General features: G+C 37.2%; 1 protein-coding gene across 9 annotated transcripts; it reads left to right on the top strand.

Annotated features, from left to right (window-relative positions):
• Positions 1-27,622: 27,622 nt before the first annotated feature.
• On the top strand, positions 27,623-137,645 carry UGT8 (UDP glycosyltransferase 8). 9 transcript variants are annotated; one of them, XM_056802988.1, is made up of 6 exons: positions 27,623-27,869; positions 71,745-72,568; positions 121,819-121,961; positions 125,024-125,100; positions 133,052-133,271; positions 134,920-137,645. In XM_056802988.1, exons 2-6 carry the CDS (start codon positions 71,747-71,749, stop codon positions 135,281-135,283), a joined length of 1,626 nt encoding a protein of 541 aa, XP_056658966.1. In that variant the 5' UTR covers positions 27,623-27,869; positions 71,745-71,746; the 3' UTR covers positions 135,284-137,645. The 9 variants fall into 9 exon arrangements, with proteins under 9 accessions (XP_056658966.1, XP_056658963.1, XP_056658967.1 ...); XM_056802985.1 differs by having other exon boundaries at positions 27,714-27,969; XM_056802989.1 differs by lacking the exon at positions 27,623-27,869 and adding an exon at positions 28,095-28,211.
• The last annotated feature ends 6,534 nt before the right edge of the window (positions 137,646-144,179 follow it).

The following is a 144,179-nucleotide window of genomic DNA, read 5'->3' as shown; positions in this document are numbered from 1 at the left end:
AAAGAATAAAGTTAGACAGACAATCTTGGCCACTGCTCATTTTTATGCTCCTCCTTTTGGACTCCAGTTTCTTCTCTCCATGGAATCTTACAAATTGCAGAAAGAGAAAGGATAAGAATAAAACAGGATACTAAGGAGATCAAATACAAATTTATAACATGGAAGTAAGGAGGTATGACTATCTGCCTTATCTGTTCTTTATCTTCATCTATGCTCCACAAGTGTTTCTAAATGTCTATTGTGTTCTATGTCTGGGTAACTCCCCCTTGATTTTTCTTCTGGTCTGATCAACCAAGAGAAAAATAATGTAAAAAGTTAAATTTTCAAGAGATCTTCATGGAAGACAAATCTCTCCTTTTCTGTGCATTCCAATACTGGCTTCATTGGAAATAACAAATTAAAAGACAGCTACAAAGACTAATTAGAGACTAAATTTGTTTTAAAAAAGAAATGGGGGTAATTTCTCTATTGAAGCTTTCTAAATTGTGATTTCATATTTGATAAGTTTTGGGGGGATGGGTGGGAGTGGGGAGTCAGTGACTTTATAAAATTTTATGGACTGTTTTGTTGATCCTGAAATCTGTTTGAGAAATTCAATTTTTAAAAAAACCATAGCAAGGTTAAGAAAAATGTAGGGAAATGATCTCAATCTTTAATTCCCCAAATATGAGTTGTGATTTAACATTAAAATGATATCTCAGAGAATTGGAGAGTGAGATTAGATCTCTGATTTTTCAAGTTTCCCTTCAGCAAGAGCAGTCAGCTTTCAGTAAGAGCAGAAAGACCCACTTTTAGATTAGTAGAATAAGTCCAAAGTCATTTCAGTTAGTTTGTCTCAGTTTAAAGTTTTTTGGTTTGCAAATTCATTGAGAGACAGAAATGTGATTTCTTTAAAGGTTAGAACAAGAAAATTTTGGACTATCTTCTGTTTTCTCTCCAGAAGAGTATAAAGTAAGTTAAATTGGGATAAATTTACCCGTCGGTAACTTACAGCTTTTACACAAGCAATCTAAAATAGATACCTACCAAGCACTGTTATCAGCCCCTTCAATGGAACACCTAGATTGAAAGTGAATCCCAAAGTGCTCACAGAGAAAGAAAATCTTGTTTTAAAGTCAACAAGCAATTGAAAAGTAAGTAAAAAGTAAAGTTTATTTGTAATGAGTCAGGACAAGAAAATTGAAGAAATGGACTTTGTCTATGAGTTATTTGAAAGGAAATAGAGACCCCTTCAGAAAATTAATGTCCATCAGACAATTTTTTTTCAAAAGTGAAATAACTTTTAGCTCAAATTAGTACTATTGCTCGTGTTATTTTTAAATAAAAGCAGATACTTTAGATATAGAAATGATACAATCAAAGGATATTCCTAATGCAAGTCATTGTTAGTCATGAGTATAATGAGGCAAATTTTATTTTGGATAATAAGGGATAATAATTTGCTTTACTATCAAAGAGTTAGAGAAAATGTTATAAGGTCTTTAGGGAAGACTGTCCAAGCCTATGTCAACCCCTCTATAGTGTCAAAGAATTTAAACATCAAAAGGCTATTGTTTAATTTACATTTATATGAAACAATATGGTTTTCACAACTATATCCTAACAATTGTAGTCATACTATCACTTTTCCAATTAATAATAGTGAACCCTTAATTTTGTCATCCAAGCAGTTAATAGTCATTGTGAAAACTGAGATTTTAAATTGATAACATTAGTGAATGGATAGCCATATTTGATTAAGTTGAATCCCAAAATTGGTTTAATAAGTATTTTTGTTCATTTAAAATCATCAAAAAATTTACCTTTCTTTTGTTAAGAGACAAACCCAAACTCCTAACTGCTTAATTAGATGCAATAATTCAATAATCAAAATATTGGAAAATATTACATATATGGAAAAAGGACAAGACAATTAAATACTAAGATTTTTCACTGTCACGGAAAAAGTGCTCACAAATTTCTTTACAAATTAAGTACTAACACCAAGAAGAAAATTACTTTAATCTAGCTAATCATTTACTTGGTCAATGTAAAGTAAATTTCTCTATGAAATAAGTAGATAAATGTGTCTCTATCATAAAAAAGGTTAACTCTGAGGAAATAGATGACTTCTCTAAAACTATTCTATTTACTGAAATGTGTGACACCCTACACTGAGGAATTAGGAGATACCTTAAATTTTGCAGTCAAGCTAAATAAGTTGTATTTGGGTTTGGCTGTCACTTACAAAAACAACAAGATTGTAACCTATTCTAATTATCCAAAAAGGCTTAAAAGAAATTGGGATGAATTATACATTTGTATGCTTTTAAGAAGGTGACTTCTGAGGCCGATTTTCTTTCTTAAGATGACTTTCTTCTTAAAACTGACTTCCTTCTTGAAGTCGCGCCTTCTGCCCCAGAAATTGAGGGTGTTTTATAGTGACTTCTTGTCCTTTCCTCTCTTCATTGGGACCAATCGTAGCTTCCAAATTGCCTAGCACTGCTCAGGGTGGAAGTGTCTGTGGGATCCACTTCTCACCTTTTGGATACATGAATTCTCATCAAAAGGGTTCAGATACCTGGCTGATTGAGTTTCTGAGGGCATGAATTCTGATTTCCTGGCTGATTGAGTTGAAAATGTGGAGCTCTCTAAGTGGCTTTTGAGCTCCTCTATCTAGTGCTAAGTAGGGTGTTCAAGCTTTTGTTGACTGAATTCAAAAGTAGACAAAGGAGAGTTAATCCTGTCTTCACAATCTGGTGAGGTACTAAGTAGGGGTACTTAAGTTGTTGTTAACCAAAATGTTAACTCCAACTAGCCAAAGAGAATAAAGGATTCCTATTTTACAAGTATAAACTCAGAATAGAGAAAGAGAACAAAGAATTTCCTTTCACAATGTACACACACACACACACACACACACACACACACACACACACACACACATACACATAGCTGGACAAAACAGCTATAACCCACCCCAGAACAAGCTAGCAGGCCCACCTCATTAACAAACTATGAGGAACAAAGGCAGTCAATCCTCCCCCAAGTAATAGAGAAGAGTAATCTGCAAGCTTTGAGTAGTGTGCCCTCTACTCCAGGAACAGAGAAGAACATCAACAGGCAGATAAGGTAATGGGTGTGTGTGTGGGGGGGGGGGGTACTAGAAAAATGAGCAAAAGATAACAACAGAAAAACACCAACCTTAGAAAGTTATTTTATTAACAGGGAAGGTCAAAATATGAATTCAGAAGAGAACAACACTGCCAAAAATACAGTGTGAAAAGACAAAGTAAAATAAAAACAAAAAAAAATGAAAAAAATTGAAGAAAACTAAAATATCTCACTGAGAAAAAGGACTGACTTGGAAAATAGATCCCAAAAAGATAATCTAAGAACCAGAGGGATACCTGAAAGCTGTAATCCAAAAAAAGAATCTGGAGATCATATTTATAAAAAATTATGGAAAACTTCCATGATATCCTCAAAAAAGAAGGAAAAATAGAATAGAATTCACCAATTACCTTCTGAAAAAGACCCCCAAATAAAATACCTCAAGACTATTGTAGCCAAATTCCAGGTCTCCCAGTCCAAAGAAAAAGTACTAGAAACTGCCAGAAGGAAAAAAAAAATCAAATATCAAGAAAGCACAGGCAAGATTACACAGAGCCTAGCAGCATATATTTTTAAAGGACTAGTAGGCATAGAATATGATATTATTCCAAAAGGCAATGTGCTGTCTACAAGAAATACACTTAAAACAGGGAGATATATACATGGTAAAAATAGAGACTGGAGCAGAATTTACTGTGCCTCAGCTAAAAAAAAAACAACAAAAAACAAAGTAGAAATCATGATTTCAGACAGAACAAAAGTAAAAAAATATATAATAAAAAGAGATAAGGAAAGCATATCATGATACATAGATATCACAGACAATGAGACAATATCAGTATTAAGCATATATGTACCAAATAGAATAGCATCCACATAGGAATAATAATAGATTTTTAAAATTACTAGTAGGAGACCTCAACATTCCACTCTCAGAGACAGATAAATCCAAGCCAAAAAAAAATTAGAAAGAAGTTAATGAGTTAAATAGAACTTTATAAAAAGCTGGCTATGATAGGCCTCTGGAGAAAACCTAATAAAATAAGGAATAGAAAGAATACACCTTTTTCTCAGAAATACATGGCACCTTTACAAAAACTGACCACATAATTGGACATAAAAATCTCACATCCAAATGTAGAAAAGCAGAAATATTAAGTATATACTTTTCAGACCATAATTCAATAAATATTACACTCAACAAAGGGCAGCAAAAAGACTAAAAGTTAATTATAAAGTAAACAATATTATCCTAATGAATGAATGGTCAAAGAACAAATAGAAAAAACAATGAGGAGACAACATATCAAATCTATGGGATGCAGTCAAAGTGATACTGAGGAAAATTCAGGCTTATTAATGCTTACAATAATAAATTAGAGAAAGAATAGATCAATGAATTGGGCATACAACTGAAAAAACAAAACTAGAAAAAAGGACAAATTAAAAATATTCAATTAAATACCAAATTGTAAATCCTGAAAATCAAGGGAGAGATGGATAAAATTGAAGGTAAGAAAACCATTAAACTAATAAATAACACAAGAATTTTTTTTGAAAAATTAATAAAATTGATAAAACATTGGTTATTTTGTTTTAAAAAGAAGAAAACCAAATTTCCAGTGTCAAAAATGAAAAAGATAAAATCAAAATAATAAAAGAAATTAAAGCAATTATTGGAAGTTATTTTGGCCAATTACATGCCAATATAATGTTATATGCCAATAAATCTGAGTCTCTAAGTGAAATAAATGAATACCTATAAAAATATAAACTAACTAGACTAACAAAAAAAGAAATGGCATACTTAATCCTATCACAAAAAAGAAATTAAATTAATCATCAAAGATCTCACTAAAAAAAAGGCCCCAGATCTATATGGATTCACAAGTAAATTTTGCCAAATATTCAAAAAATAACCAACTTCAATACAACATAAACTATTTAGGAAAATAGAGGGAGAAGGAATTCTTCCAAACTCTTTTTATGAAACAAATTTGTTATTGTTACCTAAACCAGGAAAAGACAAAACAGAAAACTAGAGACCAATCTCCCTAATGAACATTGGTGCAAAAATTTTTAATAAAATATTAGCAAGGAGATTGACATGTTATCTCATAAATAATACACCATGACCAGGTAGGTTTTATACCAGGAATGCAGGGATGGTTCAGTACTAGGAAAACCATTAGCATAATTGGCCATATCAATAAAAATATCAACAGAAATCACATGATTATTTCAATATATTCAGGAAAGGCATTTGACAAAATACAACACCCAATCCTTATAAAAAATATTGGAAAGTATTCAAATAGAGAGAACTTTCCTTAAAGTGACAAATGCCATCTATCTAAACCCTCCAGGAAGCATTATCTATAATTGGGACAAACTAAGATTATTTAATATTATACTTGAAATGCAATAAGAACAAAAAAAAAGAAACTGAAGGAATTAGAATAGGCAGTCAAGAAACAATGGTCACTCTGTAGATGCTAATGAATCCTAGAAAATCAACCAAAAAATTAATAGAAATAATTAACAATGTTAACAAAGTGACAGGATGCAAAATAAACCCACATAAATCATCAGCATTTCTATTTACCACCAACAAAATCTAATAAGAGATAAAAAAAAGAAATTCTATTCAAAATATTTCTAGACAACATAAAATGTGTGAGGTTATACATACCAAAACAAACCAAGCATCTATATGAACAAAATTATAAAACATTTTTCACACAAAGCCAGACCTAAACAATTGGGAAAAACATTAACTGCTGAGCCAGTATACTGAAAATGACAATCTACCTAAATTATTTTACCTATCTGGTGCCATACAATTTAAACTACCCAAAAATTATTTTATAGAACTAGAAAAAATAATAGCCAGGTTCACCCGGAAGAACAAAAGGCCAAAAATATCAAGGGAATTATTTTTTTTTTAAATATGAAGAAAGGAAGCCTGGCTGTAGCTGATATTAAACTGTACTATAAAGTGGTAATCATCAAAATAATCTGGTGCTGGCTAAGAAATGGAATGGTGGAACAATGGAATAAATTAGAAAATTAACACATGGCAGTTAACGTGTATAGCATCTAAATGTCCAATATACCCCAAAATCCAAGCTTTTGGGGAAAGATCTCACTATTTAATGAAAACTGCTGAGGAAACTGGAAAGCAGGATGGCAGAGATTAAGCATAGATCAACATCTTCCACCAAACACCAAGATAAATTCAAAATGGATACTTGATCTAGAAACAAAGGATGATATCATAAACAATGTATAGGAAAATAGAAAAGTTTATCTTTCAGACTTCTGGAAAAGGGAAGAATTTACAACTGAACAAAGCGCAGAGAACATCAAAAAAAATGATAATTTTGATTAAATTTAAAAAGTGTTTGCATATATAAACCTCTTTCCAAAATAGATCAGAGATATAAGAGAGAGGACTTAGCTGTACCAAAATATTTTTAACAGCTCTTTTTGTAGTGACAAAGAATTGAGACCTGAGGGGTTGGTTGTCTATCACTTGGAAATTGGATAAACAAGTTGTAGTATATGGTTGTAATGGAATATTATTGCGCCATAACGATGAACAGGATGAATTCAGAAGGGAAAAGAACCAGTGGAACAATGTATAAAGTAACAGAAATATTATATGATGATCAACTGTGAAGGACTAAACTATTATCAGTTAAAGCAAGTTTCTGAGGTAACCACATGGGACTCATGAAGAAAATGTTATCCATAGTCAAAGAAGGAGCTATTGGAATCTGAGTGAAGAACAAAATATGCAATCTTCCACTATATATTCTTCAAGAGATTTATATTATATTTGTGATATGTGTGACATGAGCAATATGGAAATATGTATTATATGAAAGTATGAGTATAGCCTATATCAGACTATTCACCACCTGAGGGTAAGGGGGAGGGGAGGGAAAGAGCAAATATGAATTTTAAAATGTGAAAAAATAATTGTCAAAAATTGCTTCTACATGTAAATAAAAATAAAAAAATGTTTTAAAAATATTTTCAAAATAACATTAGAAAAAGCAAATTAACTAGCTGTTTGATAATTTTTTTTATTAAATAGCTATGCTAGAGGCCTTTATAAAAATTAGTAATTTTTCATCCCAGACTACAACTCCACCCCCACCCCCAACCAAAAAGGAAGGGAAAAAACCCTCTGGTGTATGGAGAGGTGTACATTTTACCTGCCCTCTTGAAATACATTAGGAAAATTAAATTAGAAAAATAAAAGGAGGTGATTTGGTCTTTTGGGTGGTTTAAAGAAAAAAAAACAGTTATTTATGAGGGCAGTCACCAAGTTTTAGTATGAGCTAACTAAGAACAGTGGACCCTTGGGAAAATTAAGATTTAAATATTGCCATTAATGATCAAAATTAATCTGATTGAAATTTATATTCTAATACTAATATACAAAGTGGTTTTATTTACAGTGAGATGGTACATTTACACCTACCTCCCCAGGGCTTTTGGGTGAAGCACATAATTGCAAAATAGTTATTTAGATGCCTGGCTCATTCAGAGGATGATCATCCTAATATTTAGACCTTATAGGAATTCATTTGAAGAAAATACAAAACAATAATACAACCTGACATGTGGTAAATACTATGTATACTACTAAGATGTGACTAGTATAAAAGGAAAAAAATACCAAAACTAAGGTAAATATCTAATTATTAATCAAAATAATTATCTAAATATTTATTTATTAAAACTTTCAACAGGAAAAAAAGATTGGGATCAAGATCAAAATGACTGAACAGGTTAACTGAACAACTCAAGTTAAAAAATTCTGTTTGTAATCCAAAATAATTAATTAAATAAATATTATCAAATTTTTATGGCCAAAAAAACTATATTTATCTTATTCTTGATATTTTTTCTTTTATACTAGTCTCTATGACTTTCTATGCATTTGGATGAATTAATATCACCTGATAAATAATGCTAAAATCTCTCTTGTATTGTGAAATTTGCAAAATCATTGCATCAGAGGTACCATTGGAAGAGTGATTTCCTTTTTTTAAAATCTGGCTGCTGTTGGGAGAACTCTTAGAGGAATATGGTAAAATGTTGGAAGAATAATATGTTTTAAATCAGTAGATATTAACAGTGATTCTGTGCTAGGAGAGAAAAAAAAAAGTTCTTACAGAGATCCTTATTTGTGAGGTTTCTTGGGATATCCTAATCACACTGGATCATTTTACCATTCCTTCTGACATCATGTTGTACTACTTTGTGGTACTGCAGTTTAAAGAACTAGGACCTCTCCCAACCAAAATTAAAAAAAAAAAATACAAGTTAAATTTAAAGGATGAGTGAGTTTCAGTTAATATCATTTGGAAAATCAAGAAATTATTAACAATTAGTATGTAATGAAGCTATATTTTTGAACCAACTATTCACTGTATGAGTGAACTTGTATTTAGTGTATATGAGTAGGCATTCAGATTATAATTATTCTTACATGAAATATCCAATAAAATGTTCTTATACTTACTAAGACATGAGAAAAATAGCAATATTCCTAAGCTGTAATGGGTGCAATTTTGCTGTTTGAGGCAGAGTCTTTGGGGACTTTAATCTGCTGCTGTTCTAAGTTTTTATTTCAGGTATAGGTGTTTGACATCTCATAAGGTCACTAGAGCAACATTTAAGAGAATATTATGTGCTCCTTCCGTCTGAGGAATGCTGTAGGTAGACATTTGTCTATATTGAGGGAACAACCTTGCAAAAATGAAGGTAGGATTTTCTTGACTTGGTTTCCCATTGAACATTTTCCCATCTGTATATATCTGATCCTGTCTGTGATTCTCTGTGGCTCATAATGAGTCTTTCTGAGTGATTAGCTGCTCAAACAGAACCAAAGAACCTAAAGTGTTGATGGTTCCATGTCTCTCTGTTTTTCCTCACATTTTTCCATTGATAAAGGCAACTGAATAATGTTGCCTCAATTTTTTTTATCATAAATATAATAGATAAGCTGTCCTAGTAACTTTTGGAAAGCTTGCATTATCTTGCTTATATCACAGAGAACAAACTCTTGTGGTATCCATTTCTCATCTCTCCAATCCAACATCCACAATACTTCAAAAGTGATATTACTAAAGCATCAATCTGACCATGTCACTCTTCTTCTCAAGAAATTCCAGTGAAGACTTCCGGTTAAGATGGCGGCTTAGAGAAAGCTAAAGCTCAGATCTCCTGAAAACCCTTCCCGACCGATCTCAAACGATAAGCTCCTAAGGCGCCGAAATTCAAAACGATCAACAGCACAGACCCTGGGAACCCTCCTCCTGGACCTGGACCCGGTTCAAAAGGTATGGCTCCCCTTAAAAGCCAGAACCCGAGATCACTCGGACCTCAGGGGTAGGAGCGCAGAGTCCAAGGCTCCCGGAAGCCGCAGCCCGGCCGGGCTCAGAGAGCAGAACCCTCAGGGCCTTCTACAGTCCCGGTGAAAGTTACTGCCTGGGGCTTCTGATGCAGAGAGCTGGTCGAAACAACAGCAACCCTCAGGGTGGGCAAGACAGCCTCACAGGCTGGATCCTGCTATCCAAGTCGCAGTGAAAGTCCTTGCCCTAGAGCTTGGGAAAGCTGCAGCCCATCCCCCCGCAGGCCTACGAAACAGCCTCACGGCCAGCGATTCTGAAGGCAACTTCCTGAAAGCGAGCTAGGGGGAGAGTGTGGCCTCTTGGTCTGACCGTTCCATTCCAGTTCCAGTGAGGCATATTCAGTTTAACCCAGGGAAAGCTCATAGAACCAACATCTGCCCAGGACTAAAGCCTCGGATCACCAGAGATAAGAAAAGCTAATCTTCCACATTCAGAAATGGCAAACTCTACAGAACCACAGAAGCCCCAAAATACCAAGAAAAATAAGAAGAAAGGGGCGACTTTGGACACATTCTATGGAGCCAAAATACAAAATACAGAGCAGACAGAAGATAATATAAAAGAAAATGCTCCAAAACCTTCCAAAGGAAATGGAAACTCTCCACAAACCTATGAAGAATTTGAATCAGAAATGACCAAAAAGATGGAAGCCTTCTGGGAGGAAAAGTTGGAAATAATGCAAAAGAAATTCACGCATCTACAAAACCAGTTTGACCAAACTGTAAAAGAAAACCAGGCTTTAAAGGCCAGAATCAGGCAGCTGGAAGACAACGATCGTGTAAAAGAGCAAGAATCAATAAAGCAAAGCCAAAATACCAAGAAATTAGAAGAGAACATAAAATATCTCACCGACAAGGTGATAGATCTGGAAAATAGGGGGAGAAGGGATAATTTAAGAATAATTGGACTCCCAGAAAAGCCAGAAATAAACACCAAACTGGACATGGTGATACAAGATATAATCAAAGAAAATTGCCCAGAGATTCTAGAACAAGGGGGCAATACAGCCACTGACAGAGCTCACAGAACACCTTCTACACTAAACCCCCAAAAGACAACTCCCAGGAATGTAATTGCCAAATTCCAAAGCTATCAAACAAAAGAAAAAATCCTACAGAAAGCCAGAAAAAGACAATTTAGATATAAAGGAATGCCAATCAGGGTCACCCAAGACCTTGCAAGTTCTACTCTGAATGATCGTAAGGCATGGAACATGATCTTCAGAAAGGCAAGAGAGCTGGGTCTCCAACCAAGAATCAGCTACCCAGCAAAACTGACTATATACTTCCAAGGGAAAGTATGGGCATTCAACAAAATAGAAGACTTCCAACTTTTTGCAAAGAAAAGACCAGAGCTCTGTGGAAAGTTTGATACCGAAAATCAAAGAGCAAGGAATACCTGAAAAGGTAAATATTAAGGAAAGGGGAAAATGTTACCTTCTTCTATTACTCAAACTCTCTTCTATAAGGACTACATTTATATCAACCTATGTATACTAACATGTGGGGAAAATGTAATGTATAAATAGGGGGTAAAGAAAGACCAAATAGAATAATCATTCTCACACAAAGATTCACATGGGAAGGGGAGGGGAAGAAAACTCCTATAAGAAGGAGAGGAAGAGAGGGGGGGGGGTTACTTAAACCTCAATCTCAGGGAAATAGGCTCTGAGAGGGAAAAACACCCAGATCCATTGGGATCTTGAATTCTATCTTACCCAACAAGGGTAAGGAGAAGGGAAAACCAAGGGGGGGAGGGGGAGAGGGAGAACAAAAAGGGAGGGAAAGAGAGGGGGGAGGGGGAGGGAACAAAAAGGGAGGGACTAAAAAGGGAAACATCAAGGGAGGGGACAAGGGGGACTGTTTCAAAGTAAATCACTGGACTAAAAGGTAGAGCCGAAGAAGAAAAGGTTAGAATTAGGGAAGGCAATCAAAATGCCAGGGAGTCCACAAATGACAATCATAACTTTGAACGTGAATGGGATGAACTCACCCATAAAACGTAGACGAATAGCAGAATGGATTAGAATCCAAAACCCTACCATATGTTGTCTTCAAGAAACACACATGAGGCGGGTTGACACCCACAAGGTCAGAATTAAAGGATGGAGTAAGACCTTCTGGGCTTCAACTGATAGAAAGAAGGCAGGAGTGGTAATCATGATATCTGATAAAGCCAATGCAAAAATAGACCTGATCAAAAGGGATAGGGAAGGTAATTATATTTTGTTAAAAGGGACTATAGACAATGAGGAAATATCATTAATCAATATGTATGCACCAAATAATATAGCACCCAAATTTCTAATGGAGAAACTAGGAGAATTGAAGGAAGAAATAGACAATAAAACCATACTAGTGGGAGACTTAAACCAACCATTATCAAATTTAGATAAATCAAATCAAAAAATAAATAAGAAAGAGGTAAAAGAAGTGAATGAAATCTTAGAAAAATTAGAATTAATAGACATATGGAGAAAAATAAATAGGGATAAAAAGGAATACACCTTCTTCTCAGCACCACATGGCACATTCACAAAAATTGACCATACATTAGGTCACAGAAACATAGCACACAAATGCAGAAAAGCAGAAATAATGAATGCAGCCTTCTCAGATCACAAGGCAATAAAAATAATGATTAGTAATGGTACATGGAAAACCAAATCTAAAACCAATTGGAAATTAAACAATATGATACTCCAAAACCGTTTAGTTAAAGAAGAAATCATAGAAACAATTAATAATTTCATCGAGGAAAATGACAATGGCGAAACATCCTTTCAAACCTTTTGGGATGCAGCCAAAGCGGTAATCAGAGGTAAATTCATATCCCTGAATGCTTATATTAACAAACAAGGGAGAGCAGAGATCAATCAATTGGAAATGCAAATGAAAAAACTGGAAAGCGATCAAATTAAAAACCCCCAGCAGAAAACCAAATTAGAAATCCTAAAAATTAAGGGAGAAATTAATAAAATCGAAAGTGATAGAACTATTGATTTAATAAATGAGACAAGAAGCTGGTACTTTGAAAAAACAAACAAAATAGACAAGGTACTGGTCAATCTAGTTAAAAAAAGGAAGGAAGAAAAGCAAATTCACAGCATTAAAGATGAAAAGGGGGACAGCACCTCCAATGAGGAGGAAATTAAGGCAATCATTAGAAATTACTTTGCCCAATTATATGGCAATAAATACACCAATTTAGGAGAAATGGATGAATATATACAAAAATACAAACTGCCTAGACTAACAGAAGAGGAAATAGAATTCCTAAATAATCCCATATCAGAAATTGAATTCCAACAAGCCATCAAAGAACTTCCTAAGAAAAAGTCCCCAGGGCCTGATGGATTCACCTGTGAATTCTATCAAACATTCAGAGAACAGTTAATCCCAATACTATACAAACTATTTGACATAATAAGCAAAGAGGGAGTTCTACCAAACTCCTTTTACGACACAAACATGGTACTGATTCCAAAACCAGGCAGGTCAAAAACAGAGAAAGAAAACTATAGGCCAATCTCCCTAATGAATATAGATGCAAAAATCTTAAATAGGATACTAGCAAAAAGACTCCAGCAAGTGATCAGAAGGATCATTCACCATGATCAAGTAGGATTCATACCAGGGATGCAGGGCTGGTTCAACATTAGGAAAACCATCCACATAATTGACCACATCAACAAGCAAACTAGCAAGAATCACATGATTATTTCAATAGATGCAGAAAAAGCCTTTGATAAAATACAACACCCATTCCTATTAAAAACACTAGAAAGCATAGGAATAGAAGGGTCATTCCTAAAAATAATAAACAGTATTTATCTAAAACCAACAGCTAATATCATCTGCAATGGGGATAAACTAGATGCATTCCCAATAAGATCAGGAGTGAAACAAGGATGCCCATTATCACCTCTACTATTTGACATTGTACTAGAAACACTAGCAGTAGCAATTAGAGAAGATAAAGAAATTGAAGGTATCAGAATAGGCAAGGAGGAGACCAAGTTATCACTCTTTGCGGATGACATGATGGTCTACTTAAAGAATCCTAGAGATTCAACCAAAAAGCTAATTGAAATAATCAACAACTTTAGCAAAGTTGCAGGATACAAAATAAACCCACATAAATCATCAGCTTTTCTATATATCTCCAACACAGCTCAGCAGCAAGAACTAGAAAGAGAAATCCCATTCAAAATCACCTTAGACAAAATAAAATACCTAGGAATCTACCTCCCAAGACAAACACAGGAACTATATGAACACAACTACAAAACACTCGCCACACAACTAAAACTAGACTTGAACAAATGGAAAAACATTAACTGCTCATGGATAGGACGAGCCAATATAATAAAAATGACCATCCTACCCAAACTTATTTATCTATTTAGTGCCATACCCATTGAACTACCAAAATACTTCTTCACTGATTTAGAAAAAAACATAACAAAGTTCATTTGGAAGAACAAAAGATCAAGGATATCCAGGGAAATAATGAAAAAAAAAACACATATGATGGGGGCCTTGCAGTCCCTGACCTAAAACTATATTACAAAGCAGCAGTCATCAAAACAATTTGGTACTGGCTAAGAAACAGAAAGGAAGATCAGTGGAATAGACTGGGGGAAAGCGACCTCAGCAAGACAGTATACGATAAACCCAAAGATCCCAGCTTTTGGGACAAAAATCCACTATTCGATAAAAACTGCTGGGAAAATTGGAAGACAGTGTGGGAGAGACTAGGAATAGATCAACACCTCACACCCTACACCAAGATAAATTCAAAATGGGTGAGTGACTTAAACATAAAGAAGGAAACCATAAGTAAATTGGGTAAACACAGAATAGTATACATGTCAGACCTTTGGGAGGGGAAAGGCTTTAAAACCAAGCAAGATATAGAAAGAATCACAAAATGTAAAATAAATAATTTTGACTACATCAAACTAAAAAGCTTCTGTACAAACAAAACCAATATAACTAAAATCAGAAGGGAAACAACAAATTGGGAAAAAATCTTCATAGAAACCTCTGACAAAGGTTTAATTACTCATATTTATAAAGAGCTAAATCAATTGTACAAAAAATCAAGCCATTCTCCAATTGATAAATGGGCAAGGGAAATGGATAGGCAGTTCTCAGATAAAGAAATCAAAACTATTAACAAGCACATGAAGAAGTGTTCTACATCTCTTATAATCAGAGAGATGCAAATCAAAACAACTCTGAGGTATGAGCTCACACCTAGCAGATTGGCTAACATAACAGCAAAGGAAAGTAATGAATGCTGGAGGGGATGTGGCAAAATAGGGACATTAATTCATTGCTGGTGGAGCTGTGAACTGATCCAACCATTCTGGAGGGCAATTTGGAACTATGCCCAAAGGGTGCTAAAAGAATATCTACCCTTTGACCCAGCCATAGCACTGCTGGGTCTGTACCCCAAAGAGATAATGGACACAAAGACTTGTACAAAAATATTCATAGCCGCGCTCTTTGTGGTGGCCCAAAACTGGAAAACGAGGGGATGCCCATCAATTGGGGAATGGCTGAACAAACTGTGGTATATGTTGGTGATGGAGTACTATTGTGCTAAACGGAATAATAAAGTGGAGAAGTTCCATGGAGACTGGAACAACCTCCAGGAAGTGATGCAGAGCGAGAGGAGCAGAACCAGGAGAACATTGTACACAGAGACAAACACACTGTGGTATCATCGAACATAATGGACTTCTCCATTGGTGGTGGTGTAATGTCCCTGAACAACTTGCAGGGACCCAGGAGAAAAAACACCATTCATAAGCAAAGGATAAACTATGGGAGTGGAAACACCGAGAAAAAGCAACTGCCTGAATACAGAGGTTGAGGGGACATGACAGAGGATAGACTCTAAATGAACACTCTAATGCAAATACTATCAACAAAGCAATGGGTTCAAATCAAGAAAACATCTAATGCCCAGTGGACTTATGCGTCGGCTATGGGGGGTGGGGGGGGAGGAAAAGAAAACGATCTATGTCTTTAACGAATAATGCTTGGAAATGATCAAATAAAATATATTTAAAAAAAAAAAAAGAAATTCCAGTGACTCCTTCTTGCCCCTACGAAAAAGAACAAAGTCTTCTATTGAATATAGAAAGTCCTTGACATCTTGTCACTAGCCTGCTTCTCAGATTGATTACAGATTTTTTTCCCTCTTCCTACACTCTAAATTTCAGGCAAACTTGCCTATATTGGCTTATTGCCCATCTATATCGCTCCATCTCCTGACACCATGCTTTTGCCTGGAAAACTTTCCTTCTCCATCTCTACCTCTTGAAAACTCTATGTTATAAAGTTTAGGTCAAGGGCTATACTCTTAAAGAAGTGTTTCCTTAATTTCCCACTTGTTAGCAACTATTTTAGTATTTATTTTGTATACATAGTATTTAAATGTTAACATATTGCATTCTTCCAGTTGAGAGTCTTGAACCAGTCTGACCATTATGGAGAATAATTTAGAACTACTCTCAAAGGGTTAGAAAACTACCTACACATTGATTATGTGAGAGCACTACTGGGTTTGTATCTCAAAGCAATCAAAAATATTTCTGGTGGTTCTTTTTGTAGTGGCAAAGAATTGGAAATCAAGAAGATATCCATCAATTGGAGAATGGACAAACAAGTTTTGGAATATGATTTTGAAGGCATACTGTTGTGCTATAAGAAATGATGATTTCAGGAAAACTTGGGAAGACTTATATGAACTTACACAGTGTGGCGATCAGATCCAGAACATTGTATATAGTAAGAGCAGTACTGTAAAGATATTAACTGAAAGATTTAGCTCTCAGATCAAGACAATGATCCAAGTTAATTCCTAAAACACCATGATGAAAAATGCTGTTCACTTCCTGAAAGAGAACTTTTGAGCTCTAAATGCATAATGAAAAATGCCTTTTTTATTCTGTTTTTGTTGCTTTTTTTTGTTTGTGTTTTCATTTGTCAACATGACTAATAAAGAAATATGTTTTGCATAACTTTACAAGTATATTTAATACCAAATGTTTGCATTCTCAAGAAGACAACAACAGCAAAAAAGAAAATTCGGTCTCAAATACTTTTTTAATGTTAATTTTTTTTCATGTGATTGGGAAATATTTAATGTAATAAAATAATTTTTTAAAAGTGAAAGACAGTAAAAGTACAAACAGGAAATCAAGTTAAAGAAAGCATAAGACAGGCTTTCCTTTTCTCAAGTGACATTTAGGAAGTAGCTGTTATCACATTAACTGTTCTCAATTGTATTTTAAAGCTAAAACTAAAATCCCTCTGGCACAGGAGTTCTTAATCATTTGCTTTTGGGTTTTTTCATGGACCTCTTGGTTAATCTTTAAGTCAATGAATGCCTTGTCAGAAGAAATTCAGAAAGTCCTCAGAATTTTGCTTTAATGCATAAAAATAACATATATAAGGAAAATATATGGGAATAAAGTTCTCAAAATATTTTCATCCAAAGGAAGTTTATGGATTTTAGCTTAATATCTCTTCAGACAATTATTGAGAATTATGAGTTAGTGAGGAAGTCCTCAATGACCCAGAAATGATTAAGAAAGAATTGCCACCAACTAGGACTATTGAATGTTTAATGCTTTTATTGACTTGAATAGTTCTTCCTTGAGACAGAGTTAACACCTTTTCATCACTTGTCAGGGTTGAACATTTCATCCACTCTATAGCCAACCTGGTGAGCCTTTATGAAATTGGTTCCTCAGATGACAGGCAAACAGGACTGAATTTGAATTCCTTCTTTCAGTCTTAGTAAGATTAACCACAAGTGGTACTTTGTGAATGAAATCTTTGAGAAACCAGGTGACCATGATGTGTCAAGGCATTCAGTGCTTTCAAAAAACTGTTGGCCTAACATCTGGCCTGAAAAAGAATCAAAGACCTTTAGAGGAAGAAGATTTACAGATTATTCCACTCAAACTCATTTTATAAATTTTGGGAACCATGGAGAGAGGCTTAGTGATTTGCTCAAGGTCATTCAGTTGCCCAAGCTCACCTAGACCTGGCTCCTTGCCTATTGATCTTTTTACTTGATTGTATAGTTTGTCATGATAGAAGAAAAAATATAATGCTCATGAAAATTTGAAGATAATGTTTTTCTCCCCAAGGATCAAAACACAGGTGAATCTACTCCCTTTTAAAAATGACTTTCCTTTAGCACGGCTCTTTATTATTTGATTGTATCTTGCTCAAGAAATGAGGAAACTCTAATGAGTTGACTGAACAGATATACTTTTCAACCCTTTTTTAATAAGCATGGTAATCACTGGTACAAAAATGGAAGCATCATGTATTGGGGGAAAAAAGTTCCTCTGATTCACTTATTCACTATAGGATCATATGCCATGCTTTGTACTAGAAATTAGGTGTAGAAAGATAAAAATGAAATGGTTCTTGGTTTAAAAAACCTTATAGTGTAGTAGTTACTGATTCTTCTCAGAATTTTAACTTTTTTCTCAATAGGGGTTTTTCTCTCAAAGAATCACTGGGACATACAGTGAAAGCAGCAAGAGTTCTTGAGAGGATAAGCCATAATGACTATGACAGTAAGATCAAAACATTAAGAGCCAAAAATTGAGAAGGGGAAGGAAATGGAAGCATCAATATTCATTTCTAGGAGTCTGACTGTGGAAGAAAAGAGATGGGAGGATGGTTGGTGAAGTGAAGGTTTTATAAGGATAAGTGAACATATTTGCAGGCAGTAATTTTGGACAAATTATCTAGAGAGATTAAATCTAGGGTAGGCTAAGAAGGGAAACAATTGGTGGAGTAAATTTTTTTGATGGTAAACCTTTTATTTTTTTTTAAATTTTATTTAGTCAATTTAGAATATCATTCTTTCCCTCCTTACTCTATCCCCACCCTTCCCGTAGCCAATGCACAACTCCATTGGGTTTTACATGTGTCCTTGATCAGAACCTATTTCTATGTTGTTGATGTTTGCACTAGGATGTTTATTTAGAGTCTATATCCCCAATCATATCTCCCTTAACCTACGTAATCAAGCAGCTGTTTTTCTTCTATGTTTCTACTCCCAGTTTTCCTCTGAATGTGGATAGTGATCTTTCTCGTAGATCTCTCCAGGTTGTTCAGGATCACTGCATTGCCACTAATGGAGAAGTCCATTATATTCAATTGTACCACAGTGTATCAGTCTCTGGGTAAAATGTTCTCCTGGTTCTCCTTTCACTCTGCATCAATTCCTGGAGGTCATTACCTTAATATACTCTTCATTAGAGGTGAGGTTTTCCTTTTAATCTTGGATACTGTGAATTTGGTTTTCTTCTTTCATTTTTTAAATTAGACTGACCAGTACTTTGTCTACTTTGTTTTTTCAAAGTACCAGGCTCTAGTCTTATTTAATAAATCAATAGTTCTTTGACTTTCAATTTTATTAATTTCTCCTTTAATTTTTAGGATCTCTAATTTAGTCTTCATCTGAGGATTTTTAATTTGTTCACCTTCTAGTTTTTTAATTTGCATGCCCAATTCACTGAACTCTGCCCTCTCTAATTTGTTAATATGTGACCTCAAAGATATAAATTTCCCCCTGAGTACTGCTTTGGCTGCATCCCATAGATTTTAAAAGGATGTCTCATCATTATCATTTTCTTCAATGAAATTATTGTTTCTATGATTTATTCTTTAACTAACTGATTTTGGAGAATCATATTACTTAATTTCCAATTAATTTTTTTATTGATTTACCTCTCCATGTGCCCTTACTAATTATTATTTTCATTGCATTGTGGTCTGAGAAGGTTGCATTTATTATTTCTGCTCTTTTGCACTTGTTGGCAATGTTTTTATGCCCTAGTACATGGTCAATTTTTGTGAATGTACCATGTGCTCCTGAAAAAAGGTAGATTCCTTTTTTGTCCCTATTTATTTTTCTCCACATATCTACTAACTCTAATTTTTCTAAGATTTTATTCACTTTTCTTACCTCTTTCTTATTTATTTTTGGGTTTGATTTATCTAGTTCTGATAAAGGGAGGTCCAGTTCTCCCACTAATATAGTTTTTCTATCTATTGCATCCTTGGGCTCCACTAGTTTCTCCTTTAGAAATTTGGATGCTATGCCATTTGGTGCATAAATGTTGAGTACTGATATTTTTTCATTGCCTATACTGCCTTTTATCAGGATGTAATTACCTTCCCTATCTCTTTTGACTAGATCTATTTTTACTTTGGCTTTGTCAGATATCATGATTGAGACCCCTGCCTTATTTTTCTCAGTTCATACCCAATAGATTTGGCTCCATCTGTTTTCTTTGACCTTATGTGTTTCTACCTTCCTCATATGTGTTTCTTGTAGACAGCATATGGTAGGGGTTTGGTTTCTAAATTTACTCTGCTATTTGCTTGTTTTATGGATGAGTTCATTCCATTCACATTCAGAGTTATGACACCTGCTGTGTATTGCCCAGCATTTTGATTTCCACTTCTAGTCCTGTTCTTTCTTCTTTCAATATTTCCTTCTATACCAGTGTTTTTTTTAATCAGTTCCCCTATTTCCCACCTTTATTTTACTTCCCTTTCTGCCCCCTCCCTTCTTATTCCCCTCTTATTTTCTTTACAGTATTTTTAAACTATGCCCCACCCTCGCCCTCCCTTGTATTGCTTCCCTCCCCACCAGTCCATTTGTTACCCTTCTACTTCCCTATAGGGCGCAAATCAATTCTCTTCCCCAATGTACTTGATTGTTCTTCACTCTTTGAGTCAGTTTCAATGCATGTAAGAATTAAGTATTTCCTATCTCCAACCTCTTTATCCTTCCAGTATATTGATGTTTTCCCCCCTCCTGCCATGAGCTTCTTTGTGACAAATAAATTTACCCCAATTTGTTTCTTTTCCCATTTCTCTTAATATTAACCTCTTTTTAAGCTCTTGTTGTACATATATGTGTATATATACATATACACACATATTTATGCATACTTATATCTATATACATATTTTTGTCTTGGCATTTCATCCTATACAGTTTGTCACTGTTCCCTCTTATTAATTCTTATAGCTACCCAGGTGATAATAACAATTTTTAAGAGTTACCAATATCCTCTTTTCTTATAGAGATACATATAATTTTAATTTATTGGGTCCCTTAAAAAAAAAGGGTTTTTTCGAGGGGATGCCCATCAATTGGGGAATGGCTGAACAAACTGTGGTATATGTTGGTGATGGAATACTATTGTGCTAAAAGGAATAATAAAGTGGAGGAGTTCCATGGAGATTGGAAGAACCTCCAGGAAGTGATGCAGAGCAAGAGGGGCAGAACCAGGAGAACATTGTACACAGAGACTAATACACTGTGGTATAATCGAACTTAATGGACTTCTCCATAAATGGTGGTGTAATGTCCCTGAACAATTTGCAGGGATCCAGGAGAAAAAAACACTATTTATAAGCAAAGGATAAACTATGGGAGTGGAAACACCGAGGAAAAGCAACTGCCTGAATACAGAGGTTGAGGGGACATGACAGAGGAGAGACTCTAAATGAACACTCTAATGCAAATACTATCAACAAAGCAATGGGTTCAAATCAAGAAAACATCTAATGCCCAGTGGACTTACGCGTCGGCTATGGGGGGTGGGGGGGAGGAAAAGAAAATGATCTATGTCTTTAATGAATAATGCTTGGAAATGATCAAATAAAATATATTTTAAAAAAAAAGGGTTTTTATGTTTTGTTTTTGGTTTTCCCCCTATCTTAATTACCCTTTGATTATTCTCTTGAGTTCTGTGTTTGGGTATCACATTTTCTGTTCAAGTCTGGTCTTTTCTTTACAAATGCTTGGAATTCTATTTTATTAAATGACCATACATTCCCCTATAAGAATATAGTCAGTTTTGCTGGGTAGTTGATTCTTGGTTGTAGACCTAGTTCCCTTGCTTTGCAGAATATCATATTCCATGCCTTTCGGTCCTTCAGTGTAGATGCAGTCGGATCCTGTGTTATCCTCACTGTAGTTCCATGGTATCTGAATGACTTCTTCTTAGCAGCTTGTAACATTTTTTCCTTGGTCTGGTAGTTCTTGAATTTGGCTATAACATTGATGGGGCAGTTGGGGAATTAAGTACAGGAGGTGATCTGTGGTTTCTCTCAATCTCCACTTTTCCCTCCAGTTCTAGAATGTTGGGGCAGTTCTCTTGGATAATTTCCTGTGGTATGATGTCCAGGATTTTTCTTTTGTCATGGTCTTCTGGTAGACCTGATTTCTGGTTTCTCCTGGAATGATTTTCTCAATCTTCTGTTTTGTGAATGAGATGTTTCATATTTTCCTCAATTTTGTCATTCTTTTGATTTTGTTTTGAAGTTTCCTACTGCCTTGGGAAGTCGTTTGCTTCTAATTGCTGTATTCTGGTTCTTAAAGACTGGATTTTATCCCTGGCTTTTTGGTCATCCTTCTCCTTCTGGTCTGATTTTCTGGTCTTTCATTTCCTTTGCCTCATTTTCAAGCTGATTAATTTTGGCTTTCAAGACACTATTTTCTCTTTTTAGTTCAAGTGCCTCTGTTTCCAGATGAACTATCTTGCTTTTTAAGGTCTTTTCCCAGTTGCCTTCAGTCTCTCTTAATTGGGTTTTGAATTGTATCTTGAGTTCTTCCAAAGTCTGTGTCCAATTCACTGGAGTTTCTATGTTTTTGCTTGGTATTCTTTGATCCTCCTCTGTTCCATTTGTTCTTTGTTCATTGCCTGGATAGAAGCTGTCAATTTTTGTAATTTCTTTTTTATTTTTCGGTTGTTTGCTCATATTTGCCCCTTCTTTCCACCCTGTAGTTGCCTGTAGTCTTGCTCTTCTCATTGTGTGTTGGATCTGTGGGTTTGGGCTTTTTTGTTAGCCTTTACCCTTGGAGCTTAGCAAGGCTCTCAGAGCAGTCTGTGAGGGAGGGGTTTTGGAGCTGGAGTTTCCCTGCCCTCAGAAGGTTTGATGAGATTAAGCCCAGCTGAGTTGAACTTGCAGAGCTGGATGTGCCCTGAGGCCAAAACCTTGGGAAAGGTGGGGGGGAAATATAGAGTGTCTCAGTTGCTGTGACTAGGCTGCATTCTCTGTGCTTCTCTTTGAGCTGCCTCCCAGCCTCCCGTGTTTGGAGCCCTGAACCTGGCACAGCTTTTGCCCACAAGGTACTCCCTCCAGACTAGCACCCTTGCCAGCCCAGAAATTCTAGCCACTGCTGGAGGCTCAGTACTGTGGGTGGGGGAGGGATCCTGGGACCTTCCTTCTTCCTTCCCCTTACACCTGAGTGTTCTGGAATTCCAGCTTTTGGGGGGGGGGCATACCTTTTAAATTGAGTCCAACAGGAGGGTTCCTTAGCTCTGTCCTGTTGTTAGATTTGGTTTTCAGTACCCTAGAGCATTTTGTTTTAATTGGTGAGGAAGGGTTTTCAGAGGTCTGAACTTTTGCTGCCTCTACACTGCCATCTTGACTCCACCTCCTGGTGGAGTAAATTTAAGGAGGATAGCGGTATGGAAGAAATTGAGGACACAGGGGGAAGAGCTAGTCTGGGGAAACAGAAGTTCTACTTCTTCCTCCAATATAGTAATAAATGTAGAGGTGATTAATAAAAATATAAATTATTTTTATAGTGTGATGTAAGGAAGGAAGATGAAGAAAGACAAAATTGGAAAATGGAGAGGGTCAAAGAGAAAGAGGATCCTTAATAATGATCTCTTAGTTCACAAATCCAATGGCTTTTTATTAATGCTATCTTCCTTGATTTGAAACTCATGAAACCATTGGATATCTTCTCTTTCTTTGGATTTTGGGCTTTTTCTCCTTGTTCTCCTCCTAGCCTGCTAATTACTCCTCAATCTTATTTTGTTGGGGTTCTCAGTCAGATCTTTCTTGGTGTGAGATTCCAAGGGTTATCTTGGACCCTGGTATACATGTTTTCTTTACCAACTCCTTAGTTGACTTCATCTTCTTTGTCATATATTTCTTTGTGTTCATAATAAATCCTTTCAGTTATAAGGGATGCTTATAAGCATCTTTAAGGTTTTTTCCCCACTACCCAGCTCAGAGCCTCTCTCATGTAGACTCTTATTATTTGTCATTTGTTGACAATATTGTTGAAATGTAATTTTTCCATCATACTCAGCACCAGTTGGGCATCACTCATAAATTATCCAAGTCTGGGAATCACAAACAAAATTAATGAGTTTGGAGATGAGTCTTAAAGATAATTAAAGGATTATAAAATAAAACTATGAAGATGGGTTTAAAGATAAAGTAAAATCTTCCTTAATAGTAGGCACTTACATAATATTTTATTACTTGATCTAGACTTGTGATTTCATTGGTGTAGAGAATTCGTAGTGAAGAAATTCCTCCACAAATGCAGATTTGCTTGGGGGGGATACTGAGAAATTAAATGATCTGTCCAGGGTCACAGATTCAGTAGTCAGAAGGAGAATTGAACTTAGTTCTTATTGAGGCTGGCTTCATATCCCGTCTTCACTTTAAGGTTTATTAAGCACTTTCAGAAAAGAAATTTATTCATAGTTTCACATTTTAAATGTATGAATACCTTTTTTTCCAGGTGTTAAGTCTTTCTGCTATAGTAAGGAGTAGACAGTATTCTACATGGGAACTGCAGGAAATAAGAGAAGACATAGAGTTCCTGTCCTGAAGAGACTTGACATTTAGAAGAGACAGTGAGGCTTGTACATTTAAGGACATCTCATATAGTAACATAATCTCACCTATCTCAAGCATAGCCCATACTCTAGAACTAAGGGAATAACAAATAAATGAAAAAAAAAACTTTTGAGTAAACAAGATATTAAAACATTCATGTACTTAACTCATAGTTTAATCTAAACAGCTCTTAACTCAGGCAATTTATTTTTGTTTTATAATTATATATAGTAACAGAAATATTGTTTGCGGAATGGCTTGTGTATATCTACCTTCAGAAAAAGAACTGATAAATAGAAACAAGCAAGACATAGTTTTATATATACAAATTAATTTTTTTTCAAAATTTGGCTAATCTAGTTTCTTAGCTAAGAGAGATGACAAACAGCAAATTTTAAAAAATTGTATTGGGCCTAGTAGATCCAGGTTCTCATAAATAGGTACACCATCATAGACATAAGTAAAGAGATTAAAATTTTTACTTTTTTTCAAAGCAGGAAGAAGAACCACCCAAAGTATAATGGTCTGGGGCCCTTTAGTAGCCTGATAAATATCCCTAGGCATCTCCAAAGCCCCAGCATACCCCTATGTTAAAAAGCATTATTAGGCAATTTTAAAGAACAATGACATATTTTCTTTGTGGATAACAAAACAATGGCTTTGAAGGAAAACTGGGAGGTTTCAAAAATATTTGTATCACAGCTCAAATAAAATAAATATATAGAATTCCAAGATAATTATTTTGATAGACCAATCTCATCTTAATTATATAAGTTTTAGTGTTCCCTTTTAAATAATTATAACAATAGTACTTATATGATGCTTAAAGGTTTTCAAATCACGTTATCAAAATCATCTCATCCTTGTTGCTACTTTGGGAGGTAAGTCCTATTATTATTTCTATTTACTAAGGTAGAAAGAGTTTAAATGTCATGCCCCCCTCCCCCCAAAATTGGAAACTGAATCATCCATCACTTGAGGGGATGGATGAATAAGTTATGGTAAATGGTTAATAGTGAAATACTATTGTGCCATAAGAAGTGACAAACAGGATGAGTTGAGAAAAACCTGGAAAGACACAAATTGATGCAAAGTTGAAATGAGCAGAACCTGTAACAGAAATATTATACAATGATTTAACTGTGAATGACTAAATGATAATTAGCAAAGCAAATTCCAAAAAAGATGAAAAATGCTATTCACAGACAAAGAAGGAACTGTTAGAGTCTGATTGCACAACAAAGTACATTACCTTCCACTTCATTTCCTTTAGGAGTTTTATGTTATATATATGGTAAGTGTCTTCTGTTATAGCATTAGCAATATGGAAATTTAAAGCACAAGTAAAATTCTTTGGGGGGGAGGAGAAAATTTGAATCCTAAAATATCAGAAAGCAATTGTCAAATATTGTTTCTACATGTAACTGAAAAAATAAATTAATTTAAAAAGTAGAAAAATATTTAAATAAGTAAATTATAAAGTAGTCATACAAAAAAAATTGTGAGCGGGGATCATTTTCACTTGAGGGAAGAGGGTAAAAGTTTCATAAAGAAGTGGGTATTGTGTTGGTCACTGGAAAAAGAGTCACTCCAGCTTCAGGCTGATGTGAAGAAAGTTGCCAGGAATGGGAGAAGGCATCACCATCATTTAAAAAAATGAACAGAACCAAGAGAACATTGTAAACAACAGAAATATTACTTGAAGAATAATGTGTATGACCATCTTCAGATAAAGGACTGATAAACAGAAATAATCAAGCATAGTTTTATACGTACATATACACAAATATATTTGTCAAATGATGTTTTCTCTTGTGTGGGGAGGGCAGAAAGGGAGGGAGATATCTGAGAACTTTAATTTAACAAACAAATAAATATGGTGTTAAAATAAATAATTAAAAAATATAAGTAAAAGTAAATTTAAAAATTTGACTTGCTTAAGGTCACACATCTAATATAAACATATGAGGTCAAATCTGAAGTTAGGTCTTCCTGATCCCAGGTCCAACTGTATATTTGCTGTAAAACTTATCTTTTTTATTATTATTATTAAATCTGTACACGGTGAGTTTGTTTACAAATCAATCTCATTCATTTACCAGTGCAGTTCATAAAAGCATAATCCTTACTCTTTATGGTGATGATCCTTACTAATAAAAAAAGGTTAAATTATATTCAGTGTATTCTGCATAAGAGAACAAAGTCCTATATAAGGAACAGTTTATATTAGAGGTTATTTACAATTATGAAGTGTAGGTAAAGGTTTCAAAAGGTTTATAAGTGAATATTCTAGAACCTTCCATAATCTCACTAAAGTCACTTGGATAGATCTATACATTATTCATTTCCAATGCATTTTGCTTGATAAGCTATAAATTAATGCTTTATCTAGAAACTGATGAATGCATAATCAAGTTACAGTTTATTATTTTTTCTTTTTCATTCTTCTTTTTTTCTTAGTAACTTGGCCCAAATGACCACAATCATGGTCACATGAAGGAGTTCCATAGTAGGGAGACCTAGAAATAAAGCCCAGGCAAATGTAAGTAGTTTGGGTGTTGATTAATCTATGCCAGAAAGTTAGGGTGTTGGAAATTCTAGGTGAGTGACTCCTTGTAGTTTTTAAATGAGAGCCTCTAATGATTTTTAAAAATACCTCCGTGATTTAGAGTATCATTAATGTTGGTTACAAACTATTTTAATTTCTTATAATGAAATAAAAAAAAACAACAACCTAGAAATGTAATTCTCTGACTCAGAACAGAATTAGGAAATTTAGAACTTAATGACTTTTTAAACATGTCTCTAAAACTACAAGTATAATAACAACACTAATATTTATATAGAAAATTAAGATTTGGGGGCAAAGATTCTAAAACTTTTATTTAAGAAAAGGCCTCACACCACCTATCTTTTCATTTCCCACCTGGCTGAATTCTTATGGACTGCTGCTAATATCTTGTAATGTCTTTATATTTGTTCTGAGACTTAGCTTGTATTTATTTGGTAGTTGGATCTTAGCAAGTTTTGGGGAAAAAAAATGCCTTACAAATATTAACTCATTATCCCTACAACCTGCCCGAGAGGCAGGTGTTGTTATTTGCAATCTCATTGTACCTATGAGGAAATTGAGGCAGACTTTGCCAAGGTCATCACATAGGTAGGGAATTCAAAAGTTGGATGGAAACTGCAATAGTCTCTCCCCAAACTCATTTTAAAATACCTTCTACAGGTCTGTGGCCATATACTCTGCCATCCAATTGTCTCCTTTGTTTAAAACACTCAGGGGCAACAATCATAATGCAGCAATTTTTTTTTTTTTACTACTGGCTGCAAAGAGATTTATTGGATCCACTTGCTCGGAAGAACCTCCCAAATTCCTTCTGAGTTCTCTTTGCTACCCTCAGGAAAAGGCTGCATAGAATAACTACCCTCCCCGCCCCTTCCAATCATTCAACTCTGAAGAACACCATTAATGCCTTAACAGTGAAGCGCCCTGTTCTTCAGGGCTTGCTGGGGGCGTGGGGGGTGGAGCGCCTGCTGGGGTCGGAGAAGTGCCACGCGTCCGTCTCTGGTCAGGCCAGGAGTGCTGCTGTCGCTGCCGCCGCAAACCACTTGGCAAACACACACAAAAAAGGTCTGAAGCTTGAAAATGCAACTTTCTGAGAAAGCCGCTGGGGAGCCTCCATTAATTGAGGGTGGTAACCAAGCAGATGAAGCCAAAACTGCGGGGAGAGGTACCCTCAGCCGGGGGCCGGGGACTATTTCCTTAGCAGGCTTCGACTTTTCCCAGTGCTCCCAAGCGGGGTCAGGGTCAGAGTACGGGTCAAGTTCTGAGGTTTACTCGCCCCTCCCCGCCCCCAGGGGGCTCCGTTTCTTCCTTCTCATCCCTTCAGGCAACTTTGCAAAGGGGTCTGGGGGAAGCCAGGAGAGGAATGGGCAGATAGATGGACCCAGAGAGTAAGGGTCGCCACTCAAGGTGAGGATCATTTGAAGGAAAGGAGAGAGTGGGTAGGTGAGTTAAAAAAGGAGGGCGTGGGGACTAAGGCGAGAGGTGACCGGGAGGGCACTGGACACGCCTTGAGGTGTAAGGGGTGGGGGGGCGGGGCTAAGCGACTGTCCCAAGATTCGCCGCAGGGAACGCGCCCGGGGATTGAGTCGGAGAGCAGCCGCGAAGGGGCGCAAGGGGCCAGCCCACTTGTACCCGCGGACCTCCTCCTCCCCCTGCTCCTCCTCCCGGCAGCCCACCGTACGTCGGTCCGTCCGCCCGTCCATCTGTCCGTCGGTGCTGCGTTCGGCGGAGGCTTCGGGACGCCGACTGGAGCCGAGCTGCTGTCCATGCGCCTGGCGGGCGGGAAGGCTGCGGCCACCGCGTGAAGCGCCAGCCCCGGCCCGTGGGATGCGGAGCTGAGCGCGCCCGCAGCGCCCCGCCGCCGAGCCCCCAGCTGCGCCAGAGCGAAGCCGGAGCCGCAGGCCAGTTCGGGGTGGGGGTGGGGGGGGGCAGGGGCCGGCCAAAGCCTCGGCTGCACCTCCGGGCCACAGGGCACGGGGTCCGGGTGGCGCCCGCGCACCCACGCCAGGGGAGGCATCTGGCAGTGGCGGAGCAAAAGGCAGAGCCAGTCACCTGCGGGCCAACGACCCTCTGCAACAATTAAAGACCCATCCAGTCCTCTCCCAAGCCACTGGAGGCAGGCAGCGACACCTGAAATTCGAGCAGGAAAACGGGTCCCTTCTGTCTCGGGCTAAGATTACAAAGTCAGGGGTGACTCCAAAGGAGCAGCAGCTGTGAGACGAGGTGAGAGAGGGGGAGCGAGGAAACTCCCCCGCCAAATCTGGGGTGGGGCGCTTGACCTCTTCCGTCCGAAGATGGGGATGTAGGTATAAGGCTCAGGGGAGTTTGGGGGAGAAGTGGGATAAACTAGCTCACCTAGCGGCTGCTGTCCATCGCCCTCCCTCCTTTATGGATCCGGGAGTCACTTAAAGGGATGCTTGGAGGCGGTCAAGTACCCGAGTGCAAACCGCGGTAGGGGAGAGATTCAGAAGCTTTTTGAACTTGCTCCCCCCTTCAGGCCGGCTGGAACGGAACTCCGGGCCCAGGCTCGGAGGGGACCCCACCCCCAACCCGGGAATAGAAAGTATTGATGGGACATCTGAAGTTCCAGTGTCCCCCTACTGGAGAACCTAGAAGTAGAGGGATGGATGGGCAGGGGCTTTGGGCAGGCTAAAGGAGAGAAAAACCTCCCAAGAAAATAAAATTAGCTCCAAACTTTCCCAACCGAAAGCAAAATCCTGGGAGTTATCATCGTTATTAATAATGTTCTTTATATAATGATAAGAACTCATAGAGATGGTAGCCTTGGCTATTAAAAATCCACGCGCGTGGTCTCCCCAGGGGTCTCTACAATGAGGGGTGAGAGGAAAGGACCCGGGTCTCTAGGGGTGATGTGGAGCTGGTAAAGGTTCCTGTGGACAGGAAAGGTTGCAAAGTATGGATGGGGGGAGGGAACGGGAGAGTTGGCATCCAGGGAAATAGGGAGATGCGGTCAGATGTACCCTATGGTTCGGGGGCAGATCAGTGAGGAGGGCGGGGAAGAGGAGAGCTGAGAGAGGGTCTGGGGCTAGGCGGGGCGGGCGGGGATGGGCTGGACCACACCTGTATTAAGAGGAAGTGCCCGGGGAGTGGATGAGGCGGGTTCCCTTGGAGGCCAGAGGCAGAAGGCTTACCGCGCTCTATCTTTGGGATGCTGTCACCGCTCTTTTTCTGAGCCTTCGTGAAGAGGAGGCGCTATTTCCACCTGCGGAGATCCTCATCATTTTAGGGGAGCACCTGTGCTTATTGGTTAAATACACAGTTAGTAAGCTCGAGTTGGCTGCGTTTCTTCTTCGAGCCCCAGCGGCCCGGCTCTTTCCCTAGCGGGGAAGTTAGGAGGGAGGTGGTTTTTTAGATTCATCTAGGCACATTCCTTTTGAAGGAAAAGCTCAGCAGGTGTGGCTGTTTGGTGACCCGTCACGGGTGGCCTCGACTCCTCAGCCGTGCCTTGGTGTAGGTCAGTGCTGTCTTTACAACTCGAGGGAACCGAAGGGAGCTACTCCCCAGGAGAAGACTTGTGGGTGAGTTGGGCTTACAGGTGGAGGGAAGAGGGCGAGAACACTGTGGAACGGATGTTTGTGGTATGAGCCTGAGCCCTTGTGGCTTTTCAATTCCCTTCAGATGTAAATGCTCCACTGGGGCAGTGTGGACATCTATAGTTTATTGTTAATGTACTTAGATGTCAGTTTAAGTCTTCCATCTCAGGGCTGTAGAAGCGTTGACTTTTACTTAGCCATTTTGGTGTTTTTCATGTGACAGTCTGTTGAGATAATTCCAGTGGGAAGAGCTTTATTTGTTATCCGTAAGAGTGAGGAGAGTTATTGCTGTCATCTGGTAGACAAATAGTAAGAGCTTGTAGTGCTTTACTATTTCTAGAACATTTTTGTTATAGCAGCAAATTGAACTCTCACAACAACCCTGCTAGGTAGGTGTTGTTTGTGCTTTTCAGGTGAGGAAAACTGAGTCTGAACTGAAGTGATTTGCCCAGGATCACTCAGTAAAGTGAGGCAACATTCAAATTTAGGTCTTCCTAACTTGGAAGTCTGGTTCTCTATTGGGGACATCACACTTGGGAAGGACTACTATGAAAGTATGGCCCCACTAGAGGACACCCAGGAAATGCTTGATAATTGCTTCTAAACTTGTTTGTAAGACAAGAAATAGCCTTTTTTTTTTTTTAAACCCTTACCTTCCATCTTAGACTAAATACTGTGGATTGGGTCCAAGGCAGAAGAGTGGTAAGGGCTAGGCAATGGGGCTTAAGTGACTTGCTCAGGGTCACTAGGAAATGTCTGAGGTTGTATTTAAACCCGGGACCTCCCATCTCTGGGCCTGGCTCTCAATCCACTGAGCCACCCAGCTAGCTGCCCCCAAGATATAGCCTTCTTGTAGAAGGTAATTTTAGTAGTTCATCTTTTCTAAAATGGTTTTAAACAAATTCTTGAATTTTCTATTCGTGCTATTTTCAACTCAATATGACTGAATTTGTCATTTTTTTTTAATACACTGATAGTCTTGTGAAATCTATGGATCTCCTATCAGAAGAGTCTCTCTCTCTCTCTCTCTCTCTATCTCTCTGTCTCTCTGTCTCTCTGTCTCTCTGTCTCTCTGTCTCTCTGTCTCTATCTCTCTGTCTCTCTGTCTCTCTGTCTCTCTGTCTCTCTGTCTCTCTGTCTCTCTGTCTCTCTGTCTCTCTGTCTCTCTGTCTCTCTGTCTCTCTGTCTCTGTCTCTCTGTCTCTCTGTCTCTCTGTCTCTCTGTCTCTCTGTCTCTCTGTCTCTGTCTCTGTCTCTGTCTCTGTCTCTCTCTCTCTCTCTCTCTCTATCTCTCTCTCACACACACACACACACACACACACACACAAGCGCAGGTGTACCCTTCTTTCTGTCTCATCTAGTGATCTGAGTATTGGAGTCAGAAGATCTGGGTTCAAGTTCCAGACATCTTCTGTATAACTATGGGGTAAGCCACTTATAAAGTCTGAGCCTCAGTTTGTCTTTCCATAAAGTGTCACATTTGTACTTTCTAAGACTGAATTCTCTCCTACAGGAGCAGAAATCATTTCCTCCCTGGGAGTTCTATACACCAATGAAATTAAAGACCCAATCTGCAAAACAAACACTTGTCTTATTCTTTTCCCATAGTGATTGTGAGAAAATTGTTTTGTAAACCTTAGGGTCTAGACTAGACCACAACTGCAATATCAATATTGGGAATCTGTTTTTTGTCCTTTTTCAAATTTTTTTTTCAATGTAAGTGAATTGGAAATTCTCTACACTTATTTCCAAAAGGAGAGGCAAACTTGTTACTGTGTTTTATTTCTTCTCTAAAATCAAGACTATTGTACATTTGTTATAGATCTTATATAATCTTTATATAATAAAAAATTAAATGGTCCACTTTAAAAAAATGATTTCTGTGGTGTAGGGAGCTCTCAGGTGAAGTTCCTTCTCTTAGCTCCATTTGCTATGCTCTGTGATTTCCGTAGGGATTTGTGTTACTAGACTGGAGAAATGCTTCAGAGTACCTTTTTTGACCCCAGACCTCAGTTTCCACATCTGTAAAGCAAAGGGATAGATTGAAGAAATCTCTGACTCTTTCTAGCTTTAAATGTATGAAGATTAAGTTTTATCTTCAATATTAGAATCGATATTCTGGATTGGTAAAGGTTAGGCATTGGGGGTTAAGTGACTTGCCCAGGGTCACACAGCTAGGAAGTAGCAAGGCCAGATTTGAGATATTTTGCAATCTTGAGAAAAGAAATGAATCCTATCAAATGTAATCAGTTATGAGAAAAGTTAGAAGAAACAAACAAAAAAATCCTTAAATACACAAACCTTATTCCTAGTTTAGTTGACTACGTTTTTGCTGTTACAAAGTACTTTCCTAGCTTGATTCTTCAGCACATTTTCTTTTACCTTTTACTGTCATAAAAAGCAATTTCTATTGGATGTGAAACCTAAATGTGAGAAGAATTTCCAGATAATAGAAATAGCCTCATAAAGAAAAGCCCACAGATTTTTCTTTGGAAAATTGAAACATTTCCTCTAAAATATAGTATACCCAATCTGAAACTTGAATTTACATAACACAATTTAAACTTTTTTTTATGACTTTCAGTTATTATTCTAAACAATACTTTATTGAATTGAGGAGTATATCATCGAAATAACCCTGGCCTTGTGTGTGTTTTTTTTTTTAACTGTTTGCTCCAAATTAAATAGCTCTAGTTTTCTGTACTAGAAATTGGACATACTAGAAATAGTCTGCCTTGATAGTTTTTCTGTTTTCTTCTATAGCCAGTGTGAGTATACCAGATGACATTATCTGTTTCCCTTTGTTTTTTTTTTCCACATAGGCTTCTCATTTCCCTCTCCAGCTCATTTTACAGATGAGGAAACAGGGTTAAGTGGCTTGCCTAGGGTCACTCAGCTACCATGTGTCTGAGGCCAGATTTGAACTCTGGAGGATGAGTCTTCCTGACTCCAGCCCTGGTGTTCTATCCACCGTACTGCCTAGCTGCCCTGTAACCCCTAGTACCATGGGCTTAAAATAGTAGCCCTAGTTGAGAAGAAACTTAACTTCTCTCAATTATCACAATGCCAATTAGTAATACAGAAAAAAATATACAGCTAGCAGTTTACAATGCATTTGGTTTTTAACCTCTTTTTATTTTTGTTTTCTCCATAATACGCATTTATTTATTTATTTAATTCTCCCATCTCACCAAATTAGATATCTGTAAAGCAGTTAGCACAGCACCTGGGGCATAGTAGGCATTTAATAAATACTTGTTTTCTTGACCTAGGAGAGATGTAAAATAATCATCTTTACCATTCTTCAGAATATAGCTTTTTGGGGAAATCTTTCTTGATTTTGACAGTCCTAATGATCAGTAAGCAATTTAGAAAAGCAGAGGAGGGTTGAGGAGAGCAGCTGGTAGCTCAGTGGATTGAGAGCCAGGCCTAGAGATGAGAGGTCTTGGTTTCAAATGTGGCCTCAGACACTTCCCAGCTATGTGACCCTGGGCAAGTCACTTAACCCCCATTGCCTAGCCCTTACCACTCTTCTGCCTTAGAACCGATACACAGTATTGATTCTAAGATGCAAGGTCAGGGTTTAAAAAAAATTTTTTTTTTAAGAAAGAAAAAGAAAAGCAGTGGGGTTCAGTGGATAGACCATTCTAGAGTTGAAGGACTTGGGTTCAGATTCCACCTCTGCCACTTGCCTCTCTCTGTGACCTTGGTCATGCCTTGCTAGGTTGTTTCCTCATTTGTTAAATGATGGATGAGATAGTTGGATTAGATGCTCTCCAGGGTTCCTTCCTGAGGCAACTTTTAGTGGTGTAGTGCTGGGCCTGGAGTCAGAAAGACCTGAATTCCAATTAAGCCTCTGATCCTTATTAACTGTGGGAACTGGGAAAATCTCTTAACCCTGTTTGCCTCACTTTGTTCATCTTGTAAAATAAATTGGAGAAGGAAATGACAAATGGCTCTCTCATATATTTGCCAGGAAAACCCCAGAGGGGGTCACAAAGAGACAGACGCGACTGAAACAGCTGAACAACATTCAGTTCAAAATCTAAAGGGAAAGGAATGATCATTTTAAGGCAAACTGATAAAAGGACTCTGATCTTTGCAAAACATTTAGAAAGTTGAATATGGAATGTCTTCATTATGTATGTCTTTACTCTAAAGTGTAATGAAAGCCTACTTGGTATGTCTCTGAAAGTGAGAGGAATATGTGGTTGTGGAATGTCAGATCCTTAGCTAGAACCCTGGGCAGTAAAGCAGAAGGTTTGCTCTATACAGCGGAGCCATTGCCCAGCCAGTGTGGAGAAGCTGGTCTTTGGGAGAATGAAAGATTTGGGGAAGGGGGTTTGAGGGCCACCAGCTTCAATGTTTCTTCATAGCTGTATCTATTGATTGACACGGTCATGTGTTAAATATTGAACCACACTGTCCTGGTAGGGCATTTGGATGAGATATTTGATCATATTCAGCCCATACATGCCATTCCCTTGGTACAGCCGATGTTATCTATATTCAGGGAAGGCTGGTATTTATTTTTCTTAGACTTTTAAAAAATATTCTATTTTCCCAATTATATATAGTAATAATTTTCAACATATTTTCCCAAACTGTAAGATCCAAATGGATCCCTCCCTGCTTTCACTCCTGCCTCCCAGAGGCAGATGGTAAGCAAGTTGATCTGGGTTATGGATGTATTATCATGCAAAATATACTGCAGTATTGGGAAGGCCAGTATGTTTTAGGACACTAGTGTCATTGAAAACTGGGATATGAAAGTATATTTTTCTCTTGGCAGTTACAGAATCTTAGTTTTTAACATAAACATGGCTTCAGGTAAAAAATTTGGGTGAAATGAATTCACAAAGTTGACTGTTGAAAAAATTGGTTAAAATTAAATGAGTTATTATTGAACTAATGAAGCAATGTGACATGAAGATTTACTCTTAGATTTATGTAAATATGGTTTCTTGTTCTCCTGTACCCTAGAATGTTCTATAAGACTAGAGATTTCAGAGCAATCAAAAGGAATCTTTTCCTTGAGAGTTTCCTATATCAGTAATATCATGATCATAGATTTAGAGTTTGGAACTAACTTAAAAGTCACCTGACCAAGACCTCTCATTTTGCAGTAGGAAACTTGAGGCTCTGGTCTAAAACTTTTTTAAAATTAAATTGTTATTTGAAGTCATCCTCCTGCCCCATCCAGTAAATTTGGGAGGGTTTGATATGGTTTTAGGACAAATAACTAAAATTAAAATTATATTGTTGACACTTAAAGCTATCTTGTCACCTCATTTGCAGGTAAAGACAAGCAGGTCTTTTCCATGTCCTTTGAGAAATATTATTATTTAGTCAAAAACATTGGATTTTTAAGTCACTGGACCTAACTTCAAATGGTGTCAAGTAAGATTACATACATACACACATACATATGTGTATGTACACATACATAGAACCTTAGACACATCCTTTAAACTCTGGGGCCTTCAGTTTCCTCACCTGTTAAAAGAAGTGGTTGAGATGGTCTTAGTTCAGTGACCTCTTCAAGTTTCTTTTAACTCTAGATTCTTTGAACCCATAAAATATTACAACAAAATTTATTACATGAAAGAACTCAATGGGTATTTATAATGCCAGTTGTTTATTGTCGTTCCATAATTTTTAGTCTTGTCTGATCCTTCATGACCCTGTTTGAGGTTTTCTAGGCAAAGATACTGGTTTACTATTTCTTTCTTACAGATGAAGAAATTGAGGAAAACGAATGACTTGCTCAGGGTAACAGCTAGTAGGTTTCTGAGACTGGATTTGAACTTTGGTTACCACCTTGCTGCACCTTCTGCTTCATAATGCTAAAGGTGCCTAAAAAAAAGCCTCTTAGTAGCTTGGCGACCTCCGCTGAAAACTGATAAGGGTACTCAGTAAATCATCATCATGAAATCATTTATTGAACTATCTAGAAAAAAAAGTGCTGATTAACGGGGAATTCTGATTGAATAGAATACCTGAGAAAAATATTTAATATACTTCTGTGGTTGTTTTTATAATTCTCACCTTCTCATTTAGAATCAATACCATGTATTGGTTCCAAGACAGAAGAGTGGTCAGGGCTAGGCAATGGGGGATGCCTGGGGTTTCATAGCCAGAAAGTGTCTGAGGTCAGTTTTGAACCCAGGACCTCCCATCTCTAGGATTGACTGTCCTCTGAGCCACTTGACTGCTCTCCTCCCTTATACTTCTTATACTTATAGATTATCCATAGTTTTCTTTTGATTGACTTTTGTTTTCTTCAATAGGTTAATTTTTTATTATTTATTTAATTTTGTGTGTCAGAGAGAGACAGAAAGATAGGCAGAGAGAGAGATCGCTAAGGAACATGAAACCCATTGAATATCTATTTTAATATCTACATGGCTTAAAATGTTCATGACTCAAATGTCCACACACACACTTTGAAGTTTATAGTCAACTGATTTTGTTCTAAATCATGGTTCTTTGCCTCTGAACTTCATTCAGAAAGCTACTTCTGCTAATCACTGTTCTATTCTGGCCTCCAAGAAGTCTGTTCTTGAGAGAAGCAGGTGGATGCCAGGGAATCTGGTCCAGTATCTATACACCACTCAGCGATGTTTGAAACCTCTCTGGGGGGACTCAAACAGGGAGCACTTCTTTGTGATAGTTGGGAAGAGGCAGGTAGTTGCTAGCTCTTTATTCCCAATTTCCAGCCAATCACATTGTCACCTCTGCTTCAGCCCTATCACCAATCCTATTGATTTCACCTTTCATTACCTGTCCTCACCTTTGGTGTATTATTTGTTCTGAATTTCCCCAAATTATAAGAAAAGAACTGTCCCCCATCACTTAGGACTTCACTTTGCTAAGGTCACTATTATTGGTAAATTTATGTTTTACTATTAAATTTACTATTTTTTACTATTTATTATTTACCTTATTTTTAATTGTAACAGAACAAAGAACAAAATTTAGACAAACAATAGGTGATTTCTAAAAGTTATCATTGCTTTCTAACTGGTTAGAAATTGTTTGCTTAATCAATTGATTAAACATAATGCTCCTTCCTCTTCCATGTTGAGGTGTGTGTAAGCACTTATTTTTTATTTATTTTAATTTTATAGTATTTTATTTGATCATTTCCATGCATTTTTCATTAAAGACAAAGATCATTTTCTTTTCCTCCCTCCCACCCCCTGTGGCTGACGTGTGATTCCACTGGTATCACATGTGTTCTTGATTCGAACCCATTGCCATGTTGTTAGTATTTGCATTAGAGTGTTCCTTTAGAGTCTCTCCTCTGTCATGTCCCCTCAGCCATTGTAGTCAGGCAGTTGCTTTTCCTCGGTGTTTCTACTCCCTCAGTTTGTCCTCTGCTTATGGATAGTGTTTTTTCTCCTTGATCCCTGCAGATTGTGCAGGGACATTACACTGCCACTAATGGAGAAGTCCATTACGTTCGATTATACCACAGTGTGTTTGTTTCTGTGTACAATGTTCTCCTGGTTCTGCTCCTCTCGCTCTGCATCACTTCCTGGAGGTCCTTCCAGTCTCCATGGAACTCCTCAACTTTATTATTCCTTTTTGCACAGTAATTTTCCATCACCAACATATACCACAATTTGTTCAGCCATTCCCCAATTGATGGGCATCCTCGCGTTTTCCAATTTTTGGCCACCACAAAGAGCGCAGCTATGAATATTTTTGTACAAGTCTTTTTGTCCATTATCTCTTTGGGGTACAGACCCAGCAGTGCTATGGCTGGATCAAAGGGTAGACATTCTTTTATCGCCCTTTGGGCATAGTTCCAAATTGCCCTCCAGAATGGCTGGATCAGTTCACAACAACACCAGCAATGAATTAATGTCCCTACTTTGCCACATCCCCTCCAGCATTCATTACTTTCCATAACTGTCATGTTAGCCAATCTGCTAGGTGTGAGGTGATACCTCAGAGTTGTTTTGATTTGCATCTCTCTGATTATAAAAGATTTAGAACACGTCTTCATGTGCTTATTAATAGTTTTGATTTCTTTATTGAAAACTGCTTATCCATGTCCCTTGCCCATTTATCAATTGGGGAATGGCTTGATTTTTTGTACAATTGATTTAGCTCTTTATAAATTTGAGTAATTAAACCTTTGTCAGAGGTTTTTATGAAGATTTTTTCCTAATTTGTTGTTTTCCTTCTGATTTTAGTTACATTGGTTTTGTTTGTACAAAAGCCTTTTAATTTGATGTAGTCGAAATTATTTATTTTACATTATGTAATTCTTTCTATGTCTTGCTTGGTTTTAAAGTCTTTCCCCTCCCAAAGGTCTGACATGTATACTATTCTGTGTTTACCCAATTTACTTATGGTTTCCTTCTTTATGTTTAAGTCTTTCACCCATTTTGAATTTATCTTGGTGTAGGGTGTCAGGTGTTGATCAATTCCTAATCTCTCCCACACTGTCTTCCAATTTTCCCAGCAGTTCTTATCGAATAGTGGATTTTTGTCCCAAGACCTGGGATCTTTGGGTTTATCGTATACTATCTGGCTGAGGTCACTTGCCCCCAGTCTATTCCACTGATCCTCCTTTCTGTCTCTTAGCCAGTACCAAATTGTTTTGATGACTGCTGCTTTGTAATATAGTTTGAGGTCTGGGACTGCTAGGCCCCCTCATTTGTGTTTTTTTTTCATTATTTCCCTGGATATCCTTGATCTTTTGTTATTCCAAATGAACTTTGTTATGGTTTTTTCCAAATCAGTAAAGAAATTTTTTGGGAGTTCCATGGGTATGGCACTAAATAGATAGATGAGTTTGGGTAGGATGGTCATTTTTATTATATTGGCTCGTCCTACCCATGAGCAGTTAATGTTTTTCCAATTGCTCAAGTCTAGTTTTAGTTGTGTGGCGAGTGTTTTGTAGTTGTGTTCATATAGTTCCTGTGTTTGTCTAAGGTGATTTTGAATGGGATTTCTCTTTCTAGTTTTTGCTGCTGAGCTGTGTTGGAGATATATAGAAAAGCTGATGATTTATGTTGGTTTATTTTGTATCCTGCAACTTTGCTAAAGTTGTTGATTATTTCAATTAGCTTTTTGGTTGAATCTCTAGGATTTTTTATGTAGACCATCATGTCATCTGCAAAGAGTGATAACTTGGTCTCCTCCTTGCCTATTTTGATGCCTTCAATTTCTTTTTCTTCTCTAATTGCTACTGCTAGTGTTTCTAGTACAATGTCAAATAATAGAGGTGATAATGGGCATCCTTGTTTCACTCCTGATCTTATTGGGAATGCATCTAGTTTATCCCCATTGCAAATGATATTAGCTGATGGTTTTAGATTTATACTGCTTATTATTTTTAGGAATGACCCTTCTATTCCTATGCTTTCTAGTGTTTTTAATAGGAATGGGTGTTGTATTTTATCAAAGGCTTTTTCTGCATCTATTGAGATAATCATGTGGTTCTTGTTGGTTTGCTTGTTGATGTGGTCAATTATGTGGACGATTTTCCTAATGTTGAACCAGCCCTGCATCCCTGGTATAAATCCTACTTGATCATGGTGAATGACCCTTCTGATCACTTGCTGAAGTCTTTTTGCTAGTATCCTATTTAAGATTTTTGCATCTATATTCATTAGGGAGATTGGTCTATAGTTTTCTTTCTCTGTTTTTGACCTGCCTGGTTTTGGAATCAGTACCATGTTTGTGTCATAAAAGGAGTTTGGTAGAACTCCCTCTTTGCTTATTATGTCAAATAGTTTGTATAGTATTGGGATTAACTGTTCTCTGAATGATTGATAGAATTCACTGGTGAATCCATCAGGCCCTGGGGATTTTTTCTTAGGAAGTTCTTTGATGGCTTGATGGATTTCAATTTCTGATATGGGATTATTTAAGAATTCTATTTCCTCTTCTGTTAGTCTAGGCAGTTTGTATTTTTGTATATATTCATCCATATCACTTAAATTGGTATATTTATTGCCATATAATTGAGCAAAGTAATTTTTAATGATTGCCTTAATTTCCTCTTCCTCAGAGGTGATGTCCCCCTTATCATCTTTGATGCTGTTAATTTGCTTTTCTTCCTTCCTTTTTTTAATTAGATTGACCAGTACTTTGTCTATTTTGTTTGTTTTTTCAAAGTACCAGCTTCTTGTCTTATTTATTAAATCAATAGTTCTATCACTTTCAATTTTATTAATTTCTCCCTTAATTTTTAGAATTTCTAGTTTGGTTTTCTGCTGGGGGTTTTTAATTTGGTCACTTTCGAGTTTTTTCATTTGCATTTCCAATTGATTGATCTCTGCTCTCCCTAGTTTGTTAATATATGCACTCAGGGATATGAATTTACCTCTAATTACCGCTTTGGCTGCATCCCAAAAGGTTTGAAAGGATGTCTCGCCATTGTCATTTTCCTCGATGAAATTATTAATTGTTTCTATGATTTCTTCTCTAACTAAACGATTTTGGAGTATCATATTGTTTAGTTTCCAATTAGTTTTTGATTTGGTTTTCCATGTACCATTACTGATCATTATTTTTATTGCCTTGTGGTCTGAAAAGGCTGCATTTATTATTTCTGCTTTTCTGCATTTGTGTGCCATGTTTCTGTGACCTAATGTATGGTTAATCTTTGTGAATGTGCCATGTGGTGCTGAGAAGAAGGTGTATTCCTTTTTATCCCTATTTATTTTTCTCCATATGTCTAATAATTCTAATTTTTCTAAGATTTCATCCACTTTTTTTACCTCTTATTTATTTTTTGATTTGATTTATCAAAATTTGATAATGGTTGGTTCAAGTCTCCCACTAATATGGTTTTACTGTCTATTTGTTCCTTAAATTCTCCTAGTTTCTCCATTAGAAATTTGGGTGCTATATTATTTGGTGCATATATGTTGATTAGTGATATTTCCTCATTATCTAAAGTCCCTTTTAACAAAATATAATTACCTTCCCTATCCCTTTTGATCAGGTCTATTTTTGCTTTGGCTTTATCAGATATCATGATTGCCACTCCTGCCTTCTTTCTGTCAGTTGAGGCCCAGAAGGTCTTACTCCATCCTTTAATTCTGACCTTGTGGGTGTCTACCCACCTCATGTGTGTTTCTTGGAGACAACATATGGTAGGGTTTTGGATTCTAATCCATTCTTCTATTCGTCTACGTTTTATGGGTGAGTTCATCCCTTTCACGTTCAATGTTATGACTGTCACTTGTGGACTCCCTGGCATTTTGATATCCTTCCCTAATTCTAACCTTTCTTCTTCAGCTCTACCTTTTAGTCCAGTGATTTACTTTAAATCAGTCCCCCTTGTATTTCCCTTTCTACCCCCCTCCCTTCTTATTCCCTCCCTTATTTTCCCCTGTAGTCTTTTTAAAAATCCCCCCCCCCCATCCTCTCCCTCCCTTGTACTGCTTCCCTCCCCACCAGTCTGTTTTTTACCCTTCTACTCCCCTATAGGGCGCAAATCTATTCTCTTTCCCAATGGATTGGATTGTTCTTCCCTCTTTGGGTCAGTTTCAAAGTAGGTAAGAGTTGAATATTTCCTATCTCCAACCTCTTTACCCTTCCAGTGTATCGATGTTCTCCCCCCTCCCACCATGAGCTTCTTTGTGACATATAAATTTACCCCCATTTGTTTCTTTTCCCATTTCTTTTAGTCATAACCTCTTTTCTTTTTTAGCTTTAGTCATGTATATATATATATATATACATACACATGTATATGTATTTATGCATGCATATCTCTATATACCTATTTATGTCTTTTCCTTTCATCCTATACAGTTTGTCACTGTTCCCTCTGAGTGTAGTTCTTCTAGCTGCTTAGGTGATAGCAACAGTTTTTAAGAGTTGCCAATGACCTCTTTTCTTATAGGGATACATATCATTTTAACTTATTGAGTCTCTTAAAAAAAACCTTTGTTGTTGTTGTTGTTTTTCCCCTCTTTTTTAATTACCTTTTGATGATTCTCTTGAGTTCTGTGGTTGGACTTCGAATTTTCTGTTCAGGTCTGGTCTTTTATTTATGAATGCTTGGAACTCTTCTGTTGTGTTAAATGACCATACTTTCCCCTGTAAGAATATAGTCAGTTTTGATGGGTATTTTATTCTTGGCTGTAGGCCTAATTCCCTTGCTTTCTGGAATATCATATTCCATGCCTTTCGGTCCTTCAGTGTGGATGCAGACAGATCCTGTGTTATCCTCACCATGTTTCCATGGTATCTGAATGGTTTCTTCTTGGCAGCTTGTAATACCTGTTCTTTTATCTGATTGTTTTTGAATTTGGCTATAACATTTCTTGGTGTTGTCAGTTGGGGATTAAAAACAGGGGGTGATCTGTGGATTCTTTCAATCTCCACTTTCCCCTCTTGTTTTCCTGGACAGTTTTCCTGGATAATTTCCTCTAGTATTATGTCCAGGCTTTTTCTTTTGTCATGGTCTTCTGGTAGTCCAATTATTCTTAAATTGTCTCTTCTTGAACGATTTTCTAAATTGTCTGTTTTGTGAATGAGATGCTTCACATTTTCCTCAATTTTTTCATTCTTTTTGTTTTGTTTTATAGTGTCCTGCTGCCTTGTGAGGTCACTTGATTCTAGTTGTTTTACTCTGGTTCTTAAAGATTGGATTTCATCTTTGGCTTTTTGGTCGTCTTTTTCCTTCTGGTCTGAGTTTCTTTTAAGATTGTCTTTCATCTCCTTTGCCTTGTCTTTCATCTCCTTTGCCTCATCTTTCATCTCCTTTGCCTCATTTTCCAGCTGGATGATTTTGGCTTTGAGGACATTCATTTTCTTGTTTTAGTTCAAGTGCCTCTGTTTCCAGATGACTTATCTTAATTTTTAAGTTCTTTCCCCAATTGTCTTCAGCCTCTCTTAGTTGTGTTTTGAGTTCTTCCACAGCCTGTATCCAATTTGCTGGGATTTCTGGTTTATCGTTTGCTGATCTCTACCCCTCTGTTCCATTTGGTGAGTAGTAGCTGTCTATTGTAGTTTCTTTCTTCTGTTTCTGTTGTTTGTTCAAATTCACCCCTTCTTTCCTCCCCGTATTTGTCTGTGCTCTTGTTCCTCTCATTTTTTTGTTTTTTTAGGGACTTCTATCAGTCTCCCCTCTTGGAGCTTTAACAGAGGATCTCTTGGTGTAATCTCTGAGGGAGGGTTGTTGGGGGTTTGAGCTTTCCTGTCCTCTGGAGGCTTTTGATTGGCTTAAAGTACAGCAGTCAGTGAGGATGGATGGGGAGCCTGGGCTTCCCTGTGTTCTGGAGACTTTTGATGGGATTGAGTTCAGCTTAGTTGGGCTGGATTTATTCTGAGTTTTAAACTTCCTGGACGGCTGCAGCAGATATGGAGGATCTCTAAAGCTCTGGCCAGGCTGCCAGGTCTATGCTCCTTCTAGGCTGCCATCTTGACTTCGCTTCTAGGTTTCTGTTTTTTCAGAAGACCCAGCTCTCTAAGGGGGGAGGGGTTGTGGCTTGCCTGGACTCTGAGGGCTCCTGATAGGATTAGGTTCAGGTGGTGTGGGTCAAAAGATCCCAGCACCAATAAAAGGAAGGAAAAAAAAGCAGCCACCTCCTCTTCCACAGTCTGTGTTGAGTGCCCAGAAACTGGCCCGGGGTTACTTTCAAGGTAAGCTCTTTGGAGCAACCCCTTTGCCAGCCCTGAGTTTTCTGTCATTTCAGTAGCTCTGAGGGCTCCTGATGGGATTAGGTTCAGCTGGTTCTTTCAGAAGACCCTGCTCTCTAAGGGGGGAGGGGTAGTGGCTTGCCTGGACTCTGATGGCTCCTGATGGGATTAGGTTCAGGTGGTGTGGGCTGAATGATCCCGGAGCCAAATAAGAAGAAAGAGAAAAACAGCAACCTCCTCTTTCACAGTCTGTGTTGAATGCCTGGAAACTGGCCCAGGTTACTTTCAAGGAAAGCTCTTTGGAGCAACCCCTTTGCCAGCCCTGAGTTTTCTGTCATTTCAGTAGCTCTGAGGGCTCCTGATGGGATTAGGTTCAGCTGGTTCTTTCAGAAGACCCTGCTCTCTAAGGGGCGAGGGGTTGTGGCTTGCCTGGACTCTGATGGCTCCTGATGGGATTAGGTTCAGGTGGTGTGGGCTGAATGATCCCGGAGCCAAAAAAAGGAAGAAAAAGAAAAGCAGCAACCTCCTCTTCCACAGTCTGTGTTGAGTGCCCAGAAACTGGCCCGGGTTACTTTCAAGGTAGGCTCTTTGGAGCCACCCCTTTGCCAGCCCTGAGCTCTCTGTCCTTTCAGTAGCTCTGAGGGCTCCCAATGGGATTGGGCTCAGCTGGTGCCCCAATGCTGGGACCTCCCCCAAGACCCAGATGGAAGAACCCAGCCAGGGGGCCACAGGCTTCCCCCTTCTCTCTATGCTTCCCTGCTGTCTGTGTTGGTCGCTCCGGAGACTGGCTGGGGTTGCTTTCAAGGTGAGTCCTCAGAGCCCTGAGGTTCCCGCTGCTGCCATGGGCTCAGCACTCTGGGTTGGTGGGGATGGGTTCTGGGATCTTCTTTCTGTCTACCCCTTAGATCCGAGTGATCTAGGGTTCTGGATTTTGGGGTGTGGTACCTTTTGATCCAGGTCCAGGAGGAGGTTTCCCCAGGTCTATCCTGTTGTTCAGCTTGAATTTCGGTGGCCTAGGAGCACTCTGTTTGCGATTGGTAAGGAAGGGTTTCTGAGGTCTGAACTTTCGCTGCTTCTACGCCGCCATCTTGACCGGAAGTCTCTTGCTTTTATTTTTTTTATATTTTATTTTTATTCTATTCTCCCAGAAAGACCTCAGAGTCAGAAGACCTGAGCACTAATCTTGGCTTTATCTGTATAAAAGATTTGATCTCTGATAGTCTTCTATAGGCCTCAGGTTTATCTTCTGTGAAAGGGATTGGTGAACAGGGGCTGTCCTGAGAGCCCTTGGGCTCTGATGGACCATGATGCTGAGACTTTGGAGGAAGAATTAAATGGGTAGAGGATTAGGATTGTTCATATGTGAAGCCTCCTTTTCCAAAGGAGGTCATGGAAATAATTCCCTAGTATATGGCAGTGATATACATATTTTATACACACACACACACACACACACACATATATATATATATATATATATATAATATGTATATCACTGTACTTGGGCATTAGCCAATTTAAGAAATAACAATATGTAATCTCCCTTCTAGCTCAGCTTCAGATGTCTGAGTGGGCCAGAAGTAGGTCACGATGATTACATTCAGTTTAAAGTTGCCATGGATTTACTCACCGTGCACCTTTTACATACAGCAGTCTGTTCTTGGGCAATTCTTTACCCTCCCATGCTTAGTAATCTTTTGTAACAGGTAACATGTCAAATTGCTATTGACTTAGATAAGAGTGATGCACATGATTTAGGATTCAGGATATCCGCGTCAAAAAAGAAGAAAAGTCTTTAGGATTTATGATGTCTGGATGAAATCATAAACTAGGTTGCATACCTGGGCCAGTACCTTTTTGAGACTTAGGCATGGTGATATTTGGATCAGAGCCAATCACTGTATAGTAGGGAAATTCCACAGTCACAGTGTGGTTTTCCAGTGTCTAATGGTCTTCTTTAAAATGGTTAGTATATTGTTTTTTATATTTTTATGTGATTATGTGATTGATTTCCACTACAATGACTTAGAAAAGGATTTTGTTGTTGTAATTGCTCAAAGGTTGTGTCAATTTGATTTTTTTTTAATATCAGCAATATAGATGCATAATACACATACTCATTTCAGTTATGAGCTTTTTAGTTTGATTTGATGTGTAATGGTCTGATTATTGTTAGCACATAGAGGTATATGTGTATTTTATCATGTTAAATTGAAGTTATATTAATTGAACTAACTTTAATTTAATTTAATTTATATTAAATAAACATGTCATATTAAAAGACATTTGCAACCTGACATAGTGAGAGATGACCTTCAAATAATGTTAGACCCTGGATAAGTAATTGAATCTTGAAGTGCCCTAAGTACTTCCCAGAAGCTAAAGTGCAGAACAGAGTGTGCTGCATAGGTGGAGGGGGGTTTGTTTTCTGGGGAATTGTGTAAGCCAGTGAAATGAGAGGTCCAAACCCCTACTCTGACCTTGCCCTCCACCAAATAAAGAAATTGTTCACTGAACTCACGAAACTAAAGTCACCACTCACCTCAATTAAAAAAAAAATCTTGATTTAAATTTCGAGTTCTGAATTCTCTTCCTCTCTTCTCCTTCCTCTTCTCCTTTCCTGAGACACAAGCAATGTGATAGAGATTTTACCACGTGCAATCATGTAAAATATTGTTCCATAATTAACTTCAATTTAACATGAATTCTTGAATACATGTATAATACTAATGTTAAACCTCATTTAAAAAAAAGTCATTTTATCTTCATTGCTCTGAACTTATAGACAAAATAATGAACATTTCCATTTATCTAGAAGAAATTTTAAAAAAGATATTTGTATATGTGAAACTGTGAACCCATTTTATTTTGCTTCCTTTAAAAAATGTTTCCCCTTGAAAACCCTTATTTTCCATCTTAGAATCAATACTGGGTATTGCTATTGACTCTATGGCAGAAGAGCAGTAAGTGTTAGGCAATGGAGGCTAAATGACTTTCCCTGTCATTTACATGAATTACATGTTATTTAAAAAAACCATCCTGGTTATCTTTGCTTCCATTTGAACTTTCTGATGTTCTTTCTGTATTAAAAAATTAAATTTCTTTTACTTCCCTCCATCTCCCCCTTTTTTGGCTTCTCTATTGTTAACCTTTTACTGACAATCTTCACATCCAATTAAAAACCAAGCAAAATATGTTTGTAGTATATAGTATATATAGTTATACATACACATATATACAACATTTTAACTAATAAACATAATGACGCAAATGAAGCCATATGTTTTCACATTTAAAAATGTGTAACTCCTTCTGTACCTTGTACTTTTCTTTCAGATGGTAACATGCTTCATCATAGGTCTGTCATCTGGAGTCATGGTTGGTCATTGTGTGAATCAGAGCTAAGTCTTTCTAGGTTGCTTCCTTTAGGGTGATGTTTTATAAACTGTTTTGCTAGTTCTGCCCACTTCAGTCAGTCAATTAATAAACATTTATTAAATATGTTTGCTTCACTTTGCATCAGTTCATACTACCTAGAATTCTTTGAATTCATCTCTTTTGTCATTTCTTAATATTGAGTAAGATTATATTATATTGATAGGTTCCAATTTAGTCAGCCATTCCCCAACTGATGGACAGCTTTGATTCTAGTTACAGTGGTACTTTGACACATGAGTTTAATTCGTTTCATGGCCAAGCTCATAACTCAATTTGCTCATGTGTCAAATCAAATTTTCCTAATTAATGGAAATGAAATTAATCCATTCCAACCCCCCAAAACCACACATGCTTTTAAATATGAAAATGTATTTTATAAATAACAAATAAATGTATTTATAGATAATAACAAATAATGTAAAGAAATAAACTTGTTTATGAAATGTTATTTTCCTTCAAGGTCAGGTAGAAAAGAAGGTTTTCATTTTGTGCACTATCATTTAATATAACTTACTCTCTACACATGTAACTACATTTAAATGCAAAATTGACCTTACACACTACTTATGATATTTAACTTTATTGCTAAACTTATTTGCTGTTTTTTTTACTTAATTACTATGATTTTCTTCATTGAATTTTGGCTGTTTTGCTACACTTTCTTCCATTTCACTTACAGGCCATTTAAACAAAAACCTTTCTATAGAAGTTTGATCCTGCCTGTGGATTTCTCCTGCTTTTTTCTCTGGAGGTTTCTGGTTTCTTGTCCTCCTTCAGGAGAGACTTATTTGTCTCTTCTGAACCTGACTTTTTTTGTGATGCTCTTTTTATTACATCAGTTAATAGAGTTTCTGACAGAATTTTTGTGTAATTTAAGGATAAAAGCATTAATTCACTGTAGTTTCTCATTAGATCCCTTGATCATTATTGGATCTGGTGTAATTTTCAAGTTTTTGATGATAAAATTATGTGGGGGCTCAGTGATCTACCCCTGTCAAGGCAGCCATCTTGGCCAGAAATGAAGTCACTTTTTGATTGGATAAATCCAATTAGCCTTTTTTTTTTTAATTTTTAAGACTTGAATTCTTTTCCTTTCTTCTCCTCCTCCCTTGCCCATTGAAAGAGTAAGAAAAAGAATAATCATTACCAATTTGTAGACGTACAAAACAAAAAATTTCCACATTAGCCAATTCTAGAGGAGAAAAACAAAGAACAGTAATAAAGTATGCTTCAATCTGCACTCTGGGTCTACTATCTGCAGATGGATAGCATGCTTTCATATATGAGTCTTTGGTTCATGTGCATGGTTCATATATGAGTGGTTAGTCATTGTGTTGATCACTAAGTTCCTAAATTTTTCAAAACTGATTAGCTTTACAATATTATTGTTATATGAGTTTTTCTCTTAGTTCTGCTTACTTTACTTTGCATCAGTTCATACAATTCTTCCCAAGTTTTTCTGAAATCATCCTTTTCATCTGTTACAAGTTAAAATTAATCATGGGGACTTTATATTAAATTTATAATTATTTGTTTGTAAAAGAGAGAAAGAAAGATATTACCAGGGCTTTCTAATTACCATAGTTTCCTGGTCATGCTGCTTCTTCAGAGCCTGAATGCCTAGTTGGCCCTGTCACCTGATCTGGTCAGATAAATTAAGTCCAGAAAGAGAGGACTTGTGTTCAGGAAAGGATCTGAACAAAAAAAGACTGCAAGTTCCCTCCCGATTGCCTGGGCTCTTATCCCACACTGTTAACTTTCTGAGTAGGCAGACTGGGTCATGTATTCTGCCACCAGTCAAGGGCTTCTGCCAGCCCATTGAGGAAGTTGGGGCTTCAATATACTAAGAGGTCTCCCACTCACATGACTTGGTGTTCTTTCTTAATGTGCACATATGCCAAATAATGGGTTATATTTTTATATTAATTCCACACAATCACCCCTTTGATTCTTTGGGAGGCCAACATGTTGTCTCCCTAGTTTTGATTCCAGGAGACTAACATGTGAGATTCTCCAATAAATCATTCCATATATGGTATCTATACAATTTAGGATTTACCTACCAGGTGCATAATGGCACAAAAGATATTCTACGTTTCATGGAGAGAGTAACTACAGTTTAAGTAATTAAAAAAAGGGGGGAAAAAAAGAAAAAAGTGATTGAGGGTACATTGACAAGGAGCAATTAGGAGGCATTTCTCTTTGGCACAATAGTTTTAGAATCGAGATAAAATAACAGTGCATGGGAAGAAACAAAAGTGGATGAAGGGCTTATATCAAAAGATTCACATGGAGTTTCATAATGTAGTGTATGATTTCTGGAAACATCCTCTTGCTGTCATCTTTGTAGTCCATTTGAAATTATGATGGTCCTTAACAGTATTTTCTCCAGGAGATTTGCTTTCCTGGTTCAGGTTATTGGTCATATCTTTTACTAAAATTGCTTTTAAAAGATCTTAGACTTTGAACTTTTAGGATAATTAAACACATCATTTCCTATAGCGAAGTAGTATCCCATCACATTCATACACCATTACAGCTTAATCATTCATTCCCTAACTGATGGACATCCTCTCAGCTTGATTCTTTTCCTCAACAAAAAAAGAACCACTATAAATATATATATATATTTTTGTATATAAAAGGATCCGTTTCTTCTTTATTTGACTTCTTTGAGACATAAACCTAGAAGTGGTATTTCTGGGTCAAATTTAATACCTTTTGGGGCATAGTTCCAAATTGCCTTCTAGAACTGTTTTGAGTAATTGATGGTTCTGTCACCAGTGTATTAAACCACTTGTTTTCCCACAGCTCGTCCTTTTCCCTTTTTTTGCCAACCTGATGAGTGTGAGGTAGTACCTTAGTATTGTTTTAATTTTCATTCATCTATTTATTGTTTTTTTTTAAATCCAGTTGCTAAATATACTGAGGGAGCCTAGTCCTTTTGTAAAATGAATAATTGTCCTCAAACATACCTGTCTTGTAAGTACATATTTTCATTTGCCCATTAAAAAGAAAATAAGGAAAAACCAGGCACACCCTTGCAATTTAACCTTTCAGAATTAGTTCATTAAAAGTTAAAATAAAATCTTTACCCCAGGCTATGTGTAAAAAAAAAAATGAAGCCATCAAGCATGAATGGAATTGTTCATGAGCTTCTATGAGAGTAGGAGCAAATGCTTGTTCTGTGAATGGGCCACTCTCACTTTCTCTGTCCCACCAATAGAATGTGTTAGATTGAGGGATCTTCCCTCCTGACACCTTGAATAAGTTCTGGAGCTTTTAGTGCTTACTATAAGCACTTAGTATATTTACATAGTTCTTCCTTTTGTTTTCTTGAAAGGTCATTTTGTTGTTCCCTACTAAGTAGAAGGTGCATACAAACCACTCCTTCTCTGTCTCTTTTTGTGGCTCATCTTTCAGCTCTTCAAAGCTTGGTCCTTAGCAGTCTCTTCTGTTTCCACATTCACTTCCATTCCTATTAATTCTGTGGTGCTTCTTGGAAGATAATTCTGAAAACTACAACGAAGTCAACCCTAAAGTTTCACACATGCCCCTCTTCCATCTTTCCAGTTGGCTATCATCACTCTTTCCCCCTTCCTTCCTGAATTTGTCCTCTGTTTTTTTGCATTTCTTATCAGCACTATCACTATTCTTATGGTCTTAATTCCTAATATCTAGTCTGTTACTAAATCTTGTAATTTTTTTTCTCACAAATTCATTACCCCCTTTCCATTCTCACTGCCAACACTCTATTGTAGGTCTTTAAAGATGTCATCTCTGTATTATATAATAATTTCCAAATAATATCCTTGTTGTCTTTTTCTGCCCCCTCCATCATACTTAGTACTAGCAGAATATCTTAAAACATCATTTTCTTTATTCCACTCTTTAAAGGGCTTGAGAATATATAATAGCTTTTGATTTCCTCCTAAATCAATTTTAAGTTTTGTAAACTGGCTTTTAAATTCCTTTATAATCTGGCTATATTTTACCTCTTCCATTCCTCACAACTAATATTCCCCACTCATCCCTTAAAAATGAAATATTCCCTCTGGTATTCCACTCTAGTGGTTTCCTAATAGCTATATGTTATTCACATATCTAATCTCACTTTTTTGATCATTCATTATGCTATTCCCACCACATGAAATACTATTCCTTCTCTCATCCCCCTTACTAAAACCTACCAATCCAAAAGAATTAAGCTCAAATTCCTCCATCAAAGCTTTCTTTTTACTTTTCTAGTGCATTTTAGACTCTGTTGACTTAGAATTTAATTTCAAGACTGTTGTGCACTTAATTGCTTTTAAATTTTGTTATTTTCCCTAATTAGATTGCATGCTAATTGAGGGCTGGCCCTTGTCTGTTTTTTTTTTGTATCCCAATATTACTGAATATATATATTTAAACTTGTCCTTAAGCACTGTCCTTCAACAAAGGTTGTTGAATTCTTAATTCCTTTTCAATTGTAAATATTTTCCCCAACTAGATTGCAAAGTTCTTCAAGGCAGTTCCTTGGCTTGGATGTTTTTATCTCCAATACCATTGAGTATTTTTTCAAAAGTTGTCCTAAGAAATGCCCTTCAACAAAAATTTATTAAGTGCTTATCATGATATGGTGCTCAGTGTATAAGGTTATGTCATACAGATTTTACTCTCAGAAAGCTTGCAATCTGATGGCATACACACATATGACTAGAATAAGTGTGTTAAGAGTAATAAAGGTGAAGTGTAGGTTTTTCCAGACACACCTTCAGGTCTCTAAAAATTATTTCTTCTCTTTTTTTACAGGAAAATTTAGTTCTTAGAAAAATAACTTTAGTTATGTTGAAGTTTCTTTAGTTTGAATAACATATGTCAAGGGAGGATTTGTGGGGAAGACAGTAGCCAGGACTAAGCAGGGGTTACCTAGGGATTGAGCCTAGGAAGGAAGGGAAATAGGTCATTAGATTCATAGTGGGAAGAAGAGTAATTCATTTCAGGATGAATGAATGAAAAGATGATCCTTTTGAATGCATGAAGAAGAGAAAGCACAGGCTATAGGAGAGACAAATTATTTATCTTGTAGGAAGTGTCTGAGATAAAGTCTCATCTGAGAACAACTATGGGCTTGGAGAGAAATAAAGATTTGTGATATTTCCACTTCATATTCAATCTCCTCCCTACTTTACATAGGAGGAAGAAGAGATATAGATTATAAGTGATTTCCTCAAGGTCACATGGTAAGCAGAGCTGAAATTCAAAGCCAGGGCCTTTAGCATTGTTTTGCATCTGTAACTTTTTTTTCCTGTACTTTTTTTTTATTAACAAGCATTTATTTCCCCCTCTCTCTATTCCTTCATGGTCAGCCTCTCTGCCTCCATTGAGAAAGGGTGGGGAAAAAAAAAAGAAAGGGAAACAAAACCCTCATAACAAATAGATGTAGTCAAGTGAAACACATTTTCATGTTATGTATGACCTCAAAATTAATTTCTCACCCTGTATCTTAAACCTATAGCCTCTGTCAGAAGGGACAGCCTGTTCCATGCTAGGACCTCTGGGATCTATTACAATATACCATCAAATAACTCACATTTCTGTAGTACTTAATGACTTATATAGGTAAGTGTTTGTAATATCATTATGAGAACAGTATCTCTGTTTGAGTAAGTTGAGGTCTAGAGGGGTATGGTCGCTAGAGAGATCCCTGAGCCTGGAATCGGGAAAATTAATTCAAATCACATTTGTCAGCTGTGTGGCCCTGTGCAAGTCACTTAACCTTAATTTGGCTTAGTTTCCCCAATTGTAAATGGGAATAATAACAGTCCCTACTTCCCAGGGTTATTGGGAAGATCTAAATGAGATAATTGCAAAGCACTTAGCTTAGCACTGTCTGGTGCATAGTAGGTACATAATAAATGCGTCTTCTTTTCCCTCTCCCTTATGTGTCTACCCAAGCCAGAAATTCCCTCCAGGACTCGCAAACAGATTTCCTACTCTCAGATTTAACCCGTCTTCACAACACCGCACTGCCTTCCTCTCAGTCATGGCTCACTCATTCTTATGCAAGGATGTGTTGAAAATTTACATGGAGCTAAAACACGACAGTAATGAAACTTAGGGAATGTTTATATTATTCCTGGTTTTTAGGTAAAAAAAAACTGAGACTCAGAGATAGAATCACATGTTTGTGAGTTTCTGACCTGGTGCTCAAATTCAAGTTTTCTGACTCTTAACTCAGCTGTTCAATCAATCAATCAGTTTAAACTTTTGCTTGCCAGTTCATCACCTCAAGGTGCCCTGCCTTTTGTTCCCTCGTGGTATCTGCTTTTTGCAGTTTAAGAAATTATTATTCTCACATTTTGGTTGGTAGTGAACACATTCTGCTTTTGCTCATGGGGCTGCCTCTAGCAATCTTTTCCCAGCTCTCGATTTTACTGCTTCTCCTAGCTAGTATAGCTTTGAAAAGCAGATAACCAAATCAATTGGAAGAAGTATGTACAAATAAGACAAAATTGTCCCTGAGTAAGGACCTGGGGAAAACAGACCTCGAGGAACAATCATGGATGCATTTTGTTCCATTTGTTTTTGTGACTCATAAGCCTTTTTTGCTTTCTTTTTGGATCGTGGCTGCATTCTCTATGATTTTGGTTGGAACAAATAGCATTCATTCATTAGGAAAGGCATGATGCAAACTGGCAATAGGCAAATTTAGGCATGAGGCAAAGGAAAGCTTTGTAGTTATTGGAGTTGTCCTAAAAGGCTGGGGGGTGGTGGTGGTGGTCTGCCTAAAGATATTGCATTACCTCTCATTGGAGGTCTCCCAACAAGTCTTGGATGACCCCTCATTCAGTATGAGGTAGGTGGGACTATTATTGAGCTGCGTTGGACTAAGCCCTGAAGACTTGAGTTAGACCAAATGCTAGTCTCCCAAGTCCTTTCCAGTTCTGTGACTTGGTTCTGTTTTGTGCAAGATATTGTTCTAGGTGCTAGTTTACAAAGACAAAAATGAAATAGTTCCTGCCCTTAAGGAGCTTCCATTTTGATATTTTCTCTTGAGTTTGCTGAATTCTAGAGAGGTAAGGAATGTGTATGTGGTGGTGAGAAAGACATTAAAAAAATTTTTTTAAAGTCTCTTGCCTTCCATCTTAGACTTAATACTGCGTATTGGTTCTGAGGCAGAAGAGTGGTAAGAGCTAGGCAGTGGGGGTGAAGTGACTTGCCCAGGGTCATACAGCTCAGCTAGGAAGTGTCTGAGGCCAGATTTGAACCTAGGACCTTCTGTGTTTAGGCCTGGCTCTCAATCCACTGAGTCACCCAGATGCCCTCTGGGAAGGATATTTTCTAGAGATGTTAAGGAGTGAATATTGAAGAGTGATTGGAAAACTGGCCTTGGAGTCAGGAAAAGCATGGTTTCATTTCTGCCTGGCACACATACCCACCATCTTTCCCTCAGACAGTCGTTTAATATATCTCAGTGTTCAAGGAAACGTAGTAAGATTTTAAATTTAAAAAATGCTGGCAGTCTGAATTGGTAAAAGGAGTTTCTTCTTCTAGAATTTCCATTTGTAAGTCAGCTGACAAGATTTATTCTCATTTAGTTTTTTAAATGAACTTTGACTTTATTTGAAAACCATTATCAGTTTTGGACAGAGGATAGACATAACTAGATTTGTATATGTGGAGTCTCTATCACTATTTATTAAGTTTGTACTATGTGTCAGAGATATATTGACAAAAGTACTTGCCACTAGGAAACTTATATGCCATCATCCTTTCCTCCCCTGTTAAAACCATTTTTTTCTTGTTCCATGTCATTCCTTTGGTGACTTGAATTGTTAGTTGCCCATTCTTGCCTTCAATACACCTTCCTCCAATAGTAATAATGGGGAACTTCCATTTTTTCCAGTCCATGACTGTGTCCCAGGGGCATCCTGTATATATTCATGAGTGAATTAGACTAAATTTCAAATCTCTTCTAGCTCTATATTTATGATCCTGTGTTCTTGGAGACTGAGCTTAGGCCATCACCATTTTTCCTTTTAGCTATTAATCTCTCCAGTGTCTCATCCTTTCTGTTTATGTATTGCCTCAGCTTCTACTGATCCATGCTATTCTGATTTCCTCCCCTTCTTTCAGTAGTTAAGGATGCATAAGGAGTTCATAGCCCTCTCCCAGGAATGCCCATCCATGAAGTGTAGTGTAGCACTCTGTGCCAGCACTACAGATACCAAATGTCTTTGGGGAGCTCACATTCTAAAGGGAGATACAGCCTGCAAATACATTCATCATACATAGCATAGGTAGTGTATGTAGGACTCATTCCAAAGGAGAAGATCAACAGTGAGGGGTGGGCAAGTGGAAAACCAGCAGAAAGTGGTATTTGGATTTAGTCCTGCTGGGAAGAGCCAAGTGGGGACCATTGGGTTTGGGGAGAGACCAGAAGGCAGAAAGACTAACCAGAAGACAACTTCATTTTTTCCCACTTGGGGGAGGAGTGCTGCAGATGTGGAGAAAGTAGAAATGTGATTGGTAATACTCAGGATGTGTGGGGTGAGTGGGAGGAGGATTCCAGGATGACCCTGGAAGCTGGCCATGTCCCCAGTTGGGTAGAAGGGAGGGATGCCAGAGAGAATACTGACATGTTGATGTGGAGATGCATGTGGGATATTGAGTCAAGATGCTTAAAAAGGCAGTTGCTGATGGAACACTGAAGCAATTAGGGATAGGGAGGGAAGTGGCTGCATGGAAATCAGCTGTAGAGATGATAGTTGGGGATGTGGAGCCAACATGGCAGAGTAAAAGCAAGGACTCACCTGAATTCTCTCAAATTCCCTTCAAACAATGCCTCAAAATGAATTCTGGCACAGCACAAACAACAACAGGATGGATTAGAATAATTTCCCTGCCCCAGATAACTTAGAAGTGGGCAGGAAAAGCATGCCCCAGTGGGGCAAGTATAATGCTGTCTGGTCTAGACCAGGCCAGCACAATCCTCCCAGCAGCCAGCAGTGGACCTTGAGGGTCAGTGCCTCAGTTGTCAGCAGTAGCTTCTGGAGCTCTCTGTCCATGTGTAGGAAGGGGATCGTACAGCTGGTCAGGAGGTGCTGGGACCCTTTTCTGGCCAGGCCACAGGGATGCTGTTCTCAGATGAGGACAGTGGCACGGAGAGCAGCAACTGTACCCCTGTCAATATCACATCACCTTGAAGCACTGAAGATTCACAGGCTCCAAAAACTAGCTCTAAAAAGTGTGGCACAGTGATTGCCTAAAGCTAGTAGTAGTGCCTTCCCACCCCTACACAGCTCTGCCTGACATTAACAGGAAGTGAAAAGGCCAAAAAGAGGCTGGCAAATGAGCTAACAATAGAAAGAACCAGGGCCTACCAAGTTACTGTGAGCCTAGCCAGGCACTCTCAGAGGGCCAGGTTTTTTTTCTTTCATTGGCTAAGGGACTCTGCTGGATTCCTATAGAAGAGAGGCAGGGCCCTGTGACTAAGGAAAAAACCAGAACAGCAAAGAGGGACAGGCCCAGGCTGAGGGCCTATACGCTTCTTACACACCAGCTTGGGCCTCCTGTGGGGGGTGGTAACTGATCCTCCTTCCCTAAGACGCAGGCCCAGCAGGGACATATCCTTGTCTCTCTCACTGCTGCTGGAGGGGAGCTGGCCAGAGGAAGCCCTCTTTACCATCTGCAAATATTAGGAAGGCCTTCTCCTGGAGACCAGCTTTTGGCAGACAGTTGAAGGAAGAGGCCTTATTTGTTTGGTCTGGGGCCTAGTCAGTCACAGGGACCCTCAAGCAACATGTAATATAGATCCATATTCAACAAAGTGGAACATATCCAGTGTGAACCATGGAGTGTCTGGCTTAGGCCTGAGTCTCTGAAGGCTGAAGAGGTATCAGAAAGACCATCTACCAGGCACTGATGGTGATCAAAGATACCATAATGTGGCTCTGAGTCCTTATCTGGGCTCAGGGTGTTCATACAGCGGTCAACAAAGAGTTACAGGGTCACGTTGCTACCTGTGTGGACTTCATTTTGGAGGTAGGCTGTGTCACCCAGCTGGAACCCAGCTGAGATACTTTGAGGAATCCAGTCATCATTCTTCAGGCAGGAAGAAAAGCTGAGCTTCTCTTCAGAAGCTATAGTTGACCTGTAGGGTACCCACATAGGCTGGAGAGCTCTGCTACTTAAGTACATTGCCCCACCCAGGGTAGTGACCCTCAATGGGAAAGTCTGCCTGACTAGTCCTTAAGATGGTAAAATTTCCAGCTAGCTTGGGCGGTAGAACAGTCTTGTGTGGTATATCAGCCCATCTGGAGTTATCTATTCAGCACTGTCACACTCATGGATGCCAGCCTCAAAGGTGACTACTTGGCATTTTCTTTCAAAGTTGCAGGCCTTGAAGCCTCCTGGGCCCAGTCTAAAGTCTATTGCTATGGTGACAAGGAAAGTCAATACATAAACTTAGAAGACAACAGAGTCAGAACAGCTATATCCAAAGCCTCAAAAGAAAAAAAAAAAGAAGTGAATTGATTTCAAGCCCAAAAATAATTTCTGGAAGAGCTCAGAAAGGATTCTTAAAAAAATCATAGAAAAGTAGAGGAAATTTTGAGAAAAGAAATGAGAGTGATGCAAGAATATAATTAAAAGAGCCAACAATTTTTGTAAAGGAAGCACAAAAAACCACTTAAAAGAACTCCTTAAAAAGTAGAATTGGCCAAATGAAAAAAGAGATACCAAAATTCACCGAAGGAGGGGTGGGACTTCTTAAGAAGTAGAATTGGCCAAATAGAAAAGGAGGTAAAAATGGCACTAAAGGAAACAATTCCTTACAAATTACAATTGGGTGAGTGGAAGCTAATGATTTCATAAGACATCAACAAACAAAACAAAATCAAAAGAATGAGAAAAATAGAAGGAAATGTGAGATATCTCATTGGGGGGAAAAACAACAACAACAAAAACACTGACCTGGAAAATAGATCCAGGAAAGAAAATTTAAGAATTATTGGACTACCTAAAAGCAATGATCAAAAAAGAGATGATAATTAAACTCATGAGAGCTGATGAGATCATCATTTTACATAGTACTTTATCAATGGATATACAGGTCCAATTCCTTCTAGAAATAGGGCAGCTATCATCATTGAATGATATTAATGGGGATCACCAAATTGTCAGGCCAGTAGGGGAGGTGTTTCTGAGGAACTATAGGGCCATTGAGATGCACCTGAAATCATGCTTTGTAAGTGATTACCCAATCTTTCTCTTTGTAGAGATAATTCTCCAGGCTTTTACATTCTTCAGTTCCTTTTATCTCTGAAAATACTATATGGTATATTTGCCTGCCATAGAATCATAAACTGATAGGACTTCAGAGGTCATTTAGTTCTACTGTGTATATGTGTGTTCAAGTGCATATTATCTTGCTATTAAATGGTCTGATTTTTGAAGATTAGCTGACTATATTAAACTGAAATGAATGAAAAAGCATTTTAGTATATTGTGCCAAGAACAATGCTAAATTAAAGTCATTTAGTCATGGCATAATTTCTAAATTCTACTTTGAAAAAAATGATCATTGACATACTTTTTACACTTATATATTTAGTTTATATACATTATCTTTTTCAGCTGAAAAACTAAAACTGCAAGAAAAAATTAACATAGTAAAATGTTTTTTCTTAATTAGGCTAAAGCCAACATCAAGTAATAATTCTATAGTGCTATAGGAACCAAAGTCTAAATTCGTCCTGGTATTATTGTTTTAGTTTAGGTGCCCAAAGATATCACTAATCAGTTTTTTGAGTTTATGATCTAAAATATTTTCATGGCTTTTTTGGAGAAGCAAATGATATAGAATAATGAGACTTATGATTCAGGAGTTCTGACTTCTTGCTCCATTAGGACCCTTGACTTTCCATATGACCCAGAGTAAACTTTTCTTTTTAATTAGACCTTAAGGTTCCATATCCCAAAGATGTAGAAATTGAACCAGATTGTTTTGTAAGGTTCATCTCCTCCCCAAACAAAAATGAATATATCCAAATATTTGGTATTCTTTTATATACTTGTAAAGTTACAAAATTCAGAAATCTTCTGAGGCTATAACTTGTTTATATTATTTGATATATACATTCTTCATAATATGAATAACCAATATATATTAAGTATCTGAAGGGATACAAAGCACTCAAAACCCATTGTTTTATTTGATCCTTACTGCAAGTCTGTGATATAAGAACTAGAGGCCTTTCTCTGTGGGCACATGGCCATTTACCACCCCATCCCACCCAAGTTCATTGCTAGAAAGATAGACTCAGGTGGAGCTGCTCCCCTCCCCTTCTTCATCATGACTAATGACATTTTTTCATATTCCTGACCGTATGCCAGCAGCCCAATAGGAGCACATAAGGGTTAAGGTGGGTGGCTCACAGATGCTTGGGCCATTCCCCTTTCCCCAACTGAGGACTTTTCTCACTTCACCCCTCCGCCTGCCTAGCATCCCAATGGGGGAACTTTTGGTATGGGGTGAGGGGGGTGGGGCACTCTCTCTGGGGATGGCGGGCATGGCACTTTGTCTTGGGGGTGGGGTCCAGCACTCCGTCTCTAAAAGGTTTGCTATCACTGAACTAAGGACCTCTATTTTTTTCAAATGAGGAGACAGGACTTTCCTCACAACAACCTCTGAAGTGGTACTATTGTCCTCATCTAAGAGGAAATTAAGGTCGAGAGGAAAAATGACTTTACTGGTGACCCAAAGTCATAGAATGGTATAGACAGAACATAGAATTAGGCATTCTTCCTCTAAATCTACTCTACTGTACTTTGCTTTGAACCACATTGTCGCATTGTGACAACAAAGGTTGAGAGTGGGGTTTTCTTAAGCATTTTTGTGCCATGGACTCCTTTTGGCAGACTGGTCAGACTTATGGACGTCTTATTAGAATAATGCTTTTAAATGCATAAAGTACATAGAATGAAAGATGCAAATAAGTAAGATTGCAGTGAAGGCCATAGGGTAGTGTTTCTTATCCAAACTTACAGACCACCTGAAATCTCTCTATGAACCCCTCAGCCTATGGGCTATAAGCCTAGAGGGAGCCCAGATGTCTCAAGAATAAATTCAAACAACACTTTTTCTGTCATTAGTAATAATATTTAGAATTTATTTTTTCTTGCTATTGGATATATATAAAAATCTAATCCTTAGGAATGCTCTAATTTTTCTGATTTGTTTGTCAGGTCCATAGCATCACCCTTCCACCCCCAGTGAAGGTTAATTGGGGCATGTTCACAAATAGTTCATTTATTAAGAAAAAAACACTGAGAATTTTCATGGAGTATGATGAAAGAAAATATGGTACATTGCTTGCTTGATTTGGGGGAATATTGTTTCTTGTTTATTTGTTTGCTTTGTTTTTGTTTTGGGCTTAGAAGAATGCCAAGTAAGTGATATGTCCAAACCAGGTATTATTAGGGCATAGTGACATGAAGGGAGACCATTTTTCTGGTTTGTTTAGGAAATAGATTGCTAATTGGAATAATTTAGGAAATCTCTAAAAGCTATTGAGATTAGAGAATAGAAGGCAAATAGAATACTAACAAAGGATAGAACAAGCTTTGTGAGAACTAGAGCTATCAAGGACTAAAACAATTATTAACCATCAGAGTGGTTTTAGAGAAAAGAACCTACGAATTAAAAATCAAAATTTGTAAAGATCAGAATACTTTTTGATTTGTGGAGTAATTTGGTTATTGTTGGAGAATGAAAGTTTTTAACCAGATTTTCTTTTTTGCAGAATACTTCTGCCTTCTCAAATAATGATATACTGATTAGGAATTGAGAAGGAGGATTAATAGAAGATTGTTGCTAGATAAATATTAAAGCACTTAAACTACTGGAATTTTAATTTGTTTTTCTAGTTATAATACCTGGTAGAATTTGGAACATGTTATTTTGTGATTACATTCTTATGATTTATTAAAATTTTCTTATTTGTTACAAGGTGACATTGGAAGCTAAACGAATAAATTCTTTCTCTTTCTTTAAATATTTGACTGTCATATGAAGGTTTAACATAAGGACAGCTTGTACCAAGCTGGTCTTAGTAGATGAAGAGGGGGTGGAACCAAAAAGCAGCTGACATATAGCCCCTAGGGAGTCTAACCTAACATTCCGGGAACTATCCTTTAGGGGATCTTGACATTTCATGGATACCAGTAGACATTATTGGGGAGCCCTAAGTGGCCTGAATCAGATTAAAATGGAATTGAGAAATGTTAAACAAAATTTAAAAATTCAGTACAACATAGGTAATGCTAATTTGTGGATTTCTAAGTCAAGATGAGGTCCCAGGGATCTGTTTCCTCTTTGAGTTTGATGCCACTGCAGTAGAGCATGGGGCTTGTCTGTTGTTGCTTCCAACTCTTTTCCTGGTTATATCTACTGTTGGCTGGCATCATTTACTGTATTTCTCTTGCATGGTTTTTGGTTGGGACTGTGTTACAGACTCTTCACCACTCAGCCATGTCTTCATTCTTTTTTGATTGACTCATTGTTGGAATTTTTCAGACTTCATAGACATACTGGACATACAAGGACCTTTGTCTCAGGCAGGAAGTCAAGGGTCCTGAAAATTACTGTTGAATTTCCCCAAGGCATTCTTGCCATTTTCTTGTTCAATTTTGAACCAATACTATTAGCTATTTGTAAAACTTTTCAGGATGTATCATGCCAAAATAACCTGCTTCATGGATTGCTTATACAAATACGTATCATAGTTTGGACAGTTATTTGTTAAATTTTTTTTCTAGGCAGAGCTATTTTTCAGAATACTTTTTTGTTGGTCAATTAAAAAAAATGTTGTCATAGTTTCTCCAGTATCTCTCTCCTCTTACCAGTGTCACACTTTTAATGAAAGATAAATAAAAGAAAAGGAAAAATTTGCATAATGGTTCCCTATACAACGAAAGTACAGAAATATGGGTAATGTTCAGCACTTGTGAACTTTCCCACTATGCAGTGGGTATAGAATGTTACAGTCCCTCTGGATCAAATGCCAGGTACTTTTTGTTTTTTTTTCCCTCCCTCAAACATAGCTAAGACCAGTTTTGTTCAAGCAATCTTTATATAATCATCATATCCCTTTGTTTGAACCATGCTTTTTGTTCTTTCTAATTTTATGACATTCATTTTTTATTTTTTCCTTTTATGTAGTTACTATGTGTATTGTTTACATGGTTCTGTATCAATTCATATAGATATTTCCATGCTTCTCTGTATTCATCATATGCATCAATTCTTAAACCACAGTAATATTCCATTACATTCATGTGTCAGCTCTTTTAGATAGTCTCCAGTTGATGGGAATCTACTTTGTTTCCAATTTTTTGTTATTATAAAAGGTGTTTATAAATATTTTGGTGAGACTTTCTTCTTATTGGTGGTCCCTGTAGAATATATGCCTAGTAATGGAATCCCTGGTTCAAAGGTTTTGGACATTTTAGCCACTTTATTCACATAATTCCAAAACATTTCCCAGAATGGTTATATTGATTAACAGTTTCATCAACAGTGCACTAAAATATATTTTCCCATAACCCCTACAACACTAACCATTCCCATCTTTTTTTCATTTTTAAATCTAGACACATTTACATTATTTTAGATCATCTTTAGAAGGATAATTTTGGAAGAGAAAGTGGAGACTTAGAGTCTAGTCTATTTAGAATGCTGTGGTCATTGTTCAGACAATGGATAATGAGGACCTGCCCTAGGATGGTTGTTGGGAGAAAGCTGGGGATGGGAGTGGAGGAGGTGGAATTAACTGGACTTGGGATATAATGAAGAAATGAGAAGAGTTTTGGATTGTGGCTGTGTAAACAGTAGATCTGTCTATAGAAAGAAATAATTCAGAAGTATAGTTTTATGGTAAAAGATACTGTTTTGCCCAAGTGGTTAAGATGTTTTTGATATCTACAAAATGGACATATTCCCTATGTGTTTGGAAATGGAGTTCTGATAATTGTGTACAGCAAGCAACAGGGCTAGTGATGTATTCTCTGATAGTGACAAATAGAGGTATTAGAGGAATTATGTATAGGAAAGAGAAGTTTTAAGGGCATATCCCCCTGCTTCTAACCCACAAGGTACTGGGAAGAAGAATAAGAAGAAACAGAAGAATCAGTCAGAGAGGTGGGAGAACTGGGGGAGTTCATGAACTTCCTGTCTCCTCCCCTGTGCCATCCCCCCAGAGGTAATAGTTGAACTTTCCATGAATGTGGTATAGTGGAGAGGTTCTGGTTCTCAACTGGTTCTGAAGTCAGAGCAGCCCAGTCATATCTTGTCTTTTCTACTTAACTACCTTCTTTTTGATCTGTAGTCCTGAATTCACTACCTGTGTAACCTTGAGTGAGTCATTAAACTCCTCTACCTTGTAACTTCTTTATGCGTAAAAAAGGCAATTGGGTTAGATATGTTGTTCCACAATCCCTTTCTCTGAAGTCCTATGGCCTTTTCATTCTTTATATTCTAGTGTAGCAGAAGGTAGACCTTTTTTAAAATTTTCCAAGCATGTTTATTTTCTGATCTAGGTGGCCTTCCCTCCCAGGCCAGTGCATAGTATGAACTTAGAAGGCATCTTGGCTACAGGATACTGTACATTTCCTAAAGGATCTTCATTAAGCTATTCTGAAGTAATAATTGGTTTCAGATTCATATATCTGAAACAATCCATCCTTTAAGCCTCATCAGGTTTCAGGACTGTTTCCCAAAGGCATGTTTCAGGAATTCAAAACGTTTAAAAATAATTTTTGTTTAGCTATCTGACTAGTCATTAAAACACACTCAACCTTTACTGCTCTCTTAGTGTCAGGTTAACTGAAGTCAATAATAAACCAGGTACACTGCAGTGAACAGGTGTGTTCTATCAAGGGTTCTGGGAAGGATAGCACACCTCCTTTCTGATTCATTTTCTAGACTGAAGAAAGAGCTTGTGTATAGATAGTCTCACAAGTTGTTTGTTGTGAAAGCCATCTTATACATTTTGGAGCAAATAGGAACTAAAGACATATCTCTAGCTTCCTGGGTAACATCATTTAGAAGATAGCTGGATGGTACAGTGGATAAAGAATTCTAGACTTGAAATCATGTAGACCTGAGTTCAAATCTTCCTTCATGTACTTACTAGCTATGTCATCCTGGGCAAATCACTTAATGTCTCATCAAAATTTTTCATTAGTTCTCTGGAATCATGATTTATTGATGCATTGTTGAACATTCTTAATTCTTTCAAAATTTCCTTTAAAATTTTTTATTCCAGACTGCATTTGTATTCCTGCTTCTGTGCATTTTTTTCTGTATTAGTCCATACAAGTCTTCCAGGTTTCTCTGAAAACATTCCTTCATTTCTTAACAGCCCAATAGTATTCCATTACATTCCTGTACCATAATTTGTTCAGCCTTTCCCAAAAGGGGAATGAATGAGAGTAGAAGGGAGAGTAAAAGACTAAACTTAAGATTGGTTTTAAAAGCTAGTGGATATATAGTAGGACCAAAAAAGGAATTGCTAATTGCCCCAGTGGGACAGTTTATTCTGACAACTGTAGGAAAGGATGAGTCAGAGTGAGGAAAGAGTGTAGGTAGGCCTGAGGAACTGAAGGAGGAGTGTTGTGGTGGTAGTCTGGTAAGAAATCTACTAGGATGGTGAGAATCTTGATGTAGAGGAGAAGGATGCAAGAGATATTTCAGAGACTAGAGGACTTGTTAGGCAATTAAATAATTAAATAGGAGAGGCCTGTGAGGAGGGAAGAAACAAAGATAACCTCAGAATTGCAAGCATGGGAGATAGGGGAGGTGACAATCAAAGATAAAAGCTGAAGAGAATGTTTGAGGGAGTAGGAAGGAGATACCAGATTTAGTTTTGGACAAGTTCAGTTTGATATGCTAATAAGAATCTGGTAGAAGGATGGAGCTCAGAAGAAAGATTAGATTTGAAGGCAAAGATTTGGGAGTTGCTTTCATAGTAGTATTGTGGAAAATCATTGAGGTAAATGAGTTTGAGGGGTGTGGGTATGTCTGTGTCTTTGTGACAGGGAGAGAGACAGAGACATACAGAGACATGATGAGGACTCTAAAATGGGGATAACAGCCCCACATCCCAAGGTTGTTGTGTGGCTCAAATGAGATAACAATTATAAAGCACTTATGAAATATGTGGATAATATTAATGTTAAGTTTGTAGACTTAGTATATCAAGGTTAGTTGGTTATCTGATGCACCAAATAGGGAATAAGACCATCAGGCCCTTCTTGGCCCAGAATGCTATCTGATTCTTAGACTAAAGTTTAGAAACATCAGATAGGGTTTATTATTTTTAAAATGAAGGAGGACAGGTGGACTAGGAACAAAGGAATCCCTAACCATGAATTCTGGCTATTCCACCCCCACCCCCTTTTCTACTGATTCTTTGTGTCTTCAAAGTCTTCTGGCTGTCTATATCTACAGTCTCTGTCTAGAAAACACACTATATAACTGCCTGATCTACCTAGTCCTCACAAATAATGTTTGGATAAGTTTATAGTTTATCAGAGTAGCAGTTTTGAACTCTTGGTGAGTTCACCCTCTTCGGCCTGGGCCCAAGATGTCTTCAGGCCTTTCCCACAGACAGGTTTACTGGCTTGCTGGCAGTTCTCTCTACAGACATCGGGAAACATGCTCAGGACTTAGAACCACAGGTTGGATGATAGAATTGGGAGACACAGTTGGTAGGATACACCAGGATACAAGGACAGCAGGAATAGTAGCTTTGGCTCCACTGAGAACATGTCAGCAAAACCCCCACGTGGCTCACAGGAACAAGCCACAGGAAGTTCTCTCTCCAGGTTCTCCCAAGGACAGGAACCAAAGGCCCTCAACTGTCTCAGTGTGTCTCATCTTCCTCATACTCTAGAATAAGGTCCTTATAGTTCCTGGCTTGGGGCAAATCCTTTTGCAAACTTTTACAATCTGCACTTCATTTGCAAAGCTTTTCTTTCTTTTTCCTCATTACACTTAGCACAATGCCTTGAACATAATAAGTGATATTAAGATGTTAACCATTATTATTAAGTTATCTAATAATTTGTTGTTTAGTCATTTCAGTTGTGTCCCCATTTTGGCTAGTTTGAAGTAGTTTGCCATTTCTTTCTTCAGCTCGATTTACAGATGAGGAAACTGAGGCAAACAGGCTTAAGTGACTTGCACAAGGTCACCTAGATAATACATGTCTAAGGCTAGATTTCAGCAGGCTTGGTGCCCTAACCACAGAAACTTTGCTTTCCTTGAGTCTAAGTAAGATTATTTATTTTGATTAAAATTAACCAATTAATGATTTATTTTGCTGTGTTACCAATTTCTAAAAAGATAATATTTAAGAAAAATTTTCATTTTGGGAAGAAAGATTATAGGTTTTTAGATACTGTGGAAAAAACACCAGTCCTGGAATCAGGAAGACAGGAGTTCAAATTCATCCTCATACATTTACTTGCTACATGACTTAATGTTTGTCTTAGTTTCTTCATCTGTAAAATAGAAATAATATTAGCACCTACTCCCCATGGTTATTGTGAGGATAAAATGAGATAATATCTGTAAAGTACTTTTTAAATCTTAGAGCACTATTAAAAATGCTAGCTATTGCTATTACTTACATAATTTATATCATAGTTACATATAATTATAGATATAGCAAAATGGTACAACGGTTAAATCTCTTTTTAGCTTTAATTATGAGAGCTTAGGTTCCCTGTGCCATGGTACTGAGATAAGTGGAATAAGGTTTGCTCAGTGTGTGTGCAGGCTGACCTTTGCAAAGCCCAGTGATGGTAGACGGTGTGTACCATTACCAAATGATGATTTTTCCTGGGCCAGACATGGCAGCTATACATAATATTGATGGTGACAGAAGCCTTTGATGAAGCTATTATTGCCATTGTTATTGAGATTAGTGTTAAAGCTGTTTGGACCCCCAGTGACATGAGAAGGGGAGAGAAGAGAATGGGTGCAGGGGGAATGATCAGTGAAAGAAGAGAAGAGAGTAAGGAAAAGTTTTCCCACCTTTTCCCCTCTGCCTTATTTGTCTCACTGTCCTACTTTCTTGCCTTTGTAGTTTTTAATGAACTAAATGCATTTCTGTTCAATCAGCTAGTTACCATTCTTAGAAGCCTTCTACAAAAAATATATATTTAAACAGTAGTAGTAGTAGTCTCTCGGTAACCGAGGATGATGATTGTCCCTGTGCGATTTCATCTGTGATGTAGATGAGTGTGCACAAAGACACTTGGGCGTGAAGGAGATTTAAGTGGAAAAGTCGATGCACAGAGACAGTCCCACTCTCACGGCGTTGGAAGCCTGGGTCCAGTGGCACGAAAAGTCGTTACACCTGGAGACTTCCTCCGCTGCATTGGATGGCCGTGTTGTCTTTTGTGCTCCAACACGCCCTAAGCACTCCACAGTGCTTTGCTGCGTGCGTCGCCCTCTCAGCCGTTGAACCTTCTTATTGGTTTCTTATGTCTGTTCAGCCAAAGCAGTCTTCACATGCTTCATATTTAAACAATTTGTTGACCTAATAGCTAACATTTACCTAGTGCTTACTTTATATCAGGCACTGTGCTGAGCTCAACAATTAATATTTCATTTGATCCTCACAATAATCCTGGGAGTTGGCTGCTTTATTATCCCCACTTTATAGATGGAGAAACGGAGGCATACAGAAATTAAATTAAGGACCTCATATTTATGCTTTGTGGCCAATTTGAACTTGTCTTCCTATTTCCAAGCCTTTGTATGTGCCCTCTATTTAAATTCTTTTTTTTTACATTTCAAATTTATTTGTTATATTAAAATTCCTAGGTAATTCCCTCCCTCCCATTTCCACAATAGAGAAGGCATTATTTGACAAAAATGTATATATGGATATATAAAACTATGTCTTACTTGTTCCTATTTATCAGTTATTCTGGAGGGAGAAAAACAAGTTATTTTTCTTTTTTTAAATTTAAATTAATTTATTTATTCAAATTATAATATTATTCCTTGGTTACAAGGATCATATTATTTCCCTTCCTCTGCTACCCCCCACCCTTCCTGTAACTGATGTGCAATTTCACTGGGTATTACTTGTGTCCTTGATCAAAACCTATTTCCATGTTGTTGGTGTTTGCATTAGGATGTTCATTTAGAGTCTATATCCCCAACCATATCCCCCAATCTATGTATTCAAGCAGTTGTTTTTCTTCTGTGTTTCTACTCCTACGGTTTTTCCTCTGGATGTGGATAGTGGTTTTTCTCATAGAACCCTCCAAATTGTTCAGGATCACTGCATTGCCACTAATGGAGAAGTTCATTATATTTGATTGTACCACAGTGTATCAGTCTCTGTGTAAAATGTTCTCCTGGTTCTGCTCCTCTCACTCTGCATCAATTCCTGGAGGTTGTTCCAGTTCCCATGGAATTCCTCCACTTTATTATTCCTTTGAGAACAATAGTATTCCATCACCAACATATACCACAATTTGTTCATTCATTCCCCAATTGAAGGGCATCCTCTCATTTTCCAATTTTTTACCACCACAAAGAGCACGTCTATGAATATTCTTGTACAAGTACAAGTTATTTTTCAAACAATATTCTGTTGCTTTATATAATGGTCTACTCTTTTCACTTATAATAATTTCCTGCACACTAATATCCCATCATAATCATATGCCATAGTTTGTTTAGCCATCCCTCAATTGATGGACATCCCCTCAGTTTCCAGGTCTTTGCCACCACAAAGAGAGCTGCTATAAATAATTTAGAACATACAGGTTCTTTTCTTTTTTTTTCCTGATCACATTAGGAAATGAACCCATGAGTGGTATTTCTGGGCCCAAGGATATACATACACAGTTTTATAATTCTTTGAGCATATTTTCAAATTGATCTCCCAAATGATTGGACCAGTTCACAGTTCTACCAATAGTGTCTTAGTGCCCTTATTTTTCCACATCCCTTCCAACATTTGTCATTTTGTCCTTTTATTATTTTAGTTAATCTGATAGGTGGGAGGTATGGTATCTCAGATTTTTTTTGCTGTGCATTTCTCTAATCATTGATTTAGAGCTTTTTTTTTTTTAATATACTTACATACAACTTTGATTTCTCCCTTCAAAAACTGGTCATTTTTTTGACCATTTATCAGTTGGAAAAGACTCATGTTCTTATAAATTTGACAAAGCTCTCTATTTTAGATATGAGATTTCTATTCAAGAAACCAATTTATATATTCTCACCCCTCCCTGTTATACTGCTTTCACTCTAATCTTGTCTCCATTTGTTTTATTTATACAAAAAACCTTTTAATTGAATTCAAAATTATCCATGTTATATCTCATAATGTTTTCAGTCCCTTGTTGATAAATTCTTCTCCTTTCCATAAATCTGATAGGTAATATATTCTCTGTTCTCATTTGCTCACTCTCTCCCTTTGTTTTTAGTCATGTATCCATTTTAATCTTACTTAGGTAAGTGGTGTAAGATATTTGATCTATATCTAATTTTAGCCAGATTGCTTTCCAGTTTTCCCAATAGTTTTTACCAAATATAGTGACTTGTTATCACAAAAGCTTAGGTCTTCATTTTTGTTAAACATGTTTGTTGTTATGTCTGCTCTGTTCCACTGATCTACTTTTCTTTTTCTTAGACAGTACCATATAGTTATAATACAATTTAAAATCTGGTCCTGCTGCTTTTTCAATTTAGGGGAGAGGAGGAAGAGAATGTGAATCTAAAAATAAAACAAAATTTAATTAAAATTTTTTTTCAAAAATCTTATACTGCCAAGTTGCCTTTCTTTACATTTTTTCATTCATTCCCTTGATATTCTTGATCTTTTATTCTTCTAAATGAATTTTATTATTTTTTTCTATTTCAATAAAATATCTTTTGATAATTTAATTGGAATGAAATTGAAAGGATTACACAGTATTTGTTGACTAGGTAGCCAAAGGTATGTTCAGCATTTTTATCTAACCTAGTCAGGTGATAGTGGGGAAATATAGGACCTTTCACATGGAGAATTCCTGCTGGCTTTTGTTTGCACCTTGGTCACACATAGGCTGTCCAATGGAATGTAGCCTGGGGCATGTTGGGAGAAACTGTGATTAGTAGCAGGGCTATTCAGCTTCAGAGCTGGATTGATCTCCAGTTATGCACTTATTGATGGAAGATGCAGGGGTACTAAGAGCAATTGGGGGGGAATATATATATATATATATATATATATATATATATATATATATATATATATATATATATATATATATATATATATATATATATATATATATATAGTGATTACAGTGTTTTTGAGGAAAAAAAAAGACAGCATGGAATATTGGATAGAGTTGGTCTCCAAAGCCAAATATTTGGATTCTAGTTGAGGTTGTGTCATAGACTGCCTTGTGACCCTGATCAAGTCACTTAATCTTCATAGTTCACTGAACAAAATCTCCTAAGACTTTAAGATCAATCTGTATTGGTAGAAGAAATGTCCTTTAGAGTCCATGAAATCACAAAATTTGACCCTACTTCTGTGTAGAAAACCTTCTAAATGCAAAGCTATTGTGACAGAAAAACCACCACCATTACAGCAGGTGAATTTGTTCCCTCAGCTATGATCGGTGCCGTCCCTATTTGGTGATTCGTTCCTATCATCTCAGAATAGGAATATAACTGTTAATTAAATATTACATAGTGATCATATGGGGGAAAAGATGATCTGCCTAATGACATTACAAAGATAATGTGAAAATAATCATTTGAAATAATTTCAAATAACAATTTGAAAGATCACAAGTTTGGGATTTTCCTTTTCCTATTAACATTGATGTTCTCTAGGACAGTGGGCAAAATTATTTATTATTAAAATTGTTTTATCTTTGGAGGAGGGATATTGTGATATTTATTACATAACTTTCAAGGTCAACATGTTTTTGTCTTGATTTTCCATATCTTTGGAGAGTATTTAGGGACAGACAATGAAGTTTCAAGACACAAACCTGATAGAAACACTTATAAACTGCTGGTGTGTTTTCATTTATCACAGCTTTGTCCCTCATGAATGCTGTTTGAATTTATGATGATAGTAATTCACAAGTTCATATTTTTAAGTTAATAAAACATTTATCACAAAAGTCAGTTGATCTGAAATTCTCTCCCTGAGAATATCGAAAATAATGATTGTGTATTTTCTTTTTGAAAGTTCTTAACAGTCTGAAGAATTATAATCTATTTTTCAATAACTTTTTGGTTGTCATTTCAGCTATGAAGTCTTACACTCCATTTTTCGTACTCCTGTGGAGTGCTGTCGGACTGGCAAAGGCTGCCAAAATCGTCGTTGTGCCGCCAATTATGTTTGAAAGCCATATGTACATTTTCAAGACCCTAGCCTCAGCCTTGCATGAGAGAGGCCACCAGACAGTGTTTCTCCTGTCCGAAGGCAGAGACATCGTGCCGTCTAATCATTACAGACTCCAGCGCTACCCAGGGATCTTCAACAGCACCACCTCAGATGCTTTCCTACAGTCCAAAATGCGGAATATTTTCTCTGGGAGACTTACGGTGATAGAACTGTTTGACATCCTGGACCACTATTCTAAGAACTGTGAGATGATGGTTGGCAACAGTGCCTTGATGAGGGGCCTGAAAAAAGAAAAGTTTGATTTGTTGCTGGTGGACCCCAATGAGATGTGTGGTTTTGTTATAGCCCATGTTTTAGGGGTGAAGTATGCAGTCTTTTCCACAGGCCTTTGGTATCCTGCCGAAGTAGGGGCCCCTGTGCCATTGGCCTATGTTCCAGAATTTAACTCCCTCCTCACAGATGATATGAACTTTCTGGAAAGGATGAAGAACACCGGCGTTTACCTCATTTCCAGATTAGGGATCAGCTTTCTAGTCCTTCCGAAATATGAGAGGATAATGCAGAAGTACAACCTGCTTCCCCAGAGATCTATGTATGACTTGGTGCAGGCGACCAGCTTGTGGATGCTGTGTACTGATGTGGCCCTGGAGTTCCCCAGACCCACTCTGCCTAATGTTGTGTATGTGGGAGGAATCTTAACCAAACCGGCCAGACCGCTACCAGAAGTAAGGTTTGCTGAATCCTACGGTAATTTTTTTGAAATATAAAGGCCAATTTTGAGGATTTATGGTGTGGATATCTTAATAATGTTTTCTAGAGTGCTGAGATGGGAAAGGAGTAATTGTGATAGTAATCTATAGCAACCGCAGAAACAGGTGTAGATGGCATGGAGCTTCTCAGAGTCCACATGAGTGCCTTGATTCAGAGTGCTGGAACAGGCTACTGTTCTGCATGAGGTGTTTGTGTAAGCCCCAGCTTCTGCCCTGACTCGGAAAGAGAAGTTCTGGCCAAGGGACAACTCATGGAGTGAAAGAAGGGGCCATGTGGTCATCCTGGGATGGATAGACTGGGGGGTGCCCACCCATTTCACATCCTGGGCAGAGTCAAACCCCAATTGGTCTTTCTGGTTATTGGCCCCAAGTAATACTGTCTCCAACTTAAAAGTTGAGAATAACATGCTGCTGGCATAACACTGGCAACTATGTGAAAGGAGCCGAAATTAAAGGGAGAGTGAAAGTGAGAGGTCCTGGGGGCCTGCCTTAGAGCTGTCTGACTCCAGAATTGCATCATTAGGACCTGACAGTTGATAAGTGGGAGGTGAGAAGGAAGGAAGCTTCACAGATGATGTTTTGTCTTTTCAGAGCAGATGCCTGGGATTATCTTGATACCACCTTTACTGGGGGATTGGGGTATATGAAGTAGTCAAGATATTAATAAGATACATCAAATTGCTTTCTTTTTTTAAATCCTTACCTTTCATCTTAGAATCAATACAAAGCAGAAGAATGGTATGGGGGTAGACAATGACTCCCCCAGAGTCATACAGCTAGGAAGTCTCTGAGGTCAGATTTTAACTCAAGACCTACCATATTTAGGCCTGGCTCTCAATCCCCTGAGCCTACCTAGCGATCTCCAAATTGCTTGCTTTCTCAAGGAAGACCAAGGAGAAGGAGGGAGACAATATGGAATTTGATTTTTTTAATGAATGATAATTTTATTTACATGCAATTGAGAAAATAAGATAAAAAAATAAATAAAAATACAAGTGAGATATATGTTGCCCCTTGGCTATCTAGAGTATTGACAGCTGACTTTTGATGTTTTTGGAAGCACATACAGCAAACAAATATTTGTGGCAATAAACTTATTTCAAGTAAATGTGTGAGACCCTAGAATAGTATAAGATTCGGCAATAAGGCCTCACACGTTCTCCCAATTGTCATTCTTTCTTAAGACACCCCATTACACAGTTAAGCTAAAATAGCCCCCAGACAATTTGTTTAAACTACTAAATGTGAAGAACCTGTTCTTGTTCAAGGTAAGAGGCAGTTTGGTGTAGTGGATAAAATAGAGAAATGAGCCTCACAGGCAGGAAAATCTGGCACCTATTGACACTGTGAATTCTAAGCAAGTCATTTTAAGCTCTCAGTGTCTCTTAGACACCCTTTACAGTTGAACATTGCTCAATGTTTTCTTTTCTCCTTTGGAAATCAGAGAGGTTTTTTTATTACCTTCACCCATGGAATCATAGGTCCATCCAAAATTTGTAAAAAACTTGTTTAGTCATCTATGATAGTTACAACAGGTGTGTTCTGGGGAACATCTAAACCACAAGTTTAAAACCTTTTAAAAATAATTTATATACAAGACTTTGAAAAGATGTACACAACCTTTGCTTTTGAAGTTTGATTTATATGATTTCCATTTTCTCTCTTCCTTTCTTAATTGTGAATGTTCATCAAAACAATAAATCAGGGCCTAATTTGTAGAATTTGATGATTTCTGAAGTGGAAATGCTTATGGAAAATGTAAGTTATCTTTCTTGAGCAGGTTTGAGCTGGCTCCAGCATGTGAATGAAATTAACTGATAATTAAAAGATCATCCTTGGTTTGATGGAGCCTATATTTTATTAGCAGTGGGATTTGACTATGAAGCATACTCATGGGAAAATAACATAAGGCAGGGTGTGGGAGATGTGTGGAAGGGAACTCTCTGGATTATTGTTGGAGGATTTGAGGGGCTTCAATATAGCCAGCCAGGGATCAGACATTTCCTGAAGAAGGTGGCACTTGAATTGTGCCTTGGAGGAAAAAGGATTTTGAAAGATTAAGTTTAGTGAGAAGTGAATCTCGGGAATGGCTGCTCTGAATAAATAAGAGATAAATGTTATGTTAATATGGGGTAGACAGTATAGAGCATGGAGCTTTGGCACTGAGGGGGGAGCACGCATGGTCACATTCGTGGGGGCCAGGCCAGGAAAGCACTGGCCTCTCAGAGCCTGGGGAGTTCTAGGACCACAGTCCACTTTCCTGTGGAGCCAGGATAGGTTGGGATGGCCAAGGGGAAGGCAGCACCCAGGCAGGGAAGCCGAGGGGCCCAGGGTGACCAGAATGAGGTGCCTGAGGTGTGGCCGGTGCCAGAGTGAAGGGCCAAGTTAAGGAGGCAGGAAGAAGAAAGGGAGCCACCTTTGACCAGGGGAGTCATGATGTGGTCCTGAGATGATGTTGTTAGCTAGGTAAGGGGTGGATGGGAAGGGGATGGGGACAACTCCACCTGCCGTCTGTCTTCCACATGTACACATATGCCTGTAAGCACACATGCACACACACACTGCACACACAGATATAGAAAATGAGATGTTGTATATATAGTGAAAATCAACATGATGTATATGTATAGTGAGAATGAGAGGGGTGTGTGTATAAATCTGTGTGTTTTGTAGCGAGAGACAGAATGCAAGGAAACCAGAACCAGGAGCTCTATTGGATTCAGAATTGAATCAGGATTTAGCAGTTGATTGTAGGTAGGAAAGTGGGAGGTTCAAAGATAACGGCTTTTCTGCCTGGGATACACGTGAATACTGATTTTAAGACATCAAGAGAGGACTAGATGGGGATGGGGAGTTGCTGGCAGTGAGGAAGTAGATAACGTTGATTTTGAGGTGTCAGTGGGATATCCTGGTTGAAATTCTGAGCCTAAGCATGGGCCACATTAAAATGTAATTGGGAAATGTAGGTTTGGAGATCTCTGTCTGAAGTAGAGAGATTAATAATGAATATGTAGATTTGGTAGGAGGTTGTAGACAGATAATTGAGCCTTGGGAGTAGAGTATAGAGAGAATAGAAAAGAGGCCCTAGGACAAAGGACTAGAGTTCAAATCTCACCTCTGACATTCATGACCTCTCAGGGCAAGTCATTCAACTTCTCTAGGCCTCAGTTTCCTCATCTGTAAAATGAGGAGTTTGGAGTAGCTGGCCTCTGAAGGTTCCTTCCAGCTCTAGCTCTTGGATCCTGATGGAGCTTTGGGAAAAACTCAAAGAGTGTTAGAGGATATTATTTGCAAGGGAAACCACAAAATAGTGGTTAAAGATGGAAAAAAAAATTGGGAGAATAATAATCACAACAACAATAATCAGTAACAGTTACATAGTGCTTACTATGCATGAGGGGCTATGCTAAACTAATAAGCACATTATTGTTATCTCATTTGATCCTCACAACCACCTTTGGAGACAGATGCTATTATTATCCCCATTTTTCAAGTGAGGCAAACATAGTGATATCAAAAGCTAGTAGGTGTCTATAAGGCTGGGTTTATAGACTCAGATCTTCCTGACTGTGTTCCATGGCATGCACTTTGCAACAGAAGTTGTCAGTGAGGAGAAGGCTTCTAAGAAGAAGGGGTATTTTTATATTGGGAATTATGGAAAGATCAAGTTAAAAATGAGACCCCAGGATTGAGCAAATAAGTGGTCTTTGGTGGCTTTGAGAAAATAATTTTTATCAAAGTAATAGAGTTAGGCATCAAGGTACAAAGGATTGATGAGTAAATGAAGGATAAAGATGTGGGAATGATGAATGTAGACTCCTTTCTTTAGGAATTTCCCAGTGAAATGGGAGAGTGGTATTCTTTATCTTGAGAAGACAATGGGATCAAGGAAGACTTCTTTGTTTGTTTCATTTGTTAATGCATGGGCTAGACCTGAACATATCCAAAAGCAGTGGAAAAGGAACCAGTACATAGGAAGAGGAGACCCAGGAGAGTAGGCTGAGGTTTTAAATTCATTGCCTAGGGTACCTTGAACCAAATTAAAATGTAATTAGAAAATAGTTCACAAAATGAATAAAAATAGAATGTAGCATTCATAATGTTAATTTATGGTTTTCTAGTTTAATTAGAGGCAGCAGGGATCAGTTTCCACTGGAGTTGGACACCTCTGGTGTGGTAGACACAAGAGCACTGGGCTCTGAGTCAGAGGTTTCAATTACTGGGACTGCCTTTTTCTTGCTTTCAAATGAGATGGTTGATTTAAATGTTCTCTAAGGTGTTTTCTAGACCTCAATCTATAATTCCATGATACTTGGATGGGTTCTAGAATGAGGAAACTACCAGGTATTGGAGGTAAAATAATTATAAGGCAGAAAATTAATTAACCTTTAAACATTCATAATTAATTATTGGATTTCAGTCTGCCCTGTTCCTGTCTCACATCCAAGACTCTCTTTATAAGGGCAAATGTCAGTGTGAGTGCCCTCTTTGGGAAAATCCCTTTATCAGTAAAATCAAAGACCCTTATGGTTAAAGTGCAGAGTTTGAAAAGTTTTATCATGGATCCTATGCTAGGGCAGTTGCAGGGGCCTGGGGGTTTCATGTTTGATCGCCAATAACAACCATAATAAATGTGTCTGGGGAAGGCAAGGCTTCTCTGAGATTTAGCCTAGACAGAAATCTTAACCTTTTCTTTTTGGTGAATACTTTGGACATCCTTTTCAGAATAATGTTTTTAAATGCATAAAACAAAATACATAGGATTACAAAGGGGAACTAATATCTTGAAATACAATTATCAGAATATATTTTTTAATTTGTACTCAGTTCTCTGGGCTAAGAACCCCTCATCTAGAGGTCAGATTTATGTTAGCAAAGGCCAGGGAGTACCTTGGCGCAGTAGAAAGGCAGATGACAAGGGCCAGAGGATCTTGAAGAGACATGGCTGGGCAGATAGTCAGCCATCTGCCAGTAACTGAAATGCAGCTTCAGTTTTGATTTGATTTTGTTAACTTGGGAAATTGAAGATTAGTTGTATTGTGTTTTTGTTGTACTGTGGTCTTCTTGGTACCACAACTATTCATGAATTGCCACATGAAGGGTAGTTTAAGATTTAAATTAATATCCAATAACTCCAAGTATTTTATAAAGTTTATTAATAATCAAGTAGAAAGAAAATAAACTAAAAGAAATGGAAGTTCAAACCTAATTCTCTGACAAAAAGTAAACCCATATGTGTAGATTCCCCTGGCTGGCATAAAGCCCAATTTCGCAGCTGAATTCAGGAGAAAAGAGAGTGAGAGGGTGGAGCTACACAAAACATATATCCTTCCTACTGTAAAGGTTAAAAATAATGGTTGGATTTAAATTATTTTTTTTTTTACCAAATATTTACAATAGAGGGAAAACAATGGAGACAGTAGAGAAATGTGAAAGAAGTTAGAGAAAATACCCATACTAGTCCTCAGTCAGTAGGGCTGGTAGTGAGTAAACCACATGGCCTCCTCCAAGATGGAAGATAATTTCTTAGGAAACTAGGAAGGGAGTCAGCCTTCTTACTCACCCAGTGAAGTAGGCCAAAATTCAGTCTAAATTGAAGCCACTATCCCAGCCACAGTTTCCAGTGAAGTTCCCTTGAAGACTATCTCCAGGAGACACTCTCCACAAGATTCAGCTTCACAACACTTCTCAAGCCAAAGGATTTCATGACTTTTATAGTGGTTTCCTGTCTCTTCCCCTCTTCATAGGGGTCAATCACAGCTTTCAAATAGTCCAGCACTGCCCAGGGGGTAGTGTTGTGGGAACAAGTTTGTACCTTCTGGAGAGTGAATACTCACTGAAAGGGTTCACAATTTTTGAAGTTGTGAACTCTTAAAAGAATTCACAAGTTTCTGGCTATTTGAGTAAGAAAAAAGGGTGGAGCTCTCCAAGTATCTTGCTGGCTTCTCACCTAGCACTAAGTAGGATGTGAATTCACTAAGTGGTTTGTGAGTTCTGAGATTTAGAGTTCTGGGGAGCAAATCCTAATTACACAATCCCCCCCCCACCCCCCGAGTCCCATGGGAAACAAGCATGTCGAAATCTTCCAGATTTACATGCCTAATTTCCCCAATGAATCAATACACATAACCAACTTATATCTCTAAAGATCTTTAATTAGAGGTACACAAAATATTGTACTTTCTAAAGGGAAATTAAAATAATTTGGGGATAAGAGGAAAACAAAAGAGAAAGAGAACAAAAGCAGTGTTAGGTGGGCACATTGACAAAAAGCCAATTGGAGGCAGTCCCCTTTGGCATAAGAGTGTATATTCAAAATAAATGTGTTCAACTACCAATAATTCAGTTTCACTATATCCCCAAAGTTCATTCTGGATCTTTTGGTGCAGTGTGTGATTTCTGTAGGCTTCTTTATGGTGCCTTCTCCAAACAGGTTGTTCTCTGGATTTGGGTAGGTAGCAAGTTTCTTATCCTAAAATTACTCTCAAACAAGAAAAAAATTTTATAAATCTAGAATTTTATGACAATAATACAATCCCCCTGAGGAGTTTGTTGACTAACACATGGATCACTCCAGGATACATGGCAGAGTTATGAGGTATATGAATCAGTTGTGAAGAGGAACTAAAAATCATTCAAAAACCCAAAGAAAAAAGAAAAAAAAACTTCTGGATGAAACACAAAATCAAATTCTTATGTGTAAAAATTTTAATTAAGGAAGAGCCTATAACATATATAAGCCTATAACAGGTCTTTGAATCAAGGTCCAATTAAAGTGATTTATGTGCCACAAGCCTTTAGTAGCAATTTTTCACTTACCAATAGATAGCCAGGACAACAGAAAATTACCACACTATGAAAGAAAAAGGACTAGATTTTGAAGCAGAAAGGGAAATATCATTCCCTGGTCTGATTTTACCATTGACCTAGGGATAGGGGAGCCAAAATGGCAGCCAAAGTGAGGTACTTGGTAGAAGTGTGGATCTGGCATGTGGGAATCCTGTGTCTGACTTTGCAAACAGCTGCTTCCTCAAACCCCCAAAATAAGTTCAAGTCCCCTGCCTTGGCATAGAATCTCATCAATCTCACTGGGATTGGTTGGTCTCCCTGACCTTGTGCTCATAGGTACTGTGTAGGTTAACTTTGTACTCCTTGGCACTGTGCAGTGGCTCTTTTGTGATCCCTTCTTCTGGGCTCAGACACAATCATTAATCAAAAGTTCCATAATATTTAACAATCAATGGCAGGTTTCCATAGTCTAAAGCATTTGGGTATGCATTGATATTAGGGCTAATGGACATTTTAAACTTATCCTAGTGCAAAATAAAAATAAAAAAAATTAATACTGGTAACATGTGCTTCAAGTAGATAAAATGAGAGAAAAAAAGAAAACTCAAATACTCCATTGCACATACAAGGAAAAACAATAATAAAAATTTAAAAATAAAAAATATATATATAGTTCACATTCCATAAAAAAGTGTCAGACAAGTAAAGATAGAATACAAAGGTTTATCACCCACAAATGAGATTCGTTTCCTTTTTAACTTGGCCATGATCCACAGTGGGAGTATACATGATTTTCACTAAGAGAACAGCTTTTTAAAACAGTAGTACAGCAGCTAATTCACATTGAAAGAAGTACGAAAATTCCCTAAATCATAAGAGCCCAATTAATGACAATAGCAAACAAATCTGCTATCAGTAGGATTCAAAATGAGCCTCTATAGCCACTGAAGCTCATGGATACTTGTCACAAGTTCTCCAGATCTAGCCAATCTTTCAACTTTGGCTGAGATATTTTTAAGAAAGTTTATTGCTGCCATCATTCCAAAATTTGGCAGGAGAGCCCAGGAAAACCTCTGTACTGCTGACGAAAATCTTTTGGGTCTAAAATGTCACCAAGAATTTAGATCATCCTGCTGGAAGGGTAGAGTAAGCTGAAGAGTTACAAATATAGAAACTAAACAGGAGCCACTAAGCTCCATGGGAAAATTATCCCTCTCAGGAGCCATCCAGGAGTTAATAAGCCCCATGGGAAATCCTTCCCATCTCCCAGATGAGATTATAACTGATCACAGGTTAATCAAGCCCCTTGGGAAACCTCCCTCCTCTGGTATGGGACTGTAACAGCCATAAAAGGTATGTCTTTATATGTCCCATCCATTGTAATGTGGAGATGAGGAATACAATAGTGAAAATAATTTTTGATGTCTCATCCATTATATTTTTATAAATGTGGAAGTGGGGAATGCAATAGTGTTATTGCACTTCACTTCAGGTACTAAATGTACCCTTAATTCTTTTTACACATAACTTGAAGGTAGGCAAATGATCAGTGAGAGGTAGTGGTGTTACTAGATATCTGAAAATCACTTATGAAGGCCCGTTAAAACCAAAGCTTGCTGATACAGGTTGTAACCAGTTTGATGGAGTCCATGCATCATCATCTATATGACAATTAACAAAGGCAAAAATGAACAAAAGGCCATCTAGTCAACATGTGACCTCAAATGGATCTGGTGACAAACTCAGCATATATAAGGACCTATAGTTTTGCCACTGAAAAGGGTTTGCCTAACTAGACTATTGGTTTTTACAATGGTATTTTCTCCAGTCCAGTAATATGGGGAGGGTACAAGTGAAGACAATGTAACAGAACATATAGCTAATGGCCAAAACACAGTAGCTGAAAATGACATAGTGTAACAGAATAGTATGGATTAGATCAATATGAGAACTTAAAAAATACAATTAATCTTAAAACAATCGGCAAATACAACAAGTGTGACAGGATACAGTCACTCAGTGTCACTAGAAGGTACTCTCTTTATATGAGAGCAATGAATCTAAGAGTCCTGTTCTCCAATTTTGATAGCTGCATTACAGAGACTTCTTCACTATTTGGAGGGGAACAAACTGAAACAGTTAAGATTGATTCTAGGTTCAATTCCTAGGTAGCTCGCCAAATGTTATAAGGGTTTCTTAACTCTTACTGATTATTGGTATAAAATGATAATACCAATAATTATATCCTGTGTGGACAGGCTATCAGATCTGACTGTTTGAGAAAATGGCTTTTCAGATCAGCCTAAGAATTGCAGCTCAGCCAGTTGTATAAAAATATTTTTTATTATGGTTAAAAAAACAAACAAACAAATCTAAGGAAAGGGGATAGTAAAAGGAAACTATTAGGAAGTAAAATTCTCATGATTTATAAGTCCCTACACTATAATTTCTTACTCTAACCAACCAAATCTGATCCACACGGATCATCTTTTTTCCCAACAGAATTGAGACTACTCTTTTTATTCTATCTAAATCCCCCCAAAACCTTAATCTATCTATCCTATCTAAATTATATACAAGAGAAATATTAGGTCTCTCTCTTTTGCTATATAGATGACAAACAGCGTGAATCTCCATAGCCTTCTCCACTCACCCAGCAAATCTGTTGGGTTTGCATTGGTGTTCACCAACAATGTCCTTCCCTAGTCAGATCTTATAGATAAATATTTGATGTGAAAACACTGAGATTTTTCATATCTCACAGAGCGACTCTTGGGCTCCTGTCCTTTTGGGACAGGGTTATAGCCCACAGAGTGCAGTGTTAGTTGGGTAACCGTCTCCCAAAGCACTCTGGGAAAATTCTCTTACCCATAAGGCCACCTGAAATACTATTCAGATTTTTTAAAGAGACCTATCTCATAAGTAACTTATGCAATTATTAATAACTTATGCTACTTACTCTATTTCCTAATGAACTCTTAATTAATTCTTAATTAACAAATATCCTACTACAACATTGATAAGGCAATGGAGTCCAAAATTCACCTCCTGACTCTTTAAGATTCCTTCTCCTCCCAGTATCATCATCCATTTAGATTCCTTTAGTCATACTTCTGGGATTCCCCATACCTGCACTGGGCATAGTGTGGATGAATACCATATTGGATGTCTTGCAGAGACTGGGCAGGCCAAAATAGCATGGGAGTGTAGGGAGATGAATCTCCCCTCTGAATCTTGAGATTACTCAAGCTAACAACAAGGACAAGTGCACCCGGGAATGGTAGGAAGAAAAAACATCCTAAAACTTTGATAATGCACTGCTTTTTCATAGAGTAGGCCATGCTTGCTATTCTCCTTATTAAGTTGGTTGCAAATCCACTTCCTGTCTGTAGGTGGCGCTAGTCTAGTATGTACTGGTTTTGAAGTAAAGTGAAGAGGTTTGGAACACTAACCTTCCTTCCCCTCTCCCTTATGGGTAGAAATGTCAGGGAACTCTGCTTGATGTGGGCAGGGGACTGTTGCTCCCCTTGATTGCTCTCCCCAGATGTGAGGGAAATTTGTACTTTGCCAGCAGCACAGAAAGTGCAAGGACCAATTAAAGCTGCTTCATTTCTAAATTATCTTGCAGAAATGAAGGTAACTTTTATGATTTAATAGAATTTAAAGTTAAGGACATGAATGCAACACATTTTATCCAAGCCACTCATTTTGGAGCCTCACTTTTCTTTTTAACTTTTTCACCACCATCTTTTCTAATACTTATTCCCTTCCCTTCCCTTCCCTCATTTTGAGTCTCCTGATATCATTTTATTAGTAACACAGAGCTGCACCTTCCTCCTTTGCAATATTATTAAATAGTATTTGCTAAATGTCCTCATCTACACATACCTCCTTGTCTTTCTATTAATAATTAAACATAAATGCTGTATAGTCCATGGGAGCACATTATTATGATAACCTCAGAAAGTTCTCTCTGGTTGAAAAAGACTGGCATTTATTTTGCCTGAACAGAAATCAGGATTGTAGGTTTTAAGTTAGTCTTTGGATTTAATCATGAAGTAGTAGAAATTTGTCATATGAGATCATTTTTATACCTGGTCTGTAGTCAGTGATTTATAAATATTTGTTTCCTTTCTTTTCTTCCTCTTATTGGATCTTCCTGAAATCACTTTATTGGTAATGCAAATCTATACCTTTTGCTAATAAAGTCTGGTATGAATGAACTAGTCAGGTTTTATACTAATGATAGAGTTTGTTTTAAGTTTGTTTGTTTTTCCATATTGAAGTCTGGAGGAAGTTGGCAGTTACCACTTTATAAGAGCATGGAAGCACTAGGCACCTGAGGCCAGCTCTGCAGGTCCGGAGAGAGGCAGCAGAAGGGATAGGACTGGGCCCTGAAGACAAACTTGACTTTCCTCATGATTTTGGTGGGCAGATGTTGGCCATTTTGAAGCATGTGATGAATCAGTTGGTAGAACTGTACTATTCCTCAAGTCTGCTCATAGTTATATTAATAAGGGATAAGACAGCAGAGATATTTCTCTTTGTCTATCCTCCTTGGAAATGATATGGTGAAAGGAGCAATGGTAGATGCTTTTACCTAATGCTAAACACTGGAGGTGGATGTGGTGTTACATTAAGGCTTGCGACTGCCCCAAGTGAACTGAATCTGTGATTTGCCCATTTATTGCAATTTTATGAGTTCACAGAGGAAGAAGCAATCTGTGCAAGCCACCTGTCTCTTCTGTTCAGGTTCTCCATTCCTCTGTAACAGAAAGGAAGGGAAAGAAGATATTTTTTTCAAGGTGATGGAAACAACTGTAGATAGCAGCCATTGTGAGGCTGTGAAACCTTGTTTGCATGTTCTGCTATTGCTCTGCCCATCAGACTAATGCATTATCCCTTTGTACTCCTTCCTCTTCTCTAGTTAATCTTGCTAATAGCCACTTTGGTATGATGTAATAATATGTTCATGGAGAACAGCAATCAGAATAGGCAAAACCTAGAAATCTCTTCCAAGGAGATCCTTAAACTTGATTATATTATTACAAAATGCCAATTCAGCTTTGCTGGGATAAAATAAAAAGGCAAGGAGGTTAAAATATAAATACACACACACACATACAAAATAGTCAAAGTAGAAACATTATTAATTACAATTTCTTGTCTTTATTTAAAGTACTATTGTATGTATATAATATCTGTCTCCCTCTATATGAATGGAAATTCTCCAGAATTTCCTGCCCTGATAATAAGCTCTTGGTGTCCTCAAAGCTACCAAAAGGTATGTTATTACCTTGATTTTAAGTTATTCATAGCAGTGGGGTCATGGATAGAGAAAGCCAGTCTTGGGGTCAAAAAGACCTAAATTCAAGTCTTGTCTTTGACGCAGAATGATTATGTGACCCTGTCTGAGTTCCTTGGCCTGGGAATACCCCCGGCAATATTCCTTAAGAATATGTTGCAGTAGATTTTTTGGGTTCACCTTTTGGTGGATATTTCTCCACTGGAGAATAGACCTCAGACTCCATCACCCTCCAAAAAAAAATTCCTCAAGTGGGTTCACTTATAAGGTTCTCTTCTGATCAGGGATGCCTTACTGGGATTAAAATATTAATAAAATATTAATTAACACATTACTTCTATATGGTTACTATATTAACCAGTTCTAGTGCTGGTGGCTGGTCCCAGAGGACTGTAATTGGTAATTGGATAATAGCCTGGATAATTATAGACGATATGATTAGTGACACTATTATTAGTCTCTTATTGAGGATTATTACAAAAACTTATAAAACTTTAAAATCTTAGGACTAGCATCAACATTATTAGCCTGTGATTGCATAACAAAATTACCAATAGCAAACATGAAGTCCACATCAGCTGGTATTTATTAAGCAGTAAGAGCAGCATGGGTAGTTACTCCAAAGGACATTAAATGCCAGCTTCTGAAAGATGCTCTTTGGATCTACACAGGACATTCTTCCGCTTGGCTTGGGAATCTAGTAGAGGGTTTTTTGGGAAACCTAGGTTGAATAGATTACATGAAAATGTTTAGTCTCTTTCAGGGAAACATTCATTCTTGAAAATGAAAAGACTGCAAGAAGTTTTTGAGTTTTTTTTTTTTTTATAAAATTGTGGACAGCTCATCCTTCAGAGTCCTAGGTAGTTTTGCACCATTTTATTTCACACTGAAGTTTATGATTCTAATATTGAGAAGGGGAATACTGTCCCCAAAGTCTGACATGCTCAGGTGCTATCATATCAGGTGCCTGAAAAGGGTAATTTCATATAACCAGGAGATTCAAGGAAATATTATTTGTTAAATTTGCCTTTTATCCAAAGAATTTAGTACTTGTGTTTTTATATCCTAAAACATGGGCAGACAAGGAAAGCCAAGTAATTTGATAGAACAGAATAAATGAAAGTGCCAAATAAATTTCAATTGCAACATCTTTGTAAGACAGAAATTATCCAGTTATCATTCAGGTCAGTTTCATTTCTGAAAGCCCTCTTTATCTACAATTTCAGCAAAAATTAACAGAAGGGGGAAAAAAAGAGGAAGAATCATATTATGGTCAACTGGAATTGCCTACTTTACCTACTAGGTAGATAAGTACTTTATAGAAAACTGAGTGGAGTAATTAAGGTTTCACAGTGGATTGTTTAAATAGTCCTTGGTAATTTAGATAACAATTATCTTGAACTTTGAAATTTGTAAATTCTGGATTTGTTCCAAGATTTTCACACTTTTTCTTCCATATAAAATGATGTCATAGAAAATCATAAATAAGATTTTCTCATATTCTTCAAAATTCCTTAACTAGGAAACATCAGTTTTAATGAACCGCAAACATTCTTTGACTTTCAGCTCTCTTTTCGTATATGTGATTGTCCACAACCAAATTCAGAAAAGATGTATTGATGATAGTTTACTTTGGACAGCTGAGCAGGGAAAACCTTGACAGTTTTAAGCTCAGTTATATTTGTATTTGTGTACTTTTGTTTATCTGGGGGGAAAATCAGTATTAGGCACCACTGGTTACTGCCAGCTGAGGCTTCACTGAGGCCACAGCTGTGTATTTAGATTTTAACCATGCTAAGAATAACTAATTAGGAAAATCAAGCAGAACAAAGCTGACATAGTGGCATTGGTACAATACCATTTTTGTTAGCAAATCATAAAGGAGAAATTATTTTTCCATATATTAATGGTTTTAGTAATGAACCCTTGTACTAAGAGTACAAAACAGGCAGATGTTAGCAAAGTGTTATCTTTTCAATAACATGGTCTTTCTCAGAAATTCATAAATTCAGTGCTTGCCCTGCACAAAATCAGGAAGTTTGCCTCTGCCCTTGCTGTTTCTCCTTTCCTCACTCTAATTTGGATGTCTCCTCTTCTCCATACTTTTATTCTGCAAGTCCACCCCCCCACACACACACTGTAACAGCCTGTCGAATCTCTACTCTACTTGTATCCCCAAATTCTTCTACTTCATCAAAATTCCCATTCCCTAGTATCTGAATAAAGCTTGCTGTAACACATAAGGACTGATAAGCAGCTTATTAGATAGAAGCATTCATGATGTGTTTACTCTAATGGCATTAAAGTGTAAATATGATAGGAATTTGAAGCAGTGTGTGGTACAACTGTCAGGAAAACGAAATGTGGGGGCCACATTTTGGCTCTTTTTCAAATTGGAGGACATAGACCTTTTCATAAAGGCAGCCCTGTTGGGGTATACTTGAGTGCATATGGTGATTTCTTGAGCCCCATGTATTTAGAACACCACCTAGCTGGAAGTCTCAGGAGACCTAGGTTCCTGAGCTTCCCTTGCTGCTAACTAGACTACTTGCTTTTTCAGAGGTTATGTTGCCTGAAGAGTTTTTAGAATCTAGCTGAGAAGCTGTGGACATAAAGTCTCTCAATTCCCTAAATGGATGTTGCCAAATAAATGCACTATTTAGGCCATATGCTTTCTTTATGGGAGCTTCTCAGCCGTTTACTGAGAATTAATGAAGAGTAACAAATGATGAAAGGTGAGAAAGTTTGTTAAAACTATTGGGAGGGAAAAGAGGGCACATTTTTTCAGGACAGTGATTCCTAACATTTTTTAGTTAAAGAAGCTTCTGTAATGCTAGCCAAATTTCTCAAACCAGTGTCTCTATGATAGTACTATTGAAAAATGACTTGGCCAGAGTCACACGGCCGTTGTGGTTCAGAGGTGGGACTTGACTGCAAGGCCAGGTTTCTGTCCGCAATGCCATCTTGCCTCTCCTATATTCAGTAGAAGTTTTAGGGGGCAGCTGGGTGGCTCAGTGGATTGAGAACCAGGCCTAGAGATGGGAGGTCCCAAGTTCAAATCTGGCCTCAGCCACTTCCCAGCTGTGTGACCCTGGGCAAGTCACTTGACCCCCATTGCCTAGCCCTTACCACTCTTCTGCCTTGGAACCAATACACAGTATTGATTCCAAGACGGACGGTAAGGGTTTAAAAAAAGTTTTAAATGAATTTATATTTTTTAACAACATGGGGAACATTTGAATAAGAGTAATCTGTATTTTCATGGACTATCAGTCAGTATACACTTACTATGTTTCTCTTAATTAGACAAAGTAATTTAATGAGATGGCCAGTATTGTTTCACCACTTTTAGTCTTAATTTGGTTGAACTGATAAAAGTTTTGACTAAAAGATCTGATTTCACATTTGGTTTCTCATGTTTTACAATAATTCTGCAGTTCCCCCCATTGTGGGAGGGAAACTACAACTCTTATAGAGTATATACTGTGAGACATAATATCCCTTCATATTCAAACAGGCTTTGAAGATGCTATTGTATAAAAATCACCAAAGATGATCTTCCATCATATTGGAAAGGTTATGTTATATTAGATATACTGATTCTCTTCAATAAAACAGTGACCCATAGAAAATAATGGGTTTTTTTAGAAGTTTAAATTCTTAAAACCCTTTAACCAGTATTTAAAATTCTCAGTTATCTGGAAGCCTTTCCCATCCAGAATGATTCGTCCTTTAGGTATTCAGATAATCAAAATCATGCTACATGGGTATAATCTTAGATAAGTCATTTAAGTTCTTTAGTGCTCTGTTTCTCTCCTGTAAAATGAGACATTGAAATAGACTAAGATATAAGATCTCTTCCAGTTCTAAAGGTATTATGAATTCTGATTATAAAAGGTGTGAGGCTTACTACCATTTAGAAAAGTAAATCATTAACTCCCCCCTTCCCCAATAAGATTTCATATAGTACTTTACATTCCTCATACTATGCCTCAGCCACCAGGGTAAGTGCTAGAGATTCAAAAACAAAATGTGACAAAAACCCAATATAAACACTGCCTTCAGGCAACCTACATTCTAATGAAGAGGCTACAATCTAATTGATGTCTAGTTTTCTAGGAGGACTAAATATATATTTCTAGTGGAAGAAGGTAAAGATTTCTCCTACAGGGTCCTGACTTTACCACTGTGAAAGCCTTTCCATAGCATACCTGTGAATTCCTTCTTTCAGAAAAGGAAGGCTATAAAGGATTCCTTGTAAGATGAAAAGGTTGGTGCTGTCTTTTGGCCACCAGTAGAGAGGGAGTTGGGAATTTTCAAAGGAAGATAAGTCGCAAAATCATTCGTTACCTCTAGTAGTGGCATGTGGGTTGGGCTGGCCTTGCCTTCAGTATTCTTATTCCCTGGCGTTTTCCTCTTAGGAGGAAAGGTAGACTTTTCAAACAGGTTCTGGTTCCTCTTTTTTTCTACAAATCTATTCTTCTGGCACATGCAATTTGTATTTCTATAATGTTTTGAGATTAATATTAATGAAGAAGATACATTTATCTAGCACAATTCATACCTAGTTATTTTGTTTCATGCCAAGCCTAGCAGCTTTTCCCCCACAGAGATATTAGGAAGAAACCACTGTTTTTGAAGTTGTTAAAAAGAATAGTACAAACATGCTATAATTAAAATATTTAACTTGTTATACTTAAAATTTTTATTCAAGGTAAGTATATTCCTTATTCTAGGCTTTTCATGGCTAGGTCAGAAAGTATGTTACACCAGAGCTTTGCTATTTATTTTGCTGTTCCCATAGACTTTCTTTTTTATTTTTTCCTTTATTTTTATTCAGCTCCTCCCCCTTCTTCCCCACACCATAGAAAGCATAATCTGGCAAACATATGTGTTATTCCATCTATCATGCTTCTACTCCTCAGTTCATTCTCTGGAGGTGAACATTCACAAGTTATTTTTCAGATAGTAAATCTGTAGCTATATAAAATGCTCTCTTGGTTCTGCTTGTTTTATTCTTAATTATCTAATGTAATTTTTCTAAATTAAAAAAATAAATCTGCTCATTGCTTCCTATGGCACAGGGACTTATTACTCATAATAAGATTTTCCTGCTACTGAAATCGACTTTCCTAGTATTTTCAAATGACTAAAAGAACATTTTTCTTTAGTAATTTCTATTAATATTACCTGATTGTATCATTCAGAAAGAAGACATTTAAACATAAATCAGGTCTAAAAGCAAACTGATTCTATAAAAAGTATTCTGGTTGGGGAAAAGCCAGAAAAGGACTTGCCACATACTGTTAATTTAATCTGCTCTAATGTTTTCTTTTTTACCTTCTTAAGTCTAGATAACCAATACAACCATAAACCAAGCCCTGATTTGTGCTTGTGATTTTTCCAGGTGTAAATACTTATGCTAAAAATTTAACAACAGCTCTGTGAGCCAGTTTAAAATGGCTCCAGCATCATCCTCCCAAGTTGGGAAACAACAACTAAACCTAATAGCCAAAATATGGCTTATATAAAATGAGAGTGATTATGAAATGAGACAGGCAAGTTAGGTTGGGGCCGACTGAGTCTGGCCCAGAATGTCAATTACATTGTTAGTGGAGAGCCACTAATATCTCTTGAGCAGAGGAGTGACATAGTGAGATCTGTTTTAGGAATAACAATTTAAATAGATATGAGATGGATGGATTGGAGAGAAGAAGAGAGACCAATTAGAAGACTTTTGAAGTCATCTAGACAAGGGATGGTAAGGGCCTGAACTAAGATGGTGATTTTGTTATTGGTTAAAGAGGAAATCAGAAACATTGTGCAGGGAGAATGAAGATTTGAAAATAAGACTTAGAAACGAACTGGTTTTGCCTGAAAATTGAAGAAGCTTGATTTTTTTACCTGGTTCTGCAGTGACTATTTGCAACCTTCCCTTCTGACTTCTAAATATCATTCACCTCTTCTTCCCCTATGCTTAGACCTTAGTTCACTTTCTTTATTCTTAGATCATTGAGCCACTGTTTACCTGAAATACCTGCTATTGCCTCTTCATTAGAATCTCCATATTGGATATTAGTGTAACCTGAGATATGCTTTGATATGCTCCCTGTATGAGTCCCTTAATGCCTCCAAAATGTGGCTGAATAATTTATTGCTGATGAGGCCATGCATAGGTTCTTGGGTAGGCTTTTAACTTAGTGATACAGGTCATTCAGGTAAAAGGAATACAAAGATGTTGTTGGGGGTAAATCATAGGTGTGCAGGAGCAGGAGCAAGGAGCAGGAAAGTACCTTAGCCATTACTAGTCTATCTCCTTTATTTATAGGTAAAGGAACTGAAACTTAGAGAGCTTAAGTGATTTGTATAAGGTCTAAGATTTGAATTCATATCTTGACTCTTAAATTCACCATCTGATACAAACTAATAGTTTCAAAATCACAACACATCCCAATCATGCTTAAATCTATAGAGCATGGCCATTTATTTATTCAACCAATATTTATCTGGCCACAATATTGTGTTAAGGCTACAAGAAAAAAAGAGAAAGAAATCCCTCCCTCAAGGACAAAGAAGATAGAAAGTAATTGGGGGGGGGGCATAATGAAAAGCATCAAGATAGGGAAGCAAGTTGGGATTCTGAGGGATAGATGAAGCAAGAGGAATTCCCAGGGACAGGGACAGCATCTGGAAGATTTGATGAATGAGAGGGAGGTCATTTTGATTGGCTTATAGGGTATATGACGGATAGTAATGCAAAATGAATTTGGAAACGTACATGAGCCAGATTATGAAAGATTTAAAATGAGAAACATATATTTATCTAAGAAGCAAGATGGAGATATTTGTAAAAAAAAAAATCTTCACTTTTACTGGGCACACTGAAAGAAAGATCTGAGTTATTCAGTCAGCCAAGAAGCATTTATTAAACAATTACTATGTGCCAGGCATTAGCCTAAATACTAGGAATACAAATACAAGCATAAAGAAAAAATACAATTCTTATCCTAAAGGTGCTTAATTCTAATAAAAAGATAAATTATAAATTATAAAAGGTAGCTGAAAATTGGAGATGTGGACTGAGGGAGAGGGGAAATGAAACAAATCTACAATGTAGCCTTAAAGAGAATGAAGACCTGACTGGCTTCCTTAATGGAGTTTGTGCTGGAGCCTTTTGATCAGAGGGAGAGGTCCAGGCATGGACAGTCCTTTCAATGCATAAATTACTGAAGCATGGCCAATAAAAGTGTAGAGTTGGGGCCTAGAAATGAACAAAGTTGAGAGAAAGAGAGAGCTGAGATGTTAATCTTTGTAAACAACTATATAAAAAGGAAGAGCTTAAAAAGGGGCAAACATTAGTGAATTCAAACAAGACATGATGGGTGGGGAATAAAGAACCCTGCATCAGTGCTATTACCTATAGCAAATCACTTACTTATCTTATCCTAATCCTTCCCATTTGTAAAATGTAGGGGTTGTATGACATTATCTCTAATGTGTTTTATTCTAAAGCTCAGATCCCTCAAACTCAGAAATTGGAAGACATTCTTGGTATGATAAAAAAAAAAAGATGAGTACTAGATATGCTGTTGTCAAAATCAAAGTGGATATCGAAATGAAAATAAGAAAAACAAGGCAAACATATAGCAGAGCTTTTGTTGGGAAGTACTTTATACTTTCAAATGTGGAGGCCCTTCTAGTTTGGGGGCCCTTCTACTGGCTAGTACTTTACTGGAATATTTTCAAATTTGGGAACCCTTTTGTTGGATTGTCCCTTATTGGCACACTTTTCAAGTGTGGGAGGTCCTTCTATCTGTTAGTACTTTACTGGAATACTTGCTAGTGTGGGAGGCCCTTTTTACTGGGCAGTACTTTACTGAAATATTTTCAAGTGTGGGAGGGCCTTCTATTGGTTAGTACTTTATTGAGATACATTTTGGACCCTTCAATCTAATCAGTCTATCTTGATCACTGCCATTTTGTCTCTTCTGCTGTACATTGAGCATGTCTCAACTCAGAGCTTTGATGGCATAATAGGGAACGGAGACCTCCTAACCTTTTTTTTTTACATCATGGACCTATTTTTCAGTCTGGCAAAGCCTGTTTTAACCCTTGCTCACAGAATGTTTTAGTGGACAAAATAAAATACATACGATTACAAAGGAAATCAATTGTATTGGAAGTAATTAAAATATATTTGAAAAAAAGCCCATGCATGTCAAGTTAAAGAACCTTGCCAAGAGCTTGCAAGTGTTCTCATAAACTCCATGACACTAAACAGAATTATTAAAGAGAAATTTTTACTTTTAGCTCCCATTATTATTCTTTTGCATTTCAATGCTCTGTCCATTTATTCATATAAGTTGTAGCTAAGTAGAGATTTGCTATTTCTTTTTTGGTTACTGGTACGATGTAAGTCCCTTAAAGGCAGGTACTGTTTTTTAATTTCTTTGCCACATATCTTATATTTGGCCCAGTGCTTTACAAATACTTTCTGGACCTTTCTTGAGTGAAATTGAATTAAATTTTTGGTTTGCATTTACTTTAATAATTTTTAAAAATTCTTTCAAGATACCAAGAGGTTTGTTTGTTGTTTCAAAGAGGAGGCAGAGCTAGTTGTTTTAAAATAAATTTACATTTTTTGTTGATCATTTAAAAATATTCTAGTAAAAAGTGGTGTGGATTGTTGAACTTTAGTCCTTTAAGGATATGCATGCAATAGCTGCCCAGTATCACAGCTACTTAAAAATAAAAAATAAAAGGTTGTGTGTGCTTGTGTGTTTCCCTGCCAAAAAACGGATGTATAAGAGATTTGTTTGAAGTAGTTTTGGAAAAAGAATAAAGCTCTCCCCTAACTCCCCCCCTCCCCCCCCCCTTAAGTGAGCCTTGCACTTATTTTGGTTTAAATGACTTTGGTACCACTTCAAAGAATGTTCCTTTTATTGCTTGTGCTGGGTAGTGAAAATGTGATGGCTGAGGTCCCCAACTGTAGCTGCACTGTCACCTTTCCCTAGCTTTTCCTACCTATATCAAGTTAGGAAAACAGTGCTTTTGGATGAATGAGCACAGTAGGGTGTACTGTGTAACTTCTGGTTGATTGGGAGTTTTATACATCCTGGGGACTAGAAAGGAAATATTATTTTTATAACTTTACATTCTCACAGAGACCCCCAGGATTTGGGAACTGCCTCCCGATGGATATAAATGTTCACAGCTGCCTGGATCACAGGAGTTAAAAGATCTGCAGTCAAGATCTTGAACAAATTTTGCTTAGCTAGATCAAAGCAGGCAGGGAGAAGGTAATAAATAGGTCCTATGGTCTCCCATTTGTTTCAGATGAAGAAGAATAGCTGAAGATTAAAGGAAGGGTAGCAGAGGGACTGGAGCATCATTCATTACATAGGACTTAGGTGAATGAAACTTGGCACTTTGGTAGCTTCTTATATTCTAAAAACCTTCAATATTTCAGAGAAAATGTTGTTTTATGGCATAATTAGCATTTTAAGAAGGAAAAAATTAACAACTCTGGAGCAAGATTCTTCACACTTATGAGTTTCTTGAGGTCATGTAGGCAAAACTCTAAAGAGACATTAGAGGCCATTGAGTCTAGGATTTCTTGAAGTTCTTCTGTTTCATGGGCCTCTTTGGCAGTTGATTGAAGTCTTGTGGACCCCTTTCTCAGAATGTTATTTTTAAATGCATAAAATAAAATGCATATTACAAAGGAAATTATATCATAATACATTTATCAAATATTGTAAAGGTCACAGATCTCAGATTATAAACTCTTGATTTAACACTTTGAGGAAATATGGAACGATCCTCTGGCTCCCCAGAGAGTGTTCTTTCTACTCTACCACATTAATTCTTATAATCCTATTCTGATTCATCCAAAAGCATCCTTCATGTCACTTTATTTTACACTGGAGAAATAATAATAGTGGGTTTGTACCATTTGTGTGTGTGTGCACACACTTGAGTGTATGTGTGTTTATAGAAAGGTATCTATAGTGAAATGTAAATATGCGTACATAGGTATATTTAATAGATATGTATGTGAGTATATATATTGTGTGTATATATGTATATAAAATATGGTTATATTTATGTGTGAATGTAAACATAACATTCTAAAGTTTATAAAGCACATTACAAATATCATCCCCAAATTACAGATGGGAAAACAGAGGCAGACAGACATTAAGTAAAACTTTCTCAGTATCATCCGGCTAGTATTTAATTTTGGATTTGAATTCAGTATGCCTTGACTCTAGGTCAGTGTTGGCAAGTGTGCCAGAGGGGGCTGCTCCCTTCCCCCTCTCCATGCACTTAAGGACATTTCTCCCATCATCAGCTCCTCTGTCCAGCAGCCCAGTGGGAGCTCTTCCTCCCTCCCCTGTCTGGGGTAAGGTTGGGGGGGGGGCATATGTAGCATGGGGATTGCAGTTTGGGCACTTGATCTCTAAAAGGTTTGCCATCGCCGCTCTAGGGCCAATTCTCTATTTAACACGTAGCTACCTAAAGACCCCAGATTTTGTGGCAAAAATAATTTTTAATATGTGTTCCTTAAGGACCAAGATTTTTTATCTTTCTATTTCCAACTATTTGTACAGTGCTTGGAACAACCCTTAATAAATTGTTTATTGATTGATGAAAGGAAAAGGATCCTCTCAGTGCCTCTGGAACCATTTCTTTTCCTGGAGACCTTTTGAGTTATTTCCTATGGTCTGGTGACAACCCTGACTCTGCTCTGTCTCACTTCCAGCCTCAACCAAGGCTGCAGGAGGAATCATATTTCCTTAATCTCAAAGGCCTTTATTGGAGCCCCAATACTATATTTGAGAGACACTGTGGTGTTAGTGAGAAGAGCACAGGGTTCAGGGTCAGACAGTCCAGCAGTAGTCAGGCATATTGACTTTATGCTTTGCATATCCCATTACCTTTTGTTTTTCTGTCCTAAATATTTGCTTCATACATTCTTACTTGGTGAAGATCCTTGAGGGCAAGAACCATTTTTCATTTTGTCTCTGTATTTTGCCCCTGGCAGATATTATCCTTTTTATTTTTATTTTTAAAATTTTTACCTTCCATTTCAGAATCAATACTAACTATTGGTTCAATGCAGAAGAGCAGTAAGAAAAGCAGTAGACAGCAGGGGTTAGGTGACATGCTCAGGGTCACACAGTGTCCGGGGCTAGATTTATAATTAGGAAAAAGTATTTTGTTTTTTGGTTCTAACAGAACAACTAACTGTCTTGTTCATTGGTGAGTTTTCTCTGATCTGTTAAAGCTCCTTATGACCTGACCTTCTCCTATCTTTCCATAGTGTTCTCATGCCCTCCTCTCCTCTGTGATCCAAAGGCATTGGTCTTCTTGTTTTTAAACAAGACATTCCAACCCAAAATTCCTTGATTTTTAATAAGGCAAGGAATTGAGGGAGAGGAGGAGAGGGCAGTGGAACACCATGAAAGGTAAGAAGAAGGTCAGGTCAAAGGGGACTTTAGAAGTCAGAGAGAACTCATCAATGAATAATCAATGGTTAATTGTTCTATTACAGCCAAAAAACAAACAAAAATACTTTTTTTCCTCGTTCTAAATTTAGCCTCAGACAAGTACTAGCTGTGTGACCCTGGGCAAGTCATTTCATCCTGTTTGCCCCAATTTCCTCATCTGAAAATGAGGTGGAGAAGAAAATGGCATTCCCCCTGCTGGTTACCTCCAACTTCTTTTACTTGTCTGGCTTAAGCAGAATTGTCTGCCCTTAGACTCCAGGAGGTTTCCAGGCAGGGACAGCCTCTGCCTTTCTTTTTGTCCCTGGCCATTAGCACAGTATCTGGCTCACAGTCAGTTCTTAATCTTCTGCTGCCTTTTTCATTCCACCTGCTTTGGCCCTTTCATCTTTGAGTCTGGCCTCAACAGACCCCAATATTTTAGAATATAAATCATTAAATTATCATTTGGGATGTTTGTTTTGTTTTGTTGTTATCAGAAATTCCTCTGGCCAAGGCAAATCAATGAACAACATGTTACTTAGCAACTGAGATGATAAATGAATTACCCAAGGATCAGTAGCCCAGTTTATCTCAGAGGCAGGATTTGGATCCATGTTTTGTGAATGTTTTTATTGTCATGTTATTGATTGCAAAGGAACCTCGATTTCCATCAATACAGACATCCTTATCTCTTACCTCCCACCCTTACCTTATCTTCCCCCACACAAATATCAGCCCTCTCCTAGTGTTATAAAGTCAGAGATTTAGAGCTGGAAAGGATTTTAGGGATTGTCATCCAGTTGAAGCCCCACATATTTTAGATGCAGAGGGGTTCTGGGAGAGTGAATGACTTTTTGGAAGTTACACAGGTCATAAGACAGAGCTAGATTTTGAACTCAGATCCTCAGCACTCTTTACTTTATAACAATGCCACCCAAATGTTTGACCAAAAAAAAAAATAGTTTGATAGGGTAGCAAAAAAGTTAATAACACAAAGCCCCTGAAAGATGTATCCATATTTAAACAACCACACTGATAAATAAACTTGTTCTTTAATATTCATTGAAAGTTAATATTTTATGTGACAATTCATCCCCAATAGAATTTAGTTACTATGTAGACATATATGCCTGTACACATATGTTTAAATAAATAAATCAAGCTATCAGCTAAGTGATTCAGAAAGACTATTGCCTGTGAAAGGTAATGAGTGGAATAGGAGAAGAAGAAGCTTGAATTTGGAGTCAAGACCTGAATAGTAGATTTCAGGCTTTAGGCTGCTTGATCTCTTATTACCATAGGTAAATTACATTACTCTTTTAGGCCTCAGTTTCCTGTAAAATAAGATATAATCATTGGATAATCTCTTAGATTCCTTGTAAATATGATGTTGACCCTCCTGTGTCCCCCACATGAAGAAAAAAGAATCAACTTGTAAGTGCTTTAATTTAGGAGTTCTTGACCTTGACTTTTCCCCCAGATTACATGTTGATACAATTTTTAATATTCATTTTCTAAAATTTTGCAGTCCATGCTCTCTCCCTCTCTCCCCCTCTCCCCTCACCAAGAAGGCAGGTAATACCAAGAAGGTAAGCTGTAGATATATTATTATATACACATTTCCTTTTTTGCCCTGTTGTAAAAGAAAATATATATCACACCAGCGGAAAGTTCATGGAGGAAATAAAGCGAAGAACAGTATGCTTTAATCTGCTTTTGGCCTCTGTCCTTTCTGTGGTAGTGGATGTCCTCTTTTGTCATGAATCCCTTAGAGTTGTCCTGGATTTGTTGATAACAATTAAGTCATTCATAGTTGATCATCATACCTTACTATTATGAGCCAGTGTTTTCCTGGCTCTACTCACTTCATTTTGTACCATTTCATATGTCTTGCCAGGTTTTTTGTGATCATCTTGTTTGTCATTTCTTATGGCACAATAGTATTCCATTCTACCACAACTTGTTCTATCATTCCCTGATTGTTGGACATTTTGGTTACTAGCCCTTCGCCACCATAAAAAATTGCTGCTATAAATAGTTTTATACAAGTATATTCTTTTTATAGACCTAGGATACAGACTGATAGTGGTATTGCTGGGACCAAAGGATATGCACAAGTTGATGGCCCTTTGGGCAGGCTTCCGGGTTACTCTCCAGTATGATTGGATCCATTCATAACTATACCAACAGTGAAGTCCCAATTTGTTCACATCCCCTCCAACATTTATAATTTTCCTTTTTTTTTTATCACGTTAGGCAGTCTGATGGGTATGAGGTGTGCTACCTCAGAGTTGTTTTAATTTGTATTTCTCTAATTAATGGTGATTTGGAACGTTTTTTCATATGACTAAAGAGAGCTTTACTTTCATCTGTTCATATCCTTTGACCGGTATTAATTGGGAAATGTTTTGTATTCTTATAAATTTGGTGCAGTTCTCTACATTAATTTAATGTAAAGTTATTTATCTTACATCTCATAATGTTCTCTATGTCTTGTTCTCTTATCTATAGGCTTGATAAGTTAAGCTTTGTGCTTCCCTGATTTGTTTATAGAATCACTCTTATTTCTAAATCATGTATCCATTTTGACTTTACCTTGCTTGGTAAATGGCATGAGGTGTTGGGCTTTGCCTGATTTCTACCATACTGTTTTCCTAGCAGTTTTTGTCAAATAGTGAGTTCTTCCAAAAGCGTGGATCTTTGGGTTTGTGAAACACTAGGTTACTATGGTCATTTACCATTGTGTGTTGAATGCCTAATCTATTCCATTGGTTCTCCACTCTTTTTCTTATCAAGTACCATATTGTTTTGATGGTTGCCACTTTATAACTTGAGATCCAGGTATAGCTAAGCCATTTCTCTTCATATTTTTTTCCATTAATGCCCTAACTTAGGTATTTTATTCTTCTAGACTTTTGTTATTTTTTTCTAACCCTATGAGATAATTTTTGGGTAGTTTGATTGGTATTCACAGAATAAGTAAGTTAATTTAAAAATAATTGTCATCTTTTTTTATATTGGCTCAGCCCACCCATGAGCAATTAATATTTTTCCAGTTTAGATCTAACTTAATTTGTGTGAAAAGTTTTTTGTAGTTATGATCTTACAGTCCCTGGGTTTGTCTTGGCAGGTAGATTCCCAGATATTTTATAGCATCTACAGTTATTTTAAATGGAATTTTTCTTTCTCTCTCTTGCTATTCGAATTATCAGTAATAAAGAGAAATGTTGATGATTTTATATGGGTTTATTTTATATTCTACAGCTTTTCTATTGTTATTAATTGTTTGATTTAGTTTTTTTGGTTAATTCTCTAGAATTTTTCTAAGTGTACCATTTTATCACCTGCAAAGTGTGAAAGCTTTATTTCTTTTTTAATTCCTTCAATTTCTTATTTTAGTACAACACTTTTAGTACAACTTTTAGTGCACTTTTAGTACAACGTTAAATAGTAGTAGTGGTAATAGGCTTCCATAGTACACTCCTTACTGGCAAGGCTTCCAGTTTATCCTCATTACAGAAAATGTATGATGTTGCAATGATACATGAATAACCCAGTGGAGTTGCTTGTCAGCTCCGGGAGTGGGGAGGGAAGGGGGCGGGGTGGGATCATGAATCATGTAACAGTGGAAAATATTAAAAATTAAAAAAAAAAAAGAAAATGGATGATGATAGTTTTAGAAAGATGCTATTTATTATGTTGAGGACCCTGGGTAAATTACTTAACCCCAGTTGCTCAGTCTTTATTGCTCTTCTACCTTGGAACCAATACACAATATTCTGTCTGAGAGGGAAGGTAAGAGTTTGAGATGAGAGGGAGAGGGAGAGAGGAGGAGGGAGACACACACACACACACACCCCTCCCTTCCCAGATCAAACAGTAGCAGCCACAACAGAGATGGCAATAAAGAAGGGGGGAACGTCCCGCTTCTAGTCATTAGCTATATTTGTTTTCCAAATTGTAGATAGCATTGTTAGGTCCTTATTTTCCTATGTAGGGAATGGGACGGGAATAGAAAGCTCCCTTGATCTAGTATCTTCTTCCTAACCTTTCTCTACATAGAGAGGGACAACATGTGCGACTAAATTCATAAGAGGAGCCCCCAGAGTGAGGAAATCCCCTTCCTAGGAGAGAGGAGAAGAAAGTGAGCTAGCCTTCCATAGGCTGAATCTTAGAGGAAGACAATATTCGGAGCTCCATCCTTGCAAATCTGGTTGACCTATAGCAGTTTCTCCTTGCATTTTAGAATTTAACCTTTTTGTTCTCATTCACACTTAGAATATTCCATCCTTTGTCAGATTTCCAGCAATGTGGGCTACCTGTTGGACAGCCAAGAAAGCCTCAAAACTTTGTTGACATAGAGAAGAGTCTGAGTCATTTTCATGCCCACTAGCAAGACCTTTATGTACCCAATAAAGGTACTGATTTAACAGGTCTGATTATGAGTTTTCTTTAGAAACCTGTAGTGGTTCCTTTTAGTCTGCAACAAAACAATTGGCCAAGTCTACTTATTGTCCTAATTAGTAATGGGCCTCTTAATGATATCCTGGCTTGATTCCTGAAATAATAAACTGAAATAATTATTTCTTTAAGATAAAGGAAGGAAGGGAAAGGAATTGGAATGATCAATCTATGTATAAAAACTAATTCCTCCCACCAAAATTCAATAGGATTGAATAGATGTTATCTACATTGAATTTGTACCTACAGATCCCAGCTACCTGTAATATCCTAACCAGAATCCTCCGCTCTTTGCTGGTAAATAGAGTTAAGGGAAGGCTGGAAGATACACAGGTTCAAGAGGTCTCACAGACAGTTGTCCTCTGGAGTCTGGTAGGAGAAATCACAGCAGCAGCAGGAACACACTGGAACAGATACAGATCCAATAAGAAGGGGAGTAATGATTTACCTCATACAGTCCACCTGTGGAATTTAAAACCAATCTCAACCACTTCCCAGAAGGTGAAACTTGCTTGAAGGAAAAGTCACATCCACATTGTCCTACTCCAGAGAGTAAATCCCACCAACTGACTCCAGGATTCTGGAATTCTCTCTCTGCCTCTACTTTAGTACTTCCTGGTTTCCCTATAACATGTCTAAGCCTCCCCAGTGTGGAGCAGCAGGAGTAGCTCTATACATCTGCCTCAGTCACCCCTTGGAGCAGTGACAAGTTCACCTTCACCTCTGAAGTCCCACACTCTGTTTTGCCTGCTCTGCTTGCCCTTCACCTCCCCTTCCCTCCCTTTCCAGTTGTTCTCATCCTGTCCCTGTTGTCCTCTCCTTGAACATGGTATCTGCCCCATGCTTCCTTCTTTTCCCTCTCTCTGCAGGGTTTACTCTATTTTAAGTCACTTCAAGAAGGCTCCATCTGCCCCCCTTTGTCTGGACCTACTCCTGAGCTTCTGCTATTGTGGGTAGAAAGTGCAAAATCCCCCTGGCAAGGCCCATTCCCCCATCTTGGCTGAGAGCTTGAGGCAGCGAGGCATGAGCCTCAGCCCTTGGGAGAGGGGGAAGGTAAAAACTGCCAGCCTTTATGTAGTCCTCTCTATAGCCCTCTAAGGCTGACAGCCTCCTGCATGCTCATGCTCTCTCATTCGTCCCAGCCTCATGAAGGAAGTGCTATATATGAGTGGAAGTATCCACCACTCCCTCCTTCCATCTCTACCCTCCACCTTATCACTGGTTGCTTCTGAGGCAATTAAAAGGAGAAAACAGATCATTCTGATCTGTTGAAATTGAAAAACTTCTGCCCAAAGAAAATTAAGAGAAAGGGAAGCAGTTAATTGGGGGGACTCTTTGTGCTGGTTTTCTTATCTAAGGGTTTGGTGTCCAGAATACAAAGATGGCTTACAGATGAAAAGAGGGCCCAGAGCTATTCCCCAGGAAATAAGTAGTTCAAGGATAGAAAGAAAAAGTTCTGAGAAGATGAATTCCCATGTGTTAATTGCAAAAACAAAGAAGGAAGGAAACAACCCTTTTATTAAGAGCCTGCTTTGTGCCAGGCACTGTGCTGAGTGCTTTACAATAGTATCTCCATTGCTTCTCACAACAGTCTAGTAAGGGAAATTATCACCTATTATTATCTTAATTTTGTACTGAGGAAACTAGTCAAACAGTGGCTAAATGATTTTCCCAGGGTATCATGGCAAGGCCGTATCTATGGTCAGTCTGAATGAAGGTTTTCCTGATTTCCTGTATCCTGTATCCATCATGAGAAGTGGACACGCAATTCTATTAATGAGACGGAAGTAATCAGAAAGCGGAACATACCGCACAGGGACTATGATAAAGTAAATTGAAAGGACAACCTCATAGCAAAGTGAATGTTACAAAAATTACAAAGAACAAATATTCCAAGGAATAATGATGAGAAGACACCCTCTGCCCTGTACCTTTGCAGAGGTGCCAGTATGAGAAATCACATATATTTTCAGGTTAATATGTTTGGATTTTTTTTTTTAATGTATTGATTGTTTTGCCAATTTAGGGGTTGGGAAGAGAGTTTCTTCCTTTTCCTTTAAAAAAGTGTTTTTAAATTATTCTAATTAATCGATAATTGTATGGAATAGCTCTCTTTCAACCAATAGGCTTGGGAAGAGATATTGGGAGAGATGCTATTGATAAGAACAGTAAGCAATAGGAACTCTTTTTTTAAAAGATGCTGATTTGTTCTGCTTGATTCTACTATTTATACTCTCTTAGATTGTCAAAATGATGACTGGCCTCTAGGACTATACATATATATGGCATTATTTTGATCTTCTAACTTAATAATTGTTAGAAAAAAAGAAATGAGATCCATCCAGCATGTCCTCATCTTGATAATGCAACCATGGCTCTTGGGGAGCCATGGTGGCATTACTTTTGTTTTCCTCCCCTCTCCTGAATATCCACAAATCTCCCTTCTAATCACACCAGCTGGAATATTTACTGGAATCAATATCCATTGATCTGTGCTTTTCACACTCCATTCTATTTCCTCTTCTGCTCCCCCACTTAATTTTTTTAAATTGAGACATTTACCTTCTTTTAGTCCTTTTCCAACTTCCCCATTCTCCACCATGTTTTTGAGATTGAGACTGAGCCAGCCATCCATTGCATGGGTCCCCTAACATCTAATTCACCTGGCCTTGGTCATTGTATTTTTTTTTTAAGTTAAATTTTATAGGATAGGTGAGTGAGAGAAAGAAGTGGCAAACATCAACTTATTATTGAACATAGTACTATCAATTTACAGAACTTTACAGATTGTTTCTGAAGCCACTCAGCCGTGGGACTATCTCAGCTCCCAGCATCAGAGGAGATTGTTTGTTGCTGGACAAAGCCACAGAAGGGCTGTGGGGGTACAGATATAAATTTTCTTTACCTTTACAAAGCCCTTTGGGACATTTGGCATTACAGGGGTGCCAGTGTTCATAAAGCAATGGAAAATGGGTACCAGGCCAGTTAGAGGGACCATAGTCAAAACTGCTGCTTTGTTTTGTTTTGCTCATAACGCCAAATGTTTTGGAAGGGTTAGTAGAAGAATCCATTCCAAAACTGAAAAGCATGCCTTGCTGGACCCACATGGTCAGGCAGACAGAGGGAAGGTGTAGGAATGTCTCCAACCTAAGGGAGCTTTTCCTTCCTCAAAGTGGCATGTTAGCAACAGTGGCTGAGAACCGACCCAGAGGTGGCAGTATCTCTCCCTTGCTGTCACAGGTGAGGATGGTCACAGTTGGCCAGAACTGCCCGACTTCCCTAGAGCTCGAGCTCTGTTTTGGGGATGGGCCTGATAACTGAGAGCCATAACCTTCAATCAGTGGCTTTTCAGAGGTACAACCTAGAAGTGTAAATGAAAAGATTCCATATGCAGACTAGATGCGATTTACACTTAAAAACATTTAAATATAAATTAAGCTATTAACTTAAGATACAACCAAAAAAGGGACACTCAGCAATTCCTTCTGCTGAACTATCATTTTTTTTTCAGAATTCAAGCCTTTCTTTTTCTTACAGAGTTTCTCTTTCCCTTTAACAGGAGAAGATTTCTATTTATTTCTCAACTCCATCCAAGTAATCAGTAATATTCTTTCTTACTTTTATCATTTATGTTTACTATTCTATCTTCAGTTTTGTGTTTTGATCATTTTATGGATTTCAGTCAAAATGAATCCTAACAGCTCCCTTTTGCAGTGCCATACCCCACCTATCTTTGCCTTCTCAACATTTTTACTCTTTTGCCCATGGTGTCTAAGAAATCCTTGGAGTGGGGTCATTTAGGACAGGCTATTCAGCTTAGTATTTTAATGATTGTTATCTGCTCTGCAATAGTCTGGCTGCTACAAGGTGGTAGATGGAATGGATTATTGATTTCTTTATTTTAAGAATACTATCTAAGTATTTTAATGTTTATTCTAAATTTTGTGATCTTCAACAACAATAATAACAAAATACCACCCAAAGTCAACTCTATATTTTTAAAATAGTTTTTTGAAAAAAAAAAGTGTGTTGTCTTTGAGACTAAGGGAAATAGCCTATTTATTTCCTTGTACCATTACTCAATTTCTTTTTTTTCTATCTTTAAGGTATTTTACTATTATCATTGTCATTATCACATTCTCCCTTTTATATTTGTAATTAGTATATATAAATATTTTCTGACTTTATTTTTTTACTCAGTATCACCTGTGTTCATCCATATTTCTTTATATTATTTATATACATATTATTTTTATTAAGTTCTAACCCCTCAAGGTCATATGCAGTGATTTGTTTAGCTAATTGCCAGCATTTGCAATTATATCAAATGAAGTTGCTTTATAAATTTAAATCTTAGCTATTATATGAAAATTTTTTTCATATTATGAACAGTGTTGCCCTGAATATTTTTGTATAGCTAGATAAGCTTTATTTTTTCTTCTAATTACATCATAAAATCCTTATGGCAGTGATGGCAAATCTATGGCACGTGTGCCAAAAAGGGCATGCATGCCCCCTCTCAGTGGACACACCTCCAGTAGCCAGAGTTTCCTACTAGAAAGCCAGAAGGATTGGGGTGGAACTGCTCCCTTCCCCCTCTCCATGCACCTGAGGACATTCCTCACTTCCTCTGCCTCTCTGCCCAGCAGCTAATGGGAACTGTCTGGGGTGGTGGGGGAGGGGCTCACTTGCTGCATGAGGCCACTTCACTTATAGCAATCTGTTGAGTCTATGAGGAAGGTGATTCCTGTGGTGGGGTTGGAGAGGAGTTAGGACTGAGGGGAGCACAGCTCACAGCATGTAGGGGAGTGTAGCACTTGGACCATTCTCCTCTCTCTTTCCACACATGTCTCTCTTTATAGTTTGAAAATAATGACCACCAAGAAAATTTTCAAGTCTCCTTTTTTGTTCAGTCTATTACTTAAAAAAAATTATCTCACAAAACCAATGCAACCAAAATTAGAAGGGAAACAACAAATTGGGAAAAATATTCATAACAAAAACTTCTGACAAAGGTCTAATTACTCAAATTTATAAAGAACTAAATCAGTTGCATAAAAAATCAAGACATTCTCCAATTGATAAATGGGCAAGGGACATGAATAGGCAATTTTCAGATAAAGAAATCAAAACTATGAAAAAGTGTTCTACATCTCTTATAATCAGAGAGATGCAAATCAAAACAACTCTGAGGTATCACCCCACACCTAGCAGATTGGTTAACATGACATCTATGAAAAGTAATGAATGCTGTAGGGGATGTGGCAAAGTAGGGACACTAATTCATTGCTGGTGGAGTTGTGAATTGATCCAACCATTCTGGAGGGCAATTTGGAACTATGCCCAAAGGGCGATAAAAGACTGTCTGCCCTTTGATCCAGTCATAACACTGCTGGGTTTGTAAGCTGAAGAGATAATAAGGAAATAGACTTGTACAAAAATATTCATAGCTGCACTCTTTGTGGTGGCCAAAAATTGGAAAATGAGGGGCTACACTTCGATTGGGGAATGGCTGAACAAATTGTGGTTTATGTTGGTGATGGAATACTTCTGTGCTTAAAGGAATAATGAATTGGAGGAATTCCATGTGAACTGGAACAACCTCCAGGAAGTGATGCAGAGTGAAAGGAGCAGAACCAGGAGAACATTATACACAGAGACTGATACACTGTGGTACAATTGAATATAATGGACTTCTCCATTAATGGCAATGCAGTGATCTTGAACAACCTGGAGGTATCTTCGAGAAAGAACCCTATCCACATTCAGAGGAAAAACTGTGAGAGTAGAATCAAAGAAGAAAAACAATTGCTTGCTTACATGGGTTGATGGGGATATGACTGGGGATGTAGACTCTAAATGATCATCTTAGTGCAAATATCAACAACATGGAAATAGATTCTGATCAAGGACACATGTAAAACCCAGTGGAATTGTGTGTTGGCTACGGGAAGGGGTGGGGGAGGTGAGGGAAAGAATATGATTCTTGTAACCAAAGAATAATGTTCTAAATTGACTAATTAAAGAAAATTTTAAAAAGAAAAAATTATCTCATGCATTAATTTGAAAACAACTTTAGGCCTCCATGTTTTGTTTTTCTTTTAAATTTTCACAGAATTCTATTCATTATCATTGTTAAAGATTGAGATGAATACAATTAAAATGTATATATTACAGTAAAATCCATGGATTATATATTATAAGTAGTTTTATTAAAGGCAGTGTTTATACAATGGGCACCTTTTTTTGAGCCTCATGAAACATTTTCAATCAAGTAACGAAGAAAATAGTTGTTAAAAATGATCATTAAAACACTAGCTGACTATCTAATGCACTTATCCAATTCACTTTTTGAGGGAGGGCAATGTTATCAAGAGGTTTATGGTTAAACAGCTGCCTGTTATATTTTCATTGTCTTTCATTATTACATATGCAAATTTACAAGTTCTAGGTCTGGATGTAGTGCGAAAGGTTGTTACATTACAACCAGGCATTTGTAAGATATTTCTAAAGAAATAATATTTTTATATTAACCAGGGCATTTAGCATTACAATTAAATAGGAAATTGGGGATGATGCTATGTATGACTAAGACAATAAGTTCATTTTCTAAAGAAAATATTTACACATGTATATTTTCCCTTTGTGTCTAGTCTTTCAGTTAGCTAAGGAGCATTTAACAAGAGGGGAAAACTCAGTTAATCTTAGGAAACATCAAATTAATAAATCCTAAGTGTATAGTCAATTATTACACATCAAAAATTTTATGGTTCATCACTGCATTTTCATCTTGATGTTAGTTCCATATATTAATTAATGTCGATTACTTAAAAATTTGTAGATCTGCCTACTCTTGAAAAACTCAAGTTTGAAGCATTTGGCTCTCGGATGGTTGTCTTTTTTGCCCTATATGGCAAACTTTTAGAATGTTGATCTTTGCTATTATTTAAATTTGTTAATGTGATATAAAAAACAGAATTTCTCAGACAGCCATCTAATTACGACTTATTAAAGGAAGCTTGTTTTAGATATAGGCATGCTAACTCATTTTCTTCCTTTAGAATTTCATCAGATAGATTTATGGCCTCCTGGAGCAACTTCATCTTAGTTTTTGGATTTTCAGTGTTTTACTGAATCAAATGATTCACCTTTACATCATAGAATTATAGATTTGGAGTTTGAGAAATCTTAGATCTTATGCATATTCTTGGATTTTTTAACCATAACATAAATCACTTTAATAGGACCCAGATTCAAGGACCTGTTATACGTTTGTTTTCCTTTACTTAGAATTTTTATACCTAAGACTTTGATATTCTATATTTCATCCAGAAGTTATTTTTTCTCTTTTATTTGGATTTTTTATTTCTCTTGCTAATTGATTCATACTTTATAACTCAACCATGTATCCCTACATGACCCCTGTGTTTTTCAACATCCTCCTCAGGGGGGAATATATTGTTATTCTATAATACAAAGTTTAAATTCTTTTGAGAGTAATTTTAGGATAAGAAACATGTTACTTCTCTGAATCCAGAAAGTGAACTGTTTGGAGAAGGCACCATGAAGATGCCTGCACAGATAACATGCTGCACCAGAAGATCCAGAGTGAATTTTGGGATGTGGTGATTTGAACTGTGTGGGATTAAATGCATTTGTTTTGTATGTATACTCTTATGCAGAATGGGACTTCCCCCTAATTGATTTTTTGTCAGTGCTGCTAAGAATCTTTGGTTTTGTTCTTTTCCCCTTTTATCCCTATCCCCAAATTATTGTAAATTTAAAAGTTGGTTGTTTACAAGATCCATTGGAGAGACCAGTCTTCCACTGGGTTTCGGGGGGGGTGTGTGTGTGTGGGGGGGATTATGTAATTGGAAATATGTTACCCTAAAAACTATATTTCACAGGAGCCCACTGACTTCCTGTCATTATGTGCTTCCTATAGACAGGGCCATTTATTGGGTGGTGGTCCTGGTCTCTCTTTTCTTCCTGGGTTGGGACTGTGGTGGATTGGGGGTTTTTGAACAGGTAGATAAGCCATGGGCACATGTTTTAATTTTGTTACCTTTTTATTCCTTTATTTCTAATGATTGTTAATAAATCTAATAAAATAATTTTGAAATCAATTTTAATTTTTACACAATCGTACAAGAATTTTACAGTAGAACAAATCAGAGATGGTAAGCCCAGGGAAAGTCTGAGGTAAATGAATGTTACCTTCAAATATTTGAAATGGTAGATGGAGTAGATTTATTTTGCTTAGCCTCAGAGAACAGCATTATGATAAGAATATAATTATAATAAGAGTATGAATGTTGCAAGGAGAAAGATTTAGACTCGCCATAGTCAGCTGAACTATATGGTTATTTCCACCATTTGAAGTGATGACTCTTCATCCACTGGTCCCTGCCTATCTTTTTATCAATTATCTTTTTATTACCTCCTCTTGCTCAATAACTACTTTTTGTCCTCCAAACATAGCTCTGACAGAATTCAGAATTATTGAATAGTAGTGTTCTTGGGGTGTTTTGCTTCTGATTTCTACTTCAAATTTGCCTAATCTAGGAGAACTACTTTGATGAACTCTATTAGATTCTGACTACTGCTCTATTCAATATTTCTTTCAGGTTCTTGTACTTAATTTGTAATGTGTATTTCTTTCAGTATTCAAAGCCATTGAAACTTCATTCCCCAAGATTACAGAAAATATCCTGGATTTAATTTAGAGATAGACAGAGGTTGTTTACATGATGGTGTAAGGTCAGTAAGCTATAGCTTACAAAGCCCAAGGGAAAATAGAATCAAGAGCTAATGGATATAATAAGGTTTTCTCTATGGTGATCAGAAGAGTGAATCAACAACAAAAAGCTGAGGCATTCAGGTATACATATATAATCTTCTGAAGTTAAGGTATAATGATCTTGCATTATGACTTTGTTACTGTTTGGTCAATAGAAGACTTTCAAATCTTACCTCAACCTTTGTCTGAGTCTTACTTGTCTGTATTACTTCTCTACAACCCCAGGTGAGCAATATTTTTGCAGAAGTTTTTAAACAAAAATATATGCTGCATAGATGTCTTATTGTATATTATATACTGTCTTTCCCTTTTTTGGATATCTTCTATAAAAAGCAAATCCTAAATTTAAAAAAAAATAGATTTTAGTTTCTATATTTTATTTTTACATCAACTAGATTTTACCATGTAGTCCACATTTATTTCATCCTTTTTCCAGAAAAAAAATCCTTTATAACAGTTTTTTAAAAGGAAGAAGAGAAAAATGTAGGGAAATTGATCCAAACAATGCATCTGATTTTATATGCAATACCCATGGAATCTACCTTTGCACAGGCTTGATGGGGAATAGAGAGAGGCTTATTAGACTTGACGAATATTGTTCTTAGACCACAGAATTGTGTATAAGTCTATGAAAGTCAGGATGGGGCCAGATTTAGAAGAATTTTAAAATTCCAATGCTTATTCTTTGTAATTCTACAACATTCACCTTCAGTTGTTTTGTAGGAATTGTGTTTCCATCTATATGTTATAGTCCCTATGCATATTGTTTTCTTTGCTTTGATTACTTCTTAAATTTCACAGAAATTATTTTAAACTTCTCTGTATTTATCATAATTATTGATACTTATAGCACAGTTGTTTTGCTCCCATTATATTCTTTTGTTTACTTATTCCCTAATCCAGGGACATCTATTTTCTTTCCACTTCTTTGCTTCCTTTGAAATTGTCACTTTTCATGTTTTGGTGTAGGTTGGGTCTGGCTTTTTGTTATTGACTTCCATAAGGTATGTGACTTAGTTGGAGACTCCCTGCTCAAAATGTATTGGCATTTTAGCCACTCTCTTTGCAAAATTAAAAATTACTATCCAGAATTGTTAGATTAATTTATATCTCTATTAACAATGCATTAATGTAATTCATCCAACATTTAACTATTTTCATCTTTCCCAATTTGATGAATGTGAGGTAACAACTCAGAGTTATTTAGATGTGTATTTTTCTCTTCATGAGGGTTCTGGAACATTCTTTCATATGATTGCTAGTAGTTTGCATTTCTCCTTGTCAAAAATTTTTTTTCATATTCTTTGACCCCTTTTTGGGGGTGGGGAATGGCTTTTGGTTTTATGACCATATGCCTAGGCTACTAGATCCTTTTCAGTGTTGTTTGATATAAAATTTTGTTTTGTTCCCTCATTTGACCATTCTCTTCTTATCCTGGTTGTATTAATTTTGTTCATATAAAAAGCTTTTCAGTTTTATGTATTCAAAATCAATTATTTGATCTTTTATAATTACTTTATCCCCTTATTTATGAATTCACTGAATAAACAAAAATCTGTTTCTATTCTAAATGTTGGGTTATCACCTTTAATATTTAGGTCACTTATCCATTTTAAATTTATTATGGTGTCTGGCATTTTTTTGTTATTTCTGCCAGACTGCTTCTCAGCATGTCTGGCAATTCCTGTTAACTAGAAAGTATTTTTCTACTTAATTTGTTTTTAGGATTATCAAAAACTATGTTATTGAGTTTCATTTATGTTCAACTCTTCCTTTTCCATCTGTTCCCATTGGTCTTTTAATTTATTTTATTGCCTAGGTATTTCTTATTAGTTTTCAAGGGCTTTATAAAAGGTTGAAGGCAGCTATGTATATTAAGAAAAGTGGTGCTATGTGATCTTGGGCAAATTAATTTTAATAAGCTTTGCTTTCCTTTATATTTGAAATGGGATTTGTAATAGTTATGCCATCTGTCTTAATTGGTGTTGGAAGAAAAGTTCTCTAAATATATGAGGACAATTTTTAAATCACTTTGGCAAATTACACAAATTACTTTCGACAGTCTTATGAGTAGAATAGTAGAATGGCTGAAGAGGTGGAGGCAGTTGAAGCAGAGAGAGTAATTAGGAGTTATGCAATAATCTAGGAGAGATAAGATGAGATCCTGAACTAAAGCTGGAACTCTGTGAGTGGAGAGAAGGGGTTAGGTGGGAAAGAAGTTGTAAGGATCCACATAGCGAAATTTTTGACAACTGATTGGAAGGATAGAGTGACAAAGTGAATTGAGGATGATGCAAAGATGATAAGTCTGAGACTTTGAGAGTTATCAGGAAATTTGAAACAGGGGAGTGTTTGGTGGAGCAAAACTTAGGTTCATTTTAGATACATTAGGTATCCAAGATGTCTAAATCTAAGTCTCTAGAATATCCAGTTTGTAATGTCCTGTAGGCAGACTGATATAGGACTGACACTTGGGAGAGAGAGATGGACTGGAAAAATCTCGAAGTTAATTAAACCCATAGATCTGACAATGCAGAGGGAGAAAAGGGGTCTAGCATGTTACCTTGGGTATGAACATGGGTATGTTCAAAATGGTGTCTACCACAGGTTACTAATGTTTGAACTGCTGTCAATTCTAGATTACCTGCATTGTTAGAAGGACACAATGATAGAGATATTTCAAAAGACAAAAATTCATCCAAAATAGTTAAAATTAACTTTTGACTACATTGTGAAATATTTAATTGGCCATAGACTTCCTTCCTTCATCCTTTCTCTCTCTCCTCCCCTTCCCTTCCACTTCATCCTTATCAGAAAATTAGATTATATAGTTTATCCCTAAACTTATTGTATCAGAATGTTAGATCACAATGTTATCTGAAATTTGATATATAAAAGTTTCACTTAGCTTTCATGATAACTAAGTAGGTTTTTTACAATATCTTATTTGTTTAGGCTTTTCTTACCTAATGAAATGATACTTTTTAAAGAGAAAGGCTTTAGGGTGCTGACAAACTGAGACAAAAGTGTTATTTGTGTGTGTGTGTGTGTGTGTAAAACATAGTAAGCCAGTGATCAGCAACCTTTATGACACAAGGAACTAGCATTTGGGGGGAACAGAGAAAGAATGCAGTAGGTAGAATATCAGCAGAACTTTGAGAGAAATGAGAAATTCTTTTTTTATTTTTGATTGGCAAAAATTTTTATTTAATAAATTAATTTAGAATATTTTTCTCTGTTTAAAAGATTTATGTTCTTTCCCTCCCTTCTCCTTCCCCCCCTTCCATAGAGTAATTCCACTGGGTTCTACATGTGATCAAGACCTTTTTCCATATTATTGATATTTGCACTAGGGTGATCAATTAGATTATTATGCCCCAATCATATCTGAATCAAGATATGATCAAGTATTTGTTTTTCTTCTGTGTTTCTACTCCCACAGTTCTTCTTCTGAATGTGGATAGTGTTCTTTCTCATAGATAGGTCTCACAGAATTGTCCTGGATCTCATTGCTGCTAGTAGAGAAATACTTAGATTGTACCACAATGTATCAGTCTCTGTGTACAATGTTTTCCTGGTTCTGCTCCTTTCACTCTGCATCACTTCCTGGAGGTTGTTCCAGTCTCCATAGAATTCCTCCACTTTATTATTCCTTTGAGCACAATAGTATTCCATCATCAACATATACCATAATTTGTTCAGCCATTCCCCAATCGAAGGGCATCCCCCCATTTTCCAATTTTTGGCCACCACAAAGAGCACAGCTATGAATATTCTTGTACATGTCTTTTTCCTTATTATCTCTTTGGGGTACAAACCCAGCAGTGCTATGGCTGGATCAAAGAGCAGACAGTCTTTTATCGCCCTTTGGGCATAGTTCCAAATTGCCCTCAGGTGGTTGGATCAATTCACAACTCCACCAGCAATGGATTAATGTCCCAACTTTGCCGCATCCCCTCCAGCATTCATTACTTTCCATAGCTGTCCTGATAGCCAATCTGCTAGGTGTGAGGTGATACCTCAGAGTTGTTTTGATTTGCAAGAAATGAGGAATTCTAAAAGTCAAAGGTGAGGAAGTGACTTCAAGTCAAAGAGATCTATCCATGCAAAGGCACAAACATGAGAGAGATTTTTGTGCTTGAGAAATAAGCAAGATAATGAATAGTGCTAGATTGATGAAACTTGATGAATAGAATTCCTGGACCACTGCATTTTATAAAGCTTTGAAAGTCAGTATGGGACCAGATTAAGGGTTTTAAATGCCACATAGAGGAGTTCATATTTGATCCCAAATGTAACAGAGAGTCATTGAAATTTACTGAGAAGGGAATTAAGAGGGTCAAACTTAAGCTTTAGGAAATTCATTTTAGTAGGTAAATAAGGAGACTTGAGACAGGGAAATCAATTAGGAAGCTGTCTTAATAGACTAAAAGAGAATTGATGATGGCTTCAACTAACACTGGCTATGGGGCTGAAAGAAGGGGACAAAAGGAAGAAATGTGATGAAGATAAGGATGACAATGAATGGTATAATGGGTAAGTAAGAGAGAGGAGTCAGAGATATCACCAAAGCTGAGTAACCAGAAGGATGCGATTCCCTTAACAAAAATAGAGAAATTCAGAAAAGGGGTGAGGGTTTTTTGAGGGAAGAGGGGAAGGTAAGGAATTCTGGTTGGAACATAGTGAGTTTGAGATGACCATAGAGCATCTAGTTTGAAATATCCAATCAGCAATATGTGATATAGAATTGGAGTTCAGCAGAGATACTCAAGCTGCATGTATGAATCAGAAAGTGCTCTGAACAATAAGAAATGACTATTGAACCCATAGGGTATGAGATAACCAAGTGAGAGAGTATTGGGAGAGAGAAAGAAGGCCCATGGAATAGCTTTGAAGCATGCTTACATTTAGATTGCATGCATTCAGATAACAGTTCAGCCAAAGAAACTGATAACTCAAGATAATGGGGAATCACAGAAACCCAGAGAAGAGGAAGGAAGAGGACAATGAACTGCATCAAATGCTTTTGAGAATGGGAAATGGATAAAAATAGAGAAGAATACATTAGATGTCAGAAGTAAGAGATCATTGGTGATTTTTGTATTAAACAATTGAGTGAAGAGGTCAATTAGAATATAGAGTTCAACAGGTTTAAAAGGGATGGAGAGAAGTGAGCATACATGACTTTTCAATGAATTTGAGAAAAAGGGGAGAGAATAACTGGTGGGGATTGCAAGATATAATGAAGATTTTTTTTAAAAGATTGGGGGAGGTTTGAATATACCTGCACAACAGCAAATTAACTATTATGTAGGGAGATACCAAAGATGAAAAAGAGAGGGAGAAGATTTGGAGAATTTGGGAATAAGGGGACATGTAAATTGATTGACTCTTAATCAGTGATTGGCATAAAGAAGAAGATAGTAGGAGATGATGTCAAAGGGTTATAAAGTGATGAGAAAGAGATAAGAAGCCAATAACTGAGTGCCTCAATTTTCCTGATTAAGTATAAGGGAAGGTCTAGAAAGTTCGGGGAGAGAGTGCCATGGGAAACTTGAAGAGGGAAGAAAAAGTCTCCTTGAGTAGTGACCATGGGCAGTGAGACTATGAATTAGGCAGGACATATGTGGCAGAGGTAGAGTGGGGAAAACCAGTCAGGAGAGGTAAAAAGAAAAGATTCAGAATTCCTTTATGAATAGAAATGAAATAAACACAGAAGTTCTCTGGGGTTGCTCTTTGGAGAGTCAGGGAAAGAGTGATTTGCAAGCAGAGAAATCAAACATAGTTTAATGACAAAAGGGTTAATTGAGAATAATATTTATCTAGATATATAGATAGATGAGTTCATTGTCCAAAGACATAGGGAATTAAAATTCTGTGGCCTAGGGATATTGAGGTAAGGAAGGCCCAAGTTTGAATTTTGCCTCAGCTACTTACTGTGTGACCTGGAGTAATTGACTTAACCTCCCTTAGCCCTTAGCCTTCTGTAAAAGGGAGGTAATAATAATATCTATCTATCTCCAGGGGAATGTTTTGAGGAACAAATGAGATAACTTATGTAAAGTGCTTTTTAAACCTTAAAAGCACTACATAAATGATATCACCTTCATTATTCTAGTGAACAGTCACCTTTTGGGTACAATAAACCTTTGAAGCATTCAAGCAGATATTTCCTTTGTATGTAGACAGAACAATAAGGCTTCTGGTAATAGTTTCATGTTGCCATTCCTATTTATTATTCCTAGCTTCCCCCCTCTTTCTACTTTCAGTATTTCACATGAAGAATATAAAACTATTTACAAACACAGATATTACATCTTCAGCTCAAAACAACATACCTATGTTCAAGTGTTGTGTACAAGATAGTATGAGAGATGTCATTATTGTTCTGTTGTGGCTGACTCCTTGTGATCCCATTTGGTTTTTCTTGACTAAGATAGATAATGGAGTGGTTTACCATTTTCCTTCTCCTGCTCATTTGACAGATGAAGAATCTGAGGCAAATTGGGTTTGGGTTAAGTGACTTGTCCAGGCTCACTCAGTCTATAAGTATTTGAGGTTCAACTTGAACTCATGAAAATGATCTTCTTGACTCCAGACCTGGTGCTCTATTCACTGTGCCACCTCACTGGCCAAATGCTGGATATTGGTTGTAAAGAAGGGGAAAAAAAATAAGCAGTCCTTTTCCTCAAGGAGCTTTCATTCCACATGTAGTCTGTTGTACTCAAGATATGTATTTGAGATAACTTGAATTTGAAAAGAAAATACTAAAGGCTTCTTAAAAAATTCAAGGGGAAAATAAACAATTTTTTTCTTCAGACAGCAATTTTGTGAATTATATCTCTATATACAACTTTATATTCATCCCTCTATGTTACACTTAGTAATTTGTAAATACTTTTGAAGTAAAGTCTTTCTTCTTTTTATCTTTCTTTCACTTTAGGCTGTCAGGATGCTTGCTATATGTAATAGGTACTTTGCAAACGTATTCATCATTGTATTAAACAAAAATTGTGCACAAGATTATGTGCTCTGTGTGTGTGTGTGTGTGTGTGTGTGTGTGTATTACATACAGATTAAAATGTCTCTAAAAGTTCTTCAGTTCCATTTCATCTGGTCATCTGAAATGCATTTATTTGTCCTCTCCTATAACTTATTCCTTTTGTTCTTTGGTGACAGAATGACATTGTTGATATGGTTAGGCCCCCAGCATTCCAGCATAGTTCCTAGCCTTCAGCAAAGTAATGCTGCATATTTGTAGTCCATTCTCCCTGGCAACCTCCACCATCAGCAATTTGTTCCCTGCTTATGAAATTATAAGCAAAGAATCATAGGAATGTCTATTTAGCTTGCACTGGATGGTGCTTTTCTTCTGTTGATTTTATTCTCTATATATTTTGTTTGTACATAGTTGTTTTCAAGTCTCTCTTATTTGATTGCAAATTCCTTGAAATCAGATCCTAGCTTTTGCCTTTCTTTAAACTCCCAGGGCTTAATCTGTTGTCTGGCACATTGTTGTTCATATTGTATTCCTAATTGGGGTTTTCCTGGCATATAGTAAGCTCTTACTAAATGTTTGTTCACTAAACTGATGAATTTTGCCACATTTTTTTTCATCAAATGAATTTGGCCCTCAAAAATCCTTAAGTGGGAGAGACATAGTTACTCATTGAGATTTGAACCAAATTATTAATTCTCCTTATCAGATTTCTAGTTTTTATAACTGATTTTCAGTCTTAAAGAAAAAACAAACAAAACAAAACCTTAGACTTCAGTGTATTTGACTACATCTGACAGAAGCTGAAAAAGAAATCAAGGTCAGAGTGATAGTAACTATAAACTTAAAGAGATTCAAGAAGGGTCTTTATTGATCGCAGTGAATGTTCAGTGGTGTCAAATAAGTCACTGAAGGATACATTGGGTTAGTTTTTCTTCTGATTCTACAGTATCTTTTTTACTCTTCCCATGGTGACTTCTGTCCATTGGCCATAACATTAAAATTAAAAGAAGCCAGCAAAATTTGAAACCCTGACTCAACTTTGAAGCCACTGGGTTTACATAATGGAATCAAACTTCTGGCAAGGAGATGAAACTTTCCAAGAATATTGTGAGGGCACAGTCCTGCCAAGTCATGGCAAAGCACAACTGAATATGGATGGCAGTAGAGTTGTTAATTCAATTCAACTGAATCTATATTGATTAACTGCCGTTTATATGTAGGGCACTGAGGATAGAGAGGAAATAAAACACTCATTGAGTATTAAAACTAGAAAGGACCATAGAGGTCATTTAGCCCATCCCCCCCTTTTTTTTTTCAAAAATGAGGAAATGGAAGATCAAAGATGTTGAATCACTTATCCAAGGTCATATAATAAGTGAGTGGTACCTCAGTTTCCATGACTGATTTCAAATCCTGTCTCTGCCACTTACTAATTAACTTGAAGCCTCCTGAGACACTCCCTGTGGTAGGCCTATTCTGTCATCCTATTTGTACTCTCATCCTGGCTCATGCCTTTATCTAGGCATTGCTGTTGAAGGTACCACCATCTTCCCAGGCACTAAGGCTCACACCTAGAATCATCCTTGATACCCCATTTTCTCTTATCTCTCCCCCATGTCCAATCTGTTGCCAAAAGCTTCTCAATTTTACCTTTGAAGTGGCTCTCATATATGCTCACCTCACTTCTGACACTGTCATTTCCCTGGTGTAAGCTCTCATTATTTTAGAGTATCACTTTACTCCTGGATTATTGTGTAGCCTATTGGTTCATTTACTTGCCACAGAGGTCCTCCCATACCAGTGTGTCTTCCATTCAGCTATCAAAGTGATCTCCTAAAGCAGAGGTCTGACCCCATCCCCTCCAAAAAAAATACCCAGTCATTATCTGTCACATCCAGGTTTAAATATAGAACCCTTGGTTTGTCATTCAGAGTCCTTAAAAATCTGAGCCCTTCCCCCATATATCTTTCTAGTCATCTTATTCTCCTACCCCCAAATACTCTTCAGTTTAATCTTGTCTCCCTTATGCTTCTTCAAACAAGACATTCTAACTCTCATACCTATAGATTTTCACTGGCCAAATTTGCTTCAGATGCTCTTCTTCCTCAACTCTGCTTCCTGGCTTCCTTCAAGTCCAACTAAAATCTTATCTTCTATAGGAAGACTTTCCTAATTTCTCTAAATTCAAACATTCATTCTTTTGTTTTTTAAAGTTTTTTTTCCCTTGAATATAGTTTGTTTTGTATATAGTTATTTCTCTGATGACATCCATTATGTCATTTAATCTGGGCTAGCCCTTATTTATAATGTTTTGACTCATGTTTATTACCTTTCAAAGCCTGTGCTTTATGACCCACTAGGAACTGCTAGTAAAATGTAAGTGTCTCAAGAAAAAGGGAACTCCATTAACCTTCATTAACTAATAGAGTACCATGAAGAGAAAATGAGAAATCTATGTGAAAGAAAATGGGTTTTGACCCCTTCCTCTTTAATACTGTTGATTGTATGGCATGTAAATGGAATGTGCCATACTGCACTTTCAGAAAAGTTTCCTAAGTGTTATCTTGTGGTGGAGCTTTATTTCATTACTTCAAGTTGTCATTACATATTGTAAGTCTTTTCTGAGTATAGCACAGAAGAGTTCAGAGTGGCATAGGCTTCTTTATTTTTCTTGGAGTTACAGAATTATGAGGCAGAAAAGAATTTTTTTTCACCTAAGCCTTTTCACCGTTATGATTCAGCATCAGAAACTGCTATCATTTGATTAGTGAAATGAAATTAAAGAAGAATTGTTGTCATTTGCTTTGCTGCTCTACTCTAAGGAATATGGAACGATTCCATCTGACTCATAGCTGAAACCTTCCAAATGTGCTGTCTCCCCCATTAGCACAGGAGCTTCTTGAGTGGAGAAACTGCCCTTTTCTTTTTATCCCCAGATTTAACATGAAACTTTTACACATAGTAAACACTTAACATATTGTAGTCATTTAGAATTTTGGTGCTAAAGGTTTTCTCATAATGCAGAGGAAAGCAGAGTTGTAGCCTAAAACAGACTAAAATTGTAAAATATTTAACAAAACAAACAAAATTATTATACAATGTAGATAATGCCAATTTGTGGTGTTTAGTGACATGCTGTGATCAGGGATCTATTTTTTCTTTTAAGTTTTGATACCACTGGCATAGCCCATACATAAAAACAGACTTGTACCCAGGAACTAAGAGAGACTTGGTCAGAATGAATTGAGATCATGCAGTCATATAAAACAAGAAATGGAGAATATTGTTTCTCTTTCCTCTTTGTCCTTTTGTTTTATTTTCCATGAAAACTAAACCCTCTTGGCACAAAGCTGCTAATTATTCTTGCACAATGTTTAACATAGCCACAATCTAATCCAGTTGTGATCCAGAGTCAGAAGTGGGTGACTACCTCTTTGCCTTGGATATAGTAAGTACAGTGTCCATTACATTAATTTGAATTGCTAGGATTCTCAGAAGTCAGCTTTTATGGGCTACCTAGCATCAATTATAGATCTAATTAAAGGTATGTTAGATAATTCTTATTTATCTGTCATTGTAGAATGGTATTGTTTGCTGACAGCATTATTGACCTATTTCTACATTTCTTAATTGACACCAAGATACCACCCATACCGAGTATAGAGAGGATTGACCCTTTATGCAACATGTGCGTGCAGGAATTTGCCATGGAAGCAGGGAATTATAGTTCCCTATGCCCATGCTGTCACATTTGTCCTCTATTCAATATGTTATGGGGTTAGATGTGTACCCCTGGGGTTCGGGAAGGATACCTTTTGCAAGAATGCAAGACTCCAAAACTTAGCTTAAAAACAAAAAGAGAAATTTATTACTTTAGGAGGTAATGTTGAGAATGGCCAGGAGGATAGAAAGGTGGAACAGCAAGTTGGGGAACAGTTCCTGGGAGGACAGCATGAATGGAAAGACTGTTCCCCATGAGAACAGTATGGATGGAAAAGCTGTCCCCCCCCCAGATGACATCAGTTCTGGGGTTTTTATAGTCTTTGGATGCTATGTCCTGATGTGGATGTGAACTATAGAGTGGTAAGCCTTCAGGCATTTGGTGGGGTGGGGTGGTCATCTGACTGGGCTCTGCCTGGAGGCATAAAGATTCATCTCTTTTTCCATCTTAAATCTAGGATAAACATCTGAGGGGGGGGGGTCATTGGGTGTTTCTAGGATGCAAAGGCAAGGGAGTTTCCCTGATAATAGTTTGCCTGAGTTTCTGGGGTACAGTGCCCATGTCAAATAGGCCATAGGATCTTTTCTTTAACAGGATGGCAAGCCTGGGCAGAGCAAAGGGGGTGGAGTCAGTTCTGGGGCCAATTTTTAGGGAAGACTTTGGTTAAGCTACATGTTGTCTGGTGAAAGACCCTGAAACAACTATCCCATATGATGTACAGTTGAGGAAGTCGGAGGAAAATAGATTTTGCTATCTAATCACACTTATTTGAAGGACTATTTTATGAAAGAGAGAGGAGACCTGCTCTCCTGGACTCTAGAATGACTTTGAATTTGAGGGCTGGAGGTATACTTTCCAGCAGTTTGAGCTATCCAAATATGAAATGAGTTGATTCTGGAGTCAATCACCTTGTCTTCTCTATACATTTCCAGGTAAACTGACAATGACTACTTACTGATAAGCTTTCTGTAGGACCTGCTCTTGTTCAGGTATAGAACAGACTCTCCTAGTTCAGAGGTCAGCCAACAATGGCTTTTATGCCCATCATGCCCTGCTTTTAAGTGTTGAAATCATTTTTAGCCTGTGGGCCATACAAAACTAGTTGATGGGTTGTGTTCCAAGGTTCATAGTTTGCCAGTCTTTGTCCTTAGATGGCCTCTGAGGTCTAGTCCCACTCTAGATTTCAGTTTTTGATTTTGAAAGAACCAGCAAATCTGGCCTGTGGGCATCATTGATCTCTTGAGCACCTATTGTTGAAATTGTGTTCCTGTATTTTGCTGAATATGCAACAAGCATCTATTTCTTACCAATTTAGATTGATGCAAGGCAAGAACATATTTAGCATACTTTTGATCTTTTCTAGTTGAATACCTGTTCTGCTTTCTTCATATGGAATCATCAAAATAAATTTTCTTTTTTGTTTGAAATCACATCTCTGGGAAACTGCAGATAGAAAGCATTAGTCTCTTATTTGTTTGAATTCTGTGCTATACTTTTGAGGAATGTAACCGAACACTTTAAAACTGTGTTTTTCGTTTAGTTCTCAAGGCAGAGATAATTGTTATTCCACACACTAATCATCATCCATTGGGTAGCCTGGTGTTGAATTAAGTTGACTGATTGTCTTGTATTGGCAGGACCTACAAAGATGGGTAAATGATGCTAACGAACATGGCTTTATCCTGGTGTCTTTTGGAGCTGGTGTAAAGTATTTATCAGAAGACATCACCCGCAAACTGGCAGGAGCCTTGTCAAGGTTACCTCAGAAAGTAATTTGGAGGTAAGGCAATAAGAAAAGCCAAGGAATGTGTATACAGCAATTGATTTACATGGCAACTGCCCCTCCATTGAACTCTTGGGATCCAGTAACATCCAGAACACTGAATCATCAGCAGTTAGTAGCCCTTTTCAAGGTTAAATGGTAACTCAGAACTTTTCATTTGGCTTCTTAGTGAGTTGAAGTTTGAAGGAAAATTTAATTAAATTATTCAACTCTGTAACTAACAAAAGTTGGCAAAATGGCAACATACAGTCCCATAATGGGAAATGCCCAATATATTCTTGCCTTGTTCTCTTCCTCTGAAAACGCCTTTCTTCCACATCAATTTCAATTCAGATAGCGATTTGAACCTTTGAGGTAGCCAGGTAATAAGAGTGAATAAAGAGGTGGGTTTGGAGTTAGAAAAAGAAGAGTTAAGTTTCCACCAGAGGCTTTACTGGCTCTGGGATCCCTCAGCAAATCCTTTAACCTCTCTCAGTCTTAGTTTCTTCATCTGTAAAAGAAGGAAAACAACACCTATCTCTCAGGATTGTCAGGAAGTTCAAAGGAAAAAAAAAACATGTATATAACTTTGCAAATGTTAAAGGGCTGTCTAAATGCTAGAGCTATTATTATTCCTCCTGTTATTGATAAATGCATGTGTGTAAGGCACTGCGCTAGGCATTTGGAATGCAGATGTGAACAATGACAGAATCTTTGCCCCAAAGTCATATATTCACAGGCATTACATAGGTAAATGTTCTAATCCATTACAACTGTTTTGGGGGCATTTTGATATTTCCAAAATAAGAATATTAATAAGACTAAACATTCCCCTCACCGCAAATGCCCAGTATTTGTTTTGAATGTGTTCTGTATATACTTATGTGTGCATAACTTCTCTGTCCTTAGAGGCAGCTGGGTGGCAAAAGAGAGCATTGGGCCTGGAGTCAGAAAGATCTTCAGTTGAAATGTGACCTTAGATACTTACTTTTTCTCATTGAGGAAGTCAATTAACCACTCTCTGCCTCATTTTCCTCAACTGTAAAATGAGCTTAATAATTGGACCTACCTTCTGGGGTTGTTGGGAGAATCAGATGATATAGCATTTTTAAATAGTCTAGTATGGAGCCTGGTATATAGTTGATATTTAATAGAGGTATACCACTTCCCTTCCACTTTCCCATTAGAATGCACATTCCTTTAGTGCAAGGATTGGTTTTACTTTTGTCTTTCTGTCTCCAGTGATTAGCAATGTGCCTGGCAAGGTATGGGGAGTCAAGGGTTCCATAGAGAGGTACTAGAAAGGAGAGGGGGTTATCTTCGTCTATCATCAAAAAGGCTAGATTCAGACATCCAGAGCTTTTTCTGGACCACATAGTAATACAATAGGTGGCCTTCTCTGAAAGCATGATAGCCTTCTTGTAACTACAGGTTAGAATAGTGGTTCAGATCACTAGCAGCTATCCTTCTTGCCCTCTCCCTATTTTCTTGTCATCTTCCCTATCTCTTCTACCTTTCTTCTCCATTTCTTATTCTGCCATTGCCTATACTACCATTGCTGCTCAAAAGAGCGTGTCCATTGACTGCTCTAACTCTCAGCTCAGCATCCCTGTGACCTTCCAGGCCAAAGCTCTTTTCTGGCCAGCACTCTCCTTTATCTGTTTTTTTTCTGCCCATTAGATCCTAAGCTCCTTGAAGGCAGGGATCTCAGGCAATTGATATTCATTAAGTAGCTGTTATACCCCAGGAACTGTGCTAAATGCTGTCTTCTTGCTTTTGTGTTAATGACTTCATTGCTCAGCTTAGTTCTCAAAACATAGTAAGTATTTCATTAATGTTTTTCATTCATTCATTTGTTCAGTCAACCTGTCCTTAATATGAGGGAACTTGGCAAATTTGGTATAGAGGCCAATCCTAGGGCAAGAAATCATTATGAGATGATCCTCTGGGATTTCTCTCAGTAAAGATAAGGCTGAATTTTGACTGCATTCTCACTCTTTCTCTACCACAGTGCACTAGCCATATGGAAATTAGCACCTGACTTCCTGCTTCAGGGGCCTCTTAATTTGGGAGGGAGCAGAGTTCTCCTCTCTCTGCCCCCATTCAGAAGCCAGAGAGGAGCAAACCAATGTAGAAGAAATGAGCTGGTACAGAATGGGAAATATTTCCATGTTCTAAAGGGCTCAGAGATCAGAGAGAAACATTTGTGATACCAGAGAGAGGAAATGTGGGACTTGGAGAGGTTCCAAAGGAATTCCTTCCTGGCACATACACATACAACAAAGGGACCTTTCCTGTTTGCCCACTTTGATAGGGCATCATTGGTGGGCCACAGGTCACATTTCCCAACTTCTTTTTCTCAGTTGGTATATACCTTCTAAACAGCAAGATACAAGAAATGATTTTGTTCTCTCTAGATTATCTCCCAATTGTGTTGTGCTTTATTTAGCTTCATAGATTGTCATCCAGTTCACTAGGATTAAGGAAGAATGCACTTTATCCCAGCCACAAAAAATGTTGCAGATTCTATGGCATTTCTTTGTTCCTGAGAATGGCTCCCTCCCTCTCATATAAACTTATCCTAACTAGAGTTACTTACATAGATCTATGCATATGAGTTTTCCTCCTCTCTGTGGGTATAAAGAATTAGAGTGAAGAAAGAATAGACCCCAGTGTGCATAGTCCTTCCCTTCCTCCCTTCCTCCCTTCCTCCCTCCTTCTCTCCCTCCCTCTCTCCCTTTGATTGTGTACAGACTGTTTGGTGTACAGAGCAGTGTGCCAAACATTAGGAAGGTTAAAAAGTTTAGATAAAGCATGTTTCTTGCCCTCGTGGACTTTATAGTTAGTTAGGGCAAAAAGATGGAAACAAATATTTTTCTTATCATACCCCAAACAGTGTAGCATGGAAAAGCCACCTAATTGAATTTCTTTGCTTTAAACCAAATATAGTATTTGAGGGTAATTGCATGAAGGAAGGAAATGTTATGGCTTATTTCTTTTAATTCATTGTTCATCCTGGGATGTAAATGTTGTAAATTTTTCATATATTGAGTGGTTTCTCTTTACTATGTACATTTTAGGTTTTCTGGATTGAAACCAAAGAATCTTGGGAATAACACAAAACTCATAGAATGGCTACCCCAAAATGACCTGCTTGGTAAGGCTGTTATTTGCTTTGTATCTATTTGTTGTTAATTGTGTAAATTCAATCATTATATTTATAACTTAAGAATTATGCAAAAATATTTTATTTAGTTTAGTGTAAGTTTATGATAAATTTTATCAATTTTTTCAGTTAAATTGCTTATAGGCTTCTTATTCTTATTAGCAAATTATTGATTATAATCACAAAGCATAACATAATTATACTTTACATATGTTTTCCTAATACAATGAAATTTTCATTGTGCTGCCAATTTTATTTGAGTTGAAGAAATACAAACTATAAAACTAAATTTGCAATAGAAAAGGTTGCAAAACAAAAAACCTAATAACTAATAGTTATTAGTAATTACTAATAATCTTTTTGTGATATTTGAAAATACTTTTCAACTTTTAATTTTAAAGTTATTTCATTTTAATTTTCACAAACTTCTTATGAAATTAACAAGGTGAGTATTTTCCCCTTAATTTTGTAGATGAAGAAACCATAGCACCCATGCTTAAGGGACTAACCTAAATTCACACACAGTTAGATGTTGGCAGAGAAGCACGTACAAACCAAATCTGGATTCCAACCAGCCACATTTTGGTTTTTAGTTAAATTTAAAAGGTCACTGGAAAAAAGGAAAACAATTAAGTACATTGAGAGAGTGAGTGGGATTAGATTTGAAGTACCTCCGCTGATTCTGTGATATTTAGTTTTACATTGTGGAAATGCCTTCTTTCCTATCTTTTATGACTCTTGTCTGACCTTCCAAATGTTATTCACAGAGAGTCTACTCTGATATACTTAATGAAGGCCTTCCTTGGTTTCCCCCAATACTAGTAGGGTACCACAAGAGTACTCTGGCTCTTGGCCCATTATCTTTTCCTGTGTGGCCAGCCTCTCTCTCTCTTCCAGTTATTTGATGAAGCCTTCCCTCTTGTTCTTCATGGCTCTTCTTTGGTGTAATGTTGCAGCTCACTATACTTGCCTTTACCTTGTTCTTTTATGATCTTGACATTGAGGTTCATGTGAAAAAGATAACCAGCCTTTGCTCTCTAGGGATTTACATGATGCTAGGCATCTGCATCATCATCCAAGAATAATTCATTCACTCATAATATGATGTCTCAGAACCAACTGCATCCCTTATCCTAGCACAGTGTGCCATTCCCATCCAAGTACCCCTACCCCTTTCGTGCTCTACCTCCTACTCCTGGCTCACAACCCTCTCAGTATCACCTCATTCATTCAAATCCCCACACTGGGTTCTGTTTGCTGTACAATAAAACCCTTCTGTCAATATGCTAGTCAAACAACCAGGGGTCAACTTCCTGACAAACCTGTTACAGGAGGGCTTCCCAGCTGCCCCTTAATTCCTGACAGGTAGTCAGTAGCTACAGAGAGCTCTGTGGTTACAGAGAACCATTCCTTCTTCACATAATCATTGTACATGTGGGAAGCCCTCATGACCTTTCTCCTTTGCTCCCTGCAGTAAATTCTACAATATTCAAATATGTTTTCCCTCTGGGTAGATGTTTTCCCACATTCTGTATATTTGTTAAGGGTCCCTCCATTCCCTAAACTAATCTCTGCCTACTCAGTTATTTCCCCTTTTTGTCATCAGGCTTTTCTCTGCTTGGACTTCTCTCCTCTGCATTACCTTGCCATTTCTTAATGTTGCTCACGGGACCTTGTCTTTAACTTGCACTTTAAAGACCTGTATAGAGGATTACAGAGATTAAATGACTTGCCCACAGTTAAAGAGCCAGGAAGACTTGAATCCAGGCATTCCTGATTTTAGAATTCTGGCCAAATACAAGGGTCAGAATTAACATCATAATTTCTAAACACACTCAGTTGTGTGCTAATAATTGTTTAACTATTGGCTTTCTGGGGTGGGGGGAGAGATGTTCACATGACACACCTAAATCTCATATACCATTCCAACATTTTCTCACACTTTCTTAAAGGCAGCCAATCAATAAAACAGTAATTTTTTTTAAATGATCCTCACCCTCTTCCATCTGGAAAGTGATCTGTTAGGTCCCTGCCAGCTCTTGTTTGAGTCCCCTTATCCTACAGTTTTGTTTTGTGACAAACTGACAATTCCCCTTCCTTCTCTCTCCTCTTTCTTCTTAGCAGGAGTTCTTCCCAACCAAGACTGCTTTTTCAAACTTACTTTAACCAATGGCTTTCCTTGAGGAATTGGGAAAAAAAAAAACAACAGTCTATGTGTCCCTATTAGACCCTTTCTTGTTTTCAGAACTTATTCATCTATTTACTGTTGTTTAGGCCCATAGGGACCCAAATTCTTTTTTCATTTTCGGATCTGAAACAGATCCCTCTTGTAAAAATCTTAAAATTCCATTTTACCTGAGTCTCATTAGTTGGTTGTCTTACCTGCTGAACCACAGACTAATTCAGGTTATTAAATAATAATGTTAAATATTTAAATAATATAGGTTATTAAAAGTTAATTGATTCTTAGTTTCTTTGTAGGCAAAGAGAAAGTCAGTAGGAGAACTATTTTCATACTGGCCTGATGATGTGGATTAGCTGCATAAACTCTATGTACTATACCAAATGAGTTTTTTTCAAACTTGGTAAATTAGAAGGAATGCTGGATATGGAGTCAGGGGGAGTTTGGTTCAATTCTAACTCTATGACTTGGAGAAATTGACCAGATTCTTCCTTTGTTAAATGAAGAGTCAGACCAGACAGCTTCCAAGATCCCTTCCAAATATAAAACTGTAATCTTAATTTGGTCATGGAATGCTTTTATTTTGAAATATATTAATAGAATCTACAAATTATGATTCAGGGATTTTGAGGGACTGTGAAATAACCTTAGAATAGAAGAGATTGGGGATAGATAGAAACAAAGAAAGGAAATGAAATCTGCCTTCCTAACAGAAAACAACTGGAAATGTAATTGCAGATTTGCAATTATACATAATCTCATATATGATATTTTCAAGGGGACAACAGAACTGGCATCAAATAATATTTTCATAAAACCCTTATTCATATGCCACAGTGCTCCATAGAATATGAATCTCTACTTTTTTATGGATACTTGACTTTAAAGTTAAATCTAGAATAAAATTCATTATCAGTATTTGTTATACATATGACATAATGAAGGAAATTGATATTCCATTGTTCAAGTTATACAGATAGTTAAATCATAGATTATAATTAATTTATAACTTCACTGATATGATAATGAAAATGTAATATTTTACTCTTCTCTTTTAATGTAATATTTCTTAAAACTAAAGAAAGTCATTAAGTTCTAATGGTTTTTTGGCTATTTATTTCACAATACAACCTCCTAATAGAGACTCTAACCATAAATCCATAGCTATGCCCTGGCAGGCCACTTATAAACCTATTGACAATTTTTATTCTCAACTATCCCATGAGATGATCAAGTGGCAAATTATCCTATTTTATAGATGAGACAACTATAATATTGTGGTAATAAAGGAAGTTATTAAGGAGGATACTGTTTCATTTATTTTGCTGAATGATCACATTCAGTTTCCCTCTTTAAGGTTCAGTGCACAAACTGGTCTGGAAATCTTTTTTATAAAAACTTATAATTTTTATTTATATACCTATTAAAGGTTTAAGGATATGTAAAATATCTTTAGCACTAAAAATTCTAAATCACCCCACCCAACCAAATTTCACCACAAGGCGAAGTCTTCGAATCTCAGGAATTCACCCAAGCTATATATTCCTTAACTCTTATTAAAAATCCCAAACTATTGATGCTAAGCTAACTAAATCCTTAATTATCTATTAATTAAAGTTATCTCCAGAGTTATATTTATAGTAAGCAAAATGACTGATCTCAATATAGCTGAGTATGACTCTAGAAGTTTCCCTCAGAGTCAGAGGCGAACAAGGTATTCAGAGGTCTTTTCTCCTCTCACAAAATAGATCTCATAGCAGCAGGTCTGACAAGTTCTTCTACCAAATGTTTTTCCACCGTGAGGAAAGTGAAAACCCTCAAGATGGTTTAAGAGTTCTCTTTCTGTCCTATCACCAGCAGAGCTATATCCAGAGAGCAAAAGCTGAATTGGCCAGTCTCCTCACAAGTCAGAGACCAACTACCCCCAGAACTCTGCCTGCCCTTCTCCTTCAAAGTCCCAGGCTCATGCACTAAACTCTTTCTTGCCACAGCCACTCTCTAGGCTCTGGGACAACCTTACAGAATTCTTTATTAAAACTAATAATTATATTCCCAATTTCCTTACTATACAACTGAGGGCACAAAAGTATTATATACTAAGAAGCATGACTGAAAAACTATTAGAGTAAATTAAAGTGAAAAGTAAAAACAAAAAAAAATCTAATTCTATGTCCATGATTATCTTGTACTGCTCATAGTTCTTTATAAGTATTTATATTGTGTAAATATAATTGGCTCTGAACAAATACTCACATGTATTGAGATCTAGGTAAAGAAAAATACAATTTTGGAAATATATTTAAATTTCTGAGTTCTGATTTAGAGGATTATTGTTTTTGTTATTTTTTACTTGGATTACCCAGTCTTTGGATCACCTGAAGTTTGTGAGGAAAAGGAAGGATAAAGCTTACTTAAGCATCTTGACCTGAGCCCAGAGCAAGAAAGTGACCAACTTACACATCCAAGGATGTCTAACCATCTATCATATTTCATATTGTATTGAGAAAGAGAATTATTCCCTGTAGTCTTCTAACACAAGTTCAATCTTTTTATTTGTGAAATTCCAGAAAGTCTAATGGTATTTTAGGTATATATAACATCCAAGTGAGATGAGGGCAGCTTTCCTAATATAAGATTTTTAAATCCAATTTGTTTCTACCTGTTTGTGGAACTGATTAAACTGGATGATAAAAATTATGAAGTCTTGACATCTTGGGTATGACATACTATTAGGGTATCATTCTAGTTCTTCACATTCTAGTTCTTCCTGAATGAGCACAAAAATACATTATAGAATTTCTGGAGTCTCAAAGGTGAAAGGGAAATTTGCCAAGAAACTGAGTGAATGTATATTTTTGAGTAATTTGTGCAGTGCATAGCTTAAACCTATGATTTGGCAATGCCACCCTCCCCCATTTTATTAATGTTTTTGTATAATCAATCATCTTAAAAGGCTATTACTTAGTCAAATAATGTGTGTCCCGAAGGGAATTACTCTAAAACTAGGAATTCAATTATTGACTACTTATAAGGATATTTATTTATTTTATTTTCCCAATTACATGTAATGATAATTTTTAACATAGTTTTCCAAAATTGAAAGATCCAAACCATGGTAAGCAATTGGATCTGGCCCATACATGTATTATCATTTAAAATACACTTCTATTTTGGCCATTGTTGTAAGAGCATTCTTATGGTACCAGAACTCCCAAATCACACTGATGTGAAAGATAGTCTGCTTTGATCCGCATCATCCGACTCCAACAGTTCTTCCTCTGGAGGTGGATAGTATTCCTTGTCCAAAGTCCTTTGGAATTGTCCTAGATCACTGCATTGCTGTGAGTAGCCAAGTTTTCATAGTTGATTATCATACAATATTGCTATGTACAATGTTCTCCTGGTTTTGCTCTGCGTCAGTTAATTTACATCTTTCCAGCTTTTTCTGAAAGCATCCTGCTTATCATTTCTTATGCCACAATAGTATTCCATCACTGACATATATCACAATCCCCAATTGATGGCTATCCCCACATTTTCTAATTCTTTGTCACCACAAAATGCTGCTATAAATATTTTTGTATAAAGAGTTCCTTTCTTCTTTATTATGATCTTTTTGTGATCCAAACCCAATAATGGTATTATAGAATGAAAGGGATTGATCAGTTTTGTGGCCCTTTTGGTAAATTGCCTTCCAGAATGATTGGATCGGTTCATGACTCCACCAACAATGAATTAGAGTCCCAATTTTGTCACAACCACACCAACATTTATCAATTTTCTTTTTTGTTATTTTGGCCAATTTGATAGGCATGAAGTTGTACCTTTGCATGGTTTTAATTTGCATTTCTCTAATCAAGAGAGATTTAGAACATTTTTTTCATATGATTATTGATAGCTTAGAATTCCTTATCCAAAAGCTGGTTCATATCTTTTGACCATTTTTCAATTAGAAAATGTCTTGAATTCTTATAAATTTGACTTAGTTATCTATATATTTGAGAGAAATTGGATCTTTATCAGAGAAATTTATTATAACATTTTTCCAAGTTTTTTTTTTCCTAATCTTGGCTACAATGGCTTTGTTTGTACAAAGCTTTTAAATTTAATATAATCAAAATTATTCACCACTTTATATCTTGCAATTCTCTCTTATCTCTTGTTTGGCCATAAATTCTTCCTTTTTCCATGAATCTGACAGGTAAATTATTCTATGTTCTACTAATTTACTTATGGTGTCACTCTTTATATCTAAATCATATGTCCATTTTGACCTTATCTTGGTTTAGGATGTGAGATATTGTTTCTATATTTAGTTTTTGCCATGCTGTTTTCTAGTTTTCTCAGCAGTTTTTGTTAAAATAATGGGTTCTTATCCCCAAAGCTCTGGTGTCTTTGGGTTTATCAAACACTAGGATACTAAAGTAAAGTACCTTTGTATTGTGTATCTAATATATTCCATTGATCCATCATTCTATTTCTTAGCCAATACCAGATAGTTTTGATGATTACTGCTTTTTTATAGCACAGTTTGAGATCTGGTACTGCTAGTCTACCTACCATCCCTTTTTTTTTATTATTTTTTCTAGTTCTATAAAATAATAATTTGGGGGTTTGATTGGTAAGGCATTGAATAAGTAAATTAATTTTAATTTAGGTAGAATTATCAGTTTTATTATATTAGCTTGGCCTACTCACAAGCAATTAATGCTTTCCCATTGTTTAAATCTGGTTTTCTTTGTGTAAAGTGTTTTGTAATTGAGTTCATATAATTCATGTGTTTGTCTTGGCAAGTAGATTCTCAGGTATTTTATATTGTCTAGAATGATTTTTAAATGGAATTTCTCCCTTTCTCTTGCTGCTGATCTTTGTTCTTAGTATATAGAATTGCTGATGATGCATGTGGATTTATTTTGTATTCTGCAACTTTGCTAAAATTATTAATTATTTCAATTAGTTTTTAGTTGATTCTCTAGGATTTTCTAAGTATTCCATCAAGGATACTTTTTCTTAAGCATTCACATCTGACAATTTCTCATTTAATAGCTCTATTTTTATTGTTTTATAAGTAGCAATATTGGATAGTGGATGGAGAACTAGACCTTCAGTTAGGAAACCCTGGGTTTCAAATCTGACTGTGGAGGCAGAGGACTTAGATTCAGATTCCATTTCTAATGCTTACTACCAGATAGATCATATCCAAATCCACATAAATTCCCTGGACCTCTGTTAACTTATTTATAAAAGGGAGGGACTGGACCAAATGTGTGATCTGTGATGGTTAACCTCTGTATGTCTAGGCAACTCATTAGGGCTACTATCTGCAGTCTGTGTTGGTTAAAGAGAACCCTTATATGGGTAAGTCCCCAAAATGATAAAAAAATCTCAGATATTCAAATGAAAAATAAAATTGCCAAAAATGTTTCTTTAAAACAATGTGCCAAGAATATGCTTTATTTCCAATAATAAATAACTTGTTCAGAATTGTTTTTAGTTTTCTCTCTAATGGGCTTTTTTTACTTGAGGATCGATTGGAGGGGAGGAGAATTTGTGAATTTGGAAAGGGGAAAGAATTACATTTTTGTTTTCACTCATTTCTAATTGAGCTTCTTAATTTCCCTTGCTTATGAATGCATTTAACAAATATTCTGTGAAGAGATCCTTATGTTTCACAATACTGGCAAAGCGTCCTGCCTCCCCCACAAATTAAGAAAACCTTTACATATAACATTCCTGTTTCATTATTGCTCCCTTCTTTAGGGCACTCAAACATCAAAGCCTTTCTTAGCCATGGTGGCTTGAACAGCATTTTTGAAACTATGTACCATGGAGTCCCAGTGGTGGGGATTCCACTCTTTGGAGACCATTATGATACAATGATTCGAGTCCAGGCCAAAGGCATGGGGATACTCTTGGAATGGAAGTCAATGACTGAACAGGATTTACACGGAGCCTTGGTGAAAGTTATTAATGATCCCAGGTAAGGAATATATATTTCTCGATTTCATTTACTATTGAAACAGATAAAACATACAGGATGAGAGCTCTAATTTCCATGTGTTTTTTAAGGCTCCGTGCATGCTATCTCATGCACAGCCTCCTTGCACCATATGTTGGGGGTGTCCCAGCCCCGGGGAAGCCATGTTGTAGCTAGAAGCTGGACAAGTTTCCCCTCGGTTTTCATTAGAGCAGCGTGTCTGAGAGCCACGGCTCTAAATGGTCCTTCTACATCAGCCTGTTCACTGAGGCTGCATGATCTGTTCTGGACTTAGCAGCTGCACCTCCTCCTCCAAAAGGGCATCTCCTCATTGTCTCAGCTTTTAGAGGGCTGCCTTGGCCTGTAGGGAATCTCAGGTTCTACCATGGGAGGCCTTTCTTGTTGCTTTTCAAGGAAGGTTCTAAGGGGAGTGTCACCACAGTCAGGACCAAGCATGGAGTGAGTTACTTTGTCACCTACCCAAATGAGTCCCTTCCTTGCCCTCCTTCATAGCATTCTTGTTAACCCCCACCCCCATGCAAATCTTGGCTACATCATTCCCCCAAGGAGGATTCATCCAGATTTTGCACAAGTAAATGTCCATCGTAGGCATCTTTCTCTATGGCATAGGCTCTCCTGTAGGTAAAAGGTGAGGCCCCTGAGACAGAACTAACTCTGCGGGCCTGGAGGAAAAACCGACTAATAAGCATCTCAACGGTGGGTAAATGCAGCTTGGCCCTCCTCTCCCAGGTAAGTCTAGAGATACCTATGTGCAGAGAAGGGTTACGCTAACAGTCCTGAATCGAGCACTTCTCATAATCCTGTCAACATCTTATTTCATTTGATGGTCTGACTTTGAAACATGTGACCTTTTCTACAGTGAAGAATTATATAACAATATGTGAATTCTAAAACTGTGTGTGATAAAGCACCTTTCCCAGGGAGCCTGCAGGTAAAGGGGATGTAATATTTGGATGTGTGAGTCCTCTGAGCAGAGGCCTTTGTGGGCTCTTCCCAATGGCTGAAGCTCCTGAGATTGCAGCCCACCAACCTGGAAGTTCTCTGCTTCTACAGGACGAGGAGCAAACACCTAGAACCTCTTAGTGAAGGGGATGTCAGGGAGGGACTCAGGAGCACCTTCCAAGCCCAAGCCCAAGCCTGGGCCAGGCCTCAGAAATGAGAAGGGCAGCCGGTTGTCTATCATCACTGGTCAATAGCATGTCGTTCTAGCAAACTGGTTTAGTCATGGCTTGCATCCCCCAAATTGGTCACAGACATGCATATGTTTGTAGGCTGTCAGGGTGACGGGTCAGTCTGTGGTCCGGTGCAGAACAACAATCCCCCATGTAAAAGCAGTATCATGGGAAGACTGTGAGTAAGAAAGTCAGGTTCTCTGAGAGGTTCCCTCACACCTGTACCATTCTCCCCAGCCACAGACATACTAAGAAAGCTACAAAAGGGCTGGCCCCGCTGGCCTGGCATGAGCACCTGCGTGTTAGAGCACGCTGCATGGCAAGCCTCCTCCTCTTTTGTTGTTCCTGCCATAGATGGCATGCCGTCGCTCAGCCAAACCCATGCTAGTGGGGCCCCTTCCAAAATGTGGCAGATTAATGTCTTAAACCTTGTTTTCTCCCCACTTATTGCCACTCAGCTACCGTGCGCGTGCCCAGAAGCTGTCCGAAATTCACAAGGATCAGCCTAGTCACCCCGTCAATCGAACTGTCTATTGGATCGATTACATTCTCCGTCACAACGGAGCACACCACCTCCAGGCTGCCGTGCATCGCATCTCTTTCCATCAGTATTTTTTACTGGATATTGCCTGTGTGCTCTCCCTGGGTGCTGCCTTACTTTATTTTGTTTTGGCAAGGATGATCAGGTTCACCTGCAAGCAGAGCACACTTCTCTGGTCCAGAAACGAGCATAGCACTGTTAATGGACATTTCCACAATGGGATCCCCAATGGCAAGTATAAAAGAAACGGCCACATTAAACATGAGAAGAAGGTGAAATGAGCCAGCCCACTTGCAGTATCTCAAGGAATCAGTTCAGTAGTTGAATTTTTATCACTGTAACTTAGTCTAACAGCTACTTAAAGGAAAACCTCAGTAAACAATTCTAACACTCCCCTATGTAATCTTACAGGATGAAATTTTACAGAACTAAGATGTCTTTAAAAAAAAAAGCACAAACCTAAAATGCAAAAATGTATTTTATTCTTAATACTGATGCAGAGCGGTTATTTTGGCACTGAAATTTTTTAACAGCTGTAATTCTTTCAATCAATTGAATGACCCTGAGTTCTTAGTTTTAAGACCAAAATATATATGACCCAGATAAGGAATTTTTTTGTCCTCAAAAGGTTTTGATTTCTTTTGGTTTTATTTTTTAGTTGAATTTTAATGCTTTTCTCTTTAATGAGAGAATTTCAATTAGCTACGTATTAAAGTTGTTGGAGTCACAATACTCCTAAGAATGAGGTTGAGAGTAAGGTTATGATCCCATAATGTTTGGCACCTAGCGATTTAACAAATTGTAGACTCAGAATACTACTATGAAAGAATGTTTCTTCCCTAAAGTGAGCTCTGAAGGAGAAAAAGAAGTAGCAATGATCTTTTCACTATATATGAACTCTTGGCCTCTACTATTGAAAACAAGAAATTAAGTAAGGGTACAAATGATTGTTACAAAGAGATGTACGCACATTTCATTTCTTCTTGTGTTTTCCCTTTACCAATAATTTTCCTCTGGACAAACTTTATGGGATTTTTAAAAACAAATTCATTTTGGTGAAGAGCATAGATGTGTTGAAAATGTATAATTAAGAAGAAATGAAGCTCTTACAACAGTGTCCTCGAGGAAGGTTTGACTTTGTATATATGGTAATATAAAAGAGGATAACTCCCTCCCTCCTTTCCTTCCTTCCTTACTTCTTTCCTTCATTCCTTCCTTTCTTTCTCTCATTTTCTTTCCTTTTTTTTTTGGAGGAGGGCATTGGTATAGAAAAAAACTTTTTCAAGTCTTTCCTATAATAGGATATTTTTACCTAAAATTTGTTGTCCCATTTGAACAGTTCTATATGGAAGTGGGAAAATAAGCATCTCCTTTGTTCCTTATATTGGTCTGGGCCACATAATCTTTACTACATCATTGCCAATATTTAATGCTCTTGAAATAGGACAAGCAGTTCTTTTAGTTGGGAACTGATTTTTGACAAGAGGTTTAAAATTGAACTCTGTGTACCACATACATAAAGGCCATGGAGATTGTGCCTTTTTTTTTTTCCCCCAACATGATTACCATTGCTTTCCTCCCCCAAATACTCTCTTTCAATCAGCGTGGCTGACATGGGACATCAACAGTATTGAATTGAGAATAGGGATGCAGGAAATTGGGCAGAATAAAAACTAAGACCATTCATCCTGCTGAAATGCATCAAGGCCAGCAACGATGTTTATTTCCATGTCATTCTGTTTACTTGGTGTTTGCACTACAGTTGCTGAGTGTATACTTTATTTATATATATAGTTTTAAAACCCATGTCTCACCACCAAGGGAAAGGAAGAGAACCATTTATCTAGTGTTGTTCACTAACATGGGAAATGTTATGAAAATTAGGAAAGACTGAGAGAATCATTATCATCATACACAGTGACGTGACATTTCATTACCAGTCCCACCAGGAGCCACCATCTCATTGTGCAAGTTCATGTCACAAATAAGTTTCTGATGTACTGTGTAAGGCAAGTGTGCTGCTTTCTTAATACTTGAAGAAATGGTATTATAAATAAGCCTATTAGCTGTGCTTCCCCCCTTTTTTATACACAATCTTAGCATGACGGGACAATAAAAGGAACATGCAGAAGCACAGGCAATGATTGGTGGGGTGGTAATAGGCCTTAGAGTGTATGAATGAGCTGGTTTTACTGTTTTGGGTATTGAAGATAAGATAGTACAAGCACTGACTGGATGATTAAGCCTCAATTAATCTCCACTGTGATAAACAACAAACAACTTAAAACAATAAACATGAATTTAATAGAGAAACATGGTGTGGTTAATCAGTGTTTATTTAGATGGAATTTCCTAGGATTCTGTGCATCCACTTTACTCTCTTCTTGCTCCTTCCAACACATCTTGGCCATTGGATGTTCATCTGAGGCAAATTTTGTCCTCATCTAAATTGGGGGCAGTTAGTATGGAAAGGCATAAACACAATTTGATACCAGGGCATTACAGAAGTAAGAATGACAGGCACGGGTTAGCACTGAGCAATTCTGTTTCTTCATAATAAGCTTATTGTTGGTTTCAGTAAATGGGAGTGATTTCAAGATTTGCACATTTGTTTATAATCCTCCAATAAAGTACAATATTCAAGAGGCTTGGGTTGTCTTTCCTTAGAGAAACAGCTCCTTAGAGCTTTCCAGGGGAAGTCAAAACTAAAAGAATTGTCATTTTTTCCTACTTACTATCATAAAATACAATCGTGTATAGATGGCTGGCCTTAAAACTAGGCAACTCACGTCCTGGGCTGTGCTGAAGCTCTCCAGAGCAGATTGTTAAATTACCATTTACACCCAGGACATTGGCAAATAGAAATCGGGGCATGATTTATTATTTGGCTGATTGTCTAGACCAGTGATGGTGAGCCTATGGCCCAGGTGCCAAAGATGTCATGCAGAACACTCTCTGTGGGCATTCAATTTCCCCTTTCCCAATTTGTTACTAGAAAGGCAGAGGGACTTGGGCAGCATGGCTCCCCTTCCCCTCTTTACACTCACTGGGGACATTCCTCACCTCACCCACCCTTCCCCCCAGCAGCCCAATGAGAATGCTTTCTCCCTTCCCTTTGTGGGGTATGGGGGGCACAGCAGGTGGTTGGGGGGTTGGGGGGGCATGGTACTTGGTCATGGGGGTAGGGGGACCTGGCACACCATCTCTAAAAGGACTGCCTCACTGGTCTAGCCTTAAGAGAGGGAGGAAATATTATATAACACAGATTCAACTTGGAAGTATGTCACATACAGAAGGCCAGTTAAAAATTTTCCACGTCATATTACCTATAGGTGCTAGGCAGCTCTCTAAAACCTTTCAGTTTCAGCAAAGGGGCTGACCCGTACTGGTGTAAAAAAATAGACTCAAATACAGGACTACAATCCCCATGAGCCTTTGCTCCACTTCCCCAGAATGCCTTGTAATCTCACCTGGGCCGAGATCGAGAAGGCATTTAAGCTGATTCAAAGGCTTTTGAGGGCTTTTTTTGGCTCTTTTTGGACTTCGGTTTTGGAGCAGGCGGTCTCTTGCGTGATGTGAGGTTATTTTCTCTAGGCCTCTGGCCTAGGCACATGTTTCTTACTTGTATATTCTTTAATCTTTATCCTTTAATAAACCTCTAAAAAATATAATACTCCTTGCAGAGAGAAACTAATTTCTACCAGCCTCAGTCTCCCCATCTCCCCTAAATTTTAACTGTTACAGATGGCGACCACGAAGGGATGAGAACTTCTCAAAATTTTTTTAGCCTAGAGAATTTTTTTTTAAAGCCAAGGTTCTCCGAGATGCTCTTTAGAAAACCATCTTGATCAGCTCCTGCCTGCGGCCCTCTCCAGCTCCTGCTTCTGCTCCTGGCCTCTCACCTGGTGCCCGAGCTGTGCTCCAGCTCCCAGCCCGACCCACCCTGGTGGTCTGTCTCTCACCCATCTGGCCTCTGACCCAGCCGGCTCATCACCCAGATCCTTGGAGCAGATCGCTGAGGACTCATTGCCACCAGCTGGTAACAGTATTGGCCACGTGGGCGGAGGGGAGAGACGAGAGGGAAAGGAGACCCGGTAATTTTCCTTTAGGCTAAGCCTCCACATGGATGGGGGTATTGGCCACAGGGGGATCATATCAGGGGAGAGAGAAAAGGGAGAGGAGAAGAAACAGATTTTTCAAACAGAAACTTAATAGCAATGGGCTGTTTAAAAGGATTTTTGACTCTTCTGGCAATTTCATTGATTTTACTTGCCTGTCTGGGAGCAGACTCAGCCCAAAGATTCAACTTTAACTTTGGGGAGGAAAATGGGTGGCCCAGCGAACTGGAAGCCAGGCCCAGAGACAGGAGGTCTCTAGTTAGAGTCTGGCCTCAGATACTTCCCAGCTATGGGGCCCTGGACGGATCCCTTGAACCCCATAGCCTAGCCTTTACTACTCTACCTTCGGACAATAGACATTTAAATGGATAATTAAAAACAAACAAAAAAAAAAACAAGGAACTTTGAAGAGACTAAAGGCTATATTCTAAGGCATTTCAGACTCCAATGGTTTATAAAAAAATCTCTGTATTCTATTGCATTGTTTTGTTTAAGGTTTAACTTTGTGATTTTAAGTTCATATATTACTGGATTCAATATTATTCTGCTTGAACTGAAGGTTGATTGAATTTATTTTGAATGTACTGAGTTTTAAAATTCTGATGTTTTTCTCCTATAACTGTGTTGAACAAATATTATTGTGAATAAGCCCATATATGAAAAAACAGCTTTTTTCTATTTTGCTGAGGATAGATGGACTTCAGAACTGGTTATAATTGTATTAACAACCTTTGGAAAATTTAATGTGCTAAATACCTCAAATGATTTGATTTTAAGGGTTTTTTAAATATGATTTTTGGATTTTTTTTTAACAATCTGGTTATTTTTGCCTGCCCCTACCACGAGGTAAGGCCCATTAGCTGAAGTGAAATACACTTTATAAACCCCAACCTTCCCACATGTGAATGGAAGTTGGGCAGTTAATTTCAGGGCATTTGTATCCCTATAAGCCTCCAAGAAAAAGGAGCATCCCTTTATTTATGCTCTTCAGCTCACTATTTTACTTGCACCAGAATGATATCTAGATTTCTTGATTATGTTCTTAACCCAAGATGAGTTTTACTTTGTTTAAAAAAAATATGTTTAAATACCAAGGTTGAAAGATTTCTGTTTGTAAAAATTGTGACAAATGTCCATCAATTCATAGGTTTTAAAAATGTCATTCAGCAACTTATGTGAAATATGAAAGTGTGTTTGTTTGCTATTGTAATTAATTGGGCTATTGAGAATTTTGGGGATTTTGATATCTACATATTTGTACTACTGTATTTTTAAAAATGAAAAATTGTTAACCTTGTTCAATTCATTTGCCTTCTACTCACAGTGATCATGGCCAGATACAAAGAGGAAATGGATGTCATTTTTTGGTGAGAAAGCCTTGCATTTTATATTTTCTTAACTGACACAGAGTGTCATATTTTTGAATTTTTTAAAGCTCTTTTATTATTATATTTTTCTTGCATGTGCAATATACTTTTTCAGTTTTTTTAAATTATTTTTTCTCTTCTTTTTATATTTGAAATACATGTCAACAGCATTAAGATTTTCTTTAACCTTTTGATTTTTAAGTTTAAGATACATTTGCTAATACATGCCCAAAAAGCTTGTGACTATAAAAATGCCACTCATTATTTAAATAAATCATGGGACTTTGCTTAATGATTCTGTCTGATTCCAGGACAAGAGATACACACAAGAGCCATTTCATAGGGCCAAAGAAAGGCCAATCTAGGATGGATTAATGCACTTCTGGGCCAATACAAAGGTCTTGAACCTAGTGTGAAGACTCGAGGTTACTATGTTTAACGTGTGTTAAGACATAGGCTTTCCTTGTATCCACACTCACCCTGAAGATACAGAGGAGTATCCCACAAACCTTGGCTCCTATAATCTGGTCCCCTTTTCTGCCTCTTAATGTGTGGTAGCTTTCTGTAGTCCTGGCACTGATTGGGTAAATGCATCATTACTTAGATCATTTTGATTGGGCCCTGATTGAAGGACCTGTTATAGGTTTATTTTTCTTCTACTTGGAATTTTTACACATAAGACTTTGATAGTCTATATTTTCATCCAGAAATTTTTTCTTTTGGATTTTCTGATGTCTTTTTAATATCTCTTGCCAATTGATTCATATACCTCATACCTCAGCCATGCATCCCTAACTGATTCTGAATCTTTCAATCACCCACAACATGGGGGAATGTAAAAAAAAAATCATTATTTAAATTGCAAAGTTTAAATTCCTTTCGAGAAGAATTTTAGGAAAAGAAGATGCTACTTCCCTGAATCCAGAAACTGAACTGTTGGAGAAGCCATCATGAAGAAGCCTCCAGACCACAAGCTGCACAAAAATGAACTTTGGGTGTGGTTAATTAACATTTATTTGCATGCATACTTTTATGCCAAAGGGGACTGCCCCCTAACTGGCTTTCTGTCAATGCGTCCAGTAATTATTGGTTTTATTCTTTTCTTTCTCTTATCCTCAAATTATTGTAATCTTTAAATTGATTATGTTTTCATGATCCTTTGGAAAAAAAATTAATTTTTTTGCAAATGATCACACAGGGGAATGTAAAAAAATAGACTCAAATACAGGACTACAATCTCCATGAGCCTTTGTTCCACTTCCCCAGAATGCCTTGTAATCTCACCTGGGCCGAGATCGAGAAGGCATTTAAGCTGATTCAAAGGCTTTTGAGGGCTTTTTTTGGCTCTTTTTGGACTTCGGTTTTGGAGCAGGCGGTCTCTTGCGTGATGTGAGGTTATTTTCTCTAGGCCTCTGGCCTAGGCACATGTTTCTTACTTGTATATTCTTTAATCTTTATCCTTTAATAAACCTCTAAAAAATATAATACTCCTTGCAGAGAGAAACTAATTTCTACCAGCCTCAGTCTCCCCATCTCTCCTAAATTTTAACTGTTACACTGGTCAAAGAAGTTCTCTTTCCTGGGAATTCCACATGGCAAAGAATTCATGGGTCCAGCCTGGCTTTGTTCTGAGGAACACTTGTTCTGGGTCACCAACACCAGACAAGAGAAGGTGGCAATCTGTGGCCATGCATGTCTTCTGGGACATGCAGGCCTAGAGAACAGAGGTCCTGGATTCAAATGTGACCTCAAGATACTTGGTAGCTATGTGATTCTGGGCAATTTACCCAATTGCCTAGCTCTTTAACATTTTTCTGCCTTGGAACTGGTATTTAGTATTCATTCTAAGACAGAAGGTAACGGTTTTTAAAAAATAATCTCCTCTGCTTACTTTTCTCTCCCTGCTCTAACATGGGTCCCTGGGTTTATGTGACCTTCTGGTTATTTAAGCCTATATCACCTACTGCTCTTCTTGGCTTCTCATTTTCCTCCTTCTCTGCTCTTTTACTTAGTGTGAAAGCTATGGTGCTAATTAATTCTATGATGTTCAAACAGGTCATTTCCTTTCCCTTGGCTTTCGTTTTCTTACCAAGTCAAAAAACAAGATGTATTCTTTGCTCCCTTCCAACTCTAAACATTCCATAAGAAATGTGTGATAGGCATATCGTCTTAATTGTAATGACACTATTATTAATATTTTCACAGGTTTATCTTATTTTGCAGGTTTATCTATCCTTTAGTTATAGGGATGGAAGTTTTAAAACTTAATAGGTCGCTACTTGCCTATTTAACAAGGGCAATCTTGTGCTGGCTTTTGGAATCATTTTCTACATCAATAATAATAATAATTGCTAGTATTTATATAATGCTTTAAGTTAACGAAATCTTATGCTTTTATTATTTTGATGAATATTCTCATTTTTTTCACTTTTATGAATATTATCTTATCATCAAAACAGCCCTGAGGTGATACTATCTCTAATTTATTGATGAGGGAACTGAGGCAGACAGATTTAAATGATTTGCTTAGGGCCACACAGCTAGTAAATGTCTGAGGACAGATCTGAACTCAGACTTTCTGACTCCAGGTCTAATATATTATCATTACTCTCTTTATGAAAAACCTTATTGGGAGAAAAAGACTACAGGTTTTTGATTGACTAGCATTCCTTTTCTCTCTATCCCTCTTACCCCTCACCTGAAAAAAGAAAAGCCCAAACTCTGGCATATGCATAGTCAAACAAAACAATTCCCCACAATGACCCATTTATAAAAAGAAAAGTTTATCTTCTTGTGCATATTAAGTCCGATGGTCAAAAAGTAAGTTTCGTGCTTTAGCTTTGGTCCTTTGGAATCATAGTTGGTTCAGAGTTCTTAAAGCTTTTCAGAATTGTTACTTGTTTCATAGAACTTCATGATTTTTTAAATCACTTGAATATATAAAAGATAATTTAACTTAAAATTGAACAAAAGCAAATATTTTCCCAAGTAATTCCAGGTGATTTCTTGACAATTATAACTTAATTACTTTGACTCTCTTTTAAATGTTGCTATTTTGAGAAGTGGAGAATTTTCCATTTCTGAACACCAAAATGATGATTAATTTGCCCATTGGTCCTTTTTAACTCCACCCTAAACACTAACTCTTGTCATTAAAAATTCATTCAGTTCGCTGTGAAGATGAACAATTTTGAGATCATTGTAAAAGAACAAATGACAGAATGGTCTCTAAGGCTAGACCAATAATCAGCTGTATTTTTCATTTAATACATGAATAATTTACAAAACTGTATCATGTGTAAAATCACATTTGAATAGAAATATTTGCAAGTAGGATAAGTCTTCTCAATTTGTCATGATCTACTTTTGAGTTCTTTGCCATGAAACAAATACTAAGTTTTATAAATTTTGTTCCCTAAAGTTTTCATGAAATTATGAAAACTGTCTCCAAAATTCTTGAGACCTAGAAGTGATTTCCTGACCAAGAATCTGAAGTTTTTGGGGCATGTGATGATTTAAAATCATTGCCCTAGTCTGTTCTAACCTTTATTCTCAAAGTAAGGGAAATAATCAATATTTTTAATTTGTTGGAAATACATAGTGGAGGCAAAATCCAGAAAGAGTCTGATTGGGAAGCTGAAAGGTAGGCAAAAGGGGGTTAGATGCCAACACTGGAAGCCACTAAAATATAG

This window comes from Monodelphis domestica, chromosome 6 (assembly GCF_027887165.1).
Source record: "Monodelphis domestica isolate mMonDom1 chromosome 6, mMonDom1.pri, whole genome shotgun sequence".
NCBI lineage: Eukaryota > Metazoa > Chordata > Mammalia > Didelphimorphia > Didelphidae > Monodelphis > Monodelphis domestica.
This window is presented reverse-complemented; position numbering and strand designations above follow the sequence as displayed.

Coding starts and splice junctions, on each gene's coding strand:
- UGT8 (XM_056802985.1), top strand. CDS start 27,885: ATGCAACTTTCTGAGAAAGCCGCTGGGGAGCCTCCATTAATTGAGGGT. Junction 72,569..121,818: donor CGGCCAGACCGCTACCAGAA/GTAAGGTTTGCT, acceptor TTGTATTGGCAG/GACCTACAAAGATGGGTAAA. Junction 121,962..125,023: donor CCTCAGAAAGTAATTTGGAG/GTAAGGCAATAA, acceptor TGTACATTTTAG/GTTTTCTGGATTGAAACCAA.